Here is a 125,000-nt window from a genome sequence, read left to right on the forward strand (position 1 = left end):
CAGACAGCCGGTACACAGCAGGTTGAGAGCCCCGAACAGCAGGATCCTCCACGACTGAAAACGACAACCAACAAACCAAAGAACGGTTAACGAACAAGAACATGAGGAGCAGAGCGGCTCAACCTCTGGCTCGAGGCCCAACAGGGGCCGTTCGTTATGCACACTTCTTCCACATCCTGACAGCTGAAATCATTTCTAATGTTTGGTCAGAAGAATTTTGACCCCAACCCTAACCCAAAAGCAGTGATCATCCAATTTGAGATTATCAGAGAAATATCGGTGTCAGTGTGTCTATCAGCAATAAAGTAATAAAATACGTCAGATATGTTTGAGTTCATTCACAAACAGTGAAACCATGAAATAATATGTCCACCTGAGAAGACTGAAGAGTTTAGTTTTACGCTAACAAAGCGTCAGAAACAATTATTAATTATTGGATTCTTAAAAATTTAACTAACTCAGCTAATTACCCAAAGCTGACCTGGAAACTCAGAAAAGACTGATTTAAAAAAACAAAAAAAACAATAATCAAATGGAAGCAGCAGAGGTTTTTAGTCCCTAATAGAGCGGCAAATATTTTGATAATCAATTAATCGTTTCATCATTCTCAGTCATTCTCTGGCTCTAGCGTCTAAAATGTGAATAATTTCTGCTTTTCTCCATTTGAAATTGTTTTTACAATTTTTTGACATTTAATGGACAGAATGATTAATCGATTAACTGAAAATGATGTGCAGATTAATGGATAATGAAATTAATGGTTGCAGGTGTAGTTCTTTGCACAGGCCAAGCTCCAAAAACACTGGATCCTACACTTCCCATAATGCAGTGCAGGGTTTCAGTTTGGTGGATGACCGTGATGACACAAAGCTCCTCCAGAGCCACAGAAGATATTATACAACAGTGTTCCCAGGCTGAGTCGGCCTCCTCCTGAACAGGGTTTCCCCGACTGTCAGACAGACACTCTGGCAGCTGGCCAGCCGCTGTCTAATCTAAATCCAAATCTACCAACCGACTGGGAGCCGCTGGGTTTTGGCTGCTGGATGGAGAGTGAGTTTCCTGCCCTCCGGTCGACCTGCTATTTCGGGGATTTGGGTGAATTCTCTGACTGAACGAGGCCCGGCCGCACGGCCGAACGTGTTCACTACGGTCTGAATCAGGTCATCAGAGAAACAGCAGCTCAGGGGAAGGTCACGTTCAGAGGATGTGAGAGCAGAAAACAGGCTTAGTAACGTGCAGGTTGATTTTACTTCTTTCATTCTAAATACCAGAATACAGAAGCAAATGTACCAAAATGAAGAAATGTAGTTCTAACAACAACTCTAAAATTCAGAAAATGAATTATTAAAGAACTTGACAGTTTATTATTAATCATGTTCTGGGTTAATGTTTGAGTCTACATGCAGAAAAAACCCACATCATGAATTGATTATGACACAACATTACATTATGGTTTACATGGTCTATTAATTTATATTTAAACATTTTTCAGGACCTGAAAACCAACTTAATTAAGGAGGAGCCATCTTAAAGTCCTTCCAAATATGAGAACAGTTACATATTTAATCATCCGGTCTGACTGAGATGAAACACTTTTTAATAAAGACTGGAGATCATACAAATACAGTTACACCTGATATATTCCACAAGGCCTCCTACTTAAATGACAAATCATTTGTCAGCTGCTTCCAAAATGACCAAAATAACTATTAGATAGGTTAAAAGATTGCATCTGGCTTAATCGCTGATTTAAGGCACCACCCGGTGAGCATGCTGAGCGACCACAAGTCAACATATCCACATGCCGGACAACAGATGCATGCTGGGTAATCTAGCTATTACTTCTTCAGGTGTGCATGGCCTTTCTGCTATTTGTGATAATCCCTACCCTGTGGAGCGCACTGTGCAAAGACATGTGCACGCTCCCTTCTGCCCGTCTAGAGAAAAGGAATTTTGTTTGGACATTATGAGGTTCGGTTAAGGTTTTACTCCTTTTAGGTACCTAAAGCTACTTGGTTAAGGTTAGGAGAAGATCGGGGCCGGTGTTGAAGCCTTCCTACGAGGTTTTGTGGGACGGTGCATGAAGGTCGTGTTGCTTCTGAGAAACAGCAGTCATGACTCACATAACAACTACGAGTCACTCCTCAAGAAAACGGAAACAAAGCTTGTTTAAGTGCGACAAAAGACAAATGGCCGAGGCTGTTGATTTATACGGTGAAGGCGGTCACAGACCGCACAGTCTGTATCTGAGCCCATTCAACGCTGCTCCTGCTCCGTCGGCCCGGGTGGAAATTCAGCAGAATTTTCAATGAAGAAAAGAAATAATAAAACCTTGAGTCTAAACTCGCCCTCTGAGCAGAAAGAGAGAGAGTGTTTGTGTGTGTCAGAGGGAAGAGAAACAAGAAATGGAGCAAGGGAACGCTGTGTGTGTGTGTGTGTGTGTGTGTGTGTGTGTGTGTGTCCTGGCCTGTCACTTCGTGTTGGAGTCATATGCCGTGGTGGGGAGCGCCGAGTGCTGTGAAATCTACAATTACTGTGGTGTGCTGTGTTATGACAGCACTGGGGCGTCTGGTGACAGCACTAGCCAGCGACAGGCATGGGAGACCCACAGTGTGTGTGTGTGTGTGCATGCGTGTGTGTGTGTGCATGCATGCGTGCATGTGTCTGTGTGTGCAAACAGAGAGACAGCACTTGGCCCAAAACATTCCCAACCCCCCTCCACGTTCACATGCACACGGCGCCTAGAGGAGAGTGCTCGTTTGTTAAATCCTGACGCTCTGCTGCCCCCGTCTGCCCGTCATCGGCGTCGCCCGGCTGCCCGGCGGCGTAACGGCGTGCCAACGTATTGAGGTTACATGTGACATTGGAGTGACAGAGCTGCAGCGCCCGTACAGCGGCTCAGTCACCAGGTACTGTATTAAATAAGGAGCCCCTGCTGACGCCAGGCCTGATTACGTCATTGTTGAGCGCCGCGCCATGCTGCCGCATCATCGGGCAGCGCCGGCCGAATGTGTGTCATCATGTTGAGCCGAGGCGTGACTCATATTAGCCTCTGAAGAAGAGAGGGAGAGCAAGAAGGAGAAGTGAGTTTTATCATAACGGTCTGGGGATTAGTGGGATTCTTTGACCAAACTGAAACCTGCAGCATGTCTCCATTGCAACCTGGCCGGGCTCGATTCTGGTGGCAACAGAAACACCCAAAACATCACCTTCCGCTCTTTGTCTACTCAGATCGGAGCCGTCAGGCCTCTTTGTCTCCAGGGTGGCCGTGTTCTCCTCTCAAAATAAACCTACTTACATAATGAATCGGCGGCAGCGGCGCCGGCCTGTTAACACAGAGGAGTTTTCTGACTCGTTGCTAAAGCAGGAACGAGATGACGCCTGGTCCTCTCACTCTGCTGTCCTCCAGTCATGTCTTTCCTCTGCTGACGGCCTGTCCCAGTTTTATCAGGACATTTTGTTACTACAACAGGGGATCTGCTCCAGCACTACAAACATTTACTGTACGGACATGGTGAATACAGTCCATTATTATTTCTGTCGATTCATCTGATAAACACGATAGAGCCTCGTTAACTCGATCCCACTGTATGATGTGTGACCTGCAGTAAACTGTATTTCAGGTACTGTGCTCAGTTTCATCATTACTGATAAAGGACCAGGCCGGACGGAGGGACTCTGCTGACACTGAGCATTCATTTGGTTGTTCTCGATTTATTTTTAGAGCAACAATTTGAGCAAATCTGGCGTCACAGTTTTACAGATGAGGTCAGAAGCACAGCAGCGCATTACGACCCTGTTGATGTGTAAATTCTTAAAAAACATTTAGTGCTCAATCGTCCTTCCTGGTCTACTCAGAGGATGAGGAGCGCTGATTTGGCACCTTCGTATTTTTTTCGTTGGAATGGTTATGTTATGGTCTAATCTATATCAAAGTTTCCTCTGTTAATTAGGAGGCAAGGGGGTCACTTTACATGTAAACATGGTAACATAAAATGATTTCATCAAAGTGTGCGTGCTGGTCAGATCATCAGTTTTGGACTGTGATGTAAATATTGGGACGCAGCCTCCCGTATTCTGACGTCTGAAAGGTGTCCAGAGAGGCGCTTTGTTAAAGGCATACCGAGGCCCTTGGTGTCTCATGATAGTTTACATGCTGATTCAGAGGCTTTGCATCTAACAGAAAACACTGACTACATCTATTTTTTACGGCAGATTTAAAGAAACCGCATTTCAGCACAAATGATCATCTATCAGCGACTCTGGTGTGAACGCACGCTGCTGCATCAGCCTGTGAAAACTCCTGTATCGGTCAAACTGCACCTGAAATCGGATGTTGACACGACTTTGTTTTATTTCACAACACAAAAGGTAACAGGAGACGTGACACGAGGGCGACGAGGCGCTGAGGAAGCACATCTCAACTTTCGCCGGTTTGAACTATGTTTGGCCCCTAAGCCGCGTACGACACCGTGTAATCCAATCCAAGCTCTATGGGGAAGCAAGACCCCCTGCCAGTGTGTGGTCAAAGTGGATTATAGTACAATACCGCTGACACACACACACACACACATACACACAAAACAATCATGTCGGAGATCCTTTCACGCTCATTATCATGTCTCCAGTGTCTTCTCTGTAATTTCTACATCCCAGTGTTGTTGGGGAGCATTTTTAGCTCACACTCTACATCTGTCCCTGTTTTGTTGTGACGCACTACTACTTTTTTCCACGTACTCTAATTTTAGAAAATCCCAGCATTCAAACTAAACATGTTTTTTTTAGTGGGAAATTAGGACAAACTCTGTTGTTGTTCCCCGTTTTCATAGCAGTGAGCTCAGTGTTGCTGCTGAGGTTGAATATTTAATTTATGTTTATCAGGCAGATCGCTGCCTGCAGTAGCAGAAGTACCTTTCAGAAGAGCTGCTGTAAAAGTGTGAGAGATGCCGACCAGCCACCCACCATGTGCAGCATAAGTGGTCAACCTGCTCAAAATGGAGAAATGGCATGCTTTGGGTGACTTTGAGGATGATGGGGGGGGGGGCAACCAGAGGGCAGTATGAGTGGCTCTTAAGTGAAGAATGAATCCGTTTGCTGCATTTGCATTTATTGATGGCTGGTCAGAGGTGGGAAACGTGTACCATCTTTGTTTGACTGCTTGAGTGTTAAGAGCTTTAAATTGAACAGCTTTTACAACTAACACAATTTGTATAACTTATTCAACCCGGAAAGCTCCTCACTATCAGTGTCCTGGCCAAGAATTACCTGGAGACCTTAACAGATTTAGAACTTCACAGCGCACAGGAAAAACAAATGTACTGGCTTCCCGATTTGAGCTTTCTCCATTAAATGAGTCCATGTTGAGTGGTTGGCCCCCCTTTCACCCAAAATGCTATCCAATCAGAAATAAGCTCTAATTTGTAAATAAGATCTAATTTCCTGCACACTCAATAATTACTGACCCAGAAAAGGAAGAATAAAGTGAGGACAAGCGGAGGAATCCTCGCACAACAACAAATAAGCAGACGGTCGCGATGAAAAAGTATGAATTTGGGTGGAGAATTGTACGTTATTCTTCCTCGTAGGGTGTCGGGCTTCTCAAGTTCCAACTCAAGATTAAGAGCAGCAATAAAAAAAGAAAAGACAACACTTAACATGACACATTAAAGCACCCAGGATCAGTGCAGAACATAAAGCCCAACGCATACAGATAGAGACGACAGGTGGAAGCTGCCTATAATGACAGGTCAGCCTGCCAGACAAAGTGGACCAGCTTTCAGCTCATGGCTGATGGTACTTTACTCTGAGGGCTTCATCCCTGCTGCTTTCACTGGAACATGGTGACCTGATAGGAAAACAGGATTACTGGAGGTGTTTGGGTTTGACTGTGTATGAGACACAGAATCTAACCAGCTTACAGCACAAGGGGATTACAAAGTGAGGATTCTCCAGGTGCTAACTAGTGGGTGAAAACCAAGACGAGGTTTGGATGATGAGGACCAGGCGGATTTAGTTGATCCAAAAAATAAAGCCAAAGAATACCAGAGATGACACAAATATTACATCTCATCTTTTAAGGGGAAAAAAGGGTGAAATATAGTTTTTACTTAACATTTCATCACACACACACACACACACTTACCCGTCTATCTGAGGCGACCAGCCTGAATTCTTGCACAAGTTTTCCAAAGATGGATCTGTGCGTCTTCCTGAATGGATGAATGGTTCCCTGCAGATGAAAACATATGAATAATAATTATCATAATAATTATCAAAACACACTAACTTTAACGTGGGAAAAGATAATGATAACGACTGAAAGAGTGTGCAGCAAAACAAATCCTGTATAGTTGTCAGGATTTACATTTAGATTCATTTCATTTCAATCAGGTTCATCAGGTCTGTGAAAGTGAAGCAGAGAAGAAGCAAAGCGTGACCAACACTGCCACCAAGTGGTGTCTCAGTGTAAAACACTCGTTTCAGCTGAACTACACAACAACTTTTTTAAAACCTCTGAATGAAAGAGAAATTTTAGGTTCAAGGAAGATGACGGGAAAAACATAAACAATCTAATATATCTGCAGATGATGATTATTTTATTGAGAGACTCAAAAACCACACAGTCTCTTTACATAAGACAAAACTGATTTGTTAATGCTGTCGAGTGTCTCATATAGAAAAAAAGTTATCAAGTATAAAAGTATAGGCATTCCAAAGTAATCCATCCGTTTAAACACCCAAAACTTTAAATACAAGTGAAAGACAAAAACAACACATCTTAATTTTATAAGGACCCCCTAAAGACCCTGAATATTTAGTTTTCCTAATAAAATATACTTTTATCTTCATACAAAGATCCTACTTCTCCAAAAAGTCCTACTTCAAAAAATGACTTATAAGTCAAAGTTAAAGACCATTCTTCAAACCTGTTCTTAGAAGTTTTCTACAAAGCGGCCGTCTTTACAGACACGAGTACGGACTAAAGAACGACAATGTTTGTTAGGTGTTTTTTCACCTCCATGGTCACATATGAGATATACACAAACCAAACAAGTAAACCAGCATCTTAATGAGGATCATTAAGAAGGAAGATGTTTGTTCAATGGATTACCAGCTTTTCCACTGCAACGTTACAGCCACACTGAAGAAGAGACAATGCTGTCACCACACCTATATAGCAAGGTATTAGTACTAATGTTGTGATTAAATCAAATGTCGAAGACTAGTCTTTCCACAATCCTGTGATGTGCTTATTTCAGTCTCACTCACAACAAAACTTTTCTCAGAACTTCCTTCAGAGTAGAACTTATTTCTTCATACAAATTCAATGTAAATAACTTCTCTCTGCTCAAACTGCAGCACAAACTACAACTGCTGCAAGACTGTGTGGACTTTGTTTGGTATGAAACCCATCTAAGTGATAAAACCACCACCCAAACCGATGAATCCCCCCAGAGACACTCACCAAGACGTACGTGTCGTGCTCATGCTTCTTCCTGTGCATGTGGACATCTGTGGAAGAATGAAAGAGACCAACCGTCAACATGTAATCACAACACAACACAACCTGAGGACCACTCTGACATGACACTGAACTCCAGGAAACTTCCTGACTGACTGTGTTTTGGTGCTCATAATCTAATGATACAACTTTGGACTTCTTTTTGTAGTTTTGTCCATCATTTCTATCAGTTATAACAACACTCACACACAAGTTAATAACTGAAGTTAACAAAGAAAACTGACTGTTCAATTCTACTGTAACCGCTGGTCCTTATGCACCATAACCATGCACCCATTTCAGTTGATCTCATATATACCATTAAATACTGCAAGACCATAAGAATGTGTCAGCGTTGAATGTGCTGATAGAGGAGGTGCCCCACCCTTCCTGAAATAAAGAGCACCTCCATCACTATATTAAAAGTACGTTTTTATTAACAGTCATCATGCTTCAGGGGAAACGAACACAGAGGCTACGTCACACAGCAAAGGACACATATGAACTGAGTAAGATGTTCGCCTCTTAACTACACTGATAATGAGATGAGATGCAACACAATCTCTTTATTAGGTGATCATTTTTACAGGAGCATCATTTTATATATAATGTTTTGCATCAATGTGATGATGTTGACAAGTATTTAATTCACCACACATTCCAGTCTGGTTATTTTATCCATAAATGGTACGTATGTATATATCAATAGTGTGATATTAAATGATCCACTACAGAAGATTTTACCCAGCTCGCCCACTCCCGCCACTCAGTTAGTCAGAGGTCTGAAAAGTTTCCACCTCAGTGATAAAGCAGACAGACTAACTGACAATGAAAACTAAGCATTGAAGTGAATTTGTTTACATGGTCTGTCTTTATTAAACTAAAACTTTACTTAACCTCTGAATCCAAATTGCCCCAATAACTACGTTACAGATGCCCTGTGCCGTTTGAGCGTTTCTGTTGATCTAAACAGTAGCTTCACTGCTAACGTTAGCTAGATTAGCGATACACAAACGTTAACGTCAACAAACCACGGGAGCCAACGGGACACACGGAGCACTACACTGGCGTACACCGGCCGTTAAAGACGTTAACGTTTGCTGTGTTATTGTAGACATCTAACGCCGGAAGAAACTAAAAGAGTCAGCTGACGTTCACCATTCAGAACCAGCTGTTAGCTAAGTTAGCAGAGCCGCCCGTTTGACTACGTGTTGTTAGCCGTTAGCCTGTTAGCATAACAAACCTGAATCATTGATGTTAATGACATCCACCGACACCATGTCAGGTTTATCAAGCGGCCCCACTTTCCTCTCGGTCACCCCGGACGGCACCACGTCCGGCTTCTGGCCGAACTTTCTGGGATAGATATCCCCGACATTGTGGTAAGACAGACCCGAAGACGTGGACATCATTCCGTCCATCGCCATTTTGGACTTCCTGTACCCATGAGCCTGTTCCAGTTGGAGGCGATGCGCATGCGTCAGTCCACAGATCTGTAAATCACCATTGAGTGAATCCAACGGGCATCGAGACTGTCCACCTGTTATAGAGATCGTGTGTTTTTCTACGATTCAGAGCCAAAGTCCCGTCTGTGGAAGACCTCTTCCGCCAGGAAAAAAATAGATTCAATGTTAGAAATGACAAAAATAAAACAACTATTGGCAAGATTATTACAAAACTGTGACATTTTACATCAAAATCAGAAAAGATAAAACTGAGGTTAGCAAAGTTTTAAATACGTACCGTACTGTTTCCATAAGTGTCGGAGACACAGTGCAATACAAGTTCATTTGAAAATTTAAAATTTGCAAAATAAACTGAAAAACCAAATGTTTAGCACATTCAAAATAATTTTCACTAAACACATAAATGACAATCCAAAGTAACATAGCTATGTAAGGTAATACATGAGCTAATAGCTTAGTTTAGGAATTCATTGTAAGGACACAGTACATTTCATTCATAATCTTAAAATGTACTTCTATGGCTTTGGGTGATGAGAGTAAAGTTTGAGACCTGCTTGGTGAGTTTTCAGCTCATTCCAGATGAAATCCAAACTTGTATACAGGTTAGTGCAGTTTGAAGTTATTTATGGGTGATAATAATCACACCAATAAGACAGGGAAAAAAAGAACAGTTAAACAGTTGGAAACTAATGCATTCACACAGAAAAACTAAAACATGCATTTGAATGTAAATAACATTATAAAATAGACTCAAATTGAAACTAACTAGATGAAAGGTAAGAGAAAAAAACAATTAAAGATGAAAAATGGCTGTAACACATTCTAAGCAAAGGTAGGTGTTTAAGAAAAGACATCAACACATCTCGCAGATGCAGCTGAAACAATTAGTCGATTAATTAAAGTTTTGGTAATTGATTTGTCATTTGAAGACGTCACTTCCGGCTCTGGGGACTTGTGATGGACATTTTTCACTATTTTTGTTTACATTTTATAGATCAAACAACTAATTGAGATAATAAGCGGCAGATAAATCAATAATGAAAATATTCATTAGTTGCAGCTCCACTCTTGAAATAAGCAAACACACACGTGGTGTGTTCATCCAGTCAGGTGTAGGACGGGTTCATGTTCATGTTCACAAGATATTACAACTGAAATTGAACTGTTTTACAGCCGAAGCAGTTAAATGTTTAAATGTGCAGAGAGCTTTGTGACTGTTGAGACGGTCAGCAGGCTGAGTCAGCGGGGTTTCAAAAATCATTCATCTAAAGTACAAGAGAAAGAAGAGGAAGCGTGACAGATTCAAGCGTGGAAATGTGTGTATTATGTCTGGGGCCCCATAGAACTGCATGTGTGTGTGTGTGTGTGTGTGGTGACAGACTCTTTGATGTCATTTTGTGTGTGTGTTCATGCACATTTTGGTGTGTGTGTGTGTGTGTGTGTGTAGAATATGTGGTTGCTCATTTGTATGGCGGTGAATGGAGATTTTTGTGTGCAACTGTTTGTCAAGTGACTCTGTGAGGCCCCGAGAGGCGCCGCGAGAGCCGAGCGGGGCCCTGTGGGTGACCGACACTGAAATGCATACAGAGAGAGAGAGAGAGAGAGGGAGAGAGAGAGAGAGAGTCAGGATGAAGGAAAGAGAGTGGGGAAGGGAGGGTGAGAAAGAGAGAAAAGAGTGACAGACAGGTTTTTTTGTTTTGTGCAGGAAGTGGTGCAGACTGTAGTGTAACAGTAAATATATTTTCTCCGTCTGGATTGCAGCCTGAGCGGCCTCTGGATCTGCTTCCTGCCACATTTGTTAACTCTTACATAAACGCTCCTGTGCAGTATGAGCATTTCCAGTAATACTGCTGATAGTTACTGTACAGCTCATCGTACATGTGTGGAAGAAAAGAGCAGCTAACAACATGTGGCTCCATCAAGGACTCTCACTGTACAGGTTAGTTAGATAATGATGTGTAAACCTGCACTGTTCAGGCTGTAAACAGAGAAATGAATGAATGCAGCTCATTGTGGTGTGTCAGTAGATCCGGTCAGAAATGATGGAGGTTACTTTCACACAGTAATACACTCAATAATTACTTCCAGTTGCAGAACCACAAGAGCTCTCTGAGCTCCCACTCTCAACTGAAACTCTTTAACTCTCCTTTGAAGTTCTGTTTTCTGGCTGCAGACCCCCAGGCCCCTTTCAAAAAACATTCTGAACATTTTTTCAGCAACTTTATACTAATTTTATGAGAATTGCTTATAAACTGATGACACGTTTCAGAAGATGATGCATTACTTCTCAGCTGTAAAACCTGCTTAAATACGACAGATTTTCATACACTTTATATTTGTTAGTGGGTGTTGACTGTATGTCGTTTAATATGGAGTTCAACCTCTTTATAAAATACTGGAAGTTTCTTTGTCTGTGAATGACAAACAATAGATATATATGTTCATGTATTGGCCATATAACATATAAAACATGAAATATCTCTTTATTTGGTGTAATAACGATGCTGTAAGGTCATTCAGCCTCATTTAACCTTCATCAAATGCACACAGATGGTCTACCACTTAAATACTTTTCAACATATTAACTTTTAATTAGGTCAGAAGAAAAGAAAAAGAAAAACATTTGAAGGAAAGATTTATTGATTTTGAAACTATTATTATTTTTACACATATAGCAGGGCCAAAAACAATAAGGACGTAAAGCCACTGTCACAGAGTTAAAGGATACAGCTTGTTTAATATATTCATTTCTACTAAAACTATTAAAAGACCTTATTCTACTGACAAGTAGAGCATTGAATCTGTGCCACATAACTCTATTGTCCACCAAACAATCTTAACACAAAACACAAAACTGCAGGATAAATCCATTGTTGATGATAATAAAATGATAAAATAATGCCAACATGTTCCGTTAATATTACTTTCGGCCCTTGTCCTATCCACCGCGCCTCCATGTGAGGGACTGAAACCAGTTAGAGTGGAGTAGACATAGACTATAAAACCCTCTGACAGCATGTCTGCACCAGTGCTGACTTAATAATGCTCCACTAAAATGAAACACATGTGCAAGAGAATGAAGGAAATATCAGACAAGTTTTTGTAAACTAACAGTGTGGAGTCCAGCGTGCTTGACTAAAGATCAGGACATCTCGGCCTCTGTTGCTTCAATTTTGACAATTCCTTTCATAACCTGTTTCTTGCAAGAACTGCAACAGTAAATCACCATTCAAAGTTGTGAGGAGGAGGGTAAACCTTGTCGTCAAGCATAAAAGGGCACAACGGGAACACACGCTGAAGAATCTGAGGATCAACTTTCTGTTCATTTTTGTAAGGTTTCTATTACACCGCCAATTGTTTCAGGAAGTGGGATCACGCTTTAAGATTTCCTCTCTCGAGGTTTCTCACCTTTCTTCCCTTATATTTGAAGTTTTTGTGGGGGATTCTCCCTCGTCTTCTTAGAGGTTTGGGGGCTGTTTGGCAACCGCTGCTGTAAATGACAGCAAAGTCCAATGAGCCTCTGAATGAGATCCTTAGCTGCACAAAGAAACTAGAGGGAAGTCAGAAACATAATGATTATCATAGCCGGTCTTTGGTGGATGTAATTTGCTCTTTTGCAGCTGAAATGAAGTGTGTGTGTGTGTGTGTGTGTGACAGAGAGACTGGGGGTCTGCAGCCAGTCTGTCAGCATGTACCTCCCATCTGGTGAACATTGTGCAGGCATCTCCCATCAGTCACACCTCCACACACACACACACACACACACACACACATTCCTGCGTGTGTGTGTGTGTGTGTAATAAAAGGAGGCGGTGCCTGATGCCTCCTCCTTTTACTACTACTACTACACACACACATCCTCTCTCTCTCTCTCTCTCTCTCTCTCACTGTTCTCAGTGCTGCTCGCTCACTTGCAGGGCAGCAGTGGATGGACACTCAGCTACACAGAAAGCAGCTTCTCTCTTTCCGGCTACACCCTGTTCACTTTGTGTGTTTTCTTTTAAAGCTGTTGAATTATCGGCTTTGACTGAAAAGAAGCCAGAGTTTCTGATCTTGCAGCTACACTGTGCGGAGTCAGAATGAACAGTAACGCCTTCGTCGCCAATGTGCAGTCCAAGATGCAGATGGCAAAGGAAATCAGGGACGAGGAGAAGTTGTACAGATACAACGGGGTGTTGTACCCCCGGCTCATGTGCCCCGAGGGTCATTTAAAGGCTCTGGAGAACCTCAAGGCCAGAGAGGATGACATCATGCTGGTGGCTTATCCCAAATGTGGTGAGTAATTATGATCCAATTACAGCATTTCTTAATGAGCAGAAGCTGCTCAGCCAGAGTTACAACCATCACATGAACTGACATTTGTATAAATGATTAATAAAGTTTTTAAAAGGTCACGGGAACATTTGGTCCATCTGTCGTGACCTCTGACCTTTGGCCGTTGGTGGCTTGTAATGTTAATGATTGTAACACTGATCGTCTCCTCATTACGTGCCTGTCAGAACAAAAACAAAAAAATCTAAATCAACTTTGAAATCAACATCAACTCACCACGACAGGCTGCAAATGTAAAGAGCCGAACAACTGATTTGTCAAGTGAACGACTGAATTATTCGTTACTCACAAAAGGGATCATTTAAATAAACTAAAAGTAAAACGGACATGATTTAAATTGTAAAATATTTGAGTCTTAGACAAAAGTTCAACGTTTTGGGGAATAAGTTAGTGCGAGATGTTCAGATGGATATTAATCTCATGTCTGTGTGTTCAGTACAGAACTGGAGTCAGGGTGTGGTTAGCTTAGCTTAGCATAAAGACTGGAAGCAGGGGGAAACCGCTAGCCTGGCTCCATCCAAAGTTTAAAACAGCCATTGGTTTCAGTTTGTTTTTATAAAAATCAAACTAAAAATTGACTTGAAACTCTATTTTTTCAAAGTTACATATTTGTTTTGTGGCAATGCTCTTGTAAGCGGGGGCCATTTTGAAAACTCCTCCTTGTTGGTTTATTCAAAGACACACAGACACCTGAGATTTGAGATTCAGCGGCTGGAGAATGTTATGATCACATGGTAAATGACCAGAGTCCACAATGTAAACTCTGTGAGAACATGGAGAAGTGCAGTGAATCACTTCTTGTACTAAACAGTGTTTGTACACGTTAATAACATTATAAAAGTTAAAGTGAGCAAATGTTTGAGGTCTCTTCCGGCTGATTTCCAAAGAAATAAACTGTAACCGTAAGGAATCGATCTAAAAACTGAGGAATGATTTGAAAAACGATCACCAGGATTGTGCAGGGGTTCCCAACCTAAGGGTCGGGACCCTGACAAGAGGTCACAAGATAAAAATGAGGGGTCATGAGACGAGCAGGAAAATGCTACACAACGTTATGTTTACTTTTTCAGACTTTATCTTTTCGGGATGTAACGTCATCCCAGTAGTTATGTTCATATTGGACGTTTCCATCTCGCGACTTTGTTTATTGTCAGTGCAGGAAGTAGTGTGTCCTTTATGTACAGAAGCAGAATGTTTTATCTTGTTTTCATGTGGGAGACTTGAGTTAACCTCCCGTCACAGATCTGTACTCCATGTTTCCTTGTTTTATTTTAGGTTTTCTGTAAACTCACTGCGCCCGACACATTATTCCTGATCAAGCGCTTTGTTTTTTTTTGTACGGAATAAAAGACATAAAGTGTGTCAATTAGTGATTCAGAGGATTGTGTTACCTTTGGACTGAGCTAGCTGTTTCCAGTCTTTATGCTAAGCTAAGCTAACTGGCTACTGGCTGTGGCTTCATGTTTTACATCATGAGAGGAGTATCGATCTTTTCAGCAAGAAAGCGAAGTGTATTTCCCAAAATGTCAAACCGTTTCTTGAACCTCACAGTAGTTTCCATGCTGGGAACTTGAAAACTGTTTGCATGTAACATGTAATGCAGGGTTCTTTGGCAGAGTCCATTCTTCTTGTCTGGTGATGAGTAAAGGATCACACCTGGACCATGAAACTGAGCAGCTGAATAAAAACATTAAGTAAAATGCTGTCAGTTGGTGCTGGAGATCTCCAGACACACAATAAGTAAAGATTTATTCTGCCTCCTCGTCAGCATCAGCAACCACTTTGCAGGAATTCTGGGTTCTACATTTGCAGTAAAGCCTGAGTGAATGTGGTGGTGATTTATTGATATATTAAAGCTCCGTGTAACACCACCTTTAATCTCTTTCTCTTAAAACCACACGGTGCTCACAGTGTGGTTGTTACAGGAAGAAAAGTGTGACATTCCTGCTGACACTGCGGTGCGTTCAAGGAATGTGACATGTTTTCTTTTTGGCAAAGTGTTTACTTTTTTAAAGCCGGTGCCTGACGGAGGCACAGAGACAGACGAGTTAATCGCCTTTGGAGGAATGTTAGATTACACACACACCCATCCCACACCTCCAGGCACAGTGGCCCGTTTGGACTGGGGCCCGCATGGGGATAGCAGAGCTATTTATCTACGGGGGTGTGACGATACATGGCCCCCATCAGTCTGACCAATGGGGGGCTCTTTTAAAAGGCTGAACATCCCCTTTTAGTGCTACAGGCAGTTAAATACACAGCAGACCGCCACAGATAATGGCTTCCTGACGTCTCTGTGATATATGGAGGAGATAGAGGAGGATTAGCCCGACCTTCACCTTAACACTCACATATTTATGGTCTGCTGCTGTTCATTGGCCTGTGATATATTTCCCTGTCACTGCTGTCTGTGTGTGTTGCACTACATGACTCTAAAGCTGTTTTTCTCTCATCCCTCCAACCCTGATGCCATTTTTACATCACAAAATAATTCTCAGTCACTCCAGGAAGTAGCCAGGTGTCATTTTCAAGGGAGCTCAAATTGGATTACACAGATTAATAATACAGCTCTATTTAAAACCTTTAGCTTTACCTATTTTTAAAGTGTCAGTCTACTCAAATAACAGAAAAGGATATTTTTTAAATGTCAGGTTTCAACCAAATTCCATTCATCTGCATTGTAAATAGAAAAACTGTCTGTGTGGATAAATCGAAGCGAGAAAGCATGTTGTCTCGTAATTTGTTTTAAAAAAAAGTCCTTTAAATATAAAAATATTTGAGAAATATCTCACGACTCTGTCCCACATGGGGTCCCAAGTTGAGATATTTTGCTGTAAAGTCACAAATTGTCTTTTACTTTAATTGTCTGACAGATTGTTGAAGTATTTTCCACAATGTCTTCTGTCATGGCACATGTAGTACTGGAGAATTAAAATGATAGAATAATAAATATCAAAAACTGCAAAAAAAAAACCTCTGCAGAGTGGAATGGTCCTCCTGCTGTCAGCGTTTAAAGAAACATTAAGAATGAGAATTATATATAAAAGTTAAACTTCCTGCAGGTAGATGCTCTTTAATGAAGATGCCACAAATTCCCTCTTTAGTCAGCACAAAAAACACCTGGAGTCTTTTCCCCTTTCGCCTGACAGGTGATAACCCGGTCCGTAAACACCTTTAAATTACCCAGCCTGACGTTTCCCCACCTCTGAAACGTGATCCAGAGTCATTACTCAACAGTAGGATCTGCCAGAGCAACAGGATTATCCCCACAGTGAGTAACATGTCGGCTCGCTGCCAGACAGAAAGAAGAGAAGGACAGAAGTGAAACAGATGAAAGAAATCACCTGCAGCAGCTGCAGAGTGCGCAGGTATTATCACCATTCAGCAGGGATTCCCCTTAGTGTTCCTGGAGTAGTAGTAGAAACTGGAGTGTGGTTGAACAATGCTGGACTCTACAACGTGTGTGTGTGTGTGTGTGTGTGTGTGTGTGCAGGTTTTAACTGGATGGTCGGGGTGGTGAGGAAGATCATTGCAGAGGCCACGGGGATGAAAACAGAATCCAGGATGCCGCCGCTGATCGAGTTTTTTGGACCAGACGTCTTAAAGGTACTCAGATGTGTGTGTGTGTGTGTGTGTGTGTGTGTCGAGTCACCACCATCAAACGTTATCTAACACGTAGCTGTGTGTGATAACTGCAGCAGCAGATAAAAGCTTCACTAATTAGTATCTTAAAATCAACATTTCTCACATGATGATGTGTAAACTGAAAGTAACCGTCATGCAGCTCCACGACGCCTTTCAGCCTCCTTTAACTGGATGTTTTGATGTCCTCCATCTATGGAAATTTGTTGCAGGGGCTCGCCATTCAAAAACTCCTTCTCAAGAATTCAACAGCAATGAAATCATTTACTACATCTGAATAACGTGACACACACACACACACACACACTGCGGTCCACTCACGGTCTGTGGATGTGAACCCGGATCAGCGAGTGAAGGCATCGATTGAGGAGCTGTGCAGATATTTTATTACACACATCACCCTGAGAAACGAATGACGTCCCAGGAGGGAGGAAGATCGATTTCTGACATGTTTCTCCTCCGTGACCTTTTAGAGACTGCAGACAGCACTGCAGGCGTGCTCTGTGGGTGGTTGTGTCTTAACTGCAGACTTAATGGAATAAAAAGATCTGACAAACTGCATGTTAGAGGACGACAAGATGTTATTTCAGATATTGATTTCCTCTGAGAGTCGCCCCCTAAACAGAAACTGTTCATCCTGTTTCTGCTACCGAGTCTTTTGAAAAGGTTTATATTCCTGAATACTTTACATCCTGTTTCTGCTGAGTGTTCTTCTGCTGTCAGTTTTATTCTTGCTTCTGTGTTTTGTTTTTGTTGTGATGGTGAATTTGTGTAGTTTTGTCGTTTTCTCATCTGGTGTGAAATCATTCAAACCTGATCCATGATTAGAAGAAAACCTTATAATCTGTAAATGTTTCTATTTTCTTACCTTACTTCTGGTTGAAACAAATGTAAAACAGTTTCCTGCAGTTTTCTGTGTAAAACCAGTTTAAACTGGTTTAAAACCAGCTATAAAACTGCTGTTTACAAACAGGTCTATCTCTGGTTTTAAAGTGAAAACCAGTTTACCTCAGGTTTCAGTTGAAAAGCAGTTTAAATCTGGTTTAACTAGTTGACTGAGGCAGACTGACAAAAAATAAAAAACCTTTTCTGGTTTAAACCAGATTTACCTGCAGAACGACACAGTTTTCTGATCTGACGTCCACATCGACAGGACGACATCACCTGACGCTGCTGTGGTTACAGTTTGGTTAGTTTTAGGCACAAGAACAACTTGGTTAGGGTTAGAGAAAGATCATGGTTTGGGTTAAAACAAGCTGGGTTAACACTGAGGAAAGAAACCTACGTTGACTGTTGGCAGGAACCAGGAGACAAACATCTGTCTCCTGTGTTAAAGTCCATGCTTTGTTTCTTGGGAGGACACACATGTTTTCTGGTGTGGTACAGGCCATACCCGTGCCTGGTTAAAAGTGGGTTAACATCCTGATAATATAAAACAAGGTAATATTTCTGCAGCTTTGTCCCCCACCAGAATCCTTTTCGGTGTCATTTCAGCGCCGTCATGTGAAACAGCAGCTTTGGTCTCGTGTCTTCTTTCCTTATCTTTGATATTCGTACACTTCATACTTTGAGTGTGTGTTGAATGTTGTAATCAGTTGTTATAAACTCTAATTTCCTCTCCCTCCTCTTCCGTCAAACAGAGACCAGACCTCATTAAGAAAACTGATGTTTTGGACGTAGATCTGTTGACACTCAAAAGTCAAAGTTCTCTGCCAGTTTCTGCATCTCAGACAGGATGATGGCGTTAATCAGAGACAGATGTGTGATCAGAAAACACATTCTCACATCCCCTTTGACAAAAAGAAACGCTACAATGGCACTGAACTGAAACGCAGATGTTCTTTGTATTTATAAGGATTCTTGGAGCTCAGATCTGAAACACACTGCTGGGTCTGTTACAACTGTTCAATCAGGAACACATGCTTCGGTGTGTGTGTGTGTGTGTGTGTGTGTGTGTGAAGAGTTTGCTGAAGTCTAATTAATCATGCGTTGAAGTCTGAAATGTTAAAACCCTGAGAAATCACAAGGCAGGGGACTCCTACCAGGAGCTGCAGCAGGAATAGTTCGACCTTTTGGAAAATACACATATTCACTTTCACGCTGAGATGAGTGAGACTGATACCACTTAGCTTAGCTTAGCTTAGCATAAAGACTGTAAACTGGGGGAAACAGCTAGCATGGCTCTGTCCCAAGGAAACAAAATCCAGCTACCAGGATGTTTTAAAGCTCTCTAACACGTTATATCCTGTTTGTGTAAAAACGTCATGTTGAGGTTTTATGGGGGGGTCATGTGTCTTTCTTTGTGCAGTCAGCTGGAGCAAACAGTCCTTGTTGTTTGCTGGATTTGGGGGTTTCCTAGTGACACAACTCTGTCTACCTTTAGATAAGTTGTCTCAAGGTTCCTGTAAAACTTCCACAGGTCGTTTCACTGGTTTACTTTTGAGTCTTTGTAGTGAGCGGCGGCTTCTTCTTTCCTGAACCTTAACCAAGTCGTTTTAGTTTCCTGGACTTTACCAAACCTTTATCATCGATGACAAAACAGTCATGAGTCATTTTTGGGTCGTTTGGAAGGAACTGACAAAAAAGGACGCTGGCAGTTAATGTTTGATATTGTGGTGGCATTATGTAATGACTAACAGCAGCACATCAAAGTAATGTGTCTTCCCTGTCCTGCACCCCCCCCCCCTCAGGTCATGGATGAGACTCCCTCTCCGAGGTTTCTGGGGACTCACCTGCACCCCGACAACATCCCTGCTTCCTTCTTTGCCAAGAAAACTAAAGTAAGTCAAAGCTTCGTCTCGAATGGGAAATAAAGCTGCTTTGAGTTTGAATAAGTGGAGACGATAAGATGAGAGGGACAAGAAAAGAATCATCATGTTATCCTTGTAATAAAACAGCTTCAGAATATATTTCAAATCTAAGACTTACAGAGTCGTTTCTCAGGTATCAGAGCATTTCCATTAGAAAACCTGCTTCCTGTCTCTCTCTCTGCTGTTTTTATTTCTGTCTTGTTTATGATGTTGCTTCTTCCTTCCATCGTTCCTGTTCTGTCCCTCTGCGCTCATCCTTTCTGTCTCTTTCTGTCGAAGACCAGGTCATCAAAGTTGTTTTCTCTTCTGTGTTGTACAGATGCTGGTGATCTTCAGGAACCCCAAAGACACTCTGGTGTCCTTCTATCATTTCTCCAACAACAACCCGGTCCTCCCGTCCGGACCGTCCTGGGACTCCTTCTACTCCCACTTCCTGAGTGGAGACGGTGAGAAAAAGACACACTTCAGGTTATCACAACGTTATCACGAGCCAAAGACATCTACAGCAGCATTCAGCAGAGAGTGCTGACTGGACCACAGTTGATGATGATGTCTGTTCTTGCTGGGGGGGGGGGGGACTGGAGGAATAAGATATAACAGGCTTTGATACAAACACAATACTGTGTGTGTTTAGTGTGACACATTCAATTACAATCAGTTCAACTGTTCAAGAGATTTGTTGACAAGAAGACAAATGTAGAATATCGGCAGCCTGATCCTTGAAGGGATGTCAAAGTCAAAGTATATCAGTGTGTCAAAATCAAAATGTTGTCAAGTTCAAGCTATTTCAGGGTTTGTGTAACTCAATTGAGCACAAAATGTGTAATATAAGGTAATGACCTGTGAGAAAGTGAGTGAGTTTCAACTAATCGCCCTCTGTGCAGATTATAGGCTGTGAGTAAATATCTCCCCCCACCACAGAAAAACCTCCTTTTGTTTTGCATGTCTGTTCACAGTTTGACTTTATGATCCTGAGCTCTGCTCTGTTTATGGCCCAATAAACTGCGTGTACAGCCGACTCAGCAGGGTCACTGTGGAAATGTTGGATGCTTTTAAATCCAAGTGGGGCTAAAGAGCCTCTGCTGCTTTACTCAATGAGTTTACTACACCAACACACTCATAAAATGTGAGTTAAGATGCTTAACGAGGGCAGTTTATCACTGATACCATGACGTCTGCAAAAACAAGCAAGAAATGAAAAGTATTTCAAATCCTTCAATGAAGCAAAAGTACAAATAGTGTAAAGTAAAAAAAAGGGGAAATGCCATATGTCTGTCATTCAAAGTTTTACTTCAATAAAATAAGTATTATTAGGTGGAAAATGCACTTAAAGTAGAGTGAAGTCCAGCACTGATGTTGGGTGATCAGGTCTGGCTCACAGTCGGCGTTCCAGATCGTCCCAAAGGTGTTGGATGGGGTTGAGGTCAGGACTGCAGACCAGTGTGGATATTCCACACCAAACTGGGAAAACTGGAAAACTTCTGGGCTTTGGAAAAGTTCTTTGGTAAGTTTCATGTAACTGTTTCATGTAACTGTTGTTTCAACAACATTTCAATGAGCACATTTCCACAGTGAAACGACAGGTGTAGAACTTTAACCTCTCTACCAAATGTAACTTATAAAACTTATAATTAGACGTCTTTCGACTTAGAAATCACCGAATCTGTTTGTTATTGTGTGTGTGTGTGTGTGTGTGTGTGTGTAGTTCCCTGGGGGTCATACTTTGACCATGCTTTAGCCTGGGAGAAGAAGATGGACAACCCAAACATCATGGTTGTCACCTATGAAGAGCTAAAACAGGTAGATCAACACTGATTGTTTTAGTTGCGTCTGACAGAAAGAAATGTATTAATTAAGATTAATACGATTAATAATGTGTTTTTTACATGTTCAAAAATCCCTTGCTCCAGTTGAGTATTTGAATTAGTTTACATGTTACACTGTTGGCCATAAAGCATGTGCAGTAAAAACCCACATGATGTCAATGTGTCACGTGTTTAATGTCATAAATTCATCTGTTTCTTCGAGTGTCCGCTGATCAAATCATCCATCAGTGTTTGAATTGATTAAATTGATTTTAAATTGACTTTGTGGTCGAAGTGTCTGTCTGTAACGGCTCTGGTTCTGTTTCCTGTCTGGCAGGACCTGAGTGAGGGCGTCCGTCAGATCGCCAGCTTCTTTGGCTTCAGCCTGACGGAGGCTCAGGTCCAGCAGATCGCAGAGGGCAGCACCTTCAGCGCCATGAAGGAGAGCTCCGCCAACTCGCACGGCACTATGGGAAACGTCATCTTCAGAAAAGGTGCCAGAGACTTTGAAACCCTTTTATCACCACAACAAGACATGTCGTGGTTGTTTTTTTACTGAACTTACTCAGACATTTAAGGGAAAGTCTGACCCTGCATCATATCTTTGTCCCTGAGCAGGCGAGGTCGGGGACTGGAAGAACCACTTTACACCAGAGCAGAGCCAAGAGATGGACGACGCCTTCAACAAACACCTGGCAGGAACCAGGCTGGGAGCCAAACTCAACTACCAAATGCACTGTCAGTAGGAAGCAAGGAAGCAAGGAAGCAAGAGAGGAAGGAAAGGGAGGAAAAGAGTAAGGGAAAGTATGTAGAAGAAGAGCCGGGGGGGACTTTACTGCCCTGAGCTGAGTCAGACAGACCTCCCCCTCTGGCATTGCACAGATTATTCTTCACCTAGTTTGGACTTCAGCCCTCAACCATCTTGAACCTGAAGCCTTTAACTGGTGGAGGAGGCACTAATCTGAAAGGAAACACCGCCTGGGAGGCTCAGTTCAGGGCCAAAAGTTCCTTTGTGACTGGCTCAAAGAAATAAAGGAAGGAAATGTAGAAAGAGAGGAAGCAAGAAGGGAAGAAGTGCATTATGGGTTATTGTCTTATTAACTCCTTTTGCTGATGTACAAGTTCTGCAACAGAAAACATTAAAGGAATAGTTTCACATTTTGGGAGATCAATAAATATACGACTACAGCTCCCAGAGGAGCACATATATGAGATATAACATGTTAATGAGGGCGCTTAAGAGGTGCAGGTTGGTGGATTTTGTTACTTTCAGACATGGTAGCTGTTTGCCCCTGTTTCCAGTGTTTTTGCTAAGCTAAACCTAAAATGTCAAACTGTTCCTTTAATCACTTTACGAGCAGCCATATTTGGGTTCACCTCAAGTCTGGCTGTGTGCACCAGGAAGACAAATATCAGTGAATAAAACCAAAAGCAAAGGAAGAAATCTACCTGCTGTGGGGATGAATTCAACCCTGCATTCAGATGCTGCTATAGAAACAGAAATGAACGTTTCAAGAGAACAGGGGTTTCTGGAGTTTGGAGTTCGTGTGTGCGGCCCCCCTGCCATCTTTGTCAATTTCTAGAGACAGAAAATACTACAGGGCTTGAAGCTGGACAGAGCCTGGACAGCAAGCAAGAAACCACCATCACAGTGAAGTGTGATCGGCTGAAACAGACCCCAAAACATAGTCGGCTTGAAGCCCGAATGTCCTCTACATGTGGGGCTTAAACTTTGGTGCCCCCCAGTGTTATTATCAGGAAAGACACAAAATTAAACATTTTATAATCACTTGTGAAATTGTCACCAGGACACACGGTAGAAGAGAATCTAGCTGATGAAAGTTTGTGAAGAGAAGATTTTGAGTTGGTGTTTTCCTGCACACTTAATAACTTCAGACACTCGTATTGGTTCTAACATTCTGCCAAGTCGGTTGCTGTTTGCACCAAACCAATACAGGCTTGTATTCAGGCCGAGCGAAGTTCATCAAATTCACTTGTTTGCCTTCTGGGTTTGGCTTTCTAATAACCTGAAGGCAACATCCTGCAGCAGCTAAAGTCTCAGATGGCCGATGTGTTTTATTTACTGGTGTTTAACACCTGACTGCGACACAGAACAGCTGAATGATCTGTTTACCGGCAGCTACTCACAGACTTCATTCTGGGTGTGAAACAACACCTTCATGAGATTATGGGCTATTATGAATATGCACAATCACTGTTTATTCTGTATGTATATTACACACAGTGCATCACTGTACATGGTCATGATGAAAAATAAAACTCTTTCCATTTGTTTGACTCCATCTTTGTTGCTTGTTCCCAGAGACCTCCTGTCAATCAAACAGTGTGAATGGGACTTCTTATGCTTGATGTGAAGGGTTAACTGCCGTGGTGCTGGTGTTACATAAGTAACTTATACATAAAAACTTTCCAAAAAATCCCCAGGATTCAAAAATATTGTTTCCTTTTTTTATTGGTTTCTTTGATAAATGAAATGTACGATTTTAAAATGTACTTCTCAAACTAAATGTTTGTTATTAAAAGTACTCATATAGTGCTTACTATGAACAAAATATTATTTGAATCCAATTAAAAATACTTGATGAATGGAAATTTGTTTGTGACATTTACAGCATGTACACTTTGTGATGTTTTTTTGATATACAGTCACGAGAGGACATCCCACGAAATATGTAGTTCTTTTTCAAGAAATATGGACACATCAATCTTTCATCTTCCTTCAAACAACATAAAATCAAAGGTGATCATAGTGGTTGAGCCAAAAACAATGAAAATGTAACTTTATTATCATTTATTTGACCAAAAAATGATGCCATGTCTGTCAGTCTCCGACTTGTTGTTTTGTTCCTCTTGTTGGTCTCAAAGACCAGCGTGGTGGACACGCAGTACAGTAAAATAAAACTTAAATATGTTTGAATGCTGCACACTAATGGCCCTATAAGACAAGATTTGTTTGTTTAATAACATTACACTTTTTTTTACTTTAATGAATTATTAATGTGCTAGATAGAAGCTGAGGACTTACGTACATTAAAAGAACAGTGAAAGAAACAACTCAAGGCACAATCTTCAAATGTTTTTTTTTTTAAAAACAGACCGGAAGTAACGTTCACGCCTCCCTCACAGGTTTAATTTTGAAAGGGCTAACCGGATGTGGAGTTGTGGCTACCTTGACGGCGGTCCACTGTGTGTCCACTGTGTGTCTCCTGAATGAATGACATCATGCGGGCTGCTGTCTGTCTCCATCTGCGACATGACACCGGCAGACAGTAACGGCTGGACGTTTCCCACAGGTCTGCCGTTAACCTGCGCGCGGTAAGAGCAGCACGGGACCTGCTTTCTGGTCGATAATGATTCAGCGATTGTTTCTCTCTGCTAGCTAACGTTAGCCTCCGCCGTCCAGCACCGAGCAGAGCGGGCAGAGCTAACGCTACAGTGGGCTAACGATGCTAAGGATGGACTTGTTACGCGGTTATTAAATGGACACTGAAGGGAAACTGTGACAGGTTTGCTTTGTTTATGTCTGGAGGATAATTATGAATTGTGTCTGCTAGCTGCTCAGGTCACCTGCTGTCATCCAGTCTGTCCTCTTGGCTTGTCTTCATGTGGGCTCTCTGGGAAATGACACCTTGTCAGCGCAGATCAATGTGGTCCCATGCTGCTGCACGATGGGACATTGTCTTCGATTATAGGAATTGTGTTTGAACACATTTATATGTGTATATTTAAACGATAGGAGTGTTAAAAGGACAGATGTGTGCAACGAGCAGGTTCACCTGATGCTGTAATCATACAAAGCCTTTGCTGGTGAATGTTTCACCACAGAGAAACACTTGGAGCCGTTTCGTCCATTTTAATTGGAAGTTAAGACATTTGACTTGAAATGTAAGTGGAAGTAAAAGGAAAAGCAGAGGTAGAATGTAACCTGTTATTGTGCTTTTTACTCCACTGCCTTTATTTGACAACATTGGTCACTAGTTACTTTGCAGGTTCAGATTATTAATACAAAATATAAAGCAACCCATTCATTATGATGGATTATTATGGATTAAGCTACCTGGCAGTATATTACTCAGCAACATTAAAGTAATGAACACATTAATGCATCACTAATTATAATTTGGTGATATATATTATTCTGAAATGGGCCATTTCTCATAATGAGTACTTTTATGTTTGGTACTAATGTGTGATGCTTATACTTTCGTCCTTTTACTCAAATAAGATTTTGAATGAAAGACATTTACTTGTAACACAGTTTTTCTACTCTGTAGTATTGCTACATCTACTTAACTGAAATATCTGAGTATTTGAGTCTGGTTATCACTAAAACTGTATTTAAAGATTGCTTTTTTATATATGTTTTTTGTGTGTGTCAAATATTAGAATAACTACCATACTTCATCATTTACAGTCCCCCCTGACTGATTTCTGATTTCAATTCATCAAGTCTGATGGATCAACTGGACATTTTAATAACCGTTAGCTACCCAGCAGTATCTAAAGTAATTGAAATGAGCTCCACCTTTACCAACTGCAACATTAATGGATTTATAATTATAATGTAATATTATGATATTCATTATTCTGATTATTCATTCTGCAAAATGAGTACTTTTACTTTTGGTACTTTTAGTATATTTTGATGCTTATGCTTTTGTCTTTTTACTCAAGTAAAATTCTGAAGGACTTTAACTTGTATTTTTACACTGTAGTAGTTCTACTTTACCATACCAGGTATGAGTACTTCGTCTTCCTCCCCCTCACAAACCTGCTTCTTTAACATTTCATGTCATTTTCCAAATTCAAGATGGCGTTTTCCATTTCTAAAGAGATGTTGTGACCTAGTAGATTATAGCAGAGTACGTTTGCTTCTGTTACTTCTTCAGTATTCCCTGTAACGACGAAGTTGTGCAGTTTTAGGGCTTCAACCAACATCATTTCCATTATTTATTATTTGTTCAATTATTTGTCCAGATAAATTGATAATAATTTAGTTTGTAAAATGTCAGAAAATAATGAAAAAAGCCCATCACAATGTCCTGAAACCCAACAATCAAAAGCTGCAAATCTTTAAAAATGAGAAAACTAAGTAATATTTGGCATTTGAGCTTGATAAATGACAAATTGATTAATCGACTATGTTTCAGCTCTGAATTTAGTTTCCAGATTAATCAATTAATCATTTAGTCTAAAACATTTTGACAATTTACATCTTTAAATTGCTTTTTATATTCGACCAACAATCCAAAACCCAGAGATAATCAGTTTCTAATGATGAAACACAAAGAAAAGCTACAAATCCTCACATGTAGGAAGCCATAACTAGTAAATGTTTGGTATTATTGTTTGATAAAGGACTCAAATGAATAATCAAGTCTCAAAAGAGTTTATTTGCCAATTGACAGATTCATTGATTATTTGTTTCAGCATTTCTGTCTCTCTGTATTCCAGGTGAAGAGTGATGCAGCAGAAGTTGTGTTCCAGAGGTTCTGGTTCTTTCCTCTTAGAGAGGAACGGCCAGGCCTGCGGCACCGTCACCTCCTGCGACCTCCCCTTCCGGTGCCCCCGCTGCGGCGAGCAGGAGCGTTTCCGCAGCCTGGCCTCGCTCCGCGCCCACCTGGAGTACCGACACTCGTACCGCTCACCGGACGTGATCACAGGCGGCTTCAGCATCACCGGCAAACTCCCCGACCCGTTGACGGCGGCGATCCCCTGGCACGACATGAGCCTCCCGACCCGCAGGGGGCAGCAGAGCACCGGGCGGCCTCCTCACGCCCGCTCCCTCAGCGACAGCAGAGACAGCAGTTACCTCCACTCCTACAGCTCAGTGAGGAGACGCACCCAGAGCGTCGGGGTGGGGACGCAGGCTGAGGAGGAGGAGGAGGAGGAAGATGAAGAGGAAGGGGGGACAGAAGATGAAGACGTTGGAGAAGAGGATGAAGAGGATGATGATGAAGGTGAAGAGCGAGATGGAGGTAGAAATGAGGAGGATATTAAAATGTCCACCAAAAAGTCAGAGGCAGGCTGCCATCACCTCAACCACCATCACCTCCCGTTCCCTGCTCTGGCTCCTCTTGGCCCCCCTCTAGACCCGGACCTGGATCTAGACCTGGACCTGGTCGGTGCGTTCAGGTTTACTTACTTACTGGACGTTTTGGAGCAGAGTTATATTTATCGATAGGGTTTGGTGTCAGTCCAGGCCTAGAAATGAGTGAGGCTGTGGAATCTGATCTGGGGCAGATTTATTTAGTGTACGTCTGCTTTTTAGTTCAGTCTTTATTCAACATGCTGGTCTTTATTTAGTTTTATCATACATGTCACACCAGTGACCCTGTCTTCAGGAAACACGATCAGACAGGCTGAAGCTACGTAAGAAAAACTTTACTTTTCAAACCCAAAAGTACTTTACAGTTACAACTGAAATACATGCAAGTACATACCACAGAAAAACATTTGACTAATATTTATCTACGACAAGCGAGAATTGTTAAAAGAATAAGAACAAATCAGGGAAAAGAAGAATTAATTAAGTGTTAATTATTATCTTTTGCCTTTATTTGATAGCGACAGTAGAGAGAGAGAGAGAGACAGAGATGCAGAAAAGAGTCTTGGTCTTTCACTTTCAGTGAAAATTAAAAAAAAACTAATAATAAGAAAGTAATGAAGTTGATAATCTGGAAAAACTGTTGGTTTGTTCAAGACCTACCTGATCGTCTGCCTGCTCGTGTTTGTCCGTGTGATGACCGGAGCTTTACAGCATCACACAGTACAGTCGTGGATGTAACTCTTGCCTTCTTTACTGTAACCTCCAGAGCAGAACTCGTACTCTGGTCTGGAGACGGCGGCGGCTTCGGCTGCCGTGCGGCGGCGACTGGCCAGCATCCTGCGGGCGGCCGACAGCACCATGCAGCGCCGGCTGGCCAAGGTGAGCACGGAGCTCGCCCAGACCGACACGGAGCTGCTGTGTGAGCGCGCTCACTCGCAGCACCTGGCCCAGGAGAGGCAGGAAGTTGCAGAGAGGGAGAGGTCACTGAGCCGGCAGGTGGACGTGGCTGTCATGGTGATCGCTGCGTTGAGGGAGCAGCTCAACGCCTCAGAGAATGAGCTGGAACGACGAGAGAGGTAAACAGGTTGGACTGCCTCAAAGGGGAACACTGCATGTGTTTTAAAGTAGTATAAAGCCTTCGGTGCCTCAGAGGGAGCTGAGTGGAGTCTGATAGATGTCCTCAAGTGATGTCACTCGAGTCAACAGTCTGATGGTGTGGAGTTAGAAAGAAGTGAGCTGACCAGACTTCTGTAGCTGCTGCTCGTCTCTACTGCAGGCTGGAGGCTCCAGGCTACATTAGCCGCTACTAGCATAACACATCCAAATCTCTGAATGAACGGTAGGCGGTTGAGTTGCATTGTGGGTAATGTAGGAGCCAGGTTTTGATCCTTTTTTTTTTTTAAAAAACATCAAGAGTCCAGCAGTATTTTAGGAGTGCCAAGCTAAATCTGCGCAGTGTTGTACGACACTAATGTTGTACGACACAATTCCAAAGGAAAATCTACACACAGTGCGCTTGATTACTGTTAGTATCCCCAGCAGTTGGTAAAGGAACATTTCCCAGTTCAGTTAACTGACTTTGATGTGTGAAATCAGTGGAGTCCCTTTATTGCCAGGGGTGGATTTAGTTATCTGGAGACCTTTGGCAAAACCAGGCCCTTGTGGCTTGTTCTCACCTCTCAATAGGTATTAGTATCGGTATTAGTATTGGTATTAGTATTGGTACATTATTAGTATTAATGGGATTACAGATTTCCATGTTTGCAGTCACCTTGTTTTTTTCTTCCTGCCTCTCGGACATGAGCTGCTCGCTGGACCAGCCGGAGGTGAAAAGTACATTTATTCAAGTGCAGTTTTGTTTGGACAGGGAGGTGATAACCATCCAGAAGTTTCTGGAAGCGGCGGCTCGACAGGAGACGTGCGGTAAAGTTCGAATCCAGCGCTTCATCGAGAATCTGCTGAGACGCATCGCTCTGGCCGAGAGGCTGGTGGAGTATTACCAGGTTAACGGCAGCCCGCAACAGTGCAGCCACTACAAGGTACCACAACACACACACATACACACACTCCCAGCAGGGGAATGTAAACAAGTACATTTAAGTACAATTTTGTGGAACTTGTACTTTATTTCCATGTTATGCTGCTAAATACTTCTACTCCATTTCAAGTACTGAACCTTTTACTCCTGTACATTTATTTGGCAGCTATAGTTACTAGTTACACTGAATTAATCCCACATTTAAAACTATTTTCTGCTTGTGTTCGTGGTTGATGAGTGCTGTAGAAAACATGACCTTTGACCTCTGCTGTCTCCTGATCAGCACCAGCAGCCAACTGACAATGGACCTCACAGAATCACTAAAAGCAGGTGAGAACGTCCTCACTGGCTCGCACGATGTTGTACAGCCCTGTAACTCAAACAATTGGTCATGTTGAATGAAATAAATACGACATTATTAAGTGATCATAAATCAATACATTGCTTGCTTTGGACAGATAACTGTCTCTGCCATGTTTTAACTGTGTAAACTTATTCTCCAGTCTACGTCTAAAAGTACAAGTAGTCCCGAGTGTGAACTTAAAGCATTATCAGTTTGTGTAAAAGCTGTCAAACTGCTGCTGAGTTTGTGAGAAGGTCTCCTTCATGCAGCTTTGTGTGGCTTTTAAAACGTGGCTCAGAGTATCCAGCCTTGTTGGAGCTCAGCGTGATAACCCAACCAAGATATATCTCTTCGTTATGACCTCCTCTACACTGAAAAGGTGGCTGTTAAAAGACTTTCCTTTCAAAGAACAGCGGCTGAGGTCCATTTGATGTCATGTCAGTTACATAAAATTGGATATTTGTGGACAAATCTCAGTGTAGGATTTGAAATCTATTTGCGTTCTTTAGGTAGTTTGTTTTCGCTGTATCTATCACCACTAATAGTAAACCAATGGTTGTGAGAACATGACCAGGGCAGGTAAACAGCTGTCAGTCTGAATCAAAGCTAAAGGTGACAGAGTGGCTGCTAAATCATTCATGAGGACTCTCGTGTCGTCTGTCAGATTTCTGTGTTGCTGTCGTGAATAATTCATCGTTAAACATGTGACACTTTGTCACTGGAGTGGGATTACCTGTGAGCACACTGTGAGTTGGCTTCACTCACCTGTGCATCTCGAGCACCCGCCTCTTCACCACAGATCGGTCCGAGCAGTTGTCTTTTCATTGTTGAATTTAAAGAGACGGGCCCTGATTTTGTCATAGCGCCCACTAGCGCTCCCAAATACCCAAATTTGAGTAGTGAGGTGACAGAAAATCAGGCAGTTTAGCTTTGGCTGAGATCACTTCATTCAAGACAAACTCGCCCCTGAGATGCTGCGTCTTTGTCTTTGAGCCGAAACAAGTAGTGAGCACAACATATCATCATCTGTTAACTTGACGTGTTGAGCTTGTTTTCACATTGTCATTCAAAACATTGTTATTGTAAAATTATTGATTATAGATGCTGTAATGAAAAGCAAATGTGTGCCACTAATTCACTGATACAGCAGAAATGAAGCTGAAAGAAAAGACACAGTCAAATAAGAAGACCCCCCCAGAGGAAGCTCTTTTGTAACTTTGATTTAAAAAAACGATTATTTGCAAACACTGCAACCTCCCTCCCACATTCCTTCATGTTCATGTGACATTTCCAGGTCAGCGGGAGGTCAGCTGTCCTCGTCCGGTCTCCATGACGGCAGAACCCAGTCCTCCTCCCAGTTCGGCGGCCGCCCTCCGTTCTCCAGAGCGGGCGGGGAGCGAGAGCGGGAGCACCGGGAGCGTCTGGCCCAGTCGTCCAGGCTGTTCTGTCGACCCGAACACAGAGACGACATCTGGAACCACCAGCGCCGCCGGTCCGCCGGGTACGAACTGTAGAGCAACACCAGGGAGAGGGGGTGTCAGCGGGTAAAACGTGGGTTAACAATGACTTTGTTCCAGTGTGTTAACCTATGGAAAAGTACTGCAAGGTCACATTCACATCAAGCTTCTTTGGAGCAGTTAATCTTAACTCTGAAGGTATAGCTGTTCATTTAAAACAACTGACTCCGGTTATTACGTCTGGACTGAAGCTCTCATTCAGCTAGAGGAGCGCAGACTCCCCTTTATGCTCAAATAAACTCAAATACAACTTCTGAGCCACGGGGACATTTTTGAAATGGCATTTTAAACTTTCTTTGTAGGTAATGAAATAAGCAGAAACAGGAAAGGAAGTTGTTGTTTATGTAGTTTTATTTTGACATGGAAATGTTTGTAAACATAAACTGAATTGTGAAATGTCATCAGTTATTGGTATAAGAATTTAAAAAACACATTTTAAGTTATAAAGAGGGTTCATTCCCCGAATGTTTACATTACGTATGTATTCTGTAAAATCATTTTACAAGTTTTAAATGAAATGTTTGTGATTGAATACAATTACTCCTCTTGAATGATGCTTCAGCAGCTATTTTTATTCAATTATTTTTATAAATCAAACTAAGAAAAGCAAAGAAAATAAGAGATTTAAGATGACACTAAAGTATAAATGGAGAATTCTTTTATAAATGTCAGCTGCTTGGCTTCAGACGGTCTGATCCCTGATGAGAGAATAAATACGAAAAATGGTCCAAAGAAGAAAACACATTTCACACCACAGTAACTAGTACTGCGTAACAGGGTTTAAGAACATAATGCAATAACAAATATTACTGCATGACTACATTGACATCACATTGTATTCAAGTACATAATAGTATATTTTTTATTATATGCCAACACTGTGTTATTGCATATTTCGTACTTTTCCATAGATTATTATACTGAAATAGACCATTGTAAAGAGTTCCACTGGGCGCTGTTTCAGTGTGGATAAACTTTCAATATTCAAATATATAAATGAATGACAGCTTCTAGTCCTTTGTCTCATTTGTCAGCACAAACCATAATATTTAGAACAGTATAATCTCAGTCCTTAGTGGTACTTGCGTTCTGAATCCTCTCCTCTGTATTTTAGAGAAACTTCAGGTAAAAATGTGCTTTTGTATTCATCCTCTGGTTTAAGATGTAAGGTCTGATCATGGAAACAAGTTGTTGAATTTTGAAGAAAGGCCACTTTCCGAATCAGATGGACTGAGGATAAATAGTTCCCAGTGATGTTGGTGACACGTCCTCTCCTCTGCTGAACCTTTACATGCCGGCCTGGTTCCCCAAAAGCTCCCCATCAGTCCAGTTATCTCGTCTCTGTCTGTGCTTTTAAGGCCAAACGGTAGCGATCGTTGCCTGTGATCATCTTCATTGTTGAAGTAGATGGTGAACTGGCTAACGTTAGCGGCTCCGTCCTGCTCTGTATTGGATTTGGGAAAGCGACCTTGTTATCCGAGATAGTGTCACGTCCCCCAAACAAACTGGTTTTGTCCTCCTCTTGAAGTCTTTCCTCTTTTAATGTTAAAAGTGAAAACACACAGTTTCACAATGATAACAAATATGTAAGCAGACAACAACGCCGCATCTTTATTTCCATGTCTTCAACGTGGATCTTTAACTGGTGAGGATGCTGACTTTGTTAGCTTTAGCCTAGAGTGGTAGATCTGTCCTTGCCAACTGTGTCCAAACGGATAGCTTGATACCACGAAGCTGACTCCAACATCTGCACCACCGCCAGCTTCAAGACTCGCCCCAGGTACAGAGTTCATCCTCATAGATGGAGTCAGATATAATCTACACTTTATATCTGTAAAGTAGTCTCGACCTCGACCAACAGCTTCCTCTTCCAGCGTCGGGGACGGGGACAATGAGACACTTTAGAAATCAGTTTAGTCATAACTGATTTAGTTTTGAATGTGTGTCATATTGTCACATAACAAAGCTGAACCTCTTCTTCTTTGGTGGTTGTATATATGATGGTCCTTAATAATCATTTCTAATTGAGATGTTGTTGCGTAACGCCATCGCAGCTCTGATTTGGTTTGTAAAGCACAGACAGGAGTTTGATGACACCAGACCTGGTTCAAATAAGTGTTGCATATACTTCTTGTTTGAAGATGAGTGGGTTTCACTACATTAGGACCAGTTCAGATACCGTCTGGTAGTTGTACATAGAGAGAAAAGTTATATATGTTCACTTGGAAATACTTTATTGTGATTCCTGGCAGTCGCGGTCCAATGTAGCCAATCACCCACCGATCTGCTACCAAAACAAGCAGAGATGTCGTGGAGGGTGAACCCACATAGACTCTCCTTTACCCACTTTCTGTTTGTATAATATTCCACCTTCCTTTTTTGGGAAGTACGCTTGTTTTCCATCTTGCGTGCGTCCAGTTTGTGTTAGCCTAGCTTAGCACAAAGACTGGAATCAGGGAGAAACTGCGAGCCTGAAGGTGAAAACATACACAAACAACTGCAGAGCTGATTTAAGGGGACAGCTGGTCGATCAGTTTTGTTGTGATGCACAATCCACACATTAAAGGATAAGTCTGGTGATAATTCACATTTTCCTTATTATCAACAGTGAATGAATATCTTCTTCCTCTGAGCCATAAGAAACGATTAAAAACGTCCTGCTGCCCCAAATACTCACTAAAGCGCCTAATGTGGATTCATCCGCCGCTGAAAATAGTCCCCCAAACAAATGTGCTCTTTCCTCCTGTTTGTTTGATAAAAACTACAGCGAGCAGCTGTTGGAGGGAATGACTGAGCCTTTGGAAACATGAAACTACTTATTTGTGAGGTGTTTTTAAAGATTCACATCTTCAGTAGGAACCAATGGGCTGAGAGCTGAGAGACAGGAAGTGAGACAGAACTGAGAGACGGACTGACATGTTGATGGTTTTGGCCTTTTTTGGATTTGTTGACAATAAGAAAAATATAGAATAAGACTTATTCTTTAACACAGTAGAGCCTGAGCCTGCATGTCAAAACAGGTTTGGAGTTTGTTTCTTTTGGTACTTGGTGGAACTGTGAACGTCCCCTGCTTCCAGTCTCGGAGCTCCAGCTGTATATTTCACCCTCCGCTACATGGCCGGATGAAACAAGCCATGTATAGGCAGGTAGCGTTTGGCCCAGGTCTGGAGGACACCACACCTATAACGAATGTACTCTCTGAGTTAACGTATAGCTCATACTGAAGAGATGCCGAGTGTTAAGACCTGACTTCTGTCTCGTCGTTCAGGCTTAAACTGGCGCTCATTCACACAGAAACGGGTGGAGATTCTCCGATCACAAATGAATGACGTCGTATCAACGCTTTCATCCAAAGTGACTTACAGTGCCGTGAATGCATAACAGTACATTTGCAGTATACTAAACAGCTCATGACGGCTTGTTTAATAGAATCATTCCTTTCTCTGCATCATTCTGTACGATCTGTTTACACGTCAGTTTTGCACTCATCCAATGATAAGAATGTACACGTAAAAGACGGTATTTGGTGTAACATGTATCTTTGCTGTCGGTGGTTTCGGTTTTGTTAACAGTGTTGATAGATATTTTGTATACAAAGCTATTATGTGTCGTCAAGTGGAAGTAGTTGTCCTACAGTACTTTAACTTGGCAGAACGTTTATCTGGGTCACAAACACAAGTCACGTCTTCTTTTAGTTTTCATCAGGGTGTCTGCAGGTCCTGGACTTCTGAAATTATGTGGCGTAAATTCAAGGCCTTTAAGGATTTGTCTTGAATACAGTCAACTAAAGAACCTCAGTCGTAAACATCCATCCTTCCGGCAGACTCCCTTCTGATGGGTCATCATGATGATGTTCTCGTATTTGCTGCTTTTCTAATTGGCATCAGAAGGGTCATAAAAAGACTTTAGAGCTTGCAGGCACCCTTTTCAAAGACCTGGCCAGCACTTGTGTCAATCATGATTTGTTCCAGATTTATTGGAAGTTGCCAGGTTTTTAAGCCAAATGGTGTACAGACTGATGTATTACAGTTTTAGTAGTACCTGATACTGCATGTTAAATGGAATATAACTTTAGCGTTAGCCATCAGTTTGTTTTTTTAGTGGCTTCTCGGGCTCCGAAGCGCTGAGTTACACGTTTGAATTTTGTCAGTTGTTTACTCTCCACCGCTTCTGACCACATAACAAACCTGATCCAGATCCATTTGGACAAACTGCCCGCTGAGTGCTCCAGAGATCAGAGCCCCTGATGGTGAAAGTGCAAGTGTTACTGCTGCTGTCAGTTCAAACCCCCATTTCCCTTTGCTTTTCAGTAACTGAAAGAACCAACACGTACCAACAGCATGACGGATGGATTTTGTTTGTTTTTGTCATTCGAACGAGCAATATGAATCAAAGAGCTTCGGTGACACCTACTTTCATTAAAGGGTGATCAAATGTTCATTTAGACGTCTGGAGGCTTCTTTGTGTTTGTTTCAGTTATTATTTGAACCGATCCCTCCTGTCATCCACCCGCTGCTGCTTCAGCTGTCGGCCGTCTTTGTCAGACGCCGTGCGTACCTATAAAAACCTGAATATAACCCAGTTGCACCCGGCGGAGACGTCAGAGGAGTCTGAATATGGAAATCAGGTGTGAGGTCCGTAGTCACTTCACCTGATCGCAGCGTTTTATTAAAATGACCTGGTCTTAGTCTAAAATGTTGGTCTGATAAAACCTTCAAATCACTGAAACTGGAGTTGTGGGGTTTTTATTCAAACAGCAGCGTAACCTGAGAAGTGTGTGTGTGTGTGTGCGCAGTGCTTCCTGTTGTGTGTTTCAGGCGCTCCGTCATTGGGAGGTGGTGGAAGATGCATGAGGCAGCCCTACTACTACATATGTAGCTATTGTGTTACTGTGAAAGCATGCTTCATATGTAGCAAAAAGTACTTACAAAATACTGTTATCTTGTACTACTATGTGTACTTTTGTAGCAGCGCGAGGTCTATTTTAATGGTACGGTATTTGACGGAAAGTTGCACTAAACCAACCCAGAGCACTTGAAGGGAGTGTTGTACGCTGGACAATCAGCAGGGTTCATGCACAGGTTTGGAGAAGTCTGGAAAATAAATTTTGTTACTTTGAAATGTTTGGGGAAAATGTGCAAGAGCTCTGAAAGGCAGAGAGAAAACAGCTTGAGAAGTGGGTGAAAACATAACCGAACAAGTATTCTAACTGGAGTTAACGTTAGTTTGATTATTTCATTCTGACTCGACTACATTTCGTGATGAAGTTAGTTTTCTGTTGTGTGAAACTGTTTCTGCGCCCAGTTTGATATCCTTGAGTTCATCCTGTTTGTCTGTAGGGATTTCGTTTGCAGAAGTAATCTCTAGTTTTGTGCCTTCACTCAAAAACTCTGTAGTCTGTATAACACTGTGCAAAATGCAATACTGTGAAGAACTGGAATACTTTTTATGTTGAAACTTGTCGGTCTGTGTGATAACCATTGAAGATTAAAGATACAAACATGACACCAACATTATTACCATATTTTGTTTTTATTCAAGTGTTGTGGATTTTATTTTTTATTGAAGCAACTTTGACTCTGGAAACCTTCTCTTTAAACATAATTCCAGTTTATCACTAAAACAAGTCTGACGACAACAAACCTCCAAGTTAGTCAAACTTGTGGACCAGAAATTGAAGAGATGAAGAGTTTGCTTCCAGTTTATCCCTCAGTCACCGTACTGCAGTATTTCCATTATACGTTACTTTATAATTCTCCTCCACTACATTTATACAGCTTTACTTACTTTTCAGACTCCTATCATTGATTCAAAATACAACCGACTGATACATTATCATGTCTTATCATAGATTAACCTACTTCCAGTACATAAAGTAGGTCAAACCAAGCATTAATGCATTAATAATGGGTCTTTCTGCATGAGTACTTTTACTTTTAGTAATGTAAGTGCACTCTGATGCCCATACTTATGTACTTTTACTTAAGTAAAATGTTGGAAAACATGATTTTAAGTATTTCTACACTGTGTATTACTACCTTTACTTGACTTCTGAATACTTCTTCCACAGCTGGTGTTTATATGATTAAATAGTGGAACAGCGTGCCGGGTGATTGGAGGTGTGCATCTGCACCATCTTCTTAACAAAAAGCCTTTACTTTATTTATTTGTGTGTGTATTCTTGTTGTGTATGTGACACAGTAATCTGTATATTGTTGAGTATCATTAACATGAGATGAGAATGTTTATGTTGTGGGAGTTGTAATATACTGACATGTAAACTGTCACTTGGACCTGTATTTCAGTTGCCTTGCTGCAGTACTGACACATGGCCACATGGTGTCACTGTCTCCTGCTACAGGAAGCCAGAGACTTGTGTGTTGCCCTGTTCACTGAGTGGGTTGCATCAGGACAGACTGGCTTTATGCGCTTTCTTCTTCTTCTTCTTCTTCTGTAATTGATTTCCCAGAATGCCTGCTGTATTTTCTGATCCAACACATAGGGCCTTTAAATAACTGGTGCTTTTCTGTATTTCTGCCCATTTGTTGTGAATACTTGACGTCATGTTTCCAAAGCATATCATCAGTTTGTATTTATGTTAGCGATGTGAATCAAAGGAGGGCGACGTTGGTCTGTTGGGCTCCTGGTTGGTTGGTCGGACCGCCACTTTGGTCCAGACAAAATGTAATCCAAGCAATATTACCAAAGAACCTCCGATTTGTAATTAAGTAGAGCTCTTGAGTAAATGTACTTAGTTGGATGACATGTGGTGTGTGAGCATCCACATATTTCATTTGTGATGATGGTGGTGATGATGGTGATGATGGTGATGATGGTGATGATGGTGAAACCAGGGCGCGTTCATCAGCAGACACAAACACACCCACACACACACACACACACACACACACACACACACACACATGATGATGAGGACGACGATGACAATGTCTCCACACTGGCTATATTTGACATCAGCTAATAATATGACTGCAGAATATCACACATACACACACACACACACACACACACACACACACACACACACACGCTGACTGGACAAACCAGACGTCAAGTGGCTCCCAAAGCCCCAAACACACTTTGTGTTGATTGGTTTCGTTTTGTTTACACACACAGACAACGGTAACAAGAATATAACGACAGCATTATTATCTGTGAAACGTGGTTTAAAACACATTATTATTTCACTCCCTGTTAGTGTTAGAGCCCAACAAATACTGTTTGCTTGAGACCAGTACTGATATTAATACTTGAGCGTTAACAAATAATCTGATCATGGATGACGTTTAACATAAACACATAAACCTTTTTGATCAGGATCCCTAAAATGTAGGAAATTAAATTTCAGCAACTATAAACTTTTTTCTTTTAGAACTATAATAAATATTAAATGATGTATTGAGGAAAATCCTTTATTAAGAACATTAAATTACTTAAATTTTTATGTATATTTTGGTGTGAGAACAGTAACATCCCGCCTGATACAGCCGTCGGACTTTAATTAGTATTATTTTGGGGCATATTCCCAAAGAAATTGGTGTTTAATGAAATATCACATACATGCTGCAAACAGCAAACCTGGGGTCAAGTATTATTTATATTTTATTAATATTTTGTTTCTAATTATAAGATCAGCCACAGCTCAACTCTGCCTGAGAGCCTCCCAGTGGGTTAATGTGTGTGTGTGTGTGTGTGTGTGTGTGTGTGTGTGTGTGTGTGTGAGTGTGAGTGTGAGAGAACACAAGGAAGTGATTACCATGACAACACAGTTTTTATTCCCAGGCGCTGGTGACTGTTTGAGCCTGAGGGAAAACACAAATATGTTGAAGTGGTAAAACTCAAGATGCTCAGTGTTTATTTCTTTATTTCAGTCTTGACTGAAGTTACGCAGCTGTCATCAGTGGATGTTTCTCACATTGCAGTGTGGAAACAGCTTTTTAAAATCTCTGACGTGTGGTTGTCACCTTTAACAGACGTGGTCGAGTACTTCTGCATCTCCTCTCACTCGCTCTCTTATTTTGTCTTTCAGTATGTCTGCGCTTCGTTAATAAACCGGCAGGTTTCCGAACGCAGACGGATGTAAAAGAGTTTTACTGCAGAAACTCTCAGAGGTTACGTCTTGAAACAGGTTCTGATCACACAATTGTTTTTGTCCAGGAACTTTTATATTCCACTCCTTCTAATATCCTGTTTTTGTGTCCTTCTAAAATGGAACGACATCTTTTATTTCTTCATTTTTTTGTCCATGTTTTTTCTCGATCGCCCTTCATGATCCGTCATTTCGTCCTCCACACTTTGCGCTCTCTCATCTGCTTCTGCACGTCATAATATAACAGCATGAACTATCCTTTTCCTTGTTCTGTAATGTAAATGAATAAATGGTGGATATTTCTTTTAGAAACCGTTTCCTTGAAGTTGTCTGGAAACGATCAGTACTTTGAAAACAGTGATGAAACCTTCCAGAACAATCATCTACAGCTATTGGATGCAGTTCGAGTTTTAACTTTACATTTGAATCCTTCAGAATGATGAGATCTGCTTTCTCAGCAACTCGTCCACCAAATGGTTCATTATATTTCTTCTTGTTTCTTTTGTGACCCACTTCGTTCTGTGTATTTGCAGAAATAGCTGGGGGAGGACCTTGGGTGCAGGGCAGAATGTTAAATGGCTTGTTATGTTATGGTTCCTAACTGCATTACAGCGTGTCAATAAATCCTGCAGGCTGGTGCGTATCTTTCATGGAGAGAGTAAACACGATAACACGACACTTTGACGTCACCGCGGAGGCTCGCACGACGCTCGGCCGTGAAATCATCGCTTTGACGTCGGACAATCTCTGCAGAGCAAAAAGTGTTTTCTGAAACTGTCACGCAGCCGTATCAGCGTGAGCATCTACAGATTGTCACCCCGCAGGCCGGCTACCATCTGAGGCCATGTGGGCCGCAGATAACAGATTTCTGCAAGCAGAGACGCACACCGACCTGTTGTTGCACAGAGAGCCAGGAGAGAACGCAGAAGGCTAATTTTACATGAAAGACTCTGGAGTTTGTTCTTCTAATTGACGTGTCTGACACATAAAGCAGCAATGATTGTGCTGTTCACAGTATTTGTGGCAGATTTCTACACAGAAGGTGCAGTAAAGCCTCTAACGCTGGTGCAGTTAATGTCTGGGGTAAACCAGTTCGTCATCTACTTCCAAAGTAAAACCCAGGGTTGTGTGTGATGTCAGTAGCTGCATGTGAAGGTTCCCTGTGGGACTCTTTGGCCTCCGGATCCAGTTTCCTGTCTATACCCGGTGGACCAAAGCCCTTGTCACAAAACACATTTGGATCCACTCAAGTTGAAGTGTCTGAGGGGACAACGGCACGCAAACCTCAGTTTAGCCTTATTTAGCTCTTACAAACACAGATTTGTGATCGGCACAGCGCCGTGGTCATCGGGAGAAAACTGCTGCATGAAGCAGAGAACAGAAGAGATGTAGCTACCTGCAGGGCCGGGTGGGACTGATGAAGTAAGATGTCTTTACTGGTGCAGAAGAGTCTGGATCTTAAATAGCTCCATTAGTGAATTTACTGCAATCTGCAGACAAAAGGCAGCTGAAATCCTTCCACCCTCTGAACCTGGAGGCTGTCAAACTTCTTCTCTTGTGCACAATCATCCATTACAAATCAGCTGAACAGTATTATGTCTCTTTAGTAGGTTTTGTAACTATTTAGTTCGATGTGGGAGCGTGTGCTCTCTGTGATCTATGCTATGATCAGTCAATCTTAATTTCCCACGATCCCTTTCACAAGTGTCACAAGCAAATGAACTCCCGTCACACGATGGGAGAAGCTGCTAGAGAGGGGGGTCCGACCGCAGACCTCACGCCCGGAGACTCCGGAGTCCAGACTCGGAGAAGGTTGACGCACAAAGACGGATGTATAACTTCATTTCACAGCAACACATCCAGCAGTTGTTGAGACATTTCACCCAAAACCGCAAATGTCAACCTCATGGTGGCGCTAGAGGAAAAATCAGAAGATGTTATCAGCATTCATCCACTGGGAACCATGCAGCTAACATTGTCTTCGAGAACCTAAACAGGACTGTTACTGCAGCTGAGGCTCATGGGTATTGTAGTATTTGGAGCCACAATCCTGCAGATATGTGCAGGTGTTAAACTGAAACTCTGTGCCTTTACTTCTTCAGGAGATGGAGGTGAAAACAAACTTCATGACCAGTAAGAACAGGACGAATGATTACAGCACGAAAATCCAGTTTCAGAGTTCACGTGTTCATCTGTCCTTTAGGTGGAGTACATCGTAAAAAAGAATCTGTAGTCTACACACAACAACATACAGACCTTCTGCTGTTTACTGTTGTTATAAATATACAAGGCTGTGTGTGTGTGTGTGTGTGTGTGTGTGTGTGTGTGTGTTTGCCCTGACAGCTTGTTGCAGCATAATAATTCATCCTGTTTATTTGATTTGGAGGACGACCTACGCAGGGCTTCCACAGTTTGGCTCCACATCAGGGCTAAAACCGGCCCAGCTCTGAATCACGCCGTCTATTTTCAGCCTGCCTTCACTTCCTACTAATAAAAACACCATGTTGCTGTAGGAGAACTGCGACGTCACGCGCCGGCCGCACACACACACACACACACACACACTAGCGAGTATTTTCGGCGTGTAAACGAGGCCTTCATGTCACATTGTGAGTAGGTGGGTGTCAAACTGATTTTACGAGATGCAGGCAGAAGACTGTGGAGCTGAGGGGAAGTGAGGAGGTGAGCTGTGTGGGGGCGGGTGACATCTCCATGGACGGAGCTGTCTGTGTCCTCGTGATCACCAGGTTCACTCACACAGCCTCGGTGCAAATTCTCTTTCTGTTGTGGGTATTAAAAAGTCAACATGAGGGCGTCCTGGTGGATCAGCGGGCAGGAACCGCATTCTGGATTGAAATCCGGCTACATGTCATAGATTATCTGTACAGTCACCCATGAATGACCCGCTTTGCAGTGTGGTTCAAGATCAACGAACCTCCCATACAGAGTATCCTCCTTTGCCAAACAACATGGGTTTGACATCTTTTCCCTCACAGATCAAATCAATCGAGAGGAGAAACGCAAAATCTGATGACAAAAGACAGAACGGGTCTCGGTCGCATCAGTCCTCTCCCTCCCACTGCTTCCTGTTTCTCTGCTTTGATCGCAATAATAAACACAAATCAACAAATTCCACCAAAGAAATCTCTTTATCAGGCTGAATTTCCATAATGTAGGCAGTCATCTCTGTCTTTTTATGTGGGGGTGGGAGTTTCCCAGTAGAAAAGCGCCTGCCTACTTCTTTTGAACAAACACGGAGGCCACAATAAGTGAGTCACGCTCACATGGATGAGTCATTGTTGATCTTGTGGGGACTAAAGTGTGTTTCTTACCCACGAGGAAACAAAAATCTTTTTCCAAAATGGAGAAAGATGACTTCCACCTCTGGCTGGGATTATTTTAGGCGTCCAGTGTGGCCTGCAGTGTCAGTCCCGTTGATGTTTTGTTGACGGTGTCAGGCTGGATGGACGTTATCTCACCTGGTTGATTCTCCCGATTGTGTTGCTGTAATAAACATCCAATCTGCCGTTCAGCTAATGGCAGCGTGAAGTTAGAAGTCGTGCTTTGTTCCTGGTTAAAATGATGACATGTTCTGAAGATGATAGGGCTCTGATCATTTCAAAAAGTTGGTCACACAAATGTGTTCATTTGACTTGAATTTAAACTGGAAGTTATGAACACTATTGAAAATATATAAGTGAATCGTTGTTGTTTTTTGTGTAACTGAACTGTCAATGTTTGGGTTGGTTTGGTCAAGTTTGTATTTGTACCACTTGTGGAAGAAGCTATATGTTTCAACCATTTATCCATTACTGTAAGCTAACTATTTAAACTGTTTATCCAGTACTTTTAGCAAACTATTTAAACTGTTTATCTAATACTTTTAGTGAACTATTTCAACTGGATATCCAGTACTTTTAGCTAACTATTTCAACTCTTTATACAGTACTTTTAGCTAACTATTTCAACTCTTTATACAGTACTTTTAGCAAACTATTTTAACTGTTTAGCCAATACTTTTAGCTAACTGTTTCAAGCGTTCATTCAATACGTTTAGCAAACTATTTCAACTGTTTAGCCAATACTCTTAGCTAACTGTTTCAACTGTTTATCCTCTACGTTTAGCTAACTATTTCAACTGTTTAGCCAATACTCTTAGCTAACTGTTTCAACTGTTTATCCAGTACTTTTAGCTATTTCAACTGTTTATCCAGTACTCTTAGCTAACTGTTTCAACTTTTTAGCCAATACATTTAGCTAACTATTTCAACTGTTTATCCAGTACTCTTAGCTAACTGTTTCAACTTTTTAGCCAATACATTTAGCTAACTATTTCAACTGTTTAGCCAATACTCTTAGCTAACTATTTCAACTGTTTATCCAGTACTCTTAGCTAACTGTTTCAACTGTTTATCCAGTACTCTTAGCTAACTGTTTCAACTTTTTAGCCAATACATTTAGCTAACTATTTCAACTGTTTAGCCAATACTCTTAGCTAACTGTTTCAACTGTTTATCCAGTACTTTTAGCTATTTCAACTGTTTATCCTCTACGTTTAGCTAACTATTTCAACTGTTTAGCCAATACTCTTAGCTAACTATTTCAACTGTTTATCCTGTACTCTTAGCTAACTGTTTCAACTTTTCTGCTCACATTTTAACCAGTTTTCACTGCACTCTCAGTTGTAGGTAGGCTAATGGTGTTCAGGTGTTACAGCGGACTCATATTTTGAATCAAATTATAGCAGCAAGATGTTGTTGAAAGGACATCTTTGTCTGATGTCTAAACAACGTTCATATTTGATTGAAAAGTAAAAGTTGAAAAGACAGCCATGCTAGGAGCTCTGTGAGGTAACATTTAGGCAGCAGCAGAAAAGCTGCCTTTTGTGTTTTTCTCTAATGATCTTAATTCACGACATAGACCTATTCTACTCAGTCAATGTGGGAACCATCACAAGTGCTTTGAGTTGCGGCGCAGCCCCTTTTGTTTACATCCTGATCAAGAATTGTTTTCGAAGTCATATTTTAAGACTTTAACTATGTATTACAGATGTATTTAAAGAAATGTATGTGCCTGCTGGGAACTAGAAGGTCTCATCTCTGCTCCTGGGTTTTCCCTTCATTGTCAGTGCAGTTGAGACATTACATATGTTGACTATATTTGAGTAATGACAGGGGGCAAAGATCATTAAAAGTTAAATATTGTATGGCATGCTGGGTATTGTAGTGCATTGTCTTAGCAGTTAGTTGGATTGAAAAGTAATCTCTTCATTCACAGAGAGGCCGTTAAAGGGTTGTATGAAGGAATGTGACCACAATAACAACTTGATTTTGACAATATTTTATTGAAACTTCATTTTGTCCCAGTGAGCACAGTGCTGATGGCCGATTGACTACATGTCCCACAATGCACGAGGTGTAAAGTGTGACACGCTGCCTGGTGCGGACGTGTTTGACAGTTATTCAAAAATGGGGTGCTGAAGTTGATAAGACTGATCGCTTCTGAGCGTCTGAAAATCACCCACACAGATTCATATTATCACATGTTGTGTTATTGTAACAGGAACAAATCCTCTCAGGGAAGAAACGCGACTTCATGAACACGTGAAGGAGCAGAAAGAAGACAACCGAGCAACGAACGTGAAGTCGGGCTGACCAAAGAGACGGAAAACAGCGGGGTCTCACTCCGCCGTGACTTCTGGCTACCACAGCGTCATCAAAATGCGCAACGCCTCTGTGGAGTAACATTCATCATTTTTGTTGTATGAAAAAATCAAAGAAAATAATTTTAAGGAATCACTCTATTCTTATTCAAATTATATTTACACTGATTTTTACAATGTGATGTGTTCTTAATGTATATGGTGACAACTGCCATTCATTTGTACTTGTGTTTTGAAAATCACAACATATAAGCTTTTTATGTTAAACAAACTCACAAAATTGGGTTTATTCTGACCAAACACTCATATTACTTTGAGCTTCAGTCAACATATATTTTCCTGTTGCTCCGTTTGGTTGATTTGACATTAAAAGGCCAGATTTAATCTTGTGTGCCCAGGATAACACACGGTGCAGAACCTATTTCCACTGCAGTCTTTGATAAAAATATATATTCACACTTGGGCTCAGATTTGGGGGAATAAATGTTAGTCGCTCTTTCATCATTATTTCATTTTTTTATGTTTCTAAATTTATTGTTCGTCAATGTGAAAAACACCCTGATTGATTTTTCATATGAAAAAGGTATTTATGTTTGTACATTTTTTTTTAGGTGAAATCAGCCTCAGAAACAGTTCATACTACAAACATCCAAAATCCTAAAATCCTACGGAGAATGTCTGCGGAGTGAGCCGTCCTGCTTACAGACGATCTTTGGCGCTAGCTAAAGGGCTACCGCTAACGGGCGACGAGTGGAGACCGGCTGCGCCGTTCCCCGCTTCGGTATGATGCCAGGTGACAGCAACATGACCTCCATCGTTCAGAGAGTAGCTCGGCAGGCCCTCGTCACCTTCAGGAGCCCGCCCCGGGTCGGCGAAGAGGCCGGGAAATCCTTCCTGGAGAACCAGAACAAACTAAAGAGCCTGATGACGGAAGTGCGAGCGGCGGACCTGAAGCTTGTCCCGCGGAGAGCCGACGACAGCTCGCCCGGCGTGCCCCCTCCGCACCCGTACCACCACGGCGCGCCCCCGGTCACCTACATGCATATCTGCGAGACGGACCACTTCAGCATGGGGGTGTTTCTGCTGAAAAGCGGCGCCTCCATCCCTCTGCACGACCACCCGGGGATGCACGGCGTGCTCAAAGTCATGTACGGGAAGGTCAGGATCAGCTGCTTTGACCGGCTGGAGCGGCCGGCCGGCAGCCCGCAGGTGGCGCCGCCGCTCCCCCCGGCCCAGATGGACGCTCTAAGGCGCTCCGTGCTTCGCTCCACCGGGGAGTACACGGAGGAGAGCGGCCCGTGCGTCCTCACCCCTGACCGGGACAACCTCCACCAGATCGACGCCGTGGACGGCCCGACGGCGTTCATGGACATCCTGGCCCCGCCGTACGACCCGGACGACGGCAGGGACTGTCACTATTACAAGGTTCTGACGGAAGCGGAGGTTAAAAACACCGAGCAGAAGGAGAAGGAGGTCTGGCTCATGGAGATCTCGCAGCCTCCGGATTTCTGGTGCGGAGGGGAGCCGTACCCGGGCCCGGAGGTCTGCCTCTGATCCATCTGACTGACCTGCAGCCGCTAAATGTCTTCTTTTCTCGGGCTGGTCTGGTTTATGCACCCTGTAGAGGCACAAGGCCGGGACAAACTGGGCTAAATGGGGGGTCACTCTAAATCATGAATCCACGTGTCTGTAGCACGTGAAGGTTTTGCGGGATATTGGAGGGTCAGCTGGGGGCTGGACTACAGACCACCTGCTCCTTTAGGGGAATGATGCAGCACAAAATGACATGGCCTCATTGTTGGCTATTGTTAACAGCCAGAACTCAAAGGTGAAATATAATAAGTCAAGTTTCCATTTCACATGAAAACAATTGGAGCCCCAGACAATACTAACCCCCCCCCCGCCCCATCACATCTTCCTGATGCGTTGTGATCCGTCTCCTGTGTTGTTGGTCGGGGCAGCGGTCTCTGAAATGTCCTGGACCATGTCGGAGAGGACGTCTGAGTCTCTGAGTTTAGAAGCAGCTAAATCTCAGGACAGTAGTGTTGATTGACGGGGGATGGGGGGGATTCACCAGGGACACAGAGGGGGTCGGGGTCTCATGATGTACCTCTGAAAATGTTTCACCACATGCACCTCTGGCTTTATCTGATGGATCTAGTGTCATTAAAGGTGGTGTCATTTTGTAAACCAATATAGGAGCATATCGTCCGCCAGCTGACAGAGTTAATGACCGAAAAGCACCAAAATTGGAGTCACAAATGACGTGAGCAATATCCTGAGATAAGACCCTGTGAGGTATTGTGGGTGGGAGATAACAAGGAGTGACGACTTAATGATGTGCAGGGTGCTAATGCTGCATTCAAGAAAAGTCTGAATTTTGCTGCTTGCATTGGTCAAAGTCTTCAAAAGTTTCCGATTCCAAAATGGAAACCTCTGAACGTTTCACTCTCAGCATTATACAACACTTTTAATCACCTTTAGACACACTAAATTTCAGCTTTCAGTGTTGCATGACCTTCAGTATAAAGCTAATGATATTTGTTATACTAACAGCTGCTGTCTGTTGCATGAGGGATGCAATGCATGCGTTGTTGCACGCTGCAGCGCTGAAACACGATAGTTGGGGTTATAATCTACTGGTTGGGAATTCCTGACTTCTGACTGCATCTTGAATGCAGCATTACAAACAACAGTGTCCTGTCAGTTGACCTGTTGTCTCTGTTGTCCGGGACCGTGGAGGGACGTGGAGGGACTGTGTTTTAATCGTCTTCCTGCTTCAGGCTTTGTGATGTTCGTTCCAGTCGGATGAAGAACTTCTTCAGGTCTCTTTGGAGACTAAAAATATCTAAAACTGCAGTTTTTTTTCTGGCTTTGTGATTGATCCTCAGGGCTGTTTGTGATTTGTATTGCTGACTGATTTTCAGGAGACTGTCGGCCGTCTTCACCACAAGAAAAGGTTGAAGAGAGAGAAGAAGAGCTTTGCACTGAGTCAAAAGAAGGATCATAAAAAAGGTTTTCGTAACAGAGTTGGAGGTCTCATTCAGAAAAGTGTGTATTCATTTGAAAAAGGGGGGGGGGGGGGGGGTGACAGTAAAGCACTTATAGTCACATTGGAGAATTAGACTGTAAACCTAAATGTGAAATGATGCTTTTCGGATAACTTTTAGCTCAGAACGTAATTTTGAAAAGAAACTTGATGCTACAAACTCTTCATGAGAGCGGAGAATGAGTGCTGTGCTGTGTGTTGTATCACTGTGGGAGAACACAGGGTCTGATGTTTCCCCATCAGCAGAAAGCTCTTTAAATCAGGCTGTAACAAACTGTACCTGTATCCATGTCTCGTTCCTCAGGGCGTTTCTCTGAAACATGTTGGATCAATAAAACTTTCTATTTCCATGCACGGAGCAGAACTGCAGCAGGTTGATGATTGAAGTTCCACTATCTGTCTTGTTTGGGTCCAAAAGTTAAAAGTTTAAAGTGCATTAACACAGAGCAGCTGTGGGGTTGTAAAGATTACTGCTGTTTTTTTGAGGGATTCAGGTATTAAAGTCAAATTTAAGTATACTTCTGCAAAGATGCGTGTAAACCTCTCGGCATGCGGAGAGGAGTTTTATGGGTAACTGGGTCACAAAGGAGGCGGGTTCAGAGGGAAACACTCAAACTGAGCTGGACATGTCGAGGCTTCAGTGTGCCAACATGGCTGGTTCAATGTTTTATTGAAAGCAGAAGTCGGTCTGTGTGTTGAGCGCTCCCCTTTTTGCCGTCGGCCTCTCGGCTGCACCGTTAGTGTCAGTGAAGCCCGTCCATGTCCACAGCTCTGTATGGGAGTCGGTCAGTCGGAGTCCGGTGCTCCAGTCTGCTGATGTTAGACACGATACTTCACTTTCATCGCCTTATCTGAAGATGAACCATACCAACATGGCGTCATTAATGAGTACAAAGATCCAGTTTTGGAATATGTTCTTATGTGAATAAACGTTTTTTTCGCTTCCTTTAGCCTTGTAGTTTGAAGCATACTGAGGCTTTTATCCCTAAATTTGTTTTGCATCTGTTCATGTTCACATATGTGCAGATGAAAAACCATGTTCCAGCTTTAGTGTCCCGATTTCATACTATAAACTACACGTTCTCAGGGCCTCTGTTTACCTCAACCTTTATCTTATATAATTGCTTTATATTTTCCACAGAAGGCTCCATACTGTGCGATCTCCTCCATGCACTTTGCTGTTTACATCTCTTTCACATTAAAAGCCTCCCAGTCGTTCAGAGGGCACTGTCCCTTCCCCTCTTTTGGAAGGCTTTTACTGTGAAACATCTGCAGGAAGTGTTGAGTGTCATTAGCATCAGTTTAGCATCAAAATGAGAGTTCATTAATGAGTGACTCAGAACATTAAAGGGGCCCAACTTAAGTCATGTTCATATTCAGTGTCGCTCATCAAAACTCTCTGTGTGAAACAAATGTGATGTATGTTCTTACTTTTCTTAAAAGTTTGAAACCTACATTTACTAGCAAGCAGTTTCTTCTGCCCTGCCTTTGTATTTTAAATACATACCTAAAAATGGATTTGGGATGTGGGTGTTCACTGAGTTTCAAACAAATCTCAACCTCGTGGTCCTTTTAGTGGCTCTTCTGGGGCTTTTGATAACATGACATGATCTTCCTCAACAGACTTTCAAACGTGGATGAGAAAAATAAAAGGGACATTTCAATTCCATGACAAAAGCTCCAGAGGAGCCACTAAATGGACACTGAGCTGTTCTGTAAACAATTTAATAGCATCAGACGGCAGCCGCGACAACACAACGACTCGACAAGTCAACATTTATTTGCATTGACAAGAAGCATCAGTCCAGCAGAATAAAAGCTTTAGTGCTCGACTTGTTTGCATAAAAATTATAAAACACAAAACAGAACTTTTCTTTGTCCAGTGACTCTTTCTTTCACAATCATCAGGTAGAAATGTTGGTTGGGTCTTAACGAGTGTCAACAGGTGCACACACCTGAAATAGCATCAAACCAGACCATAAAATCCCAACCGAGTTACATGTGCTGAATGTAATAATGTATAAACCAAAGTCAACTCTTCATCAGGTGCATCAATGAAACGTATTAATATATATATCATCGTTTTCGACATTTCTAATATGATACAAAAACCAGGTTAAAAAAGCTTCATTTTGCTGCATCTAGCCAAAGAAATGTCCGCTGAGTGTCCCGCCTTAGCCCCGCCCTGATTTGTGATGTCACAGTACCTCTTGGGTGCACTCTGACATCACTTTAACTTGATAGGCTCCCTCCTCTAATACTCCTTTATTTAATATTGTGTAGTGAGTGTTGTTTCTGTTTGGCATCTGTTTTTATGTTTCTATCAAAATGTTGCAGGGTGACATATTTTAGTGCCTCCGGTGTAAAAACAGCCAGTTAGATAGAAACTGTGGATCTGTCTCATTTAAATCCTGCAAAACATCCTTTAATTTTAACATGACTTGATATTTTTTCAGCTAGTTGATGGTGTTGAACAACCTGCAGCAGCAACAACCCCTCCTGCACCACTCAGACTCAGCTGACCTGCAGGATTTCAGTCTCATCTTTGCAGCCTGAATTGAAATTGAATCCCTGAGAATATGAAGCCTAGACAGTAGACACAATGCCCTGCCACAGCGCGCAGAGCACGCCGGGCACATTGTGACACACAATCTGAAACCACTTGTGTTTAAAGGAGCATTGGCACACTAACATCACCTCTTCAGCAGTGTCAACCAAACTCCCTTTACATTTCACATAATTTAACGCTAATCACCTGGACCACTGACTGATGAGTGAGGAATGATGTAGTTGAAGTGATAAATAATGAAGGCATGACCAAACACATCACTGGGAACTCTGGTTCTGATTCTCCCTGATTTTTAAAGATATGGCTTCCAAAGACATTTCTTCCATTTTTGTGAGAACAATTAAACTATAAGATTGGGGCTCTGTTGGCAGGCAGGAGCCGATCCAGTTCATGTTCGGATTCAGAAAGTTTACATTCAGCAGGGCCGTGCGCGGTGAGGATTAGGACGCAGACGACTTTTTCTCCTTCTGCCGGAGGTGAATCTTCATGTGCCTCCTCCTCTCGTCACTCCTGGCGAACTTTCTCCCGCACTGGTCGCAGGAGAAGGGTTTCTCCCCGGTGTGCGTGCGGATGTGGGTGGTGAGGTGGTCGCTGCGGCTGAAGTTCCGCATGCAGATGCGGCACTGGAAGGGTTTGTGGCCGGTGTGGATGCGCAGGTGTCGGCTCAGCTCGTCCGACCGGGAGAACCTGCGGTCGCAACTTTCCGCCGGGCACGGGTACGGTCTCTGGTGGACGGGCGTCTTGCTCGGACGGTTCGGGTACTTTCTGGGTCTTAAGATCGGCCTGAGAGGGAGGTTCTGGTGGCTGGGGAAAGCGGCGGCCATCGGACCCTCGACAACCGGAGATGGAGCACCGAGCGTAAAGTTCCTGATGGTGTTGAGAGGCGTGAGAGGCGGAGGCACCCTCAGGGTGTCTAGCGGGTACGGGAGGGATTTCCTCTCCGGGAAAGCCGTCTGGATATCTCTCTGGCAGCTCTGCTGGTAGAAGCCTCCGTACTCGGGCATGATGGACAGCAGCGCGGCGCCGTCCACAGTCGGTTTGGGCACAGAGTTGTAGGACGGAGGCGGGTGGTAGGACACGGCACAGGTGGAAGTCGCCAGGTACCCCCCTGCCGACTGGTCCTGGTACATATCCCCGCTGCAGGAATAGGAGGGGTGAGGGTGGGGGTGAGGCTGAGGGGGCGCGTACATGTGGCTGATGTCCGGCTGGCCGTGCGCCATGGTACCGTCCCCCGCGTCCGCTGCGTCTCCTCCTCCTGCGTAAATATCTGGAGATATTGAAGGCGATCCAGACACCGTGACCGGTCCCGGGGTGGTGATATCAGCGCTGACCACGTTGATGACGTCCCCCGGTGTCCACGGTCCTGCTGCGCCTCTGGAGTCTACTGAGAACTTGCCGGTAAACGCCACAGGGTGCGTGCGTAAAGTTGCCACGTACTGCGCCAAGTCTCCGTGGAGGAGCAGCTCAGGCGCGCTTTTCTCCTCGAACAGAAGGTCACCTGAAATATGTAGAGAAGCACAAATCAAGGCTCATGTGAAGCTTTCGGTTTCCTTCTTTATTACATCTTACAATCATTAGAACATCAGGCGCAATCAAAGTCTTCATTTCGTGCTTTCATCCAAACCTCCACACAGAGCAAAGACACAAACTCTTACCGCTCTCATCCTCATCGGGTTTCCCTTCATGGTCTTCCTCCCCTACAGCCTCCTCTTTAAAAACAATGGTCTGTGAGGGCAACCCCCCCTCCGCTGCGTACACATCTTTAGGAATACTATCTATAATACTGCTGAGAGACGCAGGAACTTCATCCACTACTTTAGCAGTCATTCTGTCTCTGAGGCGGAGATCAGGCGACTTTAACGGAGGAAACTAACCAATTTTCTGCCTCTCAGACGTTTTGAATATGTTCCCTCATTGTGTCTGTTCCGCCTCTCATCTCTAACAGCTCCTGGATGCTGCAGTATGGTTATAAAGGGGATCTCTGGGTGTCCCGTTACGTCATTTACCAAATATGGATTTGGGCTTTTTTTTTTTTTTTAAAAGAGGGAACTCCAGATATAGGATTGGTGGAGCTCGAGGTGACGAAACATGGAAACAATAAAAATGCCATGTTCCAGTTGAACTATACACACAAACAACTCGCGGCTGACATAAATCTGAATTCACGGATTTAATTTAAACATCAGCGCACGCCTCATGCTGCTGTCGGACTCGTGTAAAGGGGGACAAAAGCTCCATCATTCGGAATTCCGGTCACACTTTCTCCATAAATGGATTCTCCGGTGAGGTGAGAGGATCCCGGTCTCTTATATGGCTGGTATCCGGGTGCTGTCTTCGTGCCAGCAGAGCCCACACAGTGACTGCACGGAGCCGCTGCTTGTCTCTCTTGTCAGATTATTGCTTCATCATCATCATCATCATCATCATCACGGTGTCTCCTGTTGTTCAACATGCATTCATCATTTAGGTAGGATGAAGATGTAAGGCACCCAGAGAGCAGGACATGTTAGAGACTGACTGCTGGTGGAGTCCAGGGGGGGGTCTGCAGACACCACATGGGCTTATCTGACAATCACACACTTTTAACATACAATACATCCATGAAATATTTTAAATACTAATATCATTTCTCTTTTGTCTAAAAACGAAGGTGCCATTAAGCATTACAACCTCATCTCTTAGAAGAAAGACCAACACTTTTCAGACAGTGTGACTCTCCTCTTCAGTGTCTGCAGCTCTTTAAAGTAGAGAAACGGACTCTTTGTGTGAGCGTGGAGACACGAAAAGTGGAAGCTTGGACTTGTGAAACACTGAGAAGTTATCTTTGTGATCTTTAAATGTATTTATGAAAGTATAAATGTCATGTTTTTCGTGCAATATGTGCAAAAAGAAGTGGAGCGTTTGAACTGAACCGACATAATGTGGCCGGATTTTCACTGATTATTATTAATTATCATTAATAATTCACAGAAAATACAAACTTGTAGTTCTGAGCATGACTGACAGGAGCGCACCACTGCTTGGTTTTAGAAACCACAGCAACGAGAAACAACCAGGGATCCATGAAGAGGGTGTAGTTTCAGGGCCAAACCACGACCAGTCCGACACTGTGGTCCAGAGACGAACCCAAAACCAAACTTACAGAAACTCAGAAACAGTTTTTCTTCTTACACTCAGCACCTCGAGGAGACAGGCGATGTGTTCTGGTGAGAAACCCTGAACGTAAACAGACCTGGCCGCCTACATTACCCACAATGCAACTCAAACGCTGACAGTTTGGTGGGAGATTGTTATGCTCGTAGCGGCTGATGCGGCCTGCAGCTGCAGATCTCTGGTCAGCTCACGTCTTTCTAACTCCACACCAACAGACAGTTTTCAGTTTCTAACTCGTAGTCTTCAGCAGACGCTGACTCGAGTGACATCACTCGAGGACATTTATCAGACTTCCGCCCCCTCTGAGACGCTGGCGGCTTCATGCCTCTTTAAAACGAGTGCAGTCGTAAAATCCTCCCGTTTAAGATCCCTGAAATCCTCTGCAGATGTTCATGAAGCTTAAAGACTCGCAACACCTTCAGTCAGAAAGTCTATTTCTACAAAAGACAAAACATTTTTCATTTTGAAGACATCAGGAGCTTTCCTCTAGCGCCACCTTCAGGCCACAGCGAAGACAGCTTCTCACACAGGACCACGTACATTCATCTGAGCTCAGTCCTCAGAGGATGGACCCTTTTGTTTCGGGACACCTCGTGAGCTTTCTGTTTAACAGGAAAGACAACGAATCAGATGTTTGGGGTGAGAGGGGAACATGTTAACTGTGCGACGATGCGTTGCTGCGTTGCTGCGTTGCTGCGACGCTGCGTTGCTGCGACGCTGCGTCGAGGACACGAACAGAGCGAGCAGGAGGACTGCAGCTCTGCGAGCCTTTTGAACGCCCACAGTTACAAAAATGTTGGTGTGTATTGTCGTTGTGTGGCGAGCCGCCCACCCTGTGGCAGATGGGGGTTTGGTTGGTCTACACACACACACACGCACACACACACACACGCACACACACACACACACGCACATGCACACACACACACACACACTGCACTGAACAGACTCAGAAATCAAATGCACACAAACACTCCTACACAAACATGCAAGCACACACACAATAACACACTTTCACTTACACTGAATGTAACTCAAACACACACACACACACACACACACACACACACACACACACACACACACTTGGTTTTTCTCTGTAACAAATATACACACCAACACACACACTTTCTCTGTCAGAATCTGTCGAACAAACACACACAAAATCTTTCTTTTTCCTCTCTCCACACACACACACACACACTCACACACACACACACACACACACACACACACACACACACACACACACACACTCACACACACACACACACTGCTCCGTGGGGACGGTGCCCTGCTTCCACCCTTCGCCCACGCTCCTCCGGGCCGCCGAGGCTCTGGGGGGTTTTTGGTTTTGTGTTGGTGGCTCGGGGTGTCAGCCGGGGGTCCGGCGGCTCGGCAGACCCCACCACGCCGATTAATCATCTGTCATCTGCGGTTTTTGTTAATATGGATCTTTGTCTTCGTCCTCCAGCGACGCTCGGGCCGACCGGCGGCCTGCTCACCGCCTGCTGCCCCCTTTTACATTTTTGCAACCAAACGTCAAACAACAAACAACAAAAACAGCCAAACTGCCCGTTTTCTGTCTTTCTCGCTCCAAGCAGAAGGTTTGATCTTCTGACCTTCGAGACCTCGTATCGACACCTCACTTCTGTACCATCAAAAACACGGAGGCAGGTCGCTTTTTTCTTCTCTGCTGATGAAGACATCTGAAGATTTGCACCTCAAATTCTTGACTTCTGTCACGCACGACTGTTTGTCTCGTGTGTCTAATGCTAACTGCTGCTAGCTGCCTCGCACAGTAATCCACTTACTTCATGCACCTCTTCAGACTTTTTTGTGATATCAAATCTACATTAATGTGTCTGAGAGTCCTCGCTGATATTTTTTCAACTTTCCATTTGTAAGTTTATCCTTTTTTTGGGCCTAAAATGTGAGTTCTGGATTCAAACCTGGTGCATTCTCATTAATTTGATCACTTAAGCCAGTGGATCGTTCCAGTTGCATCTTTTGTTTGCCTTTCATGCATCTTCTTGCTTGACAAAAGCAGATGATCTGTAAGTTTGGTCCTGAGGAAACATTTCTGAAAGAGGAATCCCCGTCCTCTGAAAGGTCAGACTGAGTCAGGTTGAATCATTTTTTTCTTTTTTAACAAAAGACGCTCCGACTTTAAATAAACACCATAAATCATCAGAATTTTCTGCTCCGCTCGTGCCAGAACGGTAGGTGTTTTTTAAATGGTGGATGACTCATTTAGGAAGGAAACGCTCCTCCTGGTTTATCCTGCGGCAGAGTCACATTATGAAATAATACAAGTAAATGTTTGATAAATGATCCACCAAGGCCTTAAAGTACCTAATACTCCGTTAGGAAAGTACCACAAGACTTAAACCCGTAGGCGTTGTTTAATTGGGTGAAGGGATACAGATGACGGAGCGCGCGGACAACGAATAGAAGCACCATAAATCATTCTGATACGCTCCCATGCTTCATATTAAACAGGTGCTGCTCAGATTTCTCATTTCTGGATGAAACTCTCGATCAACGTGCAGATGAGTCAGGCTCTGGGAGGTTCAGCCAGTGAACCCTCTAACCAAGCCATCAATGGAGGCGATTGCATATTCATGGGAAACGTATTGACTGCTGAGTGTCGGATAATAGACAGGCACGTCCACGACGAGGCCCCCGACAGTATCTCTGGGACCAGAATGTGTCGTCGGTTGGAGCTCGTCCGCTGACATCAAACGAGAATAATTAGCTTTCCAAAGAAACACGGACAGAAAGAGTTAGATCATTTGACTCTTTGAGACAATAAACTACAAAATTCATGGTCCGCTTGTGTAAAGCCCAACAAGAACCGAACACAGAGAACTATTCTCTGTTGAAGCGTGTAGCTGCACTCCACTTTCATTTGTACAAACTGAAAACTAACAACTTTCAGCATTTTATGTTACAGAACGATGTGCTAAGTCATCAAAAAAGGCACGAAAACAAAGGAAATCTTCAGCTGCAGACACACCATGATCACAGAACCACAGGTTTTTCTGTAGTTCTGGTTTTTAAACCCTTTCCCAACATTTCACATCAAAGTGGCGTCAACATGGCTGCTCTCAGAAATAAGCTTCAATCTGAAGAATTCAACGTGAATTATTTCTCACAAAAATCTCCAAATTCAAAGAATTCTCCAAGTCTTTCATCGCACAATCAAATCAAGGCTGCGACGAACGATTATTTTCATTACACTTTACTCCGCTGATTATCTTCTGGATTCATCAGTTCATCCTCTTTATAGTTCCAGAAAGTAGGAATCAAAACTATTTCCCAAGTAAGAAGCTGCAGCTGCAGAATATTCAGCTGGTTTGCTTGAATCGCTTCAGCTCTACACTAAATATTCACAACTGGCCGTAAAAACAAGCAGCTACTGACTCCTGGTGTCCTCACACTTATTAATAGTTAATACTAGTTAATATTAGAGTTCAGGCTTCAATGCTGGAATCAGAACACACTTCAGCTGAACAACCTGATTTTCTCTGCATGTTGCATTATTTCCCTTTTAAAAATATTTCTCTTTTAGGAAACTTAAGGCCTGAAATTGTGAACGTTGATCACATTTGTCTTTTCTCTGTTTCTCACACTCAGATTCTTATTTATTTATTCTTATTATTTATTCCTGCACACACACAAACACATAAACACTCTCATACTAACTGATGTAAACATAAAAAGCAATAAATAGGTCTTAAAGTTGAGCATCAGGAGACACAGAACGACCAACGTGAACAGAAATCAAGCTCTGAAAAAGAAGAAATATGTGGTTTTCCACTTGTGCGTCTCTGTTTTCCATCTTTCTGATGCCACTTATAAGATTTCTACAATAAATTCATTTCATGAAGATATTTATCAGCAAAAATAAAACACTAATTGTGAAGTAGCTTCATGCTTAAACACAAGTGAAGTGGATTTACACCCTCATGTGACAAAAGAACAAGAATCAAACTCACTTTAAAGCTGCAGTGAGGAGAAATCCTCCTTGTCCTCCGTCAGAGACGGCGTCCACCGGGCCTCCGCCTCGCTCTCCAGAGAGACGGGTGGAGAAAGAGAGGGAGAGAGAGGGACGCGATGGAGAGAGATCGCAGGAGCTTCTTGAGGTGAATGAAGCCCAACGTTTGTCAGTCCGACCACAAAGTTACCCGCTCTGGATTTCTGGCTCGCCCCCGGAAAGGGTCATCATCACCCGGGGTCTGAGTGGGCTGTCAATGACAAAAAGATAGAGAGAGGACAGAGAGGGAGGGAGGGAGAGAGAGAGAGTTGGGGGGGGGGGGGGACAATACGATTGTTCCCACCTCACTTTGCTTCCACCCTCGCAGTTAAAATTGTTATGCTAATGAAGTGGATTTCTGCTGGACATCAGATTGAAACAGAGAGATGTTTCTTTGACTGGAAGCGGAGGCCGGAGGTGTTGGAGCCGGACAGCTGCTGCTCTGGACATGAAGACGATGGTGAGGATGATGATCATCCAGTCATCTTGTTCCACACTGACAGATACTCTCATGTTTTGTGCATCATTTAACACACATTTATTCAAAATCTCATGCTGGTCTCTTTGGAAACTTTTGGATTTTCACTGGAATTTAAAATAAAACTCTGGGATTGAACAATGTTTGTCTGCACGGCACCAGTTTGTAGAGACTGACTGACTGAGTGTGCTTCAGCTAATGGAAAGAGAAATGCAGGTAGTTATTTCAACCCTGATGGGAAATCATCACGTGTGACAGAACGCCTGCAATGTTAAAGTGGCTATAATCGATATTTTCATAACAAATGATTATAGAATTATCAGCTGAACCTGCAGCTCCTCTCGGACTCGTAACACAGACTTTCTGTGAAATATCTGAAGTCTGAGATGACCCCGACTTCGTCACCATCACTATGACAACAGGGTGACGCCAGACCGTAGAAAGCTTTACGCAGCGTTTCCTCTGCGGGCCGAGGAGACGGACCACGATGATGTTTGTGTGCAGAATCTCTCTGACACGCTGCTCGGCGTAGATCTGCAGAGACGTAAACACGAACCGTATCTTCTGTCATCTCAGCGCGTAAAGGTTCACTTCAGTTAAACTCTGGTGTCATGTGTGAACACTTCTCTACCCTCACTGTGACAAACGGTGTAAAACAGTTAGCTGATGGTTCAGACCCTCAGTCTCTGAGGCCAGAAGTGTTTTCCAAAGCAAACTGAATTTGACGTGTTTGCAACAGCATAATTGTGGGTTTTATGGCCTCATTAGACTTTCATGACAGCCTGCACAAGATCCTCAGCCAAACCTCTCAAAATTCTTGCACAGCATTGTTTACAGCCTGCTGATGCACTGCTGCCGCTGGTGTGCTGCTTGTAGTAGATTAAGTATTTGAACTTGCGAGCTCACTAAACAAACAGTTGGCAGTCAGTTTAGCAGGACGCTGAACTGCCTCCAGCTCGCAGGCCGACAATGTAGATTTATTTCAGATCAACTTTTCCAAATTCCAGAAACTCGTGAAAATAAAACCTGCCTTGCTGCTTGTTTTTATCCACTGCAGCTGTGTGAACACGAGTTCACTGATCGATGAGATAAACAGCTGGCGGAGCTAATAAACAGCTGGCTGAGCTAATGCTCCAGCCGCTGCCATTAAACCACCACAGAAGAAGAAGAGGACAGGACGAGATGGCGTCATTAAAAGATGGAGAACCATGTGGAGAACACGATGGAAATATGACATCTGTGTCGTGAGGAAGGTCACAGCCTCCTCATCGCCCCACACAGACCTGATGTTTCCACTGCTCGTCTGTTTTAAATTATAGGTAAACCAGCTTTAACCCATCCAACGAGTGAAAACACGCTTCTGTGATTCATTATTAATTATTCTCTCTTCAGGTTTCTTTATCAGATGTGTTAACGAGACGCTGTTGGTTGGTTGAGCGAATACTACACTATGTCTGTTTAAATCTACGGAGGCCGGCGGTTCTGGTTCTGGTTCTGGTTCTGTCTGAAGAAACAAAGACCTCCATCACGGCTGCCAGTTATTACACCGTTACTGTCAGACTGAAAAAGACAACAAAAAGAGCAGAGCTTTATGTGTATGTTTTCATGTGTGTCCATACATGCATAAATGTGTGTGTGTGTGTGTGTGTGTGTGTTGAAAGGGTTGCCAGAGCAAAAAGGGCAACCCCCTCGTCCTCCTGGGGGGGCTGAGTGGGCGGACGGTCCTCAGCAGATGGATTGCTGCTCACTGGTCACTTCATAAACCTGAAACAGACAAAGTGCATGAAATCATTTCATATTTTGGTTTATTTCTTTAAAATAACTGTTTTTGATTGAATTGAAAAGTGTTTTTTCTTCCAAGAGACGTGTTTTTTTTACTGTTTTTGTGTGTTCATCTGTAGAACTGGGTCCTTTGTGTATCTCTGTGTTTGTACATTCACGAATATCAAATGGGAAATCAGTTTTTTACGAATGAAAATACAAGCACGTTTTCTAATGTATCTTAGTGTGTGTGTGTGTGTGTGTGTGTGTGATGTAATTGACAACAGGCCAAAATTCTGCTTCAACACATCAGAGCAAAACATGAATGTCACAGAGAGCGTTTTCTCCTGATTGATGTATTATGTATTTCCTCACAGTCTCTCTGAAAGATGTCTGCCCATAAATTATTACTGACACAAGATTTATGTATCATCTCTCAGTCAAATTAATGTCTTAAAATATCATTTCTGTATACGTGCCAGTGTTAGCCAGCTGGCTGATGTTCAGCTCATTTGGCAAAAATGTTTTGAAACCAATTATCACTTATAAATGAAATATAATTAATAAAAAAAGAGACTTGAATCGGCTAATATACGTTTTGCAGCTTAGCTTCACAGTCTCATCCTGCAAAAACAAAAGCATTAACAGCTTTGATAAGAATACTTCAGATGAACTCTATTCATTTTGAATTGCTCCCAATCCATAACCGATCAAACCACAAATCATCCGGTGTGTAAAGGAAACACAGTAAAGGAGCAGCAGCGCCGTTACCGCCACACGGCCTCCATTATAACGTGAAGCGGTTTTCAGAACAATGTCGCCACCTGGTGGATGTATTATTCCATTTATACTACGCTTTCCTCCCGTGATGCTCCGCGCCGACGCCGTCACGTGTCCTTCTGACCAATGGTGTCGTTTGTTTGGCCGTTACTCTCCTGTTATTGGCTCAGCAAAATTTAAAAGTACTGTTTGAAATGTTTCCCGTCGGGGGCTTCAGAGCGCCAGAGGAGCTGAGAGACTGAGCCGTCGGAGGAGGCACAAGACGCTGAAATACAGAACTTATAAATCACATTAGTGGTGGAAACAATACCCGGATAATTAAAGGGAGAGGAAGATAAGTGAACACCGACATTCGGTAAGTTATTTTGGATTTACGCCATTTTCTTTTTGGCTAGCGCTGACGTGCTAATTTCTACTTGTCAGTTCACGGCGGAGAGACACACTTCTCTATTCTAATGTGTTGTTTGTCAGTAACGTTAGCTGTGGACCGACAGTTAATATCGTCTCAGGGTTGTTGTTGTTGTTGTTGTTTTGTTTACGTGCTAGCTCGAAGTGTCTAACGGTAACTCACTTCCAGACTATTCTTGCGGAGGACGGCGTCTCTCTGCAGCCATGGCTTCACACAACCTGAGCGGAATCAAACGGGACGAGAAGGGCAGAAACATCCAGGTGGTTGTCAGATGCAGGTACGGAGAGAAACCTTCGTTCATGTTTGTCTTTGCTTGTTTTACAACCTGACAGATGGTATCTGAATGTGATGTGAAGCCCTCGTTTGATTTCCATGACTGTGAACTGACCTGAAGGAAGATAAAGAGCCCTCCTCAGAGTCATAACCAACATGTTCTGCATATTGTTTTCCTGAAGTAACATTAGAAAGTACATCTGTCCCCCTATTTTAGGACTGAGGCAGTGTGTCTGTCATGTGCTGAGTCCTCAACAATCTTTTAAATACCCAGAAGGCTGTTTAACAGCAGGTTTTGAAGGAATCTGAAAAGACTCTTCTGGATCAAACATATATCATGATTTAATTAGTTCTGTGGAGTAAAACTCAAATGAATTGTTGAGTATGTGAAGTAACATTACCTTTAGAGAAGTATAACTGATAATAAAGTTGGTTCACATCATACAACTCGAGCAACAACGCATGTTACTTCTGGTTACCATCTTTGTTCGGATTAGGAAATAAAAGTCAGGTTACAAATCTTTCTTATCACAAGATGTTTCCATCCAGATTATTAGAGTCTTTGAGGATTCTGGGATTACCTTCAGAACAGTCGTGTGTGTCTTTCAAAGTCTATCTGGGATTTATCTTTCATTAAAACGACTCTGTCACTTGAGTGTAATGATAATACCCGAGACAAACTGTGGAAAGCTTTGAGGATTAATGCTTTAATCCCAGCTGTTGGTCTGTTGGTGGGTTTAAGTCAAACGGTAGCTGTGTGGTGTCAGTGTTTTTAAAATGCACACAGTAAGATGAAGATGTGCTGCTGTCATTCAGGTGTTGATACGGCTGTAAAATGGTCGAAGCGTGAACGGTCAGTCGGCTGTTCATAGTGTGGAGTAAAAGAACAGAAGTCCCTTCGCTCAAAGCTTTTTCAATCAGGACAGCAACGCTTTTCCTGCATGTTATAGATATTTAGCAGCTTTTGATATGTTTTCTGTATTCCTTGTTTGTCTCTTTGCACATATGTTCATATTGTTGTATGTTTTTGGCTGTGGTTAGTAAGTGGATCTATCTACCGACATTTGACATCACCAAACCCCATTTATAGTTGATGAAAATAAAGCAAACATTAATTTTGACTTCACTGGCCTGCAGATGATGTTATTCACAGAAGTCACATCTGTCTCTACTGCATTGTGTTTTCAGACCTTTTAACACGGTGGAGCGCAAGTCGTCCTACGGGGTCATCGACTGCGATCCAAACAGGAAGGAGGTGCTTGTGAGGACGGGAGGGATGAACGACAAGGCGTCGCGAAAGACCTACACGTTTGACATGGTGAGTGGTTTGTGTTTACACACTCCAGTAAGACACAGTGTGGCATTAATCCTTATGTCGTCACTAAAGATCCTATCGGCTGAATAAAGTCTCTGCTGTGTTTTAGCCACCTCTTCTTTACCACAGCCGGCTCTACATGTGAGGGGAAATTAGAGTGTGTGAATGTAGAAAAATGATTTGGTCGCACCGGTGAGTCGGTCTGAGTTCAGACACTGAGGTTGGCTCTGAGCTCTGACGCTATTTATCATCAGCAGAGATAAGTGTACAAAACTTCAGGTAGCAGCTTCTCATTTTAGCTGGTGATGGCCGGCGGCAGGTCATATCAGCTTAATTCTGTGAGTAACTTGATGACCGAACAAAGTGAAACTTGTCTTGCTGCAGTCGGTGTCTTTGCCACTTTGCCACAAGTCATTGAGGGAAGACGCTCCGCTCTGTAACACCACTTCTGTAGTTCAACAACTCCAACAGAGTGAGACGTCTTCTCTCTAGTGGATCGCGTCACATTCTCCTGTTAATCTTTCATTAATATCATTAATTTAATCATTTTGAACCAGGACCGCCAGAAATTTGATCCAGTAGTTTGAGAAGAATAAGGTGTGATATGTAGCAGCTACAGATGTTATTTCACTGTGTACATTTAGCTAAATATAAATATCCGACCGGCCTCGATATTAAAGGACTTCATGTTCTAAATGTGATTCTCTTCCTGCAGGTTTTCGGTCCAGCTGCCAAGCAGATTGATGTGTACAGGAGCGTCGTGTGCCCCATCCTGGATGAAGTCATCATGGGATACAACTGCACTGTTTTTGCGTAAGTGCTCTGCTGCAACAACAGTCTTCATGTCTGTACTTTTTATTAACATGAAATAAAAGCGATTGTTTCCTCTGCTGTCGTTCAGCTACGGTCAGACTGGAACGGGAAAGACGTTCACCATGGAGGGAGAGCGGAGTCCAAACGAGCAGTTCACCTGGGAGGAGGTGCGTCGACTCTGTCATGTGTTTTCATAAATCTCTCGTATTTCTGCTGCCTGTCTATTTGTCAGAACAGACTTTGCATAATCACATACACTCTGATGCAGTAGCTGATCTGTGTACAGCAGAAAATGATGACCGTAACACTTCCTGTGTTTGTGTTTTCTAGGACCCTCTGGCCGGCATCATCCCCAGAACGCTGCACCAGATCTTTGAGAAGCTTTCGGAGAACGGCACGGAGTTCTCAGTCAAAGTGTCGCTGCTGGAGATCTACAACGAGGAGCTGTTCGACCTGCTCAGCCCCAGCGAGGACGTCAACGAGCGGCTGCAGCTCTTTGACGACCCGCGCAACAAGGTGACTCTCAAACCAAATAATATATATAATAATAATAATATCTGCTGTTATGGTGTTTTTAGTCTAAATTTGAATGAAAACGTATTTCCCAAAATGTCAAACTATTAATGGAGCACAGTGTTTGTGACTGCTGATCAGATCTTGATCAGGCTTAATACAGATCAATCCAGATATTCAGTTGTAATAACGAGCCTGCGGGACAAACATGGCTGCTGTCGGGTCATTGTGTCGCTCTTGTGTGTTGCAGCGCGGTGTGGTGGTGAAGGGTCTGGAGGAGGTGACGGTTCACAACAAAGATGAAGTTTATCAGATCCTGGAGAGAGGATCGGCCAAGAGGAGGACGGCCTCCACGCTCATGAACGCCTACTCCAGGTACTCGCCGAGAGTAAACTGTACTCTGACAGATATCCACTGCCATGGCTGGTTCATTCACAACTCTGTATGTCCCTCCTGTGTCTCTGTAGTCGCTCCCACTCGGTCTTCTCGGTCACCATTCACATGAAGGAGATCACTCTGGACGGAGAGGAGCTGGTGAAGATCGGCAAACTCAACCTGGTAATAATCCTGTGTTTTCTACTTTAAACCAGAAGTAATTCATGTCCGTGTGATACTTTTCCATGGACCAATACATCAGTAGCACTTAATTATTAGGCTGAAGGTAATTATAAGCTGAGTGATGTATTTATTAGTATATTTCAAGACTGCTTGATTAACATACAGTTCGTGAGAATCGACTGGAACATTAAAGATTTCTTGCAGAACAGGAGTTTGTAAGATGTCTTCTACAAATGTCCCCTCCTCTCCAGGTGGATCTCGCCGGCAGTGAGAACATCGGGCGCTCGGGTGCGGTGGACAAGCGAGCTCGCGAGGCGGGAAACATCAACCAGTCTCTGCTGACGCTGGGCCGAGTGATCACCGCTCTGGTGGAGAAAAGGCCTCACGTGCCGTACAGGTAGAACTCAGATACATAAGACTCTAATCTGTGACATCAGTGTTTGTACTAACGCCTTCAATGTGAACTCCATCTACTAAAACCTGGTTTTCTATAAACAAGCTGGGATGCTTTACCGACAGTTATTTGAAGATCGATACCGCTCTCTTATTGGTCTGTAAAGTATGAAGCTGCAGCTGGTTAGCTTAGCATAAAGAGTGGGAACAGCTAACCTGGCTCTGTCCAAATCTCATTTTTAAAATCTGTACAAAAGACACTTTTTTTGTTTCTCTGGCTTCCTTTTTATTTTATTTATAAGTATTTAACAAGAGAAGAGTTGTAGATCTGCACTAAAACCAAACTTCCGTCAATATATTCTTGTTGTTTACCTCAAACCCTGAACAGGAAGTGTCCACACAGTGTTAATGTGTGGTTTTGCTTTACTAGTATAGCTCGACCGGTCGGGATGCTTGAGATCTATACTGATATTTATATTTGGGAGTGTAAAAAATCTGATAATGATCTTGGCCGATATTTATTTTTAAACACAGAAAATGATCAACAACAGTATTGATACAGATCCCTTCAGGTTCTTTAGGTTTTTTTTAAAGCATTGTGACTAAGATGCATATAAAAATGTGTAGTCCTTGTTGGGTGTTTCTGTCCTGTCTGTTATTTAACATACACACAATAAATAGATAAATCTGCCATGAGCTCATCTTGTATCCTGGATGATTTATAGTTACTAGTTGGATACATGATGTGAACTCTTCCCACAGGGAGTCTAAGCTGACCAGAATCCTGCAGGACTCACTGGGAGGACGAACAAAGACCTCCATCATCGCCACCGTGTCTCCTTCCTCCAGCAACCTGGAAGTGCGTCCTGTCGTCTCTGTGAACACACGCTTATGTTGCTGTATTTTGAAGTTGTTTTATGAAGTTTTTAAACTGCAGAGCCTCTGCAGCTCCTCTGCTTCAGCACGTTATATCATGTTGTGATGTTGTGTCTCTGCAGGAGACTCTGAGCACGCTGGAGTACGCCAGCCGAGCCAAGAACATCATGAACAAACCCGAAGTCAACCAGAAACTCACCAAGAGGACGCTCATCAAGGTAGGCGGGTTTCATTAGACACGAGCTTCACTCCTTCAGTGTGACGTCAGGCTGAACGTGTTTGTGTCCGCTCAGGAATACACCGAGGAGATCGAGCGTCTGAAGCGCGACCTGGCTGCCACTCGAGACAAGAACGGAGTTTATCTGTCTGCAGAGAACTACGAGTAGGAACACGTTTGATTATTTTAATGACTTCATTTGGAAAGAGAAGAGAAACTCAAAGGGTCTCTTCCCTGAGAGCAAAACTGCAGCCACCGATTATTTTCATTATCAGTTCATCTGCGAACTGACTATCACTTATCAGCTCTAAATGCCTTCAACAAACATTCAAAAACTAAAGTATTCACTTCACAGTGATTGAAAATATTACTATTGTCAAAACAGTTGTTGAACTATTCAGTCTTTCCTGACATAATAAAAATAATTTTAGCAGGATGTAAATCTGCCTGTTGACGGCTCTGCTTTTAATTTTCATATAAACACGTTGGTTAGTTGCTTGATGTGCATTTTAAATCATGTTCCATACATTAGTTTTTCTGTGTGTTTCAGGAGTATGATGAGTCAGATCACCTCTCATGAGGAGCACTCAGTGGAGAACACCGACAGGATCGCTGCCATGGAGGAGGAGCTGAAGAAGGTACGTTAATCCTGACCTCCACCCTCAGACCAGAGGACGGAGAATCTCAATTTACAACCGAGCTGCAACGATTAGCCGGCCGACAGAAAATTACACTGCAACTATTTTTAAGAATCGATTAATCGTTTCAGTCATTTTTCAAGCAAGAATGTCAGGTAGATCACCTGGTAGATCACCTGGTAGAGTGTGGGCGGGGCCCTTTTTCTGTCTCTCTCTCTGTCTGTGTCTGTCTGTCTGTCTGTCTCTCTCTCTCGCTCTCTCTCTGTCTGTCTGTCTCTCTCTCTGTCTCTCTCTCAGCGGGTCAGCTGCTGGGTTTGTTGTCATGGAATCAGCAGACACGATGCTACTGTTTAAATAGAAATACTTGTATTTCACTCAAAGCTGCAAGAAAATCATCTGAGAAAGAACAAAGTGTTTTATGATCTCTGTAGTATTTCATATCATGCGTGGTTTCTACCTGCAGCAGCTGTCCTCACACTCTGCTCCTCCCTGCAGGTGACTGAGCTGTTTGTGGACAGTAAAACCAGACTGGAGCAGTGTGCTGGAGACCTGGATGAGAAGCAGCAGAGGTGAGCCAACGTGCCAACACGTCCTTTATCATGTGAAGTGAGACTGCAGGTGGTGGCAGGTCAGAGTCCGAGTTTTAAACCACAGTGAAACTCTTATCTGTGCCGGTTTCAGGCTGGAGGAGACGAACCAAGACCTGCAGCAGACCAAAGAGAAGCTGATTCAGGAGGCGTTTGTCTGCTCGGAGCTCAGCACAGTCCAGGAGACCCTCTACAGCACCGCGGGACAGGTACAGACTCACTCTAATATAACTGACTGGAAGTCGTGTTTCTGAGCACTGTGTTTGTTTCTATGTTGGTTTTCATTTGCTTCTATTTTCGACCCCCTTCCTTCTCTTTTTCTGTCATTAGTTCCTTTTTTCTCTTCTGTACTTGCCATACTATTAATAATTGCCCTGTTAGTAACTTCCTGTTCTTTTGCTGTTTTTAACCAAACTTCTGTTCTCAGAAAATGCTTTTATCTTGTTTGCACTTTTTAAAATAAGACAAACACGCACAAGTCGGTGTGATCAGTTTCAGACCATCTCCATGAATACGACGTATTTATCTTCTTGTCCTTGTGGCGTGTTTCCTCCTCCAGCTGCTGAGTACAGTGGATGCCAGCACCGGTGACGTGTCGGGTCTCCATGACAAGCTGGACAGGAAGAAAAAGGTCACTTTTCAAACTGCACACAGAAAATCAGAACCCATTGGGTTCTCTGAAAGATGCATCGCCACAAAGCCGCTTTCTTGGTGCATCTTGCATCGCCTAAACTTTTCATGCACTGAGCGATCGTCTGACTCCTCACATGACTTGATGAATGTCGACGGCTGAATAGTTATTCAGAAACTTGTGAAAAAGCACATCAGAAGTTCAGAGTCTTGTTTTGTGGGACCAACAGTCCAAAACTCAGATTCAATTTAAAATGATAAAAACGGAGTCAGCAATTCTTTAGGAAATAACAACTGTTCACTAATGAAAAGTTTCATTTATAGCAATGAAGCGTCCTTTACTTAAATCAATGCTTCTGCAGTCTGCATCTGGTCTGGTGTGACTGTCAGTGGGTTATGATCACTAATGTTATGTTAATGTTATGTTAATGTTATGGCTGCTGTTAAAAGTTACACTCTCACTTTAAACATTCATGGATTATTAAATTAAAGTTTCTGCACATTATTTTCTGGAGTTGAATTCATCGACTAATCGTTTCAGCTGTAAAACTGAATCTAATCTAACATTTAGTTGGTTTATTTGAAAGTTTGATAATAGAAGTAATACTGTCTGCTTATCTAAAGTTTCCTTGTGACATCGTTTTGTTAAAGTAGTTTTTGGGAACAAAGCTTCTGGACAGATCAGCAACAACATCAGTGCACCTTTTGACTTGACGGCGGTTTTATCAGGACTAACAAACACACTCTTGACTGAACTTGCAGGTGGAGCAGCACAACAGTCAGATCCAGCAGAGTTTTTCTCAGCGGATGGAGGGAGCGTTCAGCAACATGCAGCGCAGCGTTCAGCAGCAAGGAACCAAACACCGCAACATGCTGAGCAGCTACTCGCATGCCGTCGGTAAGACCAGAGAGCCGCAGCGTCCGCTTGAGCTTTACAAGAGTCTCACCAGTAAAGTAGACCTGAGGGGGGCGCTAGAGGAGCGATGACAGGGTTCATCCTCTGGGGAGCAGGAATGTGCTCAAGAGATTTCAGAGCTGTGAGGGGGACTTTAACGAGTTTAAAAGTCCATCTTAAGTCTGCCTGCAGGATTTACGACATCACAACTAGTGGACCAGTATTTATGTCTTATAATATTTAATGAATATTAAATAAAATATTAATATTATTTCATCAGGAATTTTGTAAAATGTGTTTGTTCTAGTATTTATGGATAAATAAAAGCATCTAACTTTCTCATTCTGTCCTTCTCCCTGAACAGATGGTTTGCTCGTGTTGAACGAGGCGGCGCTGAAAGGAGCTCTGACCACCGTGGAGTCCTTCGTGGGGGGAGTCGGGCGGCTGGTGGCCGAGGGCGTCGCTCGCTGTCAGGACAGAGTGCAGCAGCAGGAGGCGCTGTGTCTGCAGGACAAGGAGAGCCTGCTGCAGCTGCTGGTGAGGACAGGACAGCCGCCACCGCTGAAACACGAGCGATCTGTCACTTTCTGTCACTTTGGCTGTTGTGTATACAGAGTTTTCTCATCAGGGTGGTAATGCTGTTAAACAACATGTCTGGCTGCTTTCTTTGGTCTGTTTGTAGGAAGAGCATCGGCAGGACATGGAGGAGGTCCTGGTGGCTCGGACTCTGATGGGTCTGTCGGCTGTCAAGGAGCTCAGCGACACTCTGAGGGCCACAGTGGAGACGCAGCGAGCTCTGGCCGACAAGGTTAGTCCACTTCTGTCGTACCAATAAAATCAATGACTTGAAGTTAAATCCCGACAGTGTTCGTGTCTCCTGTTTGTGGTGTGACTGTTACACCTCCTGTGATTATGTTTATTTCAAAGTAAGAGCATGTTTCTAACACCTTTTCCTTGTTATTATGCTTCTTTCATTTTCACGGTCTCCTCCTCTCAGGTGGAGGCGATGAAGGAGACGGGTGTGTTCTTCGGCGGCTTGGTTCAGGAGCTGGCCGGGCTGCGGGAGGCCGCCGCGCAGGACCTGAACACACAGCAGGCTGAACACGAGAAGCTGGAGGACGAGATCAGACAGGCGCAGGAGAGACACCGGGCGGTAAGAGCTGATCTGCGAGACAAAGACATCAGCGTCATTTTGATTTAACTCTGTCCACACTGAGCTGGTTACATTTCAGCCCCCCCTCCAGACTAAAACAGCTTTTCCAAATACTTCTTTCAAATCTCATTGGTTTTAGTGCAAAACAGACATGACATAACCACATAAATAAAAAAATAAAAATATTTCCTATCCACTAAATAAAACCTGTTGACTTGAGAATGTCATCATGAAGATAAACCGCAAATGAACTGGTAATATATAAACGCCTCACTAACAACACCTTTTAATACTGTTTTTAGGCAGCACAGATTTATCTGATATTGGATCCATTTTTCAGCTCTGATGCATATCGTCACACCTCTACTGGTAAGAGGCCAGTTGTGCCGGTCAGTTAGTGAAGCTAACATCAGTGCTGTGCTTCCTTCTGTCAGGGTATGAAGCAGACCATCCAGTGCCTGCAGGACCAGCTCAACCTGCTGACCATGGAGGCCCAGAAGGACTACACTGATCTGCGCTCGGCCTCCAAAGCTCTGCAGAAACCTCTACAGGTCCTGCAGGAGAACATCAGCAGGTCAGTCCAGTGTTGGAAGGTTTTTCTACTTCAAGAGATTCAAACACAAGTCCTTGTCAGAGTCAAATGTCGTCATTCCGTCTTCCAAAAACCTTTTATTTTATTAGTATTGAGTTTTAAATTTAACAAAATCATCACGCCAAGAATTGTGTCATCAGTTTCTTTCACATCGTCACCATGTTGTCTCCCCGTGTGCAGTGGTTGCAGTAGAGTAGAGCATCAGGCCTCAGCCCAGGCAGACCTCCTCTCCTCCACCTCCTCCTCTCTGGCCTCCTCTCTGCGTCTGAACGCCGACGAGAGCCAGCAGACCCTGGAGGAGATGACGGGCTGCTGCTCCCACCTCCACACCTCTGTGTCCGGTACCAGACTCACAACCGTCGGTCATCTTTGAAACCTTAAACCCACGTCTACAGAACATTCATTATTATTGATGTTGTGACTGCAGGTCTGATCCAACGTGACCTCCAATGGAGCTCCAGAGCCAGGGAGCATGCAGAGACTCAAGCCCAGGAACACCTCTCCCTGACGGGGAGGATTTCCACTGAAGTGCAGACCCTGCATCAGGTAAAAAAGGCTTGACCTCGTCAGCTGTTCTACAAAACTACAGTACTGAACCTTCAGGCTTAATTACACAGTTTCAGGTTTCACTTCATCGGCAGCTTCAGGGAGGTAAAACTGGTCTAACGCTTCATCTTTTTCCAGAGCGTGGAGATGCGCTGCTCTGAACAGCTCCGGACAGCCGAGGAGGAGCTCTCCGGTCGGCAGGAGGAGGTGAAGCGGGCTCTGATCGCCGTGCAGAACCAGACCTCCCTGGACCGGACTGTCCTGGACCAACAGCAGGCTGAGCTCCAGGACCACATAGAAACGAGCAAACAGCTGGTCCACGGCTTCCTGCAGGAAGAGCTGCAGCAGGACGTTCCCACAGGTACATGATTTAACCTTTTCTCCGGTTTTATATTATTGGGTTGAAATGTTAAACTCCACTCGAGTGTAAGAAACTGCTTTCTTCAGTCCGTAATGTGCCCTTTTGGAGAGCACGTATCTTGTGTTTTCGAGTCCTTCACCTGTCCAGGTCACAAACCAGTTCTGCTGTTGCCTTCAGGTGCGACCCCTCAGCGTCGGGAGTTTGTGTATCCCAGGCATCTGGTGAAGTCACGGAGCCGCTGCGAGCTGCTGGAGAGCCTGAGGAGGCAGCAGGAGGAGCTGCAGGCCGCCATGGAGGAAGAGCTGGAGGAGGAGGAGGAGGACAAACACAGCCAGGTTGACCACGTACGTTCACTGTGTTTTTAGTTTTTCTCCTGGAGGCAGCGACAGACGCTTTTCTCTGCATCTGTAATTGATGACATTGTTGGATGTAGGATGGTTCCTCCGGTAATCAGACTCCCATAACCTGATTTAACACTGTTTTTATTGAATCCACGATGCATGCATTTGACACGTGCTGCTATTCATGCTTCTCTGGACACTTTTTGCTCTCATACGCTTCAGTGTTTGTTTTTAAGTTTCCACTGTCATTTATTATTTTATTTACACCTTTTAACCATTATTTCAGTACAGTATGGTGATCGATTTGTGTTTTATCGCTTTTATTCTTCTCCAGCATTTGTTGATCTGAACTCAAAATGGCTGGAATACTCTAGAGTCAGATTTATACAGATTTTTATTTCTTTATTGGCCAAATTAAAAGAAACTCTTGCTAATATCTGCTCCGTTTTCACCCTGTTCCTCCTCGCTGTGTCTAGGACTCTCTGGAGGACGAGCTGAGTACTTGTAACGAAAGCTTGGCCACAGAGCCGTCCTTCATCGACGAGAACCTCGTCTTCAACGAGAGCAAACGCGTTCCCTTCTTCAAGGTGAGGAAAAACATATTTACATATATTTTTATTAAAGGCTGAAAAATGTTCAGTGGAGAATATATGTGATGTTCTGTTCTTTCAAATTAATTCAGAGAAATCTGAACCTGTGAATGAGAGTATTGGTTGAGTTAGTTAGCATAGCTTGTTTGGTTTAGTTGGTGGATCAGGAAGTATGCTAATTAGTTTAATAGGCTCAATGGGCACGCTGGTAACATGATGTGGTAGATGGGAGTGTGTGCTCTGTTGCTTGCTAATTTGAGTTAGCTGAGAGGGTGATTATTGATGATGCTTGGTGGGTTTGAGCAGAATGCTGGCTAGCTTGACACGATGTAAGCCGGGTGTAGTTGGGTCAATTTACCATCAATACCGGACTTCCTTAGCAAAGCTCGTCCTACTTGTGACACATTTTACGTTAACGGTGATTCTGTATTCTTGTAACTTCTCTTTTCCAGCAAAAGAAGGGCGGTAAGAAGGAGACAAAGATCCCCACCAGGTCAAAAGCGTCAGAAAACGAAGCTACGTCAACGCCTCAGAAATCCAGACTGCCACTCCGCTCTCAGAACTAAAACAGTTTTAATGTATTCTTGAAAACTATGTTATTACTGTCCAACTCTTTCTAATATTTTTTTTATTTTATCATTTTGTCTTCTAAATGTTAGGATGCCGTCTCATGAACTGTCACTTGTTTAAGAAACATAATTGTCTCGACATTTTCAAGTTGCTTGTAAAATTAAAGAGATTTATACTTGTTTTATACTTTTGTGAATTATTAAGATTTGAGTAGAACTGTGATAAGCAGAACAGGATTTGTCATGTTTGTCCAAAATGAGGAACCAAGATTTTATGAAATCTTCTCTGAAGAAAACAACAGGATCTGTCTCAATACGAGAGCCAGCTAACTCTAATCCTAGCCCAGCTAATACATCAAACTTTTCACACAATGTGCCTTAATTTTGCCGTTACTGCAGGAACTTCCTGTACATATTCAAAATAAAAGCCCTTCTAAACCAAACAGAAAATAAGACAATATGTGCTTAAACAGGCAAGAATACGTAATAAAAGCAACTAAAATATTGTTTAACTGGGCTATCTCTTTTCTAGGGCTAAAACAAAGTGGGTTATTTACAATAATAATAACAGCCTACATGTGTGAACATGTAGCTCTGAATGCTGCTTTGTGTAGGTGGTGTCCATCAAGTGTATGTGACATGTCAGTCTGCCTTAAACAGGACAAGATGGAGATTAGTGATTTCTGAAAGATGCAAAGGTAGTTGACTTCATTTTAAATATGAATTCATTTGACATTAAGTCTTAAGTTTTCCAAGTGTAATGTGGGTGTTAAGGAGAGGAACCCGCAGCATTTATATTTGTCATGTTTGTAAAAAAGAAGTTAGAAGTTCCATTAAAGCACAAATCTTTGTCTCAAACGAGGACTTTAAAATGTTTAAAATGATACTCTTTGCTCTGATAATTTAAGGAAGGGTTTGTTTTGACGTTGGTCCTTAAATAACTACGTAAAAGGAAACAATGAACATTTTATTTTAAATGACGGTCAACAATAGTGTGTTTATTGACCATAATTCACAATTGAAAGGTTTTTGGTTATCCTTAAAAAAACAAGATAACTAGACAGGTGTGGTAGAAATTAATGTGAAAATGATTGATGACTTTTATTTGAACAGATTAATAATATATAATATAAATAATGGTTGCAATCTTAATAGTTTAGGCTAATTTATGACCTTTACTTAAAAGTGTCTGTTTCTTCACTTCTTTGTCATGTCTCATATTACGTCTTCGGGAATTTTTGTTCAGTCACAGAATTGTTTTCATGGGTGTAGTACGTGTACACCCTGTACTACGTCAGTTAAAAATATTTGTAGTTCTTTCCACAAAGACAAAGGGAAAATACCCACCTTTCACTTTCGATTTTTTACTGGGTGTAATGACAGATAATGTTTCCCCAATAAATACGTTCTCCTCGTGACCCACCCGCGCCTGCCGGTGTTATGCCATAATTTACCAATCAAACAGTACAACCTTAACCAGAGTACTTTTGGTTTAGTTGCTTTTCTATTTGTATTAGTGATCTTTCCGCATTCTTTCCAGATGTTTTAAAACGACTGGCTTGCTGAGGGAAGTTGTCCTGGATAGCTAACAGGTAGCTAACAGGTAGCTAACAGGTGGCTAACATGAATGCCTTTTCAGAAATCAGAAATCAGAAATCAGAAACTGTTTATTGCCAAGTAACATACATTACAAGGAATTTGCTGTGGTCTGAAGGTGCAATTGTTTTGATACAAATAAGTAGAATATAAAAGCTAAAATAAGAATAAGAATAAAAATAAAATTATTATTCGTTCGCTTCGAACGAAACATGTAATTAATCGATTCACGTTACAATCGCTATCACAAACACGCTAAATAAATGGTAGCTATGTAATGGCTAGCTGTGGCGTAGGGAAATCTTGATCTTGCTCCGAGAATTTAAATGAATCAAGGCGCGAATTGAATCGCGCATTGAGAAGGACACCTAAAAACCATCCGGGTCCTCGCCCTTCGCCGTGAACGTTCTGTCCGTTGCACCAGAGACTGACTGAAGCAGGAAGGGTGCGGACGTTTAGTCACCGTGAGGCGAACGCAGAACCGTCGTTTGAAGTGATATGACGGTCGGTCCCGGTCCCGTCCTGTGCTGAGCTGTGGACATGGACAAACAGACAGGCTTGTGGCTCTTGACAGCGCTGCTGTTGGCGGTGAACTCGGCTCCAGCCGAAGGTAACGTCAAACAGGAATACTTCGAGGTTGGCGGGGAACTGGCCTTGAGGCCTTCTTTCTCTAAAGCTATCTCCAGCATCCTGTGGAAACACGAAGGCAACCTGCTGGCTGAGTGGGTGAAAGACCAGGTTGAGTTAACTTACTATGGGGAGTTTGAAGGCCGAACAACCCTGGACTTAAGCACTGGTAGTTTGGCCATCACAAAAATGAATTCCACCGACATCGGGATGTATTCACTGGAAATCAACAACCAGGTCCAGAGTCCCAGTTATCGTGTGAAGTCGATCAAAGCAGTCCCCGAGCCTGTCGTGTGGCTGCGGCCGTTGACATGCACCCCTGCTTTGGACCGTTGCAAGCTGACCTGTGATGGAGACACTGCAGAGGCTGAACCTGTCACCTACAGCTGGAGGGGGGGAGACGGAGAGTGGGAGCTGTCGGCGAAGGACATAGACATCATCAAGGCGGAGACAGCACAAATCAAAACATACTCCTGCCGGATAAAGAACCCAGTCAGCATGAAAGAAAGTGGTGCCAAAGCCAACCCGTTCTTCAAAGAAACCAACAACCATGCAGTTGGCATTGGGCTGGGTGTCGGCCTCCCCGTCCTCGCCCTCATTGTGGGTGGGTTGTTGTTTTGGAAGAAGGACCACATCAGCGAGTCGATCTCTAAACGCCAAGGCGGCAATATCAGTGCTGGATCAGCGGGGGGGAATGGACAGCCACCTGAGACTGAAACACTCAAGGCACCAGACATTAAGACAGACGACGTATGAAGGAGCTGTACGACGTTGAGGAGCTCAGATCTGCCACCACAGTGCCATTGCCCTCAGACTGCTATGTCTCCATCAATATAAAGACGACAACAAGTCATTTTATGTGTGTTTGTGTTTTTAGTATTCCGCTGTGTGCGTCATCGACTGTTACTTGCAGAAAGATCAATTTCACACCTTCTTCCCAAAACGATAGAGTTGAAGGGACAACAGCATGAAAACATGATCCAAACAGCCGCATGATTACAGGCTGTTACTTATCGAGGCGGTCTGTGCAAAATAACTCTAACTGCCCTTTAGTGTCCACGTTTCAGCTTTCAAACTCACTGTATTACGATAATCCCACATGATCCAGACAATCTACTAAAAGTGTGAAAGATTAAATCACCGCCCAGCTCTTAAGAAACAATGCTTTGTACGTTTCTGTGTAACCGAGCAGACTACGGTCTGATTAACCGTGTGAAGCAGCCTACGAGTGTCGATGAACTCGATGAAGCACTTATAACCGCCTGAAGAGTTTCAGACTTTATTGTGACCCTCAAATGTTGTTTTTTATTGTGCTTTAGCTGATGGCTGAAGAAGAGGCAGGTTGAATGAATGTATATCGTATCGTGCCTGTGTGACTCTAAATCAGAATCAGAAATACTTTATTGATCCCCGGGGAAAATTGTACAGTGCATGTTCATGCTAATGTCAAGCTTGTCACCATTTGGACCACCTGTTTTCATAAATCATCATCTGGATCCGTCTGGTAATGTTATTGGGCTATCATATTTTGTATGCTCTGGCTTCTGTGACTGTGTATTTAACTTGTGCTGTTAAAAAGCAAAATCTCTTGAATTTAGTCAGTTTCTTGTGTTGATGCCACTATTCTTAATTTATTTTAGTCAGCATTTTTTAACTTGTCAAAACTTTAAGTTTTGATTGGCGCATAATTTGTTTTTTATTATAAATAAATGTGTCCCGCCGCTACACAGACTGTGGGCTTGTTGTTATTTCTCACTGAAATGGACGTCAAGCGAAGCCGGAAGTGAGCGCGGGTCACACTCACACGTTAGCTGTGAGTTGGTGATGCTAACCAGAGAGCCGCGTCGCCGCCCAACCTGGGATGGATTTAGAAGAAGCTTTTCAAGTTGTCGGCGAGTTTGGACCCTACCAGAAGCGGGCGGTGGCCGTCCTTGTTCTGACACAGGTCAGTGTGTTTGAAAATATGTGTTTTATACACGAGAACCAAGAACCCCGAAAGCGTCCCTGCAATAACGTTTCCATCATTAGCCACGGAACAGCGGTAAGTTAGCGCTACGTGGCTTTCAGTCTGCAGGAGGGCTCGTTTGAGTTTAGACCCAAACAACATTTAGTGCTCAAACATGTTAAGGTTTGAGGTGTCACCACTTGCTTACAATTTCGCTAAATACGAGCGCAACAAGTTCGCTCTTCGGGGTAGAGAACTTTAAACCAGACTTCCTTCAAAAAATGGAGAGAATAGTGTTTCCTTGTTTATCGCTAAGCTTACAGGGCAGCCCATAACTCGGTACCTCTTCCTTATGTATATGAGCTACCCTTTAATTCGGCAGACCGTACAAAGCTTGTTTAATCATAAAGAATCGTATCCAACCTTTTATTCCACCACTGTTCACTGGATAAAATAACCCTCCCCGCTCCGGTTACCTGCATTGACAGGCACTGCGAAACGTGACATTTATTGGAAGGAAATAGCTCATAGGCACCTCAAACGTTTGCCGATTTTATCACAACAGCCCACCTATGGCTAAATTATGTTAAGCAATTTCCCACGTGATCTTGATTGTCACCAATATCGAATTTAATCACAAACTTCCGCATTTTTAAATGTTTGTCAAAGCGCCCCTAATGGTTAAGCTAACCCTCGCTAGCTTGTGATCGTTAAACCTCACTAAGCTAATTCAGCTTCCATGCTGCTATTATTTACATGATGAGGTTTTGATATTTATGCTACTAACTTTGTTTGCCTTCTTTCTTCTCCACCATTAATGTCAATGATCTGTAGCGAGAGCGCACTGATGAACTTGTCATATAGAAATAGTAAAGCATCTCCTTTAAGGCTTTCTAGCCTCCATATTTGTTTTGTGCTTCATGGCATGTTTAACATGTTTCACAGACTGTATTAAATTATTATAATTCATCTTTAAAACCTGTTACGCCAGCTCCCGACTCTTACCCTGCGGTCCAGTGTCATGGCTGGATACAGGTCTTACTAATCAGTCAACAAAACAAAACTCTGGCAGATTTAGGATCTATGAACAATATGTAAGTGTGGTATTAGCCTTGTAATAACAGAACCAGTTAATGATGCAGTGAAGTCTGTCTCAGCCTGCATCAAGGAGCTGCTAATTCTCCTGAAACTGCTTCATTGCTGGTTTTTGTTTTAAATTGGTGTAAATTGTTTTCACTGTGAAAAGAATACAGATTTGCATTTTTTAAAACTTTAATTTGGGGTTAGAAAAATGTTTTAATATGAGGATACAGAACACCTTCATCAGATCTTCAGCTGAAAAATAGTACATGGTCAAATCCTGATGTGTGTGTTTCAGGTGTACATGGCCTGTCAGTCCATGCTGATCGTTCTCATTGGGTCTACACCATCGTACCGGATCGAGCAGCAGGACGGTGTCCCATTCAGCCAGCAGGAGCTCCTGCAACACGTCACCTTCACAGAGGACATCGACTCCATAGTGACTGAGGTGAGGGAGCCAGACTTCAGGTGCATTTTCACCTTCAGTCAGCGAAGGCCCCTGAATTCAGCACGTGTGCCTGTTTGCATCAGTGAAGCTTAAGTCCATAAATAAAGCTTAGAAAGACAGTAAGTGGTCTCCGCCTGTCTCTGTGTTCCCCAGTGGTTTCTCATCAAGCAGCAGGCCTATAAGGTCAGTCTCGCTGGATCGCTGTTCTTTGCCGGGCTTCTGGTCGGGAACATCGTCTTTGGGCCGCTCTCCGACAGGATCGGCAGGCGGCCTGTCTACTTGACAGGTGAGGAAAACCACACACCATGATTAGACAGTTGTGTGCCTGATTTAGAAATTTAGAACATTTAAAAGAAGAAGTTATTTATTTCTATTTTATATTTAATGGATTTTAATTGATGGCTTTAAATAGGAATTTTCACTAATATGTTCTCTTTTTAGATATTTGCCTACTGTGACAGCATGGTCCTCATTCTCCTCATCTGGTTCTTTTTCTTGAATCCAGGTCTGTTCTTTGAGGTGATCTTCGGTTATGTGACCGCCTTCGCACCCAGCTACGAAGTCTTCGCCGTGTCTCGTCTCCTGGTTGGGCTGATGAATGGCGGCATCGGCCTCGTCTGCTTCGTCCTCACTCAGGAGTACGTGGGCAAGTCCTACTGGGCCATGACCGGTACGAAAACACCAATCGTATCATGCATCAGTTTGTGTGATGACTTGGTTTTTACCTGCTGGCAAGTTAGTACTGAAATTATGAGTTGATCGATTGTTTTTGATATTTGACAAGTACTGAATGTTTTCAGGTTATAGCTTCTGAAATGGGAGGATTTTAAATTGAATATAGAGCTTGGAGATGTAATATTTAAATAGCGCCATACCATAATAAGGTAGAGTGATTGGAGAAAAGATTGGGAACAGGTCAGTGGTTACTCTGACCTGAGTGTTTATTTCTCTTGTCTTCAGGGACGTTGACCAGTATGTCTTTTGCGGTCGGCATCGCCCTGTTCGGAGCTCTGGGCTACTGTATCCAGCCGTGGAGGAACCTGGCCACAGCGGCCAACTCGTCCGGCGTGCTGTTCTTCCTGCTGTCTGTGTGAGTACAAACCTCACAGACACGAGTCACCGCCTGCATCCAGATAAAACTGGAGCAGACCAAATGTACGGGTGGTGTTTGGTTAAACACGCAGAACAGAGGGAGTGGATTAAATATGTGATCAGCACCTGTTTCAAGGCAATGCGGGAATTTAAAGATTATAAATAAAATACAACAAAATCAGAACTGTAACAAACCAGGGGTTTGGCATCTTTTAGCCGATTTTCTACACATCTATCAAACAATGCTTTATATCACAAATAACTGTTTCACCAAGCTAATGTGGTTCAAATGTGGAGGTTGTAGCAAATAATACTGCATTACTAAAAATAATGATGTACTGTAACACGGACAAAAATGAATGCAGACTTGATGTTTACTGTGGTGGAGTACACAACAGAAGTCTGCTAATTAATTGATTAAGGAAAAAATACATAAAAAAAATCTAAACCTGTAAAGAAAGTATTGAAAGTGGTCATCAAAACTCTAAAGAATGTATGTTTTGTAGTTAAGGAGCTAAAACTTTCAAGACTTTGGTCCATTGCAGTTTTGCGTTCAGTAGAAGTAGAATCTCTTGAGAGTTATCTAGTTGTTAGTATTGTGGTAATGTTATGAGTATTAATAAGTATTTGAATATAAGACTACATCCACCTATCTAATGTGTTTTGGGTTTTTTTTAAAGATAAGAAACACTTTATCTGTTGTCTCATCTGTTGCTGGATGAGGCTTAGGCTACAAACAACCCATAATGCAACACTCTCTTAATGTAACCGATAAGGTAATCTCTCCTCTCTCTCTCCAGCACTCTTCCAGAGTCTCCTCGTTGGCTGTATTCTCAGGGTCAGACGCAGCGAGCGGAAGAGGTGAATATATTAATGCAATGTTTTATCTGGGAAGGTTTAGTGTCATTCAATCCCACAAATGCAGCATGTTTAGCGAGTTTAGTGTATCAGTAGGAAAACCTGCTGTTAAAGGAATGTTCCAGTATAAAGTTCCTGACACCTTTTCCTTGACTGAGACAACCACGGTGTTAATCTGACAGCATTCACACCAGTTTACAGGATCATGCAATGTCTGAACGCCTGTCATTAGTGTTGACAGAATTGAGTTTAAGCAGCCTGTGTCGATTAACAACTTAACAGTGCGTTAACATGGTCATCCCTTCTTGTATAGGTCCTGCGCTACATGGCGCTGAGGAACGGCAACGCTGCCAACAACCTGACGCTGCAACGAGTCGGTGCTGCTAAAGCCGGTAACGGTGACAACAGGGGCGCAGGTGTCCTGCAGCTGGTGATCCATCCAGTCCTCCGTCTGAGGACCATGGTGCTCATGTATGTCTGGTGAGTATACCACCACAGAAGAAGAACAAAGCACGAAAGCTATGTTTGTGCAGCTGGGCTAAAACTACCTTTGCAGCTGTTGGCCCACCACTGCTGCTGTCTCTGCTGAAGTTACTCAAGATTTCTCTACTACTTTAAGTGAATTCTGATGTATTTCTCTCGCATAAAAATCATCTTTAGGAAATTTCGCTTTTGTAGTTTTCTTTAATCGAGCATAATGTCTCCACAGCTATCGTAATATTTCCCAAGTGTCTTAACATATTGTTGGACTGAAGTGGAGAATATATTTGTACAAATGCTATGACTGGGTTGGTTTTGTATCTACAAATAATTTTTACTGCTGCAGTTTTAAGTTTTGTCATGAATTGAATCCCAATGCTGCATATTCCATCTTCCGAACTGTTGAAATTGACTGTAGGAATTAGCAGAATGTTTATAGATAGATTTTGATAAATGCTAAACGAACCTCTAGGGATCAGATATGTTAAAGATCGCTGTCAGCTAACCAAGAATATTATCAAAGAACTCGTTCTTCCACCATCGCCACACCTACAGGTTCACTACTACAAACCTTGTCTCTGACACCACCCTCTGTCTACTTTTTACACTTACTTTGTCACGACTGCTAAAGATCAAAAACAAACTTTGGACCTCAACTTTGATCTATTTACAGTTTGGGTTTCTGTTGGCATTACGTCCTCAGTTATTTCGTCCTCTTTATTTGTTGTAGAGGAGTAGGTCAGTTTAGTCTGACTGTACTCTCCATATTCCCGCACATCGAACAGTTGCAGTGTTTTCTGCTGCCAGAGGACACTGTTGAACACAGTTTACAGTAAACAAGCTCCCCTGCAGAAAAACAGCTGCTGAGAAGGCTGCAGATCAGTTAATACCAAAAACCTAAATCCTGCAGATTCTACTTTAATCTAATTGATCTGTGTAGCCACTTACCTGCTGTGTGTGTGTGTGTGTGTGTGTGTGTGTGTGTGTGTGTGTGTGTGTGTGTGTGTGTGTGTGTGTGTGTGTGTGTGTGTGTGTGTGTGTGTGTGTGTTGCAGGTATGCGTGCAGTCTGGTGTACTACGGTCTGACTCTGGGGGCCAGTGAGACGTCTGGTAGCCGTTATGTGAACGTAGCCATGTACGGCCTGGTGGAGCTGCCCGCCTACCCGCTCTGCATTTACTTCATCAACAAACACTGGTGAGACACACACACACATATACTAAAACACACTGTCAAGGTCAGTGACCCTGTGTAACACCTTTATACCTGCTCACACCTGTCTGGAGAAGTTGTTGAAAGTATTAAAACCACTTACATCTAGTTATTTGAGGTCTTATTTTGTGTGCGTGCAGTCGCAGGTTTCTTTGCTTAAATCCAGCACAGGGTTCATGTTTTAACATGAAGCTTTGTAATATCAGAACCTGTGCATTAGCTAATGAAACTGTACAGTCTGCTTCCTGCTTTTTTTATACACCTATGTAGATATTACACAGTTAGACTTGTGTCTGTGTGTGTGTGTGTGTGTGTGTGTGTGTGTGTGTGTGTGTGTGTGTGTGTGTGTGTGTGTGTTGTCGTACAGGGCTGGGAGGAGGAAAAGCATGGCCAGTTTCTTGTGTCTGGCCGGCTCTGCCTGCCTCTGCACCATGTTCATCCCTGAGAACACAGGTGAGACAGTGACACCCATTTATATAGAGGGCACAACTGTAGTGGGCTTAAATGTGGGTGGAAACTACACAAACCCAACAGGACCTGAAGAGTTAAATTTGCAGTGATTCAAACCAGAAATTACGTAAAGTTAGGAAGTAGAATGAAAGCCTGGTGGCAGCAAACCTGTAGTCTGTCTTTAGGGGACAGAATTACATTCACAAAGACGACATTTTAAAGGCTTTGACGGGACACTGACGATCCTCTTGAACCATCCAAGTCTTGGTTGTTTATTTTTAACCTGTCCGACCATTAGATTAAGATTACATTTGATTAAACTTCTACATTATCAGCGTCCCATAGAACCTAGTGTTCAGTTGTTTTCTGATATCGCGATGGGATGCTTGGGATGATTGTATTGGGGGTTTAGCTGGCTTTTGCTGCAGCGTCCGAGCAGCAGAGATTTGTAAAGATGGTGGCCTCTGATGGACTGTCAGAGCCTTACGGAAACCTGTCGTTCTAATTCTTCAGAAAATGGTCCAAAATGTCTGGATACTGATGAAGCAACAAGTTGTCCTGAATGAAATATAATGACAAAGTTAAATGTGTTGGTTTTATTTGTGTTTGCAGGGACGTTGCTGAGCGTTACGTCGTTGGCACTTCTGGGAAAACTGATGGTCAGTGCAGCGTTCAACATCGCCTACGTCTACACCTCTGAACTCTACCCAACAGTCTGCAGGTTGAATTATTCACACACATCACACTGACTGATGTTGACCAAGTGTGCTTTCAGCGCTTCTTCTAAATGTTCAATGGAGTGAGATTTTTTTAGTTTTTTCTTGTGTTTTTCAGGAACGCTGGGTTGGGAGTTTGTTCCATGTCGTGCAGAGTCGGAGGAATCCTTGCACCATTTGTTCCTTCCATGGTAAGTGTGTGTATGTTTGCATCTTAACAACGGTACACCTGTTCATTGACCTGTATTAGGAGCCAGAATGAATGGATAGAACTCCTGTTTTTGTTCCAACAAAGAGCAAACATGTATGTGAGCTTTAAACGTTTTGTTTAAAATTAGTTTTAGCTGAGGGGATACTGAGCTAACACAAAGGTTTCTGTTGACTTTCATTTCATGAAGGACGCGCATTAATCAACAATTCTGTTCTATTTTCACTGCAGTCCTTGACTAAACAAATGACTAAACGGTACAGTAAGACACCATAGTGTTCTGGATAAGGATAACTGAAAGTAGAAGAACTGCTTACAAGACTTGGACCAATCTTTACATGCCCAGGACACTGAAACACAAAAGGCAGAATTCACTTTAAGAGGAAATACATGATGATCCACGTTGAAACCAGCTCATCATGACTAATCAAGGTCCACTGACTTGGTGTTTACTTTGAGTATTTTAGTTGTCATGGAGATGGTTTCAGAAACAACAAAGAATGTTTTTTTCTTTTTTTTTTTAATGAACCTTCAAGTTCAATAATTAATCCAGCTTTATTCATGCATTGGTTCATGTTTTACACCTTTTCAACACATGTAAATATTAATTGTTTCCACCTGTGCCTTTTTATATTCATCATTAATCAATGCATTTTATCATCCTGCATAAAAGTAGAGAGGAAATTGGTCTAAAAATACATTTTATTGAGTAAGTTATTGTGTATCATGGACCGGCCTACTTCATCGACTTATTAAATCAAAGGTCTAATGAGTTAAAACACGCCTGCTGTGAAATAGTGGGTTTAATCAGTAACCCCGCGTCTGCCTTTAAGAATGACTTTGTCATACGACACATATTGTGGTGGAAGATGTTACGATCATAACAGAGATAACCTGAACTCTGTGACCTCAGTTAACCCACAGAAGCAGTAGGTGTAGCTGGAACCTTAAGATGGAGGGACACCTAGTGGTGGTTCAGGTGACTTCTACAAGACGTAGCAACACAGCATCTGATAACACTGCCAACAGATTTGTGCCGATACAACATACATTCAGACTAATCAGAAACACTGAAGTGCAGCAAATCTAACGAGGGAACAACAACCCCTTTATGAATTATGTCAAAGATGGAAAAACATATTCACTTTCTGTCCTTTCAGTGTCAGATTAGTGTGGGCTGCACACTCAGTGGTCCCCCAAAGATTTCAGTCTTTGTATTTATATTTTATCTGTGAGTCTCTCAGATTCTCTTAATTAATAGTATCTGTTATATTATTTTTGAACTGTATGTGGTATTTAGCGTTAGGGTTAGGTTTTCCTGCCTCGGCTGGACAACAAAGTTCATTTTATTCTATAGGAAGTTGTTTAATCTAACTGTGTGTTGCAGCGGGCTCTCCACACCTCCATGCCTTTCACTGTGTTCTGTCTGAGCGGCCTGTCTGCAGGCTGCCTGGGCCTCCTGCTGCCCGAAACGCTCAACGGACCTACAGCAGAAACTCTGGAGGAGCTCGGCGGCCCGACCCACAGCCGAGTGCTGGAGAGCAAGGTGACGCCACACTGTGCTGATAGAGAGAAACATATCTTTAACACGAGCGGTACTGTCAGGTCCGCTGAACACGACACTAGTGAAACCTGGGAGGGAGTTATTTAAGCTCCTTCAACTTAACAATGTTCTCTTGTCCAGGTGAGAATGATGATTTTTAGGTCACTAGGACGCCTGAAAGTACAGACTTCAGTAAACAGCAGACAGATTGGAAGACAGTGGTGTTACAGTACAGCAGCCCAGCCACAAAACATATGAGACATTCAAGAAAGTAGATGCAAACCAAAAACTACAACAATGCTCTTAATATGTTTATCTATATGTAATGTATGTGATTAATAGAGTAATAACATCATTCTGTGTGTAATTTGTTTAAGTTGCTTTACAACAACCACCTGGAAGCACGGCTGAGCAGGAGGCTAAACTAAATCTTAAACTAAAAGCTGCCTCACAACTTCTTCAACAGTGTCATGGATCGAAGGGTTAATAGATGACTTTACTTGCACTGTTGCTGTTTGATCAAAGCACTTCATCGTCTGACTGTCGTCCTACAGTTGGTGACAGATGAGAAACTCAAAACTTCTATCACTCTAAATCGCAGAGACAGAGCTGCTTCATCGTCAGTCATGATTTGCATTCTGCATCACTTAGTCGTTCCTGTCATTAATATTGTCTTTCTTTTCCTTTCGTTCTCAGGCTCTTTTGTATGAAGATGACAAATGGAAATCAAACCACGAATGAAGCCAGCGGCCTCGTCTTCATCACGGAGACAGATTGTCCACACCTCATTCCTTATGGAACTGCAACGGTGAATTGTCCCTTTAATGAACTTGAAGGACTGATCACAATGTTCACTTTTGTGTCTGTGACTTCTCCAGTGGGGCAGGGACGTAGATGCTGACCAACGCTCTGCCTTCAGGAAGAGGACGCCATCGACTGACTTGACGGTTCCTCTTGTATGTCTTTGTGGTGGCCTTTAATTCATTTCCTGAATATCGTCATGGCGTTTGTGCCTTATTAGGAGGTAGACAGCAAAGATATGACAGGACAGATGTGTGACTTACATTCCAGAGACGCTGGGAAGTTGGAAAATCAAAGTTGCTGCAAGCGAAAGTGTGATGGATGTGAAGCTTTCCCGTTCCAAAATGGAGTTATATGACATGACAGTGCAGCAGGAGACACACCACATATGCTTAGTTTAAACAGCTACCTTAGATTTTTAGGACCACACTCGATGTTTAACCATGAAATCCTTCTCTTGTGTCTCCGGCAGATAGCTCTGTCCTGTACACATGCTAAAGTGTGAGCATGCAGTGCTGGAAGCGTTAACCATTCAATATAGGCTTACAGCTGCTAAGAGCATATGATTGTGTGTAGCATTGGCTGTTGTGAGGGAACTGGAGCTGACGTTGGAAAAAGATAACTAGAACATGTTGAGGTTAGAATTACAACCTTCTAGCTGGGAGTTTTTTGAGTCTGTGACACAGAAACTCGATGCCATGCACTTTAACCTGCTGATCCATGAGGACACCATCATACAGCATGTAGGTTAGTTCGAGTACACTCGTTTACAGATTGTTGTTTACAGTTTTTTATCATCCACATTGAAACCACGCTTGTGACACAACTTCTTCACACTTCCATGAGCTTGATGAGATGGCTGTCTGAGATCAAATCACATGGCTGAAATTAATTTTCACAATGAATAACTACATAAATTATTCTCCGGATCAATCCTGCACATTTCATGAGCTTCCGTGACCATAAATCTCACTCTAGATATTAGTGGGGTTTGACCGATATGCATTTCCTCTTGTTTAAATAGGTCACGAATATTGACACACTTAAGTCATTAGAATAATAATTTATTTCACTAAACATCACGAAATACATGAATGAGTAACAGGCAAATATCACTTGAGTCATAATCATGCAGCCGGAGTCAGGAACTAGTTCTTTGTCCACTGTGAAATAAAGGTGGACATTTCGGGAGTTTCCAGGAGACAGTGGGACCAGTACAACTCTGGCATTTCAGCTGTGGGATGATTTATGTTTCATGTCTGTTTTTGTGTGCCTGCTTGTGACGATCAATGCAGTCGGATGAAAGCTTTTGTGTCTCTCAACAAATCTCTAATCAATAAAAAGACTCCGACACATGTTTATGTAAAAGAGGAATAAGCTTTGCACACGGTGTGTAACATAAAGCAAGAGGTGCTGCTAACTGTACGAGGAACGCATCATCAGTCAAAAGTTAGTGTCAGTTAGTGTTTGTGGTGATCAATGACGTTCGCTCAGCTCTTCTTCAGTTGACAAACTAATGTATGAGGTGTAAAAACAGCTATCAACCAAACCAAACCTCCACTCTGCAGCACAAATGTAAAACTCTTTCTTTTGAGTGTGTATCAAACCATCACTACCTTTTTGTGAGACTGAGCTTGAACTACGTCGGCCGTAACCCCCCCCCCCCCCCCCCCCCCAAAGTTATTTAATGTAAAGTCTGAAGGTTTTCCGTGCGACAACAGATGGAAACATGGAAACACTTGACAAACATTCTGCCGTCTGTGCCTTTAACTCCGAAGATTTCAAATGTGAAGTGTTAAAAAACATATTATTGGATATTATTGAAATGTAATTCAGGATTTGAAGAGACGTTTTCTATGCTATCATTTTGTATTGTGTATACAATCATACTATTACAATGTGTATATTGTAGATATACTGTAAGTACAGTGACATCTATGGGTCTTAAGATGTTGACGGAAGTAAACAGTTGAAAACTCCAGTTATTAGACGTCTCATTTTGATCACCATGATGACACTCATGGACGCAGCACATACTGTTTAACTTTGTGTCTCCCAACATTAAATTGCTAGTGTCATTTTATCTTAGTCAACCCATAATTTAATACACAGGTCTTAAGGTTCAACACTGAGCACTCTGAAACCTTCACGTCCGTGTCGAAGCGGAAAAGGTGATGATACTGCAGCTTAAAGAAGATTAAAGCATGTCAGCACGTATGAGATGAAATATTAAAACAAGATTTCATTGCTTCTAAAACAGCGTTTGTATGTTCAATGCTTAGATTTTAACCATCTGTCAGATGAAGTTCAGTCTTCAAACAAACGTAAAACTGGATGTTCATACAATTTAACTGTGGAGTGTTAAAAAGACAACAAAATGTTATTACAGATATCAGATATTTAAAAACACAAATGTTGCCAAAGATATTTGATATGCCATCGTTTTCTATTGTGTGTACCATTGCTTATACACTGAGTAATGTTATATATATATATATATATATATATAGAGGTAGTAATAATTCGACTTTATCAATGCAGCCATTCTCTAAAGCAGACTATTGAAATGTTTTATAAAAAGAAGACAATAGCTTAACACAGCAGGTGATCAAGTCTCTGCACAAAATATATATATAAAAAACAATCGATTAAAAATAGAAATCAGAGGTGGTGAATTTTGTTTGATTTGTTATAAATCAAGAAATACAAGGTGGTGTTGGAAAGTACTCAAGTGCAGTACTGTAGTACTGTACTTGCCGCACAGTTTTTCCATTTAATGCTACTTTATATTGTTTTTATACTTAAAAATAAAAAAAATTTATAGCACATTTTAAAAGTACATTTTGTACTTGAAAGCATATAAGATGAACTCCCAAAATATGATGCATTGTTATATATTAAACTAACTGTGTTTTTATTAGCTAGGTTTCGGCAACACTAAACCTATAGCACTAACTAATTAAGTATTAAAGGTAAATACAAATAAAGTTTGATCGATTAACTGGGTGATTGATAACATTATACACCATCCACCACCATAGACTGCTACTTACCCATAATGCATCAGTATTAACACTGCTTTAATAGAAGATAGGCTGTTATAGCAGGCGCCATTTAAATAAGTAACATTTTGAATGTATAACTTTTACTTGTAATGGAGTATTTTTATATTTCAGTGTTTGTAACTTTTGCTTGAGTAAAGAATCTGAATACTTCTGTCATCACTGTGTGTTTTTTTTTATTTACGGGGTCAACGAGGTTAGGGATCCCGGATGCAGTTACACTGAGTGGCCGGTAAGCGCCGCTGTAAACCTCTCAGCGAATCAAAACACAGCGGGTGAGTTGGGGGGGGATACATGACGTCATTGTTGGGGTATTTTCAAGATGGCGCTGGACTGTGGCCGGAATGCCGCTGTTGCAGGCAGCTAGACGTTGAGGGATTTAATAAATCTTCTGCCCGGCAGCGACGTTCACCTCCCGAGGCGGAGGATACGGTGTTATTTTAGACAACAGGGGTGAACATGTTACATCCGGTGAGTGTCAGGTAGCGCTGAAGGATCCCTGGCTAACATGGTAGCCCCTTCCTCCAAGAACAACAAAACCTGCTGCTGTTGCTGCTGCGGAGCTCGGCCGACGGGGCAGGAGGACCCTTTGCAGGATTTTACGCCCGGGGCAGAGGCTCGCTTGGCGGACTGAGTGGTCATGGAGACGACGAAGGAGAACGGAGGGTCGTTTGCCGTCGACTTGAACGAGAACGAAGAAGAAGGAGGAGGAGGAGGAGGAGGAGGAGGAGGGGGAAAAGCGGGTAACAAATCTTACACCGCACTCAAAGAGCACAGCACAGCGCTGCTAGCCGGTGTCAGCGGGGGTCAGGAAGCTGGGAAGGGTCATATTTATGTGACCGGTAACGGGAGGAATGTAAACAGAGACGCCTCAGCAAGGCCGCCCCCACACAACAGGGACATCATGTTGGATCTGGTCGCGGCTGAGAAGTACCTCCCCGGCCAGGTGACTGGCAGCTGCGACCACAGCGGCCTGAACGGATTTACTGAGTCATTCGGTCGAGAGGAGCCGACAATGGTCGGTCTGGAAGGAGGAGGTGGCGGAGGAGGAGAAGGGGAAGGAGAAGGAGGAGGGCTCGGCCTCGCAGGGACCACAGCCGCTTCCTGTCCAGCTGTGCTCGTAGGTCGGGTTTCGGCGGAGACAGGCCGACAGATGAGGCAGCACCCTGCGGGGGAGAGCGAAGGGGAAACCCCGGATTCTGACGACTTTACCCCGGGAGAAGCGGCGACTGACGGTGGCACAGTCACTGGCTGTAGCGGGACTTCTCTCCCCCTTGATCGGCTGCCATGTACGGGGAAGCACCAGCGGAACTGCACTTGCACCGCGGCGGCCCCCCAGTGTCCTGATGTAAACATGCCCAACGGGGATGTTGACAGCCCGGGGTACGGCGGTCCCGGAGCGGATATCTCTTACTGTAAACAGACGGGGGTGTTTTCCAGCCCTTTGCTGAGCCAGAGACTCGCTTTGTGCGACGTGGACTGTGAGGAAGTGAAAGTAGCCAACGGGGGTTTACACATCGTGAACACCGCCAGAGCAACATGCAACTGGCCCGACTCGGACTGTCCCCCCGAAAACAACCCCGACACTCATTTCGACCTGGGTGCAAGGCAGGAAAACGGGGCCGGGTCGGGATTTTGTCTGAGGAGCCAGGGCGACTGCGGCGGGACATTGGTCTCTCAGTGCCCGGGAGAGGATGCGCCAGCTGCGGCAGAGCTCCCTCACTTCCTCGACCCCTCCGCCCCGGCCCCATCCACGGACTCCCCCACCCTGGGATCAAGTGCCAAACACCCGTCAACCTTCCCCAACGTGAACGGTGACAGCCCGCTCTCTGAACCCAACATCAGGGAGGATGAGGAGGATTTCAGTGACCTCAGTTTACCCGTCAGGCCGCAGAGTTTGAGGACTAACCTCAACCTCGCGTTGTCCCTCAGCTGTGATGCCACCCCGTTGTCCCCCGATGAGGATGGGGGCTTCTACTTTGGAGACGAGGGGTACGAGGAGGACTTTCGCAGTGTTTTGGAAGCGGGTCGCAGGCAGAGCGCTCCAGACAAGCTGCCAGACCTGACCGAACAAACAGACAGCTCGGACCCCAAGCTGATGCCAAAGAGGTTCGGCATCGCTGATTTCTTCACCAGGTAACATGAAGTGCTGTCTCTCTCTCTCTGAGTCACACACACACACACACACACACACACACACACACACACACACACACATGCGGTGAACGTGTCAACACACAGTCCAGTGATGTGGTAAATATAAAGCTATGACAGCCAGCAAACGAATCAACCACCAAAGCAAACTCAGACATGCTCTCAGTGCCTGGTTTTGTTTCCTCTACAAGGCCCCGTTCTCATGTACTTCATAGATGTATTTATACTGTATGAAAAATACATAATCCTCACTTCTCAGCCCAGTATTTGTAAAGACCTATTTCATTTCATCTATTAAGATTCCAATTAGCTTCATCAAAACGGTATCATTCATTTTATAATGAGAGGAAAACAAATCAATCTTTCAGCATTGCCTCAGATACAGAGATACAACACACACTGGTAATACACTACTGACACAATAGATTTTCACATGTCTTTTGGCTGGTGAAGTTGTTTGCATTTGGAATGAAAAGCTGTGTTTGGTTTGAGTTGTTGCAGTGTGTGTGTGTGTGTGTGTGTGTGTGTGTGTGTGTGTGCCGGCCTGCTGAAAGCATCAGTAAGACCAGAACTGATGGAGAAATGATGCTGTGAGGAGAAACAGACAGGAGTGGAAATAACGTGCACGAGGTTGCAGTCCTAAGCTTCTGAAGCTAACTAGGCTAGCAGGCTAACAGCAGCATTCCACAAGTAGAAAAACTATACATTTTATTTTACTATACAGTTTCTATTTAGTATTTTACTGACGTGACTCCCTGTCCTCACCCTGCAGCTTTCCTCATACTCACCATAAATAAGGATGTAAACAATCAACGCCCTCTGAATGTTGGCTTAGTAGCACCCTCTGTAAAGCACAGTGGAGTCTCAACATTTCACAGGTCAAAGTTCAACACAGGTGAACCCACACAGATGTTTGAATTTGTCTGTTCAATAGAGAGCTGAATGAAGATGATGTCATGGGAAGGTGACGGCAATAGGAAAAGGCAGGCACACATCTCAAGGCAGTACAGAATAAGGGGAGAGCACAGCACCTCAATAAAGAGTGTAAATATCAACGTAACTGTGCGAGTAAATGTTATTCTAAGACAAATTGGCATCAACTACTAGCTTGGTACCGCTGTTCATTTCATTTCCGCTACTGCATAGATCTACAACCAATCAGATCAGCAACACAAAACTGTAAACAGACTGCTTAATATTTAAATATATATATGGAAACGTCCTACTGTTTTTATATTGTTTGTCATTTAGCAACTAATCCCTCACACTGGAAAAGAAAAGGAGTTGGGAATAATCAGATTACTACATACACTGAACGTAGCGGTATTCCTTTGTTTCTAAGTCTTTTTCCCCAACTAGAGAGGGACAGAGATACTGTGGGTTAATTCCATATTTAATATCAGTTTCTGTCATTATAGAGGGATTAAAGAGGATGTTAATCGGGTGAGTTGACCATTTGACATATGTCTGCATCTTTTCATTGCATCTCAGAGCTGCAGTCTGGGGCCTATAGCTGTGTAATAGCTTGCATGTTAATCATGCCCCAGTTACGTATATGTGCAGTAAGTGATACAGCAGGGCTCAGTGAGCATTGACTCACTGCAGCCTCTTTCCTCGGGGCTTAGCCCACATTCACTGCTCCCTCTGCTCTTCTGCTTTCTGTTTCGGAAGCCGTTTCAACCATCAGGCCGATTCATCGCACCATTTCACCTCCACACGGCTGCCATGATGCAGCAGAGATGCTGTGACTGTGTGATAAAGAAATAAACAGTTTCTGATTCTGATTCTGATTATATCGTCTCAGTTCCTGAAAAAATGATATTTCAGGCATGTCACAATCACACTTTCTGTTTCAGATCGTGTCTGAACAACCACACTGTGAACAGACAGGAGTATACAGTGAAGAAGTATTTTTTCCCCCAAATAGTGGATTATCAGAAAATCAGCTGCAGTCATTAACTCATAATGCACAACGTCCAAAATGTGAACAAAACAAACACAGTATTTAATTGAGCGGAACACATAGAAACTGTTTCTGGCTCATAGCGGACCAGAACCCAGGTTTGGGTGTGGTAGAGTGTCTCTGGTGCTCAGACTGACACCAGGAAGCACATGGATTCTTTTCAGAAATCAGAGGAGAGCCGAGCAGGTCGGGGAGGAGATCAAGGCGGCAGCCTGGAGGCAGACAGGCCGGCTGATAGCTGAGGGGCTGTTTGTTCAAACCTTAGAAACTGCAGGAGGGAGAGTTCAGCAGGACTCATCTCTGCTACATCCCGACCAAAAGCACAACAGTGTCGGACAAGATGTCCTGAAATAAACAACATTCGCACTTTACATGCCAGTCTTTGCCTCAAACCTGCAGTGAAAGTGACTTCCAGCATTAAACTTGACTGTTGGGTCGAGAAAATGAATGAATACTGACGTCAAACTAAATTGTGTTTCAGTCTTATTGATAGATACTGTGTTTGACCGCTGAAACAAAGAACATTCAATTCAAATTATTCCATTTTATTTATTTAAAATGTAGCCTGCATCAGAATTGTCCTTTTGTGGCTTCCTGTGAGGTCCTGTCTTGTATTTTGTGTGTGTTGTGTTCGAGGGGAGGCTTCAGTTTCTTGCTAAATAACTAACTGCACTAAATGCCGTTCACTTCGGTCGATGTCTTCATCCAGTGTGACTGCGACTGAGTTCAAATGTGGGAAAACAGTGTAAACATGTGATCACCAACATTACAAGTACTACATAGTAAAGTGAGAGGAACGGCCCCCCTGACAACATTCCTGTAAAAGATGCACGTGGAAGAGAAAGAGGCTGAGTAGAAAGAATTCCAAGAGACGCCAGAGGGGTCTTTTTTTTTTGCAGTAAAATCTTGTGTAACTGGCAGGTGTAGGAAAACTTCTGTTTGTTAAATCTCCGTCTGCGTCAGGCCTGGTTTTGGTTTGGACGCGGGCCTCAGCAGCTGGCCTGAATGTCACGGCGTCTCAGAGGAAATCCAGACAGACGGAGAGAAACGGCGAGGAGAAAACAGCCCTGCTGGAAAACCTCCACGCTGGCTGTTTGGTTCACAGAGCTGAGGGCAGGTCAGGGAGGGTCAGCAAATCCACTCACAACAAACACAATCAGCAAAACTACAACTGTCAGCCTAAAACGTTCAACTTTTCAATAGCATTCTGTGCCTCAAGGTTACATGGTTGGATTTATGCATCCGTAAACTCATCAGTCTGTTTCTAAGCAGCCACAGTTGAATACAGCTGTTAAATTAGCAGCAGAATAACACTGAAATGGTCTTGTGTTGACCTCACAGGACCAAACCAAAGCACCAGCCTGTTCTGGTTTGCCCCCCCCCCATTTCCTTTTGTTCATTTCCATTAACATACACACACTTAATTAAATCAGCTCTGATCACCTCCGTGGTTAATTATTTACACACAAACATCCTTTCCAGTGCTCTTTGGTAATTAGGTTAGACCCTATCACAAATACTTCCCCCACCCCCCGACACACACACTGTATCTGTTGCATTGCCGCAAAACAAGCCGGGCTGTAATGTCTTTTAAATGTGCAGCCACAGGTTCCTGCTGCAGGTGTCTGACACCGCCGGGAGATTAAAGCAGCTTCTGATCTGAGGAGCTTGATGTCGACGACACAAAGCAACAAAACGTTGTATTTTATCTTTCTCGTGCTGGAGTTTGAATAGTGAGAGCTGAACCTGCTGTATCGGAGCTAGCAACGCTGCCAGCAGCTCTTTCACTTCTTCCCAAAAGGCAGATACAACAGTTTACTGTATTTGAACATTTCAGCTGGATATAGGATCCACATTTGTCTGGTTTGTCGAGGCTGAAGCCCAGGAGCTGATGCTGGAGTAGGTTCCTTCCAGACAAAATGGGCACAAAGTTCAGAGAGTGACTTCCTCTTTTCTGTTTGTGGTGTGTTGTTTCACTTGTTGCTCTACAACTACGAGAATGTCTGTCGCAACTTATCAGTTTATGTCCAGTTTTATAATTTAAAGCAGTACACCGTCTCTCACTGTAACTATTCTTGTTATAGCAGATAATACTGTATTAGATTATTACTTGTTAGACAGGTATACTTGATGACGTTTGGTGCTTGGAGCTCTACCAGTGTTATTCTGTCATTATCGATTAATCTGCTGATTATTTTCTCGATGAATCAGTGAATCTTTTAGTCTATAAAATGTCAGAAAATAGTGAAGATGCAGTCACAATATAAAGCGGTTCACTGCACGATCATAGAAGAAGACCAGCAAATGTTCACATTTGAGAAGCCGCAAGCAGTACAAATGATTAGTCGGGTGTCAAAATGATGATGATTAATTTGCTGTTGATTGAATAAGTGCTCAACCAACTAATCATTTCAGTTCTAGTCCACACTGCTGCTGAAACAGTGAATTCATGCATGGGAGCATGGATCATGGTGCTCCTTATCAAACTTAGTCCGTACACTGGAATATCATTCTTCCTCAAGGGAGAACACATTTTCCTGAAAAGGCTCCTTCTTTTAAACAATTTTAGTTTCAGTGTTCGTATCGTGCCAAGCATTTAATGATTGCACAAACCTAAAAGTGGCCCGCATCATTTCTTTTCATTTAAACAAAGTCATGCAGGAAGAGGAGACTGTAAGATAAAGAGCTGTTTTGATGTATTTTATAACACGACAAATAAAAGCTTTTAAAGCGAAAAACAATCAAATAAAATGATTTATCACAGTCATACGTGAAAAGGCTTTCCTAAACACTTGCTGTGATATGAAGACGCACACACACACACACACACACACACACACTTCAGCACTTTCATAATTCCTGCAGTTCCTCTCCCGTCTTCCCTCTTTCTCTTCCCTCCAGCTGACCAGCAGACTCTTCCACTGAAACGAACGTAAAACTGTTGATGCAGCAGCTTCTTTTTTTTCTAAATCTGCTGCAGCTGCACGTCTGTGGTCAGAATGATGAGGAGGATTAATTCACCGCATTACGTCTTCACTGTTTATAACTGCATTTCCTCCTTCAGTTGTTTGAGGAACTGAATTATGTCTGACCACAGCGGCTTTTCATTTCAGAGGCCCGTGGAATAAAAACAAATAGCTCTGATAATGAAAATATTCTCAATTTTTGAAAATGACAGAAAGGAAAATTGTAAGAATGTCTGACTGAGCAAGAAACAGAAGTTAATTACAAGAGTGAAACAGTCTTATTCTAAAGGCCTGTAATTATTTATTTTACAGAGCCCTCATTTTTTAATAATTGTCTGGGAGTTTCAAGGGAAATACAGACACTGTTCTGAGATAGTGCACATCGTTTTAGTTTTAGAAAAGGATATAGTACTTACAGTATGTAGTTGGGTCGACTTTATAAGTAGTTCCTCGAAAACTTGTTGTTCATGTCATTGTTTTTTGACAGAAACGTCCTCCTTACCTTTTCTGGGGCTTTGCTCTGTTGTCACGCAGTCCGGCCTGCAGCGTGTGGAAAGTTTCCTGGATGAAAGTTTTCCACTCGCTGCTGTTGAAGAGGCACGTTTGGATTTTTGCTTTTATGTTTCGATGTGTGTCTTCCTGTTCGCAGCGATCATATCGTCCACACCAGAATTACATTTGGACAAACAAGGACAACATGCTTTGTGATTTAAGGCTGATTAGATCTTTACATAAACATTTGGTCCAGTGAAGCTTTAATGGAAATATGTTATATGTATATATTCCAGGAACATTAAAAAGAAAGATATGTTAGTCATGAGTAGAGTAAGATGAAATGCTGTGAGATTTATAAACTTTAGTATCAGTATGAGCAGATAAGCAGTAATAATAATTAAACCCATTTTTTTCTGTCTCTCTTTCAGGAGCCTGTTTTCTAGGAGATCCAAAGAGCCCAAGGCGCTGTCCCATAATGCAACAGGGTGGCGACTGTTTGGCAAGACAGCAGCCAGAGAGGGCGATCCAACTAAAGACCCCGCCTTCACAGAGTCCACAGAGCAGGTTGGCTCTTGACACACACACACACACACACACACACACACACACACACACACACACACACACACACACACACTCTCACCACCACCATCGTCTTGTCCAGTTTTAACAGTTGATAAAAGTCTGAATGGAGTTGGTTCTGGTTCGCACCTTGTTTTGTTCCCAGCTGACAATGCATTCTGGATTTTCTACAGCTCTGATTCACACCTCTGATTGGCTTGTTCTCCTTAGCAATGGTGGCTGAGGCTCATGGGTGTCGTAGTATTTAGCCAGAAGTAAGAAACAAAATTGAAATTATACAAACTGATGGTCATATTTGAAACCTGTGGTATTGTTAGGTTATCCAAGAGACTTCATATGTTGAGGAACACGTAGGAGGAAATATACTGCAGGGAACAGTTCTTTAAAAACCAGAGGCTCTCCTCCTGACAGAAAAGGATCATCAGTACTCGTCATTACCACCACACAGATGATAGCAACATGATAATGCTAACATGGTCAAGCCTGCGTATGATTATACATATTATTGTGCAGTAGATGTAGAAGCAAGCAGTGTGCCGAATCAGGGAGGAGCCATGTTATTGCAGTGGACGTAAAGTGTTCCCGTGTCCATGTAAACATCGTTTACATCGTTCAAGACGTCTTTCGAGCACAAATGTCAAACATTCTCTGGTTCCAGCTTCTCTAATGTGAACATGTGCTGCTTGTCTCTAGTTTTATATCTGAATAACGGTGTGTTTTGGACCGTCGGTTGCAGCCCTAGAATAAATAACATCTAAGAACATGTTGAGTATGCGTGGCATTTACATGTCAGTAAGGTTTTTAATAAATAGATGGATATAAAGTCCAGGTGCTGCATTGTGTTTCTGTGAACTCCTCGCTGTTCAGTCAAACACAGCGAAGTGCAGCGTATCATCAACCCTGTGAGGTGTTTGATTGGTTGGCGCTAATGATGTGTGTTTGCTAGCTTGGTGCTGCAGAGGCTAATGCTGTTAGCCTGCGTCTGTTTACACACAACACGATGGCTGGAATGGGACTGTAAAATGGATTTACTGTGTGTATGTGTGAGTGTATATGGTCGCTAGGCAACTTGCACACACAGCCTGCAGCTGAGGATGCCGATTACACACACACACACACACACACACACACAATTCATCCCTCTATCCCCCACTTGATGCGTTGTATAAGGCCCTGCCAGCAATGACACACATACACACTAAAACACACAGCTGTTCCTCTCCTGTCATCTAGAGCAGGTGGTATCCTGGACACACACACACACACACACACACACACACACACACACAGTGCAGCAGTGGCTTCCTTCTCTCTGATTGAATTTAATTAGATGAGGTTTGATTTTCACATCAGACAAACACTGAGAAGTGTCAGGAAGCAGCTGTGTCACACACACTGAACAAATGTTCAGTCATCCCTCAGCTGGAGGCCTTGGCACAGTCCCATCTTGCTGAAGTACCCCATCCCTATTCCAGTTCCTGGGTGGTACTGTGACCTTACAGTGCAGTGTGAAGGCAGAGGAGACAGACTGGGAGCTAACGTTGCTAACAGCTCGCTCTGCTCACATGATGGCAGCTGGAGTCGGATGATTCATCAGGGGAGGAGCCGGCCAGATGTGGTTTGGCTTCAGTTGGTTGACACGTCAGACACAAAACTATGGAGAAGAAGACGGAGGAGGAGGAGGAGGAGGAGGAGGAGGAGGAGGAGCAGCAGCATTGCCTTCATTCAAACGGTTTCCTTTGAATTCAGTTTGTGCAGCAACGCAGCAATTAGCTCATCTGCTAAAAGGGACAACCAGGGATTACTGCCCCAAAAATAATCCTGCTCATGTGTAGTAATCTTCGTTATCAGCATCCATGTATCCTGTTCTAAATGTAAGACACTCTATAACTGATAAATGGTTGTTGTGTCATTTTGGTTTGGGGGAGGGGTTTTTACACCTGTGGAAAACCTGTCCAAACCAAGGTGCATGAATAAAAAAAGATAATTAGTTATAATCCAAAGTGTGGTCGACCTGAATAGACCCAAACATAGAGTGTGAGACGCCTGCTTGGATCCACTCAGGTAGTAGACATGTTGAGACCCACGACAACATAATGGGACGCTACATGACCTTTTTAGACTGTGGCTGTTTTTCATAGTTTGGTCTAAGCCCCTTAGTTGTCCCCCTGCACAAAGCCAGGTCCATAAAGACATGGTTTTCCCAGTTTGGTGTGGAGGAACTTGACTGGCCTGCACAGAGTCCCGACCTCAACCCCATCCAACACCTTTGGGATGATCTGGAATGCCGACTGTGAGCCAGACCTTGTTGATCAGTGAAATCTTTCCAATATTTTCACTGACACACACATGATACAGAGCAGCTTTGTTTACTGGGACATCACTGGATCAGTCACATGATTTTTATATACATATGACTTTCACTTCATAGTGGAACTGATCACTGAACAGCTGCACCAGTTGAATTCTATAGCTTCAGAGTCAGAGAGGGAACTCTGTCTCCCTCTGCTGGTGATGCTCAGAAATCAGTGTATAAAAGGCTTGTTGTCTTGTTGACCCACAGCTGCCCTGCTCCTGTGAATGAACTGTTTATTGTGCAGGCTTCACACACACACACACACACACACACACACACACACACACACACACACACACACACACACACACACACACTTAACTGCTTCGACCGTTAGACCTCACATTTATAAGTACGCCCAATAAGCAGGTCACATGTAACCAGAAACAAAGTTTACACCACATACAGGATTGGTAGCTTTGATGGTTTGATGGAAGTGTGAATGCACAAACACACACACACACACACACACACACACACACACACACACACACACACAGTCACCCACAGATGGCGATTTATTCAGACTCAGTGATTCTTTCTGTGGAGCCTTTCCTCCAACTAACCAACGTCTTTTCTCTGTGCTGAAGCTGATGAACAATTGCTCTGTGTGTGTGTGTGTGTGTGTGTGTGTGTGTGTGTGTGTGTGTGTGTGTGTGTGTGTGTGTGTAGGCCTGTTGTATAGCTGTTTGGTACAACGTCTTAACATTTACATCACATCATTTTGTGTCAAAGATCTGTCTCAGTTCCCTCTTGAGTTCTGAACAGCTCGTGACAAAATCTTATTTCAATGTTAGTAGCTTGGCATCACACGGCCCCCCCTCAGCAGTTGTCTTGGAGCTGTACATGTTAAAAAGACCTCTTTAAAGAGTTCTGGTCCTTCTTCTGATTTTACAGTTCATTCTTGACCTTGGAAACGAAATAAATCTCACCACCAGCTCCATTTAGTAGCTGTTCTGGAAGAAGATAGAAAGTAAATATGGAAATTTGAACATCTAGAAAGCCATGACAACTGTGTAAAATCTATCTGCTGGGGAAGATCCTATGACACAAATAATGGACCTTTTGGTAAATAGTTTTTAAAAATATATATATATATTTGTTAAAATGAGCTGTTATCGTAGCTAACTTTATCGTAGAATCTAGACAGAAAGCATCAGGAAGGTCTGATGTTTGAGCTTTTCATGACGACAGATGAAGGAAACCCTCCAAGAGAGAGTTACAGAAGCTGGTTGAACGTAACGTGGCGACGAGAGGAGCAGGGTTTCAGCCTCCGTCTTTGTTCAGTCTCAGCAGGAGGAGGAGCAGGAGCAGGAGCAGGACTTGGATGCGTCCTCGTGTCCTCAGCTTCGCCTGGCTGCAGCGAGGAGGAAGAACCTGGAGTTTGAGCCTCTTTCCACCACAGCTCTCATCCTGGAGGACCGGCCAGCGTGAGTACCAGTCAGACACGTGGAGTGATTTTATTTCACTGGTCCAGTCCGAGAAAATGGGACTTAAAGTGGTTTCATATAGTTTTCATCGATACTTGATACTTTCTAACTACCTGAACTGATATGTTTGTAATTGGGATGCAAACAAATCTAAATAAATATGTATCTCGCTATTATTATTATTATTCGTATCCCACTGTGTCCCATGAATGTCTATAAGACTGTGTCATATACTTTTACACCCTGACTACAATAAAACAGGTTCACAAGCAGCCCCCAAATGTCTATCACAAATGTAAATCAACGTAACCTCTTCCACTACATTTAATATTGTCCAGTATCATTTTAGGGCGAATTAACATGATTAAATATTTTAGTGTTAAATGTGTTTTCTACAGTTCATTATATATGTGAGCTCGCGTGTTGTTCCTCTTAGCTGTACCTTGACGTCCTGGGTCCTTCTGTTTCACGCCCTCTCTCCATCATTCCTATGTTAGGGTGCGATTTCCGACACCTGACAGGAAGTGCAAAGTCTAACTGTCTGTCTGTCTGTCTGTCTGTCTGTCTGTCTGTCTGTCTGCCTGATTCTCTGTCATTCAGGAACCTACCTGCCAAATCTATGGAGGAAACTCAGAGACACAAAATGGAGTACGAGGAGATGGTGGCAGGAGCCAAGAGGAGAGGTACACACACACACACACACACACACACACACACACACACACACACACACACACACACACACACACACACACACACACACATCTCAAGAGCCAGTTGTAACCAGTGTCTGAAATGACCTCTTTACCTCGGCTGCCCAGTAGTTTTTACTGGTGGAAACATTTGTCACACTTTGTTTGATGCAGAGCCGTTGTTCTGCTTTGATTTGATTGGTTCAGGCAGATGTACAGTGGCCAGCAGGGACAAAGTTAATCAACAGGAAGACCAAACTCTCAATCTCTGTCTCTCTCTCTCTCCCTCAGAGATGAAGGAAGCCCAGAGGAAGAAGCGTCAGATGAAGGAGAGACACAGACAGGAGGACAGCATCTCCAACGCCATGGTCATCTGGAACAACGAGATCCTGCCGCACTGGGACACCATGTACGTCTCCACAGCTCTGTGTGTGTGTGTGTGTGTGTGTGCGGCACGTTTATTTAGCTCATTGTGTGTACATGTGTGTGTATAGGAAGGGAACAAGGCGGGTCAGGGAGCTTTGGTGGCAGGGACTTCCTCCCAGCGTCAGAGGAAGAGTTTGGAGCCTCGCCATCGGCAACGAGCTCAACATCACACCAGGTACAAACTAATACACACACACACACACACACATTAAATACATTTGCGGTGGCTCTGCATTGTTCTTGCTGTCAGCAAATCCCGTGTTCAGACCCAAACCGACCGAATGTATCTACGAACAAGATTGAAATATGTATGTTTGCGATTGTGATAATACAATTATCACTAAGGAATCCAAATGTTATATACTGAATACCTCTGAGGTGTATAACAGCCGGGCACAATTACCATTTCCAAAGTTAAAACCGGATATTCATCATGAGTTTTTGTCTTTGTGCAGAGCTGTATGAGATCTTCCTGTCCAGAGCCAAAGAGAAGTGGAGGAGTTACAGCGAAACCAGTTCAGTCAACGACAGCGAGAGTGGTACGACACCAGTCCAACAAGTCACTGTTACATTCAAACCTTTTAGACGAGAATACTCAGGTCTGGAATGAGCCTCCACTGTCTCATAGCCGACTGAAAAAGTAGCATGAAATACAAGTATAAAAACACAAACGACCATGTAAAGTGAAACAACACGGTGAAATCCTCCTCCTGTGTGTTTGCTGTTAGAGGGGGCGTCTCTGGCTGACAGAGAGTCCAGTCTGGACCTCATCAAACTGGACATTTCCAGAACCTTCCCCTCTCTCTTCATCTTCCAGAAGGTAACAGAAACAGGAAAGAGAGTGTGTGTGTGTGTGTGTGCTCCTGTATTTCTATCACTGTGAGGACCAGTTATATTTAACTTCACTGGCACTAACAGACAGCAGACAGACCTGGTCTTAAAGGAATTAGGGTTGGGGGTAGACATGTAGTTATGTTGGTTAGGGGCTATCTATTAATCTTAACTCTCCCTCTCTCTGTCTGCAGGGTGGTCCCTACCACGACCTCCTCCACAGTGTACTGGGGGCTTACACCTGTTACAGACCTGACATCGGCTACGTGAGTTTACTTGTACCCTCAAAGCGATAACAGTTGATATTTAGTTGTTTACAGACAGAATTTCAGCGCTGTATTTGATGTTATCATGCTGAGTTTGAAGTGGTTGTCTCCTCACATTGTGACATTTAGCATGTTATCAACTATCAACTCGCAGAGACTTGAAACTGGCAACGTAGCCAGTGCATACATTTTATAGTTTTATTAGCGTTAAAATCATTTAACAAAAGAAGTCAAAACTCTCAAATGTTAAATGTCTCAACACAAGCAGTCATACAAGAAGAGAAAAGAAGAAAAATAGTCAAAATATCAGCAACTTTCGTATGTGTTTGAACCCACTTGGCCTGTAATTAATTAATTATTAAGCTATTCTCTCAGAAAAATGCAGTGAGGAAGAAATTAACGTTAAGACAAATTGACGAAATTAATGAAAAGTAATGAAAGTTACAAAAACACATTAATACACACACACACAGTCCGTCTCTCATGCTGATCTGCAGTCTGTGTTTTGTGGTGTTTCAGGTCCAGGGCATGTCCTTCATCGCTGCTGTGCTGATCCTCAACCTGGAGGAGGCCGAAGCCTTCATCACCTTCGCCAACCTGCTCAATAAACCCTGTCAGATGGCCTTCTTCAGAGTCGACCATGAGCTGGTACACACACACACACACACACACACACACACACCTGTCGTTCATGTTACTCGGTGTGTTTACTTCTGACCCCCTCCTTCCTCTCCTCTCCACTCTCTCTCTGTCTGTCAGATGTTGAAGTATTTCGCAGCCTTTGAGGTTTTCTTTGAGGAGAATCTGCCTCGTCTCTTCAGCCACTTCCAAACCAACAACCTGACCCCTGACCTCTATCTGATCGACTGGTGAGTTATTCAACTCTTAAAGGAAAAGTCCTTTTGAAACTGGAGCTTCTCCTTTCTGAGCGGTAAACGATTGTTAGTGAACTACAATGACCACACATGCAGCATGTGAAGCTCTGTATATGAGGCACAGTTTAAGGATAAAGGAGGTCTTATTTGAGTAGTTTTGGCCCTCGTTCCCAAGTTGGCAGCAGTAAAGAGCAGCTAGCAAACACCTGAACGACCAGATGAGCTGAACTCCACCACCTTCATATCCTCCTGTAATTGGATTGTATAATTGTTGCCACCTTTTCCTGTTGTTGTCATTATCTTCTCTCTCTGTGACACTTAATGATTTTACACTCAAAAAAAACTTAAAGTCAAAGTAAAAGCATGGTTTTGTCTGTCTGTGCAGGATCTTCACTCTGTACAGTAAGTCCCTCCCTCTGGACGTGGCGTGCCGGGTGTGGGACGTCTTCTGTCGGGACGGGGAGGAGAGCTTGTTTAGGACGGGGCTGGGTATCCTGCGTCTGTTCGAGGACGTCCTGCTCCAGATGGACTTCATCCACATCGCTCAGTTCCTGACCCGCCTGCCGGAGGACCTGCAGTCACACACGCTCTTCACCGCCATGGCCAACACACACATGGTCAGCAGAAACCGCCGCTGGGCTCAGGTACGTGTCCCGCTCAGAGTTCAGGGGAGTGTTAGTGAACGTGTTTCCGGCTCGTCCGATGACTCACAACACTGTTTAAAATGAAAAGTAATGATTGCACAATGATGTTTCTCTGTTTCCTCTCAGGTGTTTTCTGCTCTGATGAAGGATGGAATTAAAGAGATGGACAAAAACACCAGCCCGGCTTTGAGAAGCTAACACTAGTTAACCTCGACGCTAATGCCATCTTTCTTCAAACGAATAAATTGAAAGTTGAAGCTTGTGCTCGTCTGCCATGAACTTCAGAGGTAAATGCTAGCTTGCCACGTCAGCACTGAAGCTAACATCAGAGGCTAGCTGTGAAGCTTGAAGCTACGTAGCCTGAAGCTAAGCTCCCACTCCAGAGGCTTAGCTACGAAGCTTGAAGCGAACACGAGCCGGCCGTGAAGGTGGAAGCTGACGTCGGAGCCTCAAACCACGCGAGCAGAGACGAGTTGTTGCATCCAGTCAGGAGGAGGAGGAAGCGGCTCCAGCGGCTCCTGAAGTCTGCGGTTCTGTGGGAATCCAAAGCGGTTGGTTATTTCTAAACTTCAGCAGCCATTGTCAGTATTTCACCAGACAGATTATCGTTGGAGAAGCGAGCGGTTGTTTCAGCAGCAGTGTCACTATTTTACCAGCCTACTCAAGCTGGAAAACTAAAACCGACTGTCAGTTAATATTATGTGTTATTTCCCCTGCCGGCTGGGAGGGAGAACTCACTAAAGGCTTGAGGTAATTCTGCCTCCACGCTGGAACACAAACACCACTAACAGCGAGCGTTACGCCCTGTGTAATTCTCAAAGACTCAAATTCAAATTTTCGGTGCTAATGATTTTCTAAAGGCTTCAAACTGACCTCTGTGGTTTGATTATTAATGTAGGTCCTTGTGGTTTTGACTTCACACTATTATTCATTTGCTGCATTTTTAGCTTGAACCAGGCCTCTGGATCTAAAAATGATGGGAATCTGCAGTAGCATGGCTGATGCCAATATACTGGCTGTAGCTGATAAATTAGCCTCCCACTTTAACCTCCTCGCTTTTTAAAGGTTTCATCTGTCGGCTACGTTTGGAAACAAAACTCAAGATAAAAATCACTTTGTACAATGTAGTCTTTCTAATTATTACTAACAGTAGGAATCCAATAATACACATCTCAGCTGTGATCCTAATTAAGTGCAAGCAGAATATGATATATGAATATTTTGTGATTTTGATGTTTTTACTGGAAATGAATTATTCCATGGTCCATTGGGCTCGAGAAGTCTTTTCTACATGTGTTAAATAATTGAAAATGATGTTGTCCTGAATATAAAAAACTGTTCATGGGGGTGTAAGTGCAGAAAGTTAGTGACTCACAGGCAGATTTTTAACATCTGGTAGAGATTCTGGTCTGTATCCTGTTTTTCACAGTTAGTTCTGCTGGTAATCATTAACTTGAGTCCATGAAAATGTGGATTTATATCCAAAGGAGCGAAAAAGACAGAAGTGTGAGATTTTGATAAAGTTGTTTGGGTCAAAGTGATCCATACAAATCTTGTGGAACCACAGTGAGCCAACACAGTTTCATCAGTGTTTCAAGGACCAGATTTCCCCTCAGAGCACTTTATAAATGCAGCACTGAAGCAGCATCATGAACACTGGCTTTTAGAGGCGTGAAAGACTCAAACTAAATGAACGGGCCATTAAGTGCCTCATTGTTTCCTCCGCCAGTGGTTAGAGGGAATGAAACTAGAGCAGATTACATAGAAACATCATGCAAATACTGGAGCAACAACGCCGGCTTGGCTTTTAGCTTTTACTAGATTTGGCTTGAGAATGAAGCTTTTGGTTCTTTGCAGCAGAACTTTTTCTCGCTTGTTTCATCGTCTGTGAAATTGCAAGAATACATTTCAGCAGCAGACCTGAAGTTTATGTTGATGAACAAAAACACCTGCACATGTTTTTATACGAGGAAGGGAAAATGTTCATTAGTATTTTTACTTGATTACCACGGGAGAGCGCTCGTACGTGTCAGGACCAGAATGTCTCCCGCTACAGCTTCCAAACTTTCCTCCACTGCTGGTGGTTTGTCCAGAGTCCGCATCAAACATACTGCTTAACTAACTCAAGCTGAAACGATTAGTCTATTAATCAATCAGTTGACCAACAGCTGCTTTGATAATTGATGAATCCAGCTTCTTAAATGGACATCTTGAATTTGTTAGATCTGGATTATAATCTCAGATTCAGGTCCTGCGGCCTGTTGAAGTGCTTTACATCACCTCCGTCACTCCTTTGATTTACCACACACTCTAAACGTAACATTCACCTCCATTTCATCCCTACCTCTCGATAACCACACACACACACACACACACACAATGAATACTCGTCACTTACCCACCAGCAAATGAGCACGCCTTAAAAAACGTGGACCAAGCAGCCTCTTTGTGGTGTTCTTACAGTGTCAGCTGTGTCCACTGCAGCTCTTAGAGGTTGTTGAAGCAGAAAACTCACTGGAGACAAGGAGCAACCTGAAGGAGGAGGAGGAGGGGAGGAAGAGGAGGTGGTGGAAAGAAACGAGACAAGAGGTCGAAACAGTTTTATTATTATATTTTAAAACCTTTTTAAAGTGTCTGTCCAGTTCTTCCTCATTATTTTATTTCAAACAAACATTGCAGCAACACAGGTTGAGTCGCTGCTGCTGGGTGCAGCGATAAGATGGAAATGAAGCGACAGCAGAGTAACACGTGTTCATGCTTTGAGAAGACAACAAAACAAAAGACAGAGAGGCGTTGAGGGTCAGAATGATGGCTAACGAGGAAGAGTTAAAGCTCTTCCTCCAGGTTGCTTCTTCTCTGGTGAGATCTTCTGCATCATGACGGTGTGAAATGACTCCAGACTCGAGGCTTTGTTGATGTGCATCAACCAACCAGAAGCTGTATTGTATGTGTTGAACCTCAAAGACGAGGGTTGGACTTTGCTCCACGTTGCTTCAGGTGGTGTGAAAAGTACAGACACTCCTACAGATGATCTCTTTCTCGACACTAAAACTCAGCCTCGTTTGGGAAGTTAACTGAGGAAGTGCTGTGTGTTTTCAAAATAAAACTAGACCAAAGTGTTAATTAAGCCCTTGACAATAAAAGATAAAGACTGGGAATTAAGTTCCTCAGACTGAGTCAGTCAGCAGCCGCATGGTTTCATACCGTTACTGTCACATGCGTCATCCAATGCATGGGTCCGTGCTGTTTCACTCACATTCAGTCACACTTCCTGATGTATCTCAGCTTTTGGTTATTATGTCCGGTGGATGTCCACACGGTTTCCTTCATAAAGAATCAGAGAAGATGAAAACAGTTGGCCGGTTTTTACAGGTACACTAATTAAACTGCGTGCAATGATGCTCAATAATGAACTAATGAACAGGCCTGTTAGCTGCTAATGAAAGCTTTTCCCATTAAGGGAAGTTCCCATTATTGTAATGTTGATTTGCAGGTAATAGTGTCCCATTAACGAACAGCTTTCCATTAATTCATTTCGGTTTGAAAACACTTTGTGAATCCTTGTTTTCAACACATCTGAGAGTTTAGGGCGATACAAGTTTAACATGTTACTTCTCGACACAGTTTGTGGAGGGGTGAAAACCTTGTATCTCCAAACTGTCAGCAGCCTGGTTCATGAGTGGTTTATTAATCCTGCTAATATTCTCTGAACTTCTTAGACAATAATGGGATCCTTTTGTAACATTGTGCAATGTTTCAAAAGTAACTCCAAATTTTAATAGCAAATAATATTTTTTATTTTAAATTTGGTTTTGACAAACAAAGCAAACTTGGAAAACATATAAAGTTGTGGGTTAAACACAAATTTCATTTATTTTAAGGACAGTCCGGATTAATTTAGATCCATCCTGTAGATTACGGTTTTGTTCCAGTCTTAAAGTACACGAGACACTATCTGAATGTTGTCACGTCAGTGAAGTACAAATATTCAGTTTCCCTGAGAAAGCGGAAAGGTGTCAGTTTTTACACCACAATGCTTAACGAAAGACTAAGAACAATATTCAATTATTCCAATTAAATATGCAACAAAAAAAGATTCTGATGTTTTCAGAAATGATTCAACAATAATAATCAGCTGTTGTCAACATATGTTTACTGTCGAGACGTAAAACCTGAACTCCACACAGATGAGTTGAAGATGAGATATCGTCTGTGTGTTTGTACTCATGTTCACTCTTTCAGACTTCTCAGTTTGGAAGGTAAAAGTGCAATATGGTCTCCGTTTGTGCATCGACAGTGAGGCAGTGTAATTACCCAGAATCCTCGTCTCACCTCACTCCAGATTACTGAGGAATCATTCAGACGCCGCAGAGGGAGGATTAATGTGATGTTTCCCCCCCATATGCTCCATGTATTCATTGTATTTAAGTTTCATCATCGCTTTCAGTTGTGTTTTATATTTTTATGTAAATTCATTTAGCTTTTTTTTGTTTGTTTTGTGTGTTTGATTTGTCAAATTTCAGTGTACAGTTTTTTCATGATGCCTTACAGGTGATGTAAATAAACTGTAAAAATGTTCTTTCTTTTCATATAATGGCCACTAGTTAAATGTGTAAATAAATATCTCAGCAAACTGAGTTCTGTCTGTCCTTTAAACCTGAAGTTTAACTCGAACCGGGTAGAAGAGCGACATCTGCTGACGTCTACAACAAATTACACATTGAAAATGTCTTTTCAGGAAGCGTAAAAGTGGACCTCAGAAATAAGTCAAGGGCCCCCCCCCCCACCAGCTCCTGGATGTCTGTTCACACTGCTGCTACGTCACTTTGACCATTTAATAAAAGCTTCATCTTTATGGACTGTGGACCCTCAGATGAAATGATTTCACTGATGTGATAAAGATCATTTACTAATATGCAGCTTTGTAATCACAGAGAAATGTAAACATTAGAATAATAATATTAAGTCCACTCGATGGTTTATTCTGGTGCCGACTTCATCAGCTGTCTGAAGGGTCAAAGGTCATCAGCCAGGAGTCAGTGAGATCGCATCCGACACCAGAGACGTCGCCGTAGAAACTGAGCAAACTCCAGCTGATGAAGATCATGAGGTGAAGGTCTAGAAAAAGCAAGTAAGTGTCCCTTGAGTTAAGATACATTTTCAAGTTCAAAAATAAAAAAACATCCTGAGCTGGAGAAAAGATAATGAGCATAATGAAAACATAAGAATAAACATGCAGGAGAATAAACTAATTGTGAAAGAAATATTCTGAACATTCACTTAAGAAACAATTGCACACTAAAATTCCTGCATTCACAATTTGACAGAAATGGGTTAGGAGATTATTTGATAGTTCCACAGTTTTGGAAGTTGTGCTGTGTAGAGTTCAGACCACCAGATGGAGTCTGATGACCAGCTGTTGGGCCTCAGCGGTCCCTGGTGCACCCTCAGCAGGGTGATCGTCAGGTTACTGGGAAGTTTCGGGAAGCATCTACACATAGAAACGAATGAGTCAAGCTAGAAATATGCAGCTTAGTGCTTTGGGAATGGTTTTCTGCTGCGATTTCATGTTGTTAATATGTTAATATTATTATTATTTTGTAAGCAATTAACAACAACATACCCTGTGAGTCTCAGCCCATGGCACAGTAGTTGTGATATTGTTTTATCCTCGTTACAGCAGCAGATGTGTGACAGAAAGCCCAGTATCATGTTTTACTGATGAACATAAACCAGTTCATACACGCAGTAGAAACACTTTATTTAAGAATTCGTATTGAGCCGTGGTTTAAATGTGAGCGTGAACATCGGTGGTTTGAACCTCCTGGCTGTGGATTTCGGTCTGCAGGGCTGCAGAGAAACGGCGACCACACTCAGGGATCTCAGGTATTTCCGAGGCCTGCGGTGGAAGTGAGGCGAAGCCGCGAGGGGCCGCGAGGGGCCTCTCGCCGCAACTGAGCGAGAGGAAGAATCTGTGGAGGTATTTGGCGGCAGTCTGGGGGCTTTCCTGTGGAGGTGGGGCTGGAGGGGAAGAAGGAGCCCGGTGCCCCGGGGGCCTCCGGGATACCACAGCAGGAGGCGGGGAGGCCGAGGTCAGGGCAAAGGAGGCTGCATGGAGGGGAATGGATGAGTGTTTACCAGCAGCGGTAAAGAGTGTAAATCTGTAAAAACAAAAGAATAAATCAAATGTCAAATCAGTCAGAGCTTAAAGGAACCTCCAGTTTCTAAATAACATCATTCAAACATTGAATTGTTGTTATTGCAGACCTCCAGTGGTTTAACTTTGCAGCAGTGATGTAGAAGTGTACTCCAGGGTGTGCGAGTACGACAGGACATCACTGCTGGGTGTGGTCACAGACGCAAGGTGTTATCTTTAAATAAGCTATGGGACCTTTAAAACAAAAAGTTCATCCATTTCTCCTCTTGGCTGTCGGACTTTCAGAGCTCCATCGCATCTGGTTTTCAGCCCGAAAACTGCCAAAATAAGAACTACAAGAACATTTTATTAAACATTATTATATTGTCTCAAAGAACTTGTCATCTGAAACGGTAACACCTGATCCTTTACAGACTTGGGTGTACGCAGCTTCACAGTAAGAGTATGCCTTTAAAAATGGATTCATTATCGTAAGTAATCTAACATAAATATTAGATAATGATCCCGGTACTTTTTGTCCCTTTAACAATGATCTGGATGTAGAATAGATGCACCTGTCTGGGTCATATGAACATTCATGTCATTGATAAATATGGACATGTATTTGTGATGTGGAGCTCAGGAGGTAAAGAAAAGGAGGAGGAGGAGGAAACAGGGGGGGCGGGGAGGGGGGGGGGTGCAGACTGTGGGTCAACACAGTGTTTCCTGTCCTCTGGGATGTCTGGTAGCTCTGGATGACTGGATCACTCATCTCTGCCTCCTCCTCCTCCTCCACTCATCACTCCGTCACCACAGGCTGTTTGGTTTCAGTCCACATTAACCTCTGCAGTCCAGTGATCGCACCACCGTTACCGCGACTACCGCACCATTTGATTGACAGGTAAAAACTCAGTTCTCGGGATCATAGTCACCAAAATGAATTTCGGCTTCACGGTGTCTTCATCAGGGCGCAGTTAGTCAACGTTTAGGAACATCTCGTCACGTTTAGAGACTAAACTTTGTGCTGAAACTACGCCGAGTTGGGACTGAATGACTAATACTAGTGCTTATTTTCATCATGTATGAGTGTTTGTACATTATATATTTTATACATTTATACCACAGCCTAACCCTACAACACTGTTACTGGATTTTCACTCTCTTTTCTTACTTTCAGAATAGGTTAGGCTACTCAGAAAGTGATTCCATGTCCCTATATCTGTCCACGGGGTTTCATCTATATATGAATGGATAGAGGAGAGTGTCAGGGTTCCTGTGATATAGGAACCATGATGATTCAATATTCAATACTCAAACAGAAGGAATGTGTGTTGTATATGGCACCACAGTTCCCATCATGCGTTAGGTGATGTCAGTTGGAGCTCCATGACAGAAACTGAACATTAGATTTGAATTTTCAAAGACCTGATGATGAATTTCCTGTTGTTTTGTTCTTTTCACAGAGTTTCATCTGATCTATTATTTAATAACACAAATAGGCGATCTGATAGTCAACTTCCTGTTCTAAATATCTTTCCATATGACCTCTCGCTCTCCTCACAAACCAGGACACGAACAGTCCTCCATACACGCAGCACTTTACTGTGGCTTTTATCATGAAAAGAAGGGTTTTGCATGAGTAATACACTCTGACCGGCGGCTCATTCATGTGTGCGTCTCCTTCCCTGTTTTCCCAGTGTCATACATGTCGGCGTCCTCCGGCACAAACACGCAGAGGATTAATTGAAAATCCCAGTGCTTTGTGATTGACATGTAGTTACCCAGGTGACGCACAGCAGGCAGGAAACAGCATAAAGGTTAAATTTTACATTTACATTCAAGACGCTGAGCTGATGGTCTTATCAGGGACCTTCATAGTGAAAAACAACAAGACCTTTTATTAATGGATCCATGTTCATCGTGTGAAACTATGAGGGACAAATCCTGCTAACTTCAAAATAACAAGACAAGACCAAAACCGACAGTGTGTTTCTCAATACTCTGACTTCCCGACCGGGTCTGTGGCGCTTCACTCTAAGTGGCTCCTAATGAAGACACACATCTCTGAAATCTACTCAAATACATCGCTTCACTTTTTAAAAAGGCTCAGGCATTTCCTAAAGCAAGTGGACATTGTAGTTTTTTTAGGAAGCGTTACTGAGACAGAAGGAGAATTTGTTAGGGCCAATGTTCAGCCACATAATATATAATATATGGAGCTCTATGCTACAGATGAATAAGAAACATCGATAGAAACACAGATAATACTTGTCAGCAGGACATTTGTTCACAATAAAAAAAAAAAATTAAAAGGATCAGACTCATCCTTTGCCTGCAATTTAAACGTTTTAAAGATAAGAAACCAAAGAATCCTGCACACGTTTTGGTTCAGACCTTAATTCCTTGATAAACATACCTGCGTCAGCACGTAAGCATTGTTATTGTGAGCATGTTAAGTTTATTTTATTTGACATGGACATAATATCACTGGAACTGCAACATACAATTACGCACAAGCTGCAGATGCACTAAATTTAGTGTTTCTAGCGAAGCGATAGTTTACACCACAAGAAGTGTTCAAATGAAAATGACCCTGCCTTTTTTTTTAGACTCACTCGTGTTTTTCGAGACTTTAAGATCACGCTTGGATGAAGAGCTTGTTTGAGACGCCCAAATTAATTGGTCTTTTGAGTGTAAGGTAGTATCACCTAAACTGAACCAAGGACGTCCCACCTGTGGAAGGACTCCGGCCTCCAACAGCGGCACAAACTTTCATCTGAGCCGGTTTCCCATTAGGTCAGTGGTTGTCCCGAGAGGCCAATTCTCTTTAGCTCCCCTTTCACTCCTCACACACCAAATAGTGCCGAGTCGGACGGAGGGAAAGCCGCTAGGCGCCGAGTTGCAATTAGACGCTCCATTATATAAAGGCATATTCAGATAACAGGGGCACCAATGAGGTCAGTACGTGCCTTTTGTTGTGGGATTAATGAGATTTTTAATAAAACAAAAAAATGCCCCCTTCCTTATTGTAATGACCTAATGAGTGTGCCGGTGGCGCCGGGCCATGTTGGTGGGAAAGTCCCGAGGTTGAACCAGTCTCTCGGTGCCCCCCCCACCCCCCGGCCTCATCCCTACATCCCTTCGTCTTTTCCCTGCACCTGCATCCCCCCCCCCAGTGCTGCCCCGTGCTTTCCGGACCCAGTGTTTGTATTCAAAGCTAGGAACCAAAGGAGTGTTTAATTACCATAAAATGCTATCAGCATTTAGCCCTCTGACACAATGAATGGCAACATAGAGCTCATTGAGGTTATCAACAAGGGGACCACTGGTCAATTGGGTCATTGATTTGGATTGTTTGACAGACCCGGAGCCAAGGCCGCAGGAGCAAGCAAAGTTCAAAAATCCCCCTCAGTTGAATCGAGAAGTTTGTCACAGAATCTGTTGGAAGGGGCTGTCAGGAGCGATTAGGGGGCATGAAAGGGCTCAGCGATCAAACGGGGCCTGTCCCAACGCTGCGCATTTAATTAGAATTTGCATGTCTTTGTTCCTGACCCTTCAGCAGGCATGATCTGATTACAAGGGTGAACAGTTACCACCAGGGGAAAGGGGAACTCGCAATGTGCAACCGCGCTTATTTGTGATCAGTTTTATAAAATGAAAACAAATCGGCAGCCTCGCCGGGTCTCCTCGGCGAGCTGGAGGATCAGCTAAGACGAAACAGAACAGCTGGAGAGACGCTCAGGTTGGAAAAGGTGCCGCTGGAAAGATGTGCCCTTTCTTCTGCTTAATTTCTGTCTCCCACTGAATTGTGGGAGTTTGGGGAGTGGAGAGGGGGACTGAGGCGCTCGCTGGCTCATTAATTGGGAGGCACAGCGCCCTTTGACCCCAATGATGCAGGGTGACAGGGCAAACGAGGAAAGGCGATTGGCTAGCAGCTTCAGCAGTTGAACGTGCCACCAGTGGTGTTCCAGAGTGGAAAAGGGCAGCGAGGAACAAAACACGGCACTCTGCTTTTTTCTCTTCTTTGTTCTTCCTTTGTTTTATTTCACATTTTTTGCTTTTTCTCTTCTCCCCTCTCGTTTTCTTTTCTTTCCTCCCATTTTTCACAAATGTTGAAAATATAATTGTGTAATTCTTCTGTACGGATGACACCTACTGCATGTCTGTCCGTCCCGGGAGAGGAATTCATTTCTCCCTTTTTTTTTCTGTTAAAGTTTATTTTTCTTTTGTGGAGTTTTCCCTTATTTGAACGTATGTATAGATCATTATAAATATAGAATGTGTCTGCATGGATAAAACTGACTTTTTACTGGCTTTCAGACATTTTAGATTTAAATTGAAAGCTAATTATTAAGGAAAATATATTTATTTAACCAGGAAAAGGCCCCACCCAAACAATCTAACCCTAACGCTGCTTTTCATAATACAAATGAGTTTTTTTTCCCCTTCAATAATACTGTGATGTATTCTTTTAACTGGGACAAAATGTGATATTCATTTTGATTCCATATTTAAACAAATATTAATCCTCTGAAATGTGTCCTAAAACCCATTTATCGGTTATATTTGATTTTTAATAATTATAATAATAATAATAATTATAATAATAATAATAATAATAATACTAAGAAGAAGAATTGTGAAGCACTTTGTAACGTTCGTTTTAAAAAGTGCCCTATAATTAAATCTTTACTTACGTTCTGTTCCCCGTCATTTAAAAAAACAAAACAAAACTTAGCAGCAACTTTCTCTTAAATTTGCTGTCAGCAATTATTAGGTTCCACCAATTGTAGATATTTTGAAACTGACCTTTTTATTTAAGCAGGATGGTCACTTTACAACTAAACTCAAATAAACAGCTTTTTATATTTGACTAAATATTATATTTGGCTGTATGCAGGTGTTTCTAACCCGGTGTTTCTTCTTTAACATTATTTTGTGTGTGTTTACTCTTTCCACAGACTCTGCTTTTTATAGCGAGAAAAATAGAAACATTTGGGTCATTTAATGTCTCATTTAATCAAAATTATGAATGATTTTCGTCCGTGTCAATACATAAATTAATTAAAAGGTTAAAAAAAAAATTATATGACTTTATTCATTTAGGTATGAACAACAATATTAAAATAATAATCACCTGGTTTTCATTATTTTTGTGATGATTTGTCGTGATTCATTTAGTTAACTACTCTTTGTTTTATTTGGATTTATCTTTTTCCTTTTTATTAAACTTCCACTTAAGTCTTCATATTTTATTTTGCATACAGACTTTTCTCTTTTAATCTGCTTTTGTTTTTCATGAACCCAACAACTTTTTAAAACTTTTGTTTGTGAAGTTCTTCGACGCAGTTACGTGTTAATACAGTAAACTGATTTGATGTGATCTGAAGGATTCATGCGTTTGGGTAGAAACTTTTGTTTTTTTGTGTGATGGAGGTCATTAGTGTGTTGTGTTTGCATGTCGTCTCCTCTCCCGTCTTTGTTAAAGTGTCTCCAGTGTGTCTGGGATGGAGGCACGCACCCCGTCCTGCTCCCACGTCTCTTCACCTCCACCCGCCTCCAGAAAACCACCTCCTCTTCCTCTCAGTCAGGCTTCTTTCTTCATCCTCCAGATTCTATCACATCTCCTGCTCCTACTTCAGCCTTTCCACTTCCTCTTCGTTCTTACTCTTGTACGATTTCTCTTCCAACTTCACATCCATGTCCTCGTTCTAGTTTCCCTTCATCACCGCCTCCTTTAACGTCTCATCCTCCTCCATCCTACTCTTCGTCCTCCACCTCGTCTTTTTGTCTGATAAATTGCTGAATTCATTCTTCAGTCTGGCATCGTGTTCATGTTCAATGCGCAGCTTTGTCAATCAATGCTTGTTTCCAGGAACATTTGCTGTCTGTTCTGACACCAGAGGACGACCTCTCCATGCGCTGAACGGTCAGTTGTTTCTATAACTGGGGGGAAAGCCGTCATTAAGCACATCAGACCTGCAGCGGTGTTATACTACTGTACCACTTCTCATCCTGTGGATCTAAAGCTGCTAGTATGCTTCAGAAGTGCTTTTCAGATTGTCGCAAAGTTTAGGGAATCCCCCTCCCACGACTCCCCAATGTGAGATTAGGGGGTGTCCAACCATTTGTATAACTTCCCCAAACAATCTGACATCACTTCATCCAAAGATTGGCCATGTCGAGGTGGGAGAGGAGCCAGTGTTTGAACTTCTTTCTAGTTTTCATTCTTGACAACCATTTGTCACTTTGAGACAGTCTGAAAATGTGTCTCTTCTGCCTTCCAGCTCTTTCGTCATACGCACTAGATTCACATCCACGTCTTTTTAATGGTGCACATTGTCACAACTTGCCATCTGTTGCTGCCGTATTCAGACGTTTCGGTCCACTGTTCCTCTTGTACTTTCCATCATGATTTTCTCTTGATAATGAAAACGCACTTCGTCATAAAATGACGCGCATGTTTACGTCTTTGAAGCGGCCTTGCGTCGTCACAACTTGCCATCTGTTGGAGTTGGCAGTCGGCTGCCGTATTCAGAGGGTCCAGGTCAACTGTTCATCTTGTTCTTTTGATTACGTTGTTTGTTTTATGAATGTTTCACAAGAGAGGAAGAAAGCAAGCCATGGGAATCACTTTATAGCAGGTCATTTTCCAAATGACAAGGGCTGACGTTGGAATGACGAAAGTTGAAATGATATGATTTCGCTCGCCGAGCTCGGTGCACCGAGGTGGAAAACGGGCTCCTTGTGCTCAGTCGCAGTTTCTGTACTCCCTGAACCCTGAAATAATGACCCTTCCTTGTTCATTAGTGTCTATTTGGTCAATCATAACACATCAGAAATGAGTTTAGCATTCAGGCGCAGGACAATTGACCTTGTGTGTGCCCTTCCTCACCAGCGAGCTGTCACAGGGCTTCATCCAAATTGAGGCAATTAGCTGCGATGTGTCTCCCCCATTAAGCTGAGTGTCTCCACTGTGTCCTAATGACAGCAGCAGGACATGGCCTAATCAGCCCGGCGTCTCCCCAGAGTTCACATCCACTCCTAGCTGGCACACCCAGGGAGAGTGGAGGACTGGGGGGACCGGCCAAAAACCATCTGCAAGCAGGCCCGGGCAGCATGAGGGAAATCTTGAGAAAAGCAGCAGTAGTGAAGCTACAGGAGGCTCAAACTCCGTTAAATACAAGAGAAAACTGTTCTGGCTCAGACTATAAAGTAGCCCAACATGCGTATAGGAGTGAGGTTGATTGACTTGATTTTCCTCGTGCAATAAAAGCACAAGAATTTTAGAGTTTCTGCTGACCCAGTGGTCCCTCTCCCCTTGCAACAGTTTGGTTCTACACAGCTAGCAAAGCATGGAGAAGTTGTAAAGTGGACTATCAAGTAAACAAAAGACAGACAACTTTGACTTCTCAAAAACAAAATACGATGAGGCTGGATTCAGACGGGTCTCGTGATACGACCAATTTCAGCCTGGTGTTATTCTCCGCTTACATATTCCCACGTGACTGATGTGATGTGTTGTTCTGATTACTGCAAAGCAAACATACAAGGATTCAAGATCCAGGGATTTAATAGTCACACACTCATTTCTTTGTGCAACGTGATCGATGAATCACAGTCATCCTTTGAGCTGAAGACAAATCCAGATGTAATCAGAGCTCCCAATAATCCAACAATTTGCCAACTGTTCAGAGAACCAGTTCTTAAACTTCTTTATAACCCTTTCAGCATTTCTTATAAAGCTTGTGTGAACATTTTAAAAACATCCAGGTGTTAACATATTTTCTGTTTTGTGTGTTTCATGTTTTTCTTTCTGCTGCTTGTATTCATATTTGCTTTTGGTAATTGTGCCACTCTGATCACAAAGTGGTACTTTAGAAGATGAATTTCACCAGAGAAGAGTGAGAACAACACCACTACAACGGCACCTTACGGATCAGCAGAAACGCATTGTCCAGATTCTTTGTACCAATCGGGGATTTGAACTGGCAACGTTCCAGTCACAAACCCACTCCTGTAACCTCGAGGCCACCGCCTAAATGGGAGGCGCACTGATGAGATTCCCGTCCAGTTGACCTCCCCTTGTCCTCGTTCAGTTGAAACATCCCATAATACGCCACATTTTGTCCTGACCTCACATGGTCCGAGGTTGTTGGGTTACGTAAACTCTCTAGACTGAATATACACGCACAGATTCTTCTCTAGGTGGCAGCGGATTGAACATTAACCTCAGTTAAAGTGTTTCCCGGAGATTTAAATTTTTTCAAATCAGCTGAGGAGGAGAGATTGAAGAAGAGATTTGACATCACTCAACAGACAAGTTTCCATCCAAACTCAGCTTTTAAACGGATTTCGGCAAAAGAAAACAAATGAATGCGTGTTGCCACCCACTAGGACACAAGGAGATGCTAGAATCCAAAGACCACCACTCAAACCTGAAATGAACAAATGTGTTTCATGTATTCATTTGAGGGACATTAACAGTCTTATCAATCCACAAACATCTGATGTTTTTGTCTGCAGAAGACATTCAAGTCTTCCAACTTTGTTGTATTTTGCTTTTATTGAGACGGCAACTTTTCCACCTCAGCCAAGCGTAAAAACTTGAACAGGTAGCTAGGTAATTTAAGACAGTAATACTCATTTTTTGAAAATTGCATGTTAAGCAAAATAATACCTTACCTCATACCATCTTATTTCCTGCAAGTTAAAAGTGTTCATATTAAAAAAGTGTTCATATTTAACAGTAAAAGAAAAAACAAATGTGTCACACCAACTTGAATTTGAAAGTGACATTTTTAGAAATTAGCATGCTAATATCTTACCACATGGCACCTTATTTTCCATGTGCCAAAAATATAGTTGAGGAAGCGTTTCTTCCTAATGAGAAGCACCTCAAGCAGCATGAGCTCCAGAATCTATTACCGGTCATCATGACAAGCTTTGTGTGCGTCAGATCCACCTTCTGGTCGCCCCAATCAATGCTGAAATCTGACAACCACAAAGGCAACAAAGCATATGAAATGACGTGAGGTACGAGATGATGTTGGTCCATGCAGAAGATTCATTAGCAAACTGTGATAACGTCACATGTAACAGCAGAACCTGTAAATTCAAAAATTAGAAAGAGTGGAGATTGTTAGTATCAATAGCCACTAACTGAGTCATAAAAAGGCCACGTTACATAGTAAAACAAGAAATATATCAGTAACATTTGCAGCTAACTTTGGATGTAGCAAGGCTAAATGATAGCAAAACTACAAAAACAAAACGTACAGGTCATTAAAATTAGCAGCTGAATTTGGCCACACGGGGGCAAAGTTCAAGTTAAATATATTTAGCTTCTACTTTGCACATAAATTATAAACTAAAAAAACAGCAACAAGAATATAAAAACCTCAGTCACACCAACGTAAAATTGAAGTTTTTTTAGAAATTAGCATGCTAAGTAAGCATGCTAATATCTTACCGCATAGCACCTTATTTTCGACATGTCAAAAATGGAAAAGATCCGGTGTGGTACAGACAGTCTTGGCCAGTTGACAGCTACGTCTTCAGCTGTTCAGGCCAGCACACGGTGTAGTCCTGTTAGAGTCTACAAGAAACGCCCGAGCTGCCGTTCTGTTTGGAATAAAAAAAAAAATAGCAGAAAGTGACATACATGTTCAGCTCTTTGAGACGGATCTGAAGATTTCAGAGCAAACCTCTGCCTTTGGTGGCCTGTATGAGTATAACCTATAGGAAATGTTAATGAGAAGCATCTCAAGCAGCGTGAGCTCCAGAATCTATTACCGGTCATCAGGACAAGCTTTGTGTGCGTCAGATCCACCTTCTGGTCGCCCCAATTAAGCTCCATCTGTGGGAGGTTTAAGTCACTATTGAGTAGTAATGTAAGAAATGACTGGAGGTAAAAGTTGATGTTGGTTCAGAGAGCGTCGCATGCAGAAGATTCATTAGCAAACTGTGATAACATCACATGTAGCAGCAGAACCTGTAAATTCAAAAATTAGAAAGAGGAGATTGTCAGTATCAATAGCCACTAACTGGGTCATAAAAAGGCCACGTTACATAGTAAAGAAATGTATCAGTAACATTTGCGGCTAACTTTAGATGTAGCAAGGCTAAATGATAGCATAACTACAACAAAAAGGTTCAAGGATACATGTCATTAAAATTAGCTGCTGAATTTGGCCACACGGGGGCAAAGGTCAAGTTAAATCACCAAGTGTTATCATTAGCTACTAAATTTTCCCATAAATTATCAAAAAAAATTAATATAGCTCAGTCACATTAACTTTAAATTAGCTAAAATGACGGAAGGTAAAATGAAATGTCAGTTTAAATTAGCTGCCAAGTTTGGCTAAAATAACACGATGTTAGTAACATTAGCTTCTAACTTGGCTCATCACAACACAATCAGTCAATACCATTAGATGTTGCTGAAGTTAAGATAACTCAAGTTCATGACCCGCTGACTAGTTCCTCTCACACTTATAAGATTCTGCAGAGCAACATGACTTCACCTGAGAGTTCATGGTCATCCGTGCTTCAGTTGCTCGGGAGACCGTTGGTCTGGTAAATCTGCCAGATTTTAGTTTGACTCCAGTGATTCATGCAGACAGAAGAAATCTTTTGCAGGCAAGCGTCCCACTCAGAAATTACAGGAATCTCAAGCAAACCATAGATACTTTGCATAATTTATGCTGGATGAGTTTTATGGAGTGAAGACATTTATGCAAAGTAATTTACAATAAGTGAAATGCGAAGAACATGAAATGTTAGTAACAGAGATGCTAAATGTTGCCATTTCAAAAGGTAATATTTAGCAAATGATAGTAGCATTAGCAAATAGCTTCCAGTCACAGGAACAGTTTAAACCCAACACACTTTGTTGACATTAGCTGCTAACTTAAGCCATATGGTTGTCAGTGGTAACTTAAAATACAATGTTAATATTAGCTGCTAATGTTAGCCATACAAATGTCAATGTTAGCATTAACTTTGGCCATCACAAGGCTATGGTTATGCTAAAATAATACAATGCTACATTAGCTGCTAATGTTAGCCATACAAATGTCAATGTTAGCGTTAACTTTGCCATCACAAGGCTATGGTTATGCTAAAATAATACAATGCAACATTAGCTGCTAATGTTAGCCATACAAATGTCAATGTTAGCATTAACTTTGCCATCACAAGGCTATGGTTATGCTAAAATAAGACAATGTAACATTAGCTGCTAAAGCTGGCCATAGCTAAGTTAATTATAAAAAAGGTTAAAATTATTAAATCCAAGTAATATTATCTGTTAATTTGACCATCCCAAGACTAGCAAAGAGCTACTCCTGGTCAAGTAAAGGCTAAATAATAATGTCAGTGTTAGCTGCTATTTCTAGCTAATTATGCTAGCCTCTAGGCCTCACCACATGCTGGAGGATCCTGACCCAGCCTTCCTCTTCCAGGTCACCAAAAACACAGCAATTGGACACATGGGATAAGGGAGCATTCCCAGTGGTGCTTACTCCCAGTTAGCCTGTAGCTACCCCTATGCTAACAGCCCGTCTGACAACTCCAATCTACATGGAGGACATGTTTTAAAAGGAGGCAAAAGAAGCCTGAGACATACAATTAAAGTGAAAGTTTAAGACCATCTGGGAAATATCTGGTTTACATAGATGAAATACACATTACACCGAGAAAATATTCAGTAGCACTGTTACCATCACACCCACACTGGAGTATATGAAAGTTTAAAGTTACCGTGTCCGCAGGTAGTTCAATTCAGGTAATTCAGGGAGGAGCAAGGGGACAGCACAGGTATGAACTCCTGGAAACAGCCACATCATTCATGGTTTTAGAGATTTTACTTTGAATTCAAATTGGCATGTATTATATATCACCTGAAAGTGTGAATCATACCATTTACATTAATATGTGACACTTCTAGGATATCTCCTTCCAGCTTAGAGTTATTAAACAAATTGTATTACCCATGATCCTTTGCAATCACTGGAGCGTTTTAACTCCATTATTATCCTACTAAGTAGAAAGGTCCAGCATTTCATATATTGTTAGGGGGTAAGAGTGAAAGAGAAGACGTAAGAGAGGAACAGAGAAACGAAATGAATGAAAAAAGAACAAAGTGAGTTTCAGAGCTTGTTGGTGTAAAAGCATTCGTGCCTGCCTTGTTTGTGTGTGCGTCTTTCTGTGAATGAAATAAAAGCTTGTCTTGTTTAGCGGGCCGCTAACAGGGAAAAAGGCTAATAGGGCTGACCCGCCGCTCACCCCGGAGCAGCAGAAGCAGAATGAGAAAGAAAAACAGAGGGAAGAGGAGCCGGTATTCTTCTTGTGCACGAACGAGAAGGGTGAACGAGGGAACGAACCAGCGCCGGGTGGCAGATTAGTGCAGGTTGTGCCCCTCTGAAGAATGGAGGGAGAGACGGAGGAGGAGGAGGAGAGATGGAGGGATGGAGGGAGGGATGGGAGGCTCCTGTCAATGGAGCTGCTGATGAGAACAGAGACAGACGCAGAGGAAATGTCTGCACGTGGTTCTGTTTGATGAGACTCATGAATAATAATCATGTTGGCAGCATTAACTCAACTACATGAAAACAAACCGCTGCTCCTTCTACTGTTACATTTTTTACTTTCCAAATAATATGCACGTCCACCGGAGGACCTAAGGATAAAAGACACTGCGCGTTGAACAGTTTGTCGAGCAAAATGCTATGAATATAAACTGGCAGCACCTCAGCAGTTCAATGTGGTTATTTCACTTCTATCACAAAGCTAACATTTACCCAAAATCACACAAAGTCAAAAGCATTAGCTGCTAACTTTGGCCACCACGAGGCTCAGCAATAACAATGAAATCATTTGACATCTTTGCAGTTCGTTCAGCGTATTTGTGATTTGTGTGTGATTTTTCAGAGTTCAGATGGTGTTGAAATAACTTTATTTATTTATTTACAGTTTGTTCTGTCCATCATTTTATGAATACTGACATCTGGGTTCATTCTCGACCTCGGAAACATTAGTTTGACGAGACAATACTCAACACAAGGTCCAGCTTCGGCTACTTATAGTTTCCGAAGCTGTCAACCACATCTCTTGGGCTTCCTCAGCGAGTGGAGAAACCTTGCCTGCTTTGTGTCTGGCTTGTCCCTTTTAATGCGTAACATCACGTGGGCTCACGACTGCAGAAGAAAATTAGCCTTTTCATTTACATCGTGTCGATATTAATATTTGCTCCCTAATTGATAAACACAGTAAAGTAAAGAATATAAACGAGACTTTGAACAGAAATCAAAGTCTCGTTTAAACACTTTAGATTTTTAGATAGGCCTAATATTTTAGACTCTTACCACCAGTGGGGCAAAGCATGTAAAGTTTGTCCTGATGGTGGCGCCAGAGGAAAGACAATGTTGTAACTAAATCAAAAGAGTTGATCTCTGTACGGTGGCTGTTTGGGGACATCTCACACTGAACTTGTTAGCTCTACACTTAATTCAACTTAAAGTCTCATGTCTGAATAAACACTCTGCCCACTTTCACGTAACAGTCACAACACTCTTTCTGGGTCAGGGGAAACCTGGGTCCTGGATGTCGGGGGTCAGTCTCAGAAGGAAGATGCACTCTCACACACTCAAACGTGTGTCATACGAGACATTG

General features: G+C 42.8%; 9 protein-coding genes across 9 annotated transcripts in view; 7 read left to right on the plus strand and 2 right to left on the minus strand.

The window, feature by feature from the left end:
* The window catches only part of slc30a6 (solute carrier family 30 member 6), a 49,159-nt gene extending 40,231 nt beyond the window's left edge, over positions 1-8,928 (minus strand). Inside the window, exons 1-4 of the mRNA XM_070915859.1 lie at positions 8,745-8,928; positions 7,466-7,512; positions 6,143-6,229; positions 1-54 (exon numbers count right to left, since the gene is read on the minus strand). The exon at positions 1-54 is cut by the window's left edge and continues 31 nt beyond it. Coding sequence (XP_070771960.1) covers positions 1-54; positions 6,143-6,229; positions 7,466-7,512; positions 8,745-8,928 — 372 coding nt within the window. The remainder of the gene's footprint in view (positions 55-6,142; positions 6,230-7,465; positions 7,513-8,744) is intronic.
* A 3,969-nt stretch (positions 8,929-12,897) lies between these two features.
* sult6b1 (sulfotransferase family, cytosolic, 6b, member 1) lies at positions 12,898-23,848 on the plus strand. Its single transcript, XM_070915770.1, has 7 exons — positions 12,898-13,242; positions 16,793-16,905; positions 19,632-19,721; positions 20,071-20,197; positions 21,457-21,551; positions 21,894-22,050; positions 22,175-23,848. Exons 1-7 carry the CDS (start codon positions 13,047-13,049, stop codon positions 22,300-22,302), a joined length of 906 nt encoding a protein of 301 aa, XP_070771871.1. The 5' UTR covers positions 12,898-13,046; the 3' UTR covers positions 22,303-23,848.
* A 951-nt stretch (positions 23,849-24,799) lies between these two features.
* On the plus strand, positions 24,800-31,819 carry znf365 (zinc finger protein 365). Its single transcript, XM_070916606.1, has 6 exons — positions 24,800-24,892; positions 27,032-27,702; positions 28,393-28,702; positions 29,494-29,665; positions 29,948-29,994; positions 31,302-31,819. Exons 2-6 carry the CDS (start codon positions 27,042-27,044, stop codon positions 31,519-31,521), a joined length of 1,410 nt encoding a protein of 469 aa, XP_070772707.1. The 5' UTR covers positions 24,800-24,892; positions 27,032-27,041; the 3' UTR covers positions 31,522-31,819.
* A 14,260-nt stretch (positions 31,820-46,079) lies between these two features.
* adob (2-aminoethanethiol (cysteamine) dioxygenase b) lies at positions 46,080-47,001 on the plus strand. Its single transcript, XM_070916402.1, has one exon. The coding sequence runs from the start codon at positions 46,080-46,082 to the stop codon at positions 46,848-46,850; it is 771 nt and encodes a 256-aa protein (XP_070772503.1). The 3' UTR covers positions 46,851-47,001.
* A 4,353-nt stretch (positions 47,002-51,354) lies between these two features.
* Positions 51,355-52,741, minus strand: LOC139294465 (early growth response protein 2b-like). The gene is made up of 2 exons (XM_070916367.1): positions 52,570-52,741; positions 51,355-52,412 (listed from the first exon to the last, which is right to left on the minus strand). Exons 1-2 carry the CDS (start codon positions 52,739-52,741, stop codon positions 51,355-51,357), a joined length of 1,230 nt encoding a protein of 409 aa, XP_070772468.1.
* An 8,994-nt stretch (positions 52,742-61,735) lies between these two features.
* kif11 (kinesin family member 11) lies at positions 61,736-73,501 on the plus strand. Its single transcript, XM_070915980.1, has 26 exons — positions 61,736-61,811; positions 62,996-63,125; positions 63,838-63,935; positions 64,024-64,102; positions 64,266-64,451; positions 64,699-64,823; positions 64,916-65,006; positions 65,258-65,403; positions 66,162-66,258; positions 66,398-66,493; positions 66,569-66,657; positions 67,043-67,130; positions 67,626-67,699; positions 67,812-67,926; positions 68,277-68,348; positions 69,110-69,245; positions 69,607-69,779; positions 69,925-70,050; positions 70,240-70,395; positions 70,830-70,969; positions 71,168-71,328; positions 71,415-71,533; positions 71,672-71,894; positions 72,072-72,238; positions 72,712-72,822; positions 73,278-73,501. Exons 1-26 carry the CDS (start codon positions 61,738-61,740, stop codon positions 73,389-73,391), a joined length of 3,186 nt encoding a protein of 1,061 aa, XP_070772081.1. The 5' UTR covers positions 61,736-61,737; the 3' UTR covers positions 73,392-73,501.
* A 1,926-nt stretch (positions 73,502-75,427) lies between these two features.
* LOC139294110 (CD48 antigen-like) lies at positions 75,428-77,210 on the plus strand. Its single transcript, XM_070915901.1, has one exon. It carries the CDS (start codon positions 75,531-75,533, stop codon positions 76,371-76,373), a length of 843 nt encoding a protein of 280 aa, XP_070772002.1. The 5' UTR covers positions 75,428-75,530; the 3' UTR covers positions 76,374-77,210.
* Positions 77,211-77,478: 268 nt separating this feature from the next.
* slc22a15 (solute carrier family 22 member 15) lies at positions 77,479-86,699 on the plus strand. The gene is made up of 13 exons (XM_070916420.1): positions 77,479-77,562; positions 78,941-79,090; positions 79,244-79,376; positions 79,596-79,760; positions 80,051-80,180; positions 80,983-81,043; positions 81,354-81,520; positions 82,575-82,715; positions 83,098-83,183; positions 83,793-83,901; positions 84,015-84,087; positions 85,492-85,650; positions 86,344-86,699. Exons 1-13 carry the CDS (start codon positions 77,479-77,481, stop codon positions 86,386-86,388), a joined length of 1,503 nt encoding a protein of 500 aa, XP_070772521.1. The 3' UTR covers positions 86,389-86,699.
* A 10,889-nt stretch (positions 86,700-97,588) lies between these two features.
* Positions 97,589-105,428, plus strand: LOC139294126 (TBC1 domain family member 12-like). The gene is made up of 12 exons (XM_070915932.1): positions 97,589-97,652; positions 101,314-101,456; positions 102,057-102,139; positions 102,440-102,561; positions 102,647-102,749; positions 103,030-103,113; positions 103,303-103,394; positions 103,600-103,671; positions 104,191-104,319; positions 104,431-104,540; positions 104,932-105,190; positions 105,317-105,428. Exons 3-12 carry the CDS (start codon positions 102,076-102,078, stop codon positions 105,386-105,388), a joined length of 1,107 nt encoding a protein of 368 aa, XP_070772033.1. The 5' UTR covers positions 97,589-97,652; positions 101,314-101,456; positions 102,057-102,075; the 3' UTR covers positions 105,389-105,428.
* Positions 105,429-125,000: the final 19,572 nt, after the last annotated feature.

The sequence above is a fragment of the Enoplosus armatus genome, chromosome 12, assembly GCF_043641665.1.
Source record: "Enoplosus armatus isolate fEnoArm2 chromosome 12, fEnoArm2.hap1, whole genome shotgun sequence".
NCBI classification, from domain to species: Eukaryota; Metazoa; Chordata; class Actinopteri; order Centrarchiformes; family Enoplosidae; genus Enoplosus; species Enoplosus armatus.

Excerpts from the sequence above, each read along its gene's own strand:
- LOC139294465 (XM_070916367.1), bottom strand. The coding sequence starts at position 52,741 with ATGACTGCTAAAGTAGTGGATGAAGTTCCTGCGTCTCTCAGCAGTATT. Across the intron at positions 52,413-52,569 it reads ACCCGATGAGGATGAGAGCG|GTGACCTTCTGTTCGAGGAG; the intron begins GTAAGAGTTTGT and ends TACATATTTCAG.
- sult6b1 (XM_070915770.1), top strand. The coding sequence starts at position 13,047 with ATGAACAGTAACGCCTTCGTCGCCAATGTGCAGTCCAAGATGCAGATG. Across the intron at positions 19,722-20,070 it reads TCTTTGCCAAGAAAACTAAA|ATGCTGGTGATCTTCAGGAA; the intron begins GTAAGTCAAAGC and ends TGTGTTGTACAG. Across the intron at positions 21,552-21,893 it reads CCTATGAAGAGCTAAAACAG|GACCTGAGTGAGGGCGTCCG; the intron begins GTAGATCAACAC and ends CCTGTCTGGCAG.
- adob (XM_070916402.1), top strand. The coding sequence starts at position 46,080 with ATGATGCCAGGTGACAGCAACATGACCTCCATCGTTCAGAGAGTAGCT.
- LOC139294110 (XM_070915901.1), top strand. The coding sequence starts at position 75,531 with ATGGACAAACAGACAGGCTTGTGGCTCTTGACAGCGCTGCTGTTGGCG.
- znf365 (XM_070916606.1), top strand. The coding sequence starts at position 27,042 with ATGCAGCAGAAGTTGTGTTCCAGAGGTTCTGGTTCTTTCCTCTTAGAG. Across the intron at positions 27,703-28,392 it reads TCTAGACCTGGACCTGGTCG|AGCAGAACTCGTACTCTGGT; the intron begins GTGCGTTCAGGT and ends TGTAACCTCCAG. Across the intron at positions 29,666-29,947 it reads AACAGTGCAGCCACTACAAG|CACCAGCAGCCAACTGACAA; the intron begins GTACCACAACAC and ends TCTCCTGATCAG.
- LOC139294126 (XM_070915932.1), top strand. The coding sequence starts at position 102,076 with ATGGAGGAAACTCAGAGACACAAAATGGAGTACGAGGAGATGGTGGCA. Across the intron at positions 103,395-103,599 it reads CTCTCTTCATCTTCCAGAAG|GGTGGTCCCTACCACGACCT; the intron begins GTAACAGAAACA and ends CTCTGTCTGCAG. Across the intron at positions 104,541-104,931 it reads GACCTCTATCTGATCGACTG|GATCTTCACTCTGTACAGTA; the intron begins GTGAGTTATTCA and ends CTGTCTGTGCAG.
- kif11 (XM_070915980.1), top strand. The coding sequence starts at position 61,738 with ATGGCTTCACACAACCTGAGCGGAATCAAACGGGACGAGAAGGGCAGA. Across the intron at positions 64,452-64,698 it reads TTGACGACCCGCGCAACAAG|CGCGGTGTGGTGGTGAAGGG; the intron begins GTGACTCTCAAA and ends TGTGTGTTGCAG. Across the intron at positions 66,494-66,568 it reads CCAAGAGGACGCTCATCAAG|GAATACACCGAGGAGATCGA; the intron begins GTAGGCGGGTTT and ends GTGTCCGCTCAG.
- slc22a15 (XM_070916420.1), top strand. The coding sequence starts at position 77,479 with ATGGATTTAGAAGAAGCTTTTCAAGTTGTCGGCGAGTTTGGACCCTAC. Across the intron at positions 79,091-79,243 it reads TCGACTCCATAGTGACTGAG|TGGTTTCTCATCAAGCAGCA; the intron begins GTGAGGGAGCCA and ends TGTGTTCCCCAG. Across the intron at positions 83,184-83,792 it reads GTTCATCCCTGAGAACACAG|GGACGTTGCTGAGCGTTACG; the intron begins GTGAGACAGTGA and ends TTGTGTTTGCAG.